The sequence below is a fragment of the Dysidea avara genome, chromosome 2 (genome assembly GCF_963678975.1).
Source record: "Dysidea avara chromosome 2, odDysAvar1.4, whole genome shotgun sequence".
Classification (NCBI taxonomy): domain Eukaryota; kingdom Metazoa; phylum Porifera; class Demospongiae; order Dictyoceratida; family Dysideidae; genus Dysidea; species Dysidea avara.
This window is the reverse complement of record NC_089273.1, coordinates 33,528,002-33,663,429: the sequence shown is the minus strand read 5'-3', so window position 1 is coordinate 33,663,429 and position 135,428 is coordinate 33,528,002. Positions and strand designations below refer to the sequence as shown.

Below are 135,428 nucleotides of genomic sequence, written 5' to 3'. Positions count from 1 at the left end.
AGGCATGTGTACTGAAGATGTTGCGAAATGTCTTATACCTTTTCATGTCTTGACTGGCTGTGATTCCAACAGCTGTTTTTTTGGGCACGGCAAGATATCACTCTATGAGAAATTGCTGAAAAGTACTGAGGCCTGTAGCCTCATCTCAAAGTGTGGTGAAGGCCTTCCACTGAGTGATGATGTCTTAAATGACCTCAAGTCATTTGTTATCCGCTACATTTATGGAGACACGCAAAGTTCCTCTCTGAATCTAGCCCGTGCAACCAAGTGGAAAAGACTAAAGAAGAAATCTTTGATGCGTTTGCTTCCTGATGATGACAGTCTTGAGCAGCATATCAAACGTGCCAACTTTTTGGCCTACATTCAGCGTCACCCTGACCTGAGGAGACACCCCTCTCCTATAGGTCATGGTTGGGAATCGGTGAATGGCTATTGCAGACCAGTGCGCCACACAAAGCCTGCCCTTCCAATTTCACTTCCAGTTTCATCAATGCAACAGGATGGCTATAACTCTGAGGCTAATTCAGAGTCTGAAGCTGCATCTGAATCTGATTTTGATGCTGAATCTGAATCATCAAATGAGCTGGAGTCATCAGATGAATCTTGAATTAGACTAAACACACTATTTTACGTATGTGCATTATATCACTTATTAAGAATATTTTATATTAACAGAACATCTAGTCACCAAAATAACATCAAAAATGGATTCCTTGACCCCAAATTAGCCTAAAAAGAACCTTCATTTGAATTTTTGTTGATACTTTATTTTTGCGGATGTCGGTCAGTGGCCATTTTGGATTTTTGGCTCTACCAAACTTTCCCCGGGGTTTTGAAAGCGGCGTGGGAGCTCATTTTGTTTAAAATACCCTAAAGTACAATATTAAACCATCAAACTTTGTTAGCCAAAGGTTGGTCACGAAACCAGTGTTTATGACCCTACTATATAGGTAACATGTTCCAATGTAATTATACACTTTCAAATATTGACTGTAATTACCCCATCCCTTCCTAGTTCTCTAATTCCGATATTATAACTTGACTTCCAGGTTCAAGCTTTAAATATTCACATAGTTTTGCAGCAGCATCAATCATTGTCTAAACAATTTCCATTTAGCAAGTGTATCCAATGAAAAGATAATTTTTATTGTTGATTATCTTCACAAGTCATTTATATCTACATCTGATGGTTTCAATATAAAGCACCATACCCAAAGACCACCAGTTGTCTCATTGTTTGAGGTATATGATATTGATATATAATGGATGTTTAATATAGGTTATTGTTTGATCCCCAGCCAATCAGCAGGTTCAAAAAGTTTGAGCTAATCTCATGGATTTCTCCTGCCAAGAACATCTGGTCTACAGCAGATCTAGAGCAGACATTGTAAAATTTGAATGCCAAATCTAGTTTACAGAAGTTGCAAAAGTAATATCCCGGCCACAACAAGGCCTGAATAAAATTTTCCACTGGCTAAAATCTGGTAGATGAAACTCAGCATAGTAAGGATAGCAAAATAACATCTAAGTAAACAATTTGTAACCATTACACGTTCTTTCAGTGTTGGAAACTGCCAACTAGTTTACAAAATTATCACAAATAAGTAAATCAGTAAGTAGATAACTAACTAAGATCTATGATCAGTGATTTATGATTGATTATTATTATAAGTCACTATCCCTCTTAGGTACCTGCAAAGAAGGCCACTACAACCTTGTGTAGCAGGGATTCAGAAACATGTTACTTAAACTGTTGAATGCAGAATGTCTGTTTAATCATGCACCTCTGCTTAAGTCCATCTTCTGGATCCAGGCTTGGCACACAGTACAATTTTCTGGTATATTTATAGCAGTAATGGTTGTCATATATTCTCTTTTTGTGGTTTAGCAAATGCTTTGCTTTTTTTAGCTTGCAATTAGACCTGTCAAATATGCTCAAATTTTGCTTAAAATACTTTCAGTAATTTCCCAAAATTTTTACCAACTATGTTCCTAGATTAGCAACATTTCTTATAATTATCTTGGAGCATTTTAATCAGTAAATGCTCTATTAGAGTATTTCACTACAAAGTGACTGAACAGTTCTATTAGAGAGTATCAATCTAAGGAGTTATGTACAATCAGTGGCGGATCTAGGAATTTATAAAGGGGGTTTCCAGTTTAGAAGATGGAGATATACACTGACATGAGATACGCAAAAGTTTGCACTACATCGTCTGGTTTGGTAAGGTGAGAAAAAAAAGGTTACAACCTACTGATAGTACATAAAATACCTTAAATAACTTGCTACACACTACTAGCTACTGTGACTGCTCTATTAGAGTATCTCGATCGAGGCGCACGCCGCGATAATTAAAACATTTAATTGTTACGAAATCATTTTTCAAAGGGGTTTCCGTGGAAACCTTGAAATCCCCCTAAATCCGCCACTGACAATGCATTTGAGTGCTCTATTACAATTTGTGCAGTTTCCGCTGACTTAGTTAGGAATAATAATTATATCAAGACACACGGTAGTGTGTCGTGCGGCCCAAGAAGCCGGCGCGCAACACCCGTAAGTATATTTACAGGAAGAAAGAAAACGCAATTTTCGCACCTCCGTAGCTCTGTGCTGCCTTGATGAAACAAGACGATTTTTGCTGTGGACACTCCCTCCAACTTCAGCACTCCACATTCCCAATTTGAGCGCAATCGCTTTACGCGTTCCCGAGATATTCGACCTCAAAAATTGGCTCAGTTTCTTCGTTTTTTTTCTTCTTATTTTTCTTCCTCTTTTTGCACACTTACAAAAACTGCTATAAAACGCGAACGCCATATCCGCTTGCCTTGAAATTTGGTACACAGAAGGGGGGTATAAAGGCGCATCTCGGTACCAACATTGGCTGGAATACGATAAACAGGCAAAGAGTTATGAGCAATTATTCACGAAAAATAACACCAATATGTTGTCACGCCTACAGCGTAAACCGCGTATGAGAAGAAGCTGAAAATCGGTGGGTGAATAGGTTAACTATTGAACCTCAAACCTTGTGTGGTTTGAAAGAAATCGAGCTTAAAACCAGGAAGATACATCAAAAAAACCAACAGTGTGTAACAATTATGCAATCGAGATTAGCTATTAAAAAACGACTGCTTGCCACGCCTACCAGATAACCGCTTGGGGTAATGCTTTGAAAATCACTGTACAGATGGAGTAATCATCTTAGAAAGGCTCTTCAATGGTGTAGCAGAATCACACTTAAAGCCACGGAGTTATAACACAAAATCTAACTTGGTGCTGCAAGTGCGAGATCGAGATACTCTAATAGAGCAGTCATCCTAATGGAGCAGTCACCCTGAAGAGAATTCAAGAGATCAGCTAGAAACAAGTAACCTGTATACAGATTAGCTACAAACAAGTCACCCTGTAGAGAAATCAGCTACAAACAATTCACCCTGTAGGGAGATCAGCTAGAAGAAGTTACCTTGTGGGGAGTTCATGCAACTATGGAAAGAGATAGTTCAGCTAGAAGAAATCACCTTGTAGAGTTCAGCTACAAAGAAACCACCATGTAGAGAGTTCAGCTACAAACAAATCGCCCTGTAGAGAAATCAATAGAAGAAGTTACCTTGCAGAGAGTTCAGCTACAAAGGAACCATCATGTAGAGAGTTCAGCTACAAACAAATCGCCCTGTAGAGAGTTCAGATGCAAACAAATCACCCGTAGATAGTTCAGCTACAAACAAATCTCTCTGTAGAGAGATCAGCTAGAAGAAGTTTCCTTGTAGAGAGTTCAGCTACAAACAAATCAATCGGTAGAAAGATCAGCTAGAATAATTTCACTTTGTAGAGAGTTCAGTTGCAAAAAAAACCACCATGTAGAGAATTCAGCTACAAACTGGTGACCTGGTAGAGACATCAGCTAGAAGAAGTTACCTTGTAGAGAGTTCAGCTACAAAGAAACCATTCTGTAAAAAGCTCAGCTGCAAACAAATCACCTATACAGAATTCAGCTACAAACAAATCACCCTGTAGAGAGATCAGCTAGAAGAAGTTACCTTGTAGAGAGTTCAGCTACAAAGAAACCATGATTTAGAGAGTACAACTTCAAACAAATCACCTGTAGAGAGTCCAGCTACAAACAAATTTCCCTGTAGAGAGATCGGCTAGAAAAAGTTACCTTGTAGAGAGTTCAGCTACAAACAAATCACCCTGTAGAAAGATCAGCTAGAAGAAATTACCTTGTAGATAGTTCAGCTACAAACAAATCACCCTGTAGAAAGATCAGTTAGAAGAAGTTACCTTGTAGAGAGTTCAGCTACAAAGAAACAATTTTGTAAAGAGCTCAGCTGCAAACAAATCACCTGTACAGAATTCAGCTACAAACAAATCACCCTGTAGAGAGATCAGCTAGAAGAAGTTACCTTGTAGATAGTTCAGCTACAAACAAATCTCCCTGTCGAGAGATCAGCTATAGAAGAAATTACCTTGTATAGAGTTCAGCTACAAAGAAACCGAGTTCAGCTGCAAAGAAATCACCCTGTAGAAAATTCAGTCACAAACAAATTGCCCTGTAGAAAGATCAGTTAGAAGAAGTTACCTTGTAGAGAGTTCAGCTACAAAGAAACCATTCTGTAAAGAGCTCAGCTGCAAACAAATCACCTGTACAGAATTCAGCTACAAATAAATCACCCTGTAGAGAGATCAGCTAGAAGAAGTTACCTTGTAGAGAGTTCAGCTACAAAGAAACCACCATGTAGAGAGTTCAGCTGCAAAGAAATCACCCTCTAGGAAATTCAGCCACAAACAAATTGCCCTGTAGAAAGATCAGTTAGAAGAAGTTACCTTGTAGAGATTTCAGCTACAAAGAAACCATTCTGTAAAGAATTTAGCTGCAAACAAATCATCTGTACAGAATTCAGCTACAAACAATTCACCCTGTAGAGAGAGCATCTAGAAGAAGTCACCTTGTAGAGTATTCAGTTACAAAGAAACCACCATGGAGATTTCTGTAATCAATATATGTATTATATATATATATATATATATATATAATTTGTACATTTACTGATAAAATATTTAAAGTACATCTGCTTCATCTTTTCTTCTTCCTGTGGAAAAGAAAAAAGATAGGTTAAAAAAGTCCCAAAGCCGGCCATAGGCCGGCTTTGGGGTATACAAATACAAAAAGAAATGAAATCTAATCCAAAACAGCCAAGCTGTAAAAAAAGCGTGCGGCCCTCAAAAAGGCTATGGTGAAAAAAGATGTGAAATCCAAGGTGGCGGCCAAGAAATGGCTGTGATGGTAGGTTAATGGTAAAAATTTTAATAACCACAATTTAGGTGAATTTTGTGCCGCTTACAAAATTCACCTAAATTGCCGTTATTAAAACTTTTACCATCTACCATCACAGCCATTTCTTGGCCGCCACCTCAAGGTTGGATTTCACATCTTTTTTCACCATAACCTTTTTGAGGGCCGCACGTTTTTTTTACAGCTTGGCTGTTTTGGATTAGATATTATATCAATGGAATTATAAGTTTGAAATATCCGCCTAACATGCTAGCGTTATGGTGGCATACCACTCCAGCCTATTTCACTTTTATTATGCTGGAACATTATTTGATGCAAGTACACTTGTAGTTGCCTGCAAATAGGTATTTGAAATCTTTAATCAGCACACACACACACATATATATGGGATGATCCAATAATATAAATTATTGCTTTTATAATGCATATCAAGACACACGATAGTGTGTCGTGTGGCCCAAGAAGCCGGCGCGCTACACCGTGAGTATATTAACAGGAAAAAGAAAACGCAATTTTCACACCTATGTAGCTCTGTGATCCCTTAACCGATTGGAACCAAATTTTCTACAGTCGTGCCGACCAGTTATGGGAGTCTACATAGCAAATTTAAAGAAAATCGGTCCAGCCATTACCGAGATACGAGCGAACAAAATTTCGTTTTAATTTCTTCATTTTTTTCTTCATCTTCTTCATTTCGCACACTTCGCAAATTCTGCCATAAAACACGAATGCGTACTCGGATAGGGCTGAAATTTGGCACACTTGAAGGGCCCATTAAGGCGGATCTCAGTACCAACTTTGGTAGGAATCCGATTAACATTCACGGAGTTATGACCGATTATGTGCGTAAAATAAGGTCGAAGGTCTGTCACGTATACAGGGTAACCCCATTGGAGGAATGAGTTGAAAATTGATATGTAGATGGAGTAACCATGCATCGTAGGAGTGCCTTTTTGTGGTTTGAAAGGAATTGAGATAAAGACCATGGAGATATGACACAAAATCCAACCTGTGTCAAAATTACGCAATCGATTTTTATGAATAAAAAAGCTATTAGTTTTCACATCTACCAGGCAAACCGCTTAGAGCAATGAGCTGAAAATCAGTATGTAGCTGGAATAATCATCATAGAAAGTCCTTGCAGTAGTACAGAAGAATCGGATTACAAACCACTGAGTTATGATTCGAAAGGCAACTACGTGTAGCAAATGCAGGATAGAGATACTCTAATAGAACAGTCACCCTAATAGAGCATTCAGCTACGTTTATAACTTACTCCATTATAGAATTATATTACATTGCAAGATATTCTGTACAGAATTCAGCTGCAAACAGTTAATCTGATAGACAATTCAGCTACATGCAAGTCACCCTGTAGAGAGTTCATCTAGAAACAAATCACCCTGTATCAGCTAGAAGAAGTCACCTTGTAGAGAGTTCAGTTACAAAGAAACCATCATGTAGAGAGTTCAGCTGCAAACAAATCACCCTGTAGAGAGTTCAGCTACAAACAGATCACCCTGTAGAGAGTTCAGCTACAAACAAATCACCCTGTAGAGAGTTCAGTTACAAAGAAACAACCATGTAGAGAGTTCAGCTACAAACAAATCACCCTGTAGAGAAGATCAGCTAGAAGAAATCACCTTGTAGAGAGCTCAGCTACAAAGAAACCATCATGTAGAGAGTTCACTGCAAAAAAAATCAATCACTTTGTAGAGAGTTCAGCTAGAAGAAGTCACCTTGTAGAGAGTTCAGCTGCAAATAAATCACCCTGTAGAGAATTCAGCTACAAACAAATCACCCTGTAGAAAGATCAGCTAGAAGAAGTTACCTTGTAGAGATTTCAGCTACAAAGAAACCACCATGTAGAGAGTTCAGCTGCAAACAAATCACCTGTAGAGAGTTCAGCTAGAAACAAGTCACCCTGTACAGAGATCAGCTAGAAACAAGTCACCCTGTAGAGAGTTCAGCTAGAAGAAGTCACATTGTAGAGAGTTCAGCTACAAAAAAACTACCATGTAGAGAGTTCAGCTGCAAACAAATCACCCTGTAAAGAACTCAGCTACAAACAAATATGCCCTGTAAAAAGATCAGCTAGAAGAAGTTACCTTGTAGAGAGTTCAGCTGCAAACAAATCACCCAGTAGAAAGTTCAGCTATGAACAGATCACCCTGTAGAGAGTTCAGTTAGAAACAAGTCATCCTGTAGAGAGATCAGCTAGAAGTATCACCTTGTAGAGAGTTCAGCTACAAACAAATCACCCTGTATTGAGATCAGCTAGAAGAAGTCACCTTGTAGAGAGTTCAGCTATAAAGAAACCACCATGTAGAGAGTTCAGCTGCAAACAAATCACCCTGTAGAGAATTCAGCTACAAACAAATCGCCCTGTAGAAAGATCAGCTAGAAGAAGTTATCTTGTAGGGAGTTCAGCTACGAACAGATCACCCTGTAGAGAGTTCAGCTACAAACAAATCACTCTGTAGAGAGTTCAGTTACAAAGAACCACCATGTAGAGAGTTCAGCTGCAAAAATATCAATCACTCTGTAGAGAGTTCAGCTAGAAGAAGTCACCTTGTAGAGAGTTCAGCTGCAAATAAATCACCCTGTAGAGAATTCGGCTACAAAAAATCACCCTGTAGAAAGATCAACTAGAAGAAGTTACCTTGTAGAGAGTTAAGCTACAAAGAAACCACCATGTAGAGAGTTCAGCTGCAAACAAATCACCTGTAGAGAGTTCAGCTAGGAACAAGTCACCCTGTAGAGAGTTCAGCTAGAAGAAGTCACACTGTAGAAAGTTCAGCTACAAAGAAACTACCATGTAGAGAGTTCAGCTGCAAACAAAACACCCTGTAGAGAACTCAGCTACAAACAAATCGCCCTGTAGAAAGATCAGCTAGAAGAAGCTACCTTGTAGGGAGTTCAGCTACAAACAAATCACCCTGTAGAGAGTTCAGCTACAAAGAAATCATCATGTAGAGAGTTCAGCTGCAAACAAATCATCCTGTAGAGAGTTCAGCTATGAAAAGATCACCCTGTAGAGAGTTCAGCTAGAAGAAGTCACCTTTTAGAGAGTTCAGCTACAAAGCAACCACCATGTAGAGAGTTCAGCTACAAACAAATCACCCTGTAGAGAATTCAGCTACAAACAAATCGCCCTGTAGAGAGACCAGCTAGAAACAAGTCACCCTGTAGACAGATCAGCTAGAAGAAGTTACCTTGTAGAGAGTTCAGTTGCAAACAAATCACCCTGTAGAGAATTCAACTACAAACAGATAACCCTGCAGAGAGTTCAGCTAGAGTCAAGTCACCCTGTAGAGAGAATCCTGTAAAGAGTTCATCTACGTACAAGCAAATCACCCTGTAGAGAGTTCAGCTACATTTCAAGTCACCCAGTAGAGAGAACAGCTGCAAATTATCCTGTGGGGATTAATTGACATGTAATAAATATGTGACCAGATTTGCGAAAAGGGGTCTTCCACACACATCCAATTCTATGAACTTGGAAGATCATAACTTTGTGTTCAAATAACATATAAGCCTGCAATTTGCTCCATCCATTAAGCTATGTTGGTATTCACTGCTGACCAAATACCCGGTCATTAGCTTTTTCCACTCTGAAGTTATGGATTGTCAAAGTTGGTAAATTGGATGTGTGTGGAAGACCCCTATTCGCAAATCCGATCACATATATGCATTATATATATAATTTGTACATTTACTGATAAAATCAGAATGAGTTAAAGTATTTATAAAATCTGCTTCATTTTTTTTCCTATGGTAAAGAAAAAAATATAGGTTAAAAAGCCCCAAAGTGTATACAAATACAAAAAGAAGTGAAATCTAATCAAAAACAGCCAAGCTGTAAAAAAAGGAGTGCGGCCCTTGAAAAGGTTATAGTGAAAAAAGATGTGAAATCCAAGGTGGCGGCCAAGAAATGGCTGTGATGGTGGGTTAATGGTAAAAATTTTAATAACGACAATACAGGGTGATTTGTTTGTAGCTGAACTCTCTACAAGGTAACTTCTTCTAGCTGATCTTTCTACAGGGTGATTTGTTTGTAGCTGAATTCTCTACAGGACAATTTGTTTGCAGCTGAACTGCTGAACTCTCTACAATGTAACTTCTTCTAGCTGAACTCTCTACAGGTGGCTTGTTTCTAGCTGATCTCTCTACAGGGTGACTTGTTTCTAGCTGAACTCTCCACAGGGTGATTTGTTTGTAGCTGAACTCTCTACAAGGTAACTTCTTCTAGCTGATCTTTCTATAGGGTGATTTGTTTGTAGCTGAATTCTCTACAGGGAAATTTGTTTGCAGCTGAACTCTCTACATGGTAGTTTCTTTGTAACTGAACACTCTACAATGTAACTTCTACTAGCTGAACTCTCTACAGGGTGATTTGTTTGTAGCTGAACTCTCTACAACATAACTTCTTCTAGCTGATCTTTCTACAGGGCGATTTGTTTGCAGCTGAACTCTCTACATGGTAGTTTCTTTGTAGCTGAACTCTCTACAATGTAACTTCTTCTAGCTGAACTCTCTACGGGTGGCTTGTTTCTAGCTGATCTCGCTACAAGGTGACTTGTTTCTAGCTGAACTCTCTACAGGGTGATTTGTTTGTAGCTGAACTCTCTACAAGATAACTTCTTCTAGCTGATCTTTCTACAGGGTAATTTGTTTGCAGCTGAATTCTCTACATGCAGGGGCGGATTTAGGGGGGGGCTTTGGGGGCTGAAGCCTCCCCCCTTCATATTTAGGCTTTACTTGATCAATATGCTGAGTATTATAATGAAATTTTGTTTTAGCATAATTATATGATCACTAATTATACAAATACTCATAAAACCACCTTATAAACATCTTTTCAAGGTATCATCAGTAGATTTATGCTAAAGTTTATGCATCAAGGACCCGGATCAACATTGGAGGTGTACAAGTTCGAGATACTCTAATAGAGCAGTCAGCTAACTATTCTAATAGAACATTCACTGGAAACATGTAGTTGGTTCTGTTATGGAATTTTTCCAAATCTGCCTGCACTTATACATACAATGAAGTGCATTGGTCTGTTTAAAGGGCTTCATTCATGCATCTACTTGTGTAGTTAATATGTATGGCAATACTTAATTCAGGTACACAATTTCCATTGAAAATGCTCTCAGATTCAATCTTGTATTGTTCAAATTTCAAAATTTTCCACTTTTAACATTCTTATTCTAACATGAACCTATTCAGTGTTTTGCTATTGTGAAAGGGGTGCATCATGTACTTGGTTGTCTGTACCTACCCAAACTTTTCCATTAGCAAAATGCTTCAGAGAGCCATACCTATAATCTAAAGGCAGTATATAAAATATCTACAGCTATGAATTTTATGTGGAAATGTCTCAAAATTGCAGTATTTTAGCATCTATTTTTCAAAATTTTCCTGGGGGGGGCATGCCCCCAGACCCCCCTAGTTCCAGCATGCTTTGCATGCTGGGAAGTATGCTTTGCACACCTCTACCTAAGAGATTAGTACCTTGAGTTAGCCCCCCCCTTTTATAAATCCTAGATCCGCCCCTGACATGGTAGTTTCTTTGTAGCTGAACTCTCTACAATGTAACTTCTTCTAGCTGAACTCTCTGCAGGATGACTTGTTTCTAGCTGATCTCTGTACAGGGTGACTTGTTCCTAGCTGAACTCTCTACAGGTGATTTGTTTGCAGCTAAACTCTCTTACATGGTGGTTTCTTTGTAGCTGAACTCTCTACAAAGTGACTTCTTCTAGCTGATCTATCTACAGGATGACTTGTTTCTAACTGAACTCTCTACAGTGTGATCTGTTCATAGCGGAACTTTCTACTGGGTGATTTGTTTGCAGCTAAACTCTTTGCATGATTGTTTCTTTGTAACTGAACTCTCTACAAGGTAACTTCTTCTAGGTGATCTCTCTACAGGGCAATTTGTTTGTAGCTGAATTCTCTACAGGGTGATTTATTTGAGCTGAACTCTCTACATGACGGCTTCTTTGTAGCTGAACTCTCTATTAGGTACCTTCTTCTAGCTGATCTGACTACAGGGTGACTTGTTTGTAGTTGAATTCCCTACAGAATAACTTGCAATGTAATATAACTGAGTAAATTATAAATGCAGCTGAATACTTTATCAAGACACACGGTAGTGTGTCGTGCAGCCCCAATAGCCGGCGCGCCACATCGTGAGTATATTAACAGGAAGAAAGAAAACGCAATTTTTAAACCTATGTAACTCTGTGATCCCTTATCCGATTAGAATCAAATTTGCTACAGACGTGCCGGCCAGTTATGGGAGTCTACATAGCAAATTTGAAGAAAATCGGTCCAGCCATTTCCGAGATACGAGCGAACAAAATTTCGTTTTAATTTCTTCGTTTTTTCTTCTACTTCTTCATTTCGCACACTTCGCAAAATCCGCCATAAAACACGAATGGGTGTTCCAATCGGGCTGAAATTTGGCACACTTTAAGGGCTCATTATGGCGGATCTCAGTACCAACTTTGGTAGGAATCCGATAAACATTCACGGAGTTATTACCGATTATGTGCGTAAAATAAGGTCGAAGGTCTGTCACGCATACAGGGTAAACCACTTGGAGGAATGAGTTGAAAATTGATATGTAGATGGAGTAACCATCGTAGGAGTGCCTTTTTGTGGTTTGTAGAGAATCGAGATAAAGACCATGGAGATATGACACAAAACTCAACCTGTGTCACAATTACGCAATCGATTTTTATGAATAAAAAAACTATTAGTTTTCACGCCTACCAGGCAAACCGCTTAGAGCAATGAGCTGAAAATCAGTATGTAGCTGGAATAATCATCATAGAAAGTCCTTGCAGTAGTACAGAAGAATCGGATTACAAACCACTGAGTCATGATTCGAAAGTCAACTACGTGTTGCAAATGCGAGATCGAGATACTCTAATAGAACAGTCACCCTAATAGAGCATTCAGCTACGTTTATAACTTACTCCATCAAAGAATTATATTACATTGCAAGTTATTCTGTAGGGAATTCAGCTACAATCAGTTAATCTGATATACAATTCAGCTACAGGCAAGTCACCCTGTAGAGAGTTCACCTAGAAACAAATCACCCTGTAGAGAGATCAGCTAGAAGAAGTCACCTTGTAGAGAGTTCAGCTACAAAGAAACCATCATGTAGAGAGTTCAGCTAAAAAAAATCACCCTGGAGAGAGTTCAGCTACGAAAAGATCACCCTGTAGAGAGTTCAGCTAGAAGAATTCATCCTATAGAGAGTTCAGCTGCAAATAAATCACCTTGTAGAGAATTCAGCTACAAACAAACCGCCCTGTAGAAAGATCATCTAGAAGAAGTTACCTTGTAGAGAGTTCAGTTACAAATAAACCATCATGTAGAGAGTTCAGCTGCAAAGAAATCACCCTGTAGAGCGTTTAAATCACCCTACAGAGAGTTCGGCTGCAAACAGTTCACTCTGTAGAGAGATCAGCTAGAAGAGGTTACCTTGTAGAGCGTTCGGCTACAAAGAAATCATCATGTAGAGAGGTCAGCTGCAAACAAATCACTCTGTAGAGAGATCATCTACAAAAAGATCACCCTGTAGAGAGTTCAGCTAGAAGAAGTCACCTTGTAGAGAGTTCAGCTACAAAGAAACCACCATGTAGAGAGTTCAGCTGCAAACAAATCATCCTGTAGAGAAATCAGCTACAAACAAATTGCTCTGTAGAAAGATCAGCTAGAAGAAGTTACCTTATAGAGAGTTCAACTACAAAAAAACTACCATGTAGAGAGATCAGCTACAAACGATTCACCCTGTGGAGAGTTCAGCAAGAAGAAGTCACCTTGTAGAGAGTTCAGCTACAAAGAATCCATCATGTAGAGAGTTTCAGCTACGAAAAGATCACTCTGTAGAGAGTTCAGCTAGAAGAAGTTACCTTTTAGAGAATTCAGTTACAAAGAAACCATCATGTAGAGAGTTCAGCTACAAACAAGTCACTCTGTATAGAGATCAGCTAGAAGAAGTTACCTTGTAGAGAGTTCAGCTACAAACAATTCATCCTGTACAGAGATCAGTTTGAAGAAGTTCTTTGTAGAAAGTTCAGCTACAAACAAATCACCCTGTAGAAAGATCAGCTAGAAGAAGTCACCATGTAGAAAGTTCAGCTACAAACAAACACTGCTTGAAACTTCTTTGCTTACTAGAGTGGTATATCCCCAGTATATGGAACAGTTAATTGTTTGGTATTTTATTAGTTTTTCAGTAAACCTGCATTCACTGATGTTTTACTGAGAGTTTAAAACTTAGTAAAATAATTATGTTCCATATACTTAAAGTTACTGACACTTTACTATGGGTACAACTACAGTAAAGCAGCTTAGCAAATCAGTAAACTAAGAACCTTCAAGCAGTGAAATCACCTGTAGAGAGTTCAGCTACAAACAAATCACTCTGTAGAGAGATCAGCTAGAAGAGGTCACTTGTAGAGAGCACAGCTACAAACAAATCACTCTGTAGAGAGATCAGCTAGAAGAGGTCACTTGTAGAGAGCACAGCTACAAACAAATCACTCTGTAGAGAGATCAGCTAGAAGAGGTCACTTGTAGAGAGCACAGCTACAAACAAATCACTCTGTAGAGAGATCAGCTAGAAGAGGTCACTTGTAGAGAGCTCAGCTACAAACAATTCACCCAGTACAGAGATCAGCTAAAGAAGTTACCTTGTAGATAGTTCAGCTATAAAGAAACCATCATGTAGAGAGTTCGACTACAAACAAGTGACCCTGTAGAGACATCAGCTAGAAGAAGTTACAGTGTAGAGAGTTCAGCTGCAAAGAAACCATCATGTAGAGAGTTCAGCTACAGTACAAACAAATCCTGTAGAAATATCAGCTAGAAGAAGCCACCTTGTAGAGAGTTCAGTTGCAAAGGAACCACCATGTAGAGAGTTCAGCTGCGAAGAAACCATCATGTAGAGAGTTCAGCTACAAACAAATCAGCCTGTAGAAATATCAGCTAGAAGAAGTCACTTTGTAGAGTGTTCAGTTATAAAGAAACCACCGTGTAGAGTGTTCTGTAATAAATATATGTATTATATATATATATATATATATATAATTTGTACATTTACTGATAAAATCAGAAATATTTAAAGTATTTAACATCTGCTTCATCTTTTCTTCTTCCTGTGGTAAAGAAAAGAAAATCCCCAAAGCCGGCCTATGGCCAGCTTTGGGGTATACAAACACAAAAAGAAGTGAAATCTAATCAAAAACAGCTAAGCTGTAAAAAAGGTGCGGCCCCAAAAAGGCCATGGTGAAAAAAGATGTGAAATCCAAGGTGGCGGCCAAGAAATGGCTGTGATGGTAGGTTAATGGTAAAAATTTTAATAACGACGATTCAGGTGAATTTAGTCTTGGCACAAAATTCACCTGAATTGTTGTTATTAAAATTTTTACCATTAACCTACCATCACAGCCATTTCTTGGCTGCCACCTTGGATTTCACATCTTTTTTCACCATGGCCTTTTTGGGGCCGCACCTTTTTACAGCTTAGCTGTTTTTGATTAGATTAGGGTGACTGTTCTATTAGAGTATCTTGATCTCGCATTTGTTGCACGTAGTTGCCTTTCGAATCATAACTCAGTGATTTGTAATCCGATTCTTCTGTACTACTGCAAGGACTTTCTATGATGATTATTCCAGCTACATACTCGTTGCTCTAAGCGGTTTGCCTGGTAGACACGAAAACTAATAGTTTTTTATTCATAAAAATCGATCGCGTAATTTTGACACAGGTTGGGTTTTGTGTCTTATCTCCATGGTCTTTATCCCGATTCCTTTCAAACCACAAAAAGGCACTCCTACGATGGTTGCTCCATCTACATATCAATTTTCAACTGATTCCTCCAAGGGGTTTACCCTGTAGGCGTGACAGACCTTCGACCTTATTGTACGCAAATAATCGGTCATAACTCCGTGAATGTTCATCAGATTCCAACCAACGTTGGTACGGAGATCCGCCTTAATGAGCCCTTTAAGTGTGCCAAATTTCAGCCCAATCCGAACACGAATTCGTGTTTTATGGCGAATTTTGCGAAGTGTGCGAAATGAAGAAGATGAAGAAGAAAAAAACGAAGAAATTAAAACGAACTTTTGTTCGCTCGTATCTCGGAAATGGCCTGAGCGATTTTCTTCAAATTTGGTATGTAGACTCCTCTAATTGGGCGGCATGTCTCTAGCAAATTTGGTTCCAATCGGATAAGGGATCACAGAGCTACATAGGTGTGAAAATTGCGTTTTCTTTCTTCCTGTTAATATACTCACGGTGTGGCGCGCCGACTTCTTGGGCCGCACGACACACTACTGTGTGCCTTGATACTAGCTGTATACCATGCATGGAGAGTTACTTGATCCTTTCTCCATTGTGCACATGCCAGAGGAGGTTGGTCATGCATCATCATTCATCTCATGATCTCAAAGAATGGGTTGAACTAATTCAACCTTCACACCTCTTAATATTATAAAAGATATCCATACCAGAGCATCCCAGCACCCTTACAAACCCTCTCAGTACAATGCGCTGCTTTCCTAGCTGCTAAACAAACCTTAACACCTAGAACAATGTGTTTGGTTGTGTAATTTCACATCATAGTCCTATCACGTGTGACCACCCTCCTCTGTGCACATGCATGCTTCTCACCCGTACATTTTTAGGTTGCTCTCATAGTCAAAACCATTGCTGTGATATGCTGTATTCTGTTACATGATATTACCTTCAGCTCAAGAACAAAGTGTTTCTTTAGCAATTCAATCAAGGTAATGCATTTCATGATTTTCATGACCATTCTTTATGCTTAGTGTATATCCACACCATTTCGTAACTGGCTTCCCCAAATATGGTTATCAATTCTTGTTTTTGATCTTCCTTTTCTAACCTAGTCAAATAAACAGCTGCAAGATGTTCTTGAATAACTTTGTAATGATAAAGGTAACTATTTGATTTTCCTATCACTGATTACTGTTCTTAAAAAAGCTCATGTCATCAAACTCTTTTTCATCTAAAGAACCAGATATGTACACTAAAATCTCTTCAAAAGTGAAGGGCCTTTGAGTATCATATGCATGTTTTTCTACCACGTAATATCATTGTCATAGTAGGTGGCATGTATATGTCATCCACACTTGTGATAGCTTTTCTGTCTTTGTAATTTCTGTTCTTGTGATGTTGTAAAATGACCAACACAATGTTAGTGTACACACTAGTTAATGTAGTTGGTAATGTTTTACTATACACAAAAGTTTCGGTATGATTGCAAGGTTCAATGAAACTTCAGGCTAATTGTGCTAGTTCATGGACACTATCAAATTGGTCATCAAACTTTGACATAGTTGAGTCAAGGTCAGTATGATCATGATAGTAGTTTAAAAAGTAATCACGTGCACACATTTTGATTTGAGATTTGTCAAAACCCAATAAATTAAATTTTCATACAAATTTATAGCCAGAAGAGTATCTTCTTAGTAGGATGTGCTCAGTGGCGGAGGAAGTAGTTGATATGAGAGGGGGATGACAGGAGTATAGAGTCTCTTGCAGCAGAGGGTCTGGGGGGCTGTGCCCTCCAGAAGCTGTAGTCATTTTAGCTTTTACAATGTCTCAAAGTTCACCACAATTAATTTATAGCAATTTTATAGGTCCAATTAAAAGCAATTTAACTAAAACACCAACTTTTAGTCAAAACTACCTATTTGCCAGTTAAAAACTTTTTTTTGTAAGCTGTTGACTACAGGGTTAATGAACATATAGCATTTATAATCAGTACAAAACAGCCTATAGCCACCTGGAAACACTTGATACAGTGGTAACCAACGTTGAAACCGGGTCACTACTGCTGACCCGGATAGCAATCCGGGTCAGACCCGGATGTGACCCGGATTAATTAAAGCCGAGACGTGTTTCGGCTAGTCTCGAGCGAGCGAACGAGTCTACATTTTGAGCATTCGATTCGTGTTGAGTAAATATTGCAACTTCAGCCGAGCTGTAGGTTGAAGACCAAAAAAAAAAAAAAAAAAGGTCTTCACCTACTGACAATAGCTACCCCTCACCATAGATACCCTCAGTTTCGTGCTACATACTACACTTACTAACAAATGGGCGTGGCTGAGCGTATGTTGGTAATGCGATAAGTGGGCGTGGCTCACGAAAGAGCTACGCGATAGCGTTTATAAGTTTCCACGTCGTCAAACGAACAATTTCGTTTCTCACGTGATCCAATCCGGGTCAGACCCGGATAAATTGTAAACCGGGTCAGACCCGGATGACCCGGAGAAAATGTGACCCGGATGACCCGGATGACCCGGATGACCCGGATGACCCGACCCGGTTTCAACGCTGGTGGTAACACACCACTACTCTTAAGTAAGAGGTACCTGGTTTGATTCCCACTGTAGGCAACTTTTTTTGTTTGTAAGCTACTTTTAGGATCACGTATTTATGAAGGCCGTTCTATTAGAGTATATCGATCTTTATCATTGTTTTCAGCCCCACTCCAAGAAGGATAATTTTGGCATGATATCATTCTGAGGGTGGGCTAGGCTCCTCCTCAGCAGAGCGAGGGGGGCTTCAGCCCCCTAACCCCCCCCCCTCCCCACCTTTCTGCCTATGGGTGTGCTGACAGCTCAGTGTGAATATCACTTGCTGTTTTACCAACATTCGCAAATAAATATTTTGGTTCATTAATAGCACCAGGATTTTGATCACGTGAAAAAATCAGTACAACAAAAGAATAGTCACCAAACAAGCCACCAGAATTCCATTTCTAGTAAACATTTAAGGCAAATGTGGTCTTGCCAGTTCCTGCATTTCCTTCTATCAAAATCAAATTAATCAATAGTATTGTTGTAAAATTTAAATATTTCATCATACGATTTACACTTATGAACACTGTATTCCACTTCATGGTTCAAAATTGCGTCTGTGGCCTCTCCTCCCTTCTGAATTGAGGTAATGTAAGTGAATTTCTTTGTATTTATATTGCTGTCATGCCATGCACCGTAGTAATGAAACTTCAGGAAGTGAGAGATACCTATTCTTTAGGTATTGGTATAGTACTGATCAAGAAAACAGTGTTGGTCTGAAACAGAATCAGACAGAAAATCTGACAGAATATTTAGAAGGAGATTTAATGAATGTGACAAGCCAGGAGTATTACTGGATGTTAAACGGTATGCAACAGTGGAGATCACACTTCTTTTCAAATACTCTCACCTCAAGTTCATGCAGAGCACTATCCTTACTTAAACAATTCATAAACAACTGAAACCAAAGATATTCATCGACAGGCTTTGCTTTCATTACATCAATAAAAGCTTCCTTCTTGTTAGAAATGGTAAACACCTTGTGGTGTTCAATTTTACCACATTCTCCAGCTGAGAAAAGTTTATGCTAACAACATTAATCAAAGAAGATTTCAAGCTTAAAGTTCACATGCATTGAAATACAGCCAAGAGTGCAATAATGCTGTATACTAAGTCTGTGTACCAAGGTTTTGAGTAAAATAAGGAACAAAATAAAGCAAAGTTATGAAGAGTCAAAATCTCTTTACAATCTTTTCAATAGCCAACCTGTGGAGAAAAACTTCACTAAAATAGTTGTAATTTGTATATGCGTATTATATAATGGCAGAGGGAAAACTTTTGCAGTTAACAATCATAAAATTAATTTCATGATTGCTATAATTATTATTATTGCTATTATGAAATTATTATAATTTAATTATTATTATTATTGCTAAACTGTTATTATTATTGCTACTACTCTGAAAATATAAAAATTGATTAAGCAATGAAATTTGTGTAAAGGTAGTAGAATTTGGGTTCTTGCCCAAACATATCACCCAAAAACCCACCTCACCTTTTCTTCATGATAGCTTGGCACTGCAGGGGTGAAAGTAAAGTGAAAGTGGTAAGGCTCAGTCCTAATATAATGCAATTACTCTAGGAGTGTCTAGGAGAATGCTTCCCTACATAGGAAAATTTTGAGAATTCCATATTTGAGATACTTTTTGGATGCAATTTTGGTCTGTAATCAAGGTATTAGTTACCTACTGTATCTGACAAGTTTCAATGTTATGAATAAAACATGACACTGAACAAAAGGCACCTATAAAATACAGCTTAACTGTAAAACTGGAATGTTTCCAAAGTAGTTAGAAAGAGAAATCAAGCCAAAACCAGGGCCATACCAAATTAAATATACATTTCATGGACCATTTGTCCACTAACAGTGACCCGGCAGGTTGAAAAACAAAATAAAATATTGTTTCAGAGTTGCAGAGTATTTATCATAGTATCTTGATCTTGACAGGTGCAGGGGCTAAGTCAGATCATTTAATGCTGCATTAAATAGCATTAGAAACAAAATGAATTTCCCTCCCTGAAGCTACTACACCTTTACTGCTTATGCAATATTTTAAGGGTCGCAGTATAATTAGTACTCTCTTTAAGAGATCATGTGATTTACATTGTTTGCCAAAACACTAACCAGCCTCAAAACAAAAGATTAATTTGTCAGATTAATTTTTCATAACCTAAAATACAATAGTAATTATTTTAGAGGTACTTAATATGGAGGGAGTGGAAATGAATTTGTTATGAGTGAAAGATCTTGGGAAAAGCTGCCAACAAAACCAGACCACTCAAGTCTAGCTGATTTTGATTGTGGAATTAGTTTATCCTTGTAGCTTTGTGTCCTGGGTGAAAAATCAAATCTGCTGACAATGGCACATATATGGTATGGATATAGGGTGGGGTACAGTCTCTGTGTACACGCAGTTGACCATTTCTGTAATGCAATGACTGCATAAAATCCATTCCTCCAAACCTTAAACTTCTGTATTTTGTGATGTGCCTGTATCAAGTGTAGTCATAAACAGTAAACAGGGAGCATTGACTTTGACTTTTTGTCCATGCTCTTTGTTTATCATCTCGAAGATCATAATTAATTTTTAGCTTTTGATTTTCAAGATGATGATATATTAGTTTTGACAGCATACACATGTACACTGAATTTAGTACAGTAGGACCTCAACTACCTGATTAGCGGTGACTGTTCTATTATTTTGTCAACAGGTGTATGTTCTATTAGAGTATTTGATACAGCTCCGTATATAATGAATGGGCTTCATTGGCTCACTTATCTGAACACTTTTGTGATTGAACTAGTACACATGTGTTTGGATAAATGGAGATCCCACTGTACAAAATATAGAGTTTTTATTATATGCTAAGTATTAGTGCACCAATAACAAATTAGTATAATATAGCTTTTAGAAAATAAATACACAACAGTTGAGGTGTTAAAATTTCACACATAAATGTATGTAGGCAGACACACATGTCAATTTTTAAAACTTAAAAATATTAATTAGCGATCTTCAACTTTCATCTCAAGTCCCTGCTGTCTTCTCCTCAGGTTGATATCTTGTAAAATAGTCCTAACTTGTGCATTCTTTGAGTATTCTTTGTCAACAAGCAGGTACTCTAAGAGCGTTTTGTCTTTGATTATGAATAGAAAGTTGATGACATCATCTAACGAAAAGCTGTTTTTCCGTATATCAAGGTGCAAAATTTTTCTGTTGACCTTGAGCAAATAAGCAATAGATCTTAGCCCAATACTTCCAATGCCACAATTTTCTAGCACTATCCTAATTATATTACAGTCAATCTTTAAACATTCACAAAGTTTTGCTGTGCAATTATCACCTAAATGACTTCCATTTAGTAAATGTATCCACTGTAGAGACGGCTGTGATTTGATGGCTTTAATGTAAGCATCTATGTCAGATGTCTTCACTACAAAACACCATACCCACAAGCCACTTGTGTCATCACTTAAAACAGATCGTTTCGGATCATTCATAAATTTACACAACAATTCAACACCAGATGGTATGGCAGAAACACATCGTAGTGACCACTTCTTACCGGAATGTGCTATGAAGTATGAAACAGCCAAGAGTAAATATGGTGTAGCACGGTTTGGTGGAATCTCAATTCGGCAGATGTTATTGGGGTAATAGTAATCTACAATGACTTTACAAGCTTCAGGATTTTTAGCCTCATAACAACACAACATCTGAGTCAATAAAAAATCTATACTAAATTCAGTATTCCTAGTCATATCCATAAAGTGACTATGACACTGCATCCATGTTCTGAGTACATCTCTACGTGTACATACGGGTAGTTTTACATTAGAATGTGATGGTAAAACCAACTTTGGAAGTACAAATTTAATGTGTATTCTAGTCATTCCTGTAATTCCAGCATAAAATATCCAAACCATTTCATAATTGGCTTCCCCAAATATGGATATCAACTCTTGTTTTTGATCCTCCAATTCTAGTCTAGTCAAGTAAACTGCTGCAAGATATTCTTGAATAACTCTGTAACGATAAAGGTAGCTATTTGATTCACCTGTCATTGATTTCTGCTCTATTATTTGAAAGAACCCCATACCATCAAACTCTTTCTCGTCTAAAGGACCAGATATGTACACTGAAATATCTTCAAAAGTGAATGGTTTTTGTGATAAGAAAGTATCATAAGCATGTTTTTCTAAACCACGCAAAATCATTGTCATTGTAGATGGCATGTGTACATCATCCAAACTTGTGATAGCTTTTCTGTCTTTGTAATTTCTGTTCTTGTGATGTTGTAAAATGACTAAAACAATGTTAGTGTACACGCTAGTTAATGTAGTTGGTAATGTTTTATTGTGAACAAATAGTTTCAGTATTATGGCAAGGTTCAATGGAACTTCAGCTAATTGTGCCAAAGCATGAACGCTCTCTAACTGGTCCATAAATTTTGAGAAAGTTAAGTCAAGGCCAGTATGATCATGATAGTAGTTAAAAAAATAATCATGAGCACACTTTTCGATTTGAGATTTGTCAAAACCCACCAAATTAAATTTCCGTACAAATTTAAGGCTATGTAAACTGGCAGTAGCAAGTGGTCTGGTCGACACTACAACCACTGCTTGTGGAAACACTTCCCCAGTGAGAAGCTGTGTGAATACAGATTGCACCTTGTAACCATCATGTAGTTCGTCCCATCCTTCTAGCCAGAAGAGTACCCTCTTAGTAGGGTGTGATGATAGCTCTGTGTGAATGTCACTTGCTGTTTTACCGACGTTAATAAACAGATCTTTCGGTTCATTAATAGCACCAGGCTTTTGATCACGTAAACAAATCAGTACAACAAAAGAATAGTCATCAAGCATATCACCAGTACTCCACTTCTTACAAACATTCTGAGCAAATGTGGTCTTACCAGTTCCTGCATTTCCTTGTATCAAAATTAATAGTTTGCCATCCTCGTTGTTGTCAAATTTAAAAATTTCATCATATGATTTACATTTATGAATGCTGTATTCTACTTCACGGTTCAAAAGTGCAACTGTACTGGTGCTCTGTGGGTCTTTCTCTCCCTTCTGTATTGACTTGATAATGGTAATATCAGTAAATTTCTTTGTGTTTATATTGCTGTCATGCCAACCATGTAATGAAACTTCAGGAAGTGAGAGATACCTATTCTTTAAGTATCGGTAGTACTGATCAAGAACACATTTTTGGTCTGGAACAAAATCAGATAGCAAATCTGTCATAAAAGATTTGGAAGGAGATTTACATAGTCGAACAAGATTTCCACTGAAATATGATGAGCCACGATTACTACTGAATGCCATGCAATATGCAACAATGATCTTTTGGAGATTTCGTTTCTTTTCAATTATTTTAATTTCAAGTTCATTCAGCGCTCTATCTCTATTTAAACAGTCCATAAATGTTTGGAAGTCATAGTATCCATTAACAGGCTTTGCTTTTAGCACATCAATGAAAGCTTCCTTTTTGCTAATGATATTAAACATCATGTGGCATTCAATTTTTTCGCACTCCTCATCAGAGAAAAAAATTTGTTTATAAAGTAAGCCAAGGAGGATGTCAAGTCTAAAGTTTTCATTTACAATTACATCAGTGCATTGAAATATAGCCAACCGTTCAATAATGCTGTCCACAAAGTCTGTGTAACAAGGTTTTGAGTAAAATAAGGAACAAACTAGAGCAAAGTTATGAGGAGTCAAAATCTTGACAATCTCTTCTATCACCAACCTGTGAAGAAAACCAAGAGCAATCATGTAAATACTCTAATAATGCAGTCAAGTGTGTTTGATAACAGCAAAGATTATACTGAACTTGACAACTATTAAAGATACTAATGTAAATTGCTCTATGTACAACAATCATCATTATCAATACCATTACTGGATTAATAAAAAAAGTACACAAACTAGATGAATAAAAAAATTTAAAATTTAAATGGGGAATAGGGATTGCTGAAAAAAGCCATGAAACAAGAAGGGATTGATGGGGTGGTAATGTAAACTGCAAATTCCTATTTTGACTTGTCTCAATATGATGGAGCAAGTAACAAAAATCTATCAAGAGACAGAATAGGGATTTGTGGATTACATTACCACCCCAGCACTCCTTCTTGTTTCATGGCTTTTTTTCAGCAATCCCATTTAAAATTTTCAGTTTTTTATTCATTTAAGTATTAAGTATGCAGTGAGGGACTGCTACATTACAGTAAGTAACCCTACCATGGAAGCCACATCATCCATACTTCTCAGCTGTCACACCTCTGGCATGATTCTCAAAATATGAATTGTAACCCACCCAAGGTATTGAATCCAAGAGCAGACCACAGTGAGATGTGGGATAAAAGAAGCAGAGAATTTTGACTGTCTGTCACCTACAACTGTTATTGGAATTAAGTACCAGCATGGCTGTCTAGGTCTACAGAATGCAACGTACAGTAATACTGTGAAGTCCACAAAATGAAATTTTCAAATACAGTACTGCTCAAATACAACTTCACACAATGTAGTGCAACAACGCATCGTACTGAGCACCACCACACATGCACTTCAAACATCCATACTTGTAAAATACTAACACACTGCTACTACATGCATGCGAAGACCACAACTTTACGTGCCTCTATTAGTTAATGCTTGAAGATCCTAATGCTATGTGCACTGGAAATGAAAAATTTTGAAACCAATCAACACAGATACATGACACCGCTGTCCAAGGTTAGTTGTACATGTTCTCCATCCATGGTAAAATTTATTTAGCTGTGGCTAGGGCTAGTGTCCACTGGCAACAATGGTCATATCTACGGTGATTGAACACAGCATAAGTAGCTGGTTGCCCATGGCACAACGTTTCATGCTGGCGTTTATGCATACACATGCAGCTACATTTTAATTTAATTTTAAATCATGCTTGTAAAGTTACATTAACTACACGTGTGCTATACAGACTACATACATCACCCATTAGGCAGAGCTTTCACATGCATCTTGCATGTACACAAGGTCAAGCTGCGTGTATGTGTTGCAGATGATATCCCAACACACATGTTAGAAAATCTACACACGTGTACTAAGTGCATTCACGTGTGAAGTGTAATGAACAATTTTCTTTAGTATGCATACATTTGATTATTACATGCATTTTTTGTATTCAATAGCACAGGTTGTTTCAACACTCATGTGTGAAGTTGTGTTTGAGTAGTACTGTAGTAGCATTGTATTTAAGTCTAGACATTTCCAAAAGGTTTAAATTTGTGTCATGCTAAAGTACAACTTAACACCTTCACAGCTAGTCCAGTGATAGCCGGGTGCAAAGTCACACAGTTTGTGTACCCATTTCAGGTATTTCTAAGCAGACTCTTGACAACATGCTGAAGCTAATTAAAAGTAATTCTAAAGTGGCGCAGTGTAGCAGTCACAAATCTTGGCTTCATGCAGATAACATTCACAGCTTCTAGCATGTTGACCAATCACTGTGAGGGTAGCAACAAGATAGCAATTAACTCAAGTGGTGTTTATGATGCAATTGCCAAACTAATTGCTTCAAGAACAAAATGAGTGCCGGCAGACAAGTGGAGCTTCCAATCCCATGTTATGAATTAGTACTAGTATTTTTAAAAATTATTAATTTAAAACTGAAGTCGGAATCTATGTAACAAAAAGTAGTGAAACAAGAGATGAATGATGGTATTACAGCATAGCTCCGTGTGAAAGTCCCTACTTTGGCAATAAACAAAACAATTGTTATAGCTAACTTACAGCATAGCTCAGTAGGGACTTTCCTACCGAGCTATGCTGTAATACCATCATTCATCTATTGTTTCACTGCATTTTATTGCATAAATCCCTACTTCATTTTTAAATTAGTATAAATACTAGTTTGTTTAGTTGTTTGTTGTAGCACAGCTAACTTTGGTAGAACACAGTAGGGATATAACACTTCTTATTGTTTTACTGTGAGTTAATATCATGAACTACTCCAGCTTGTTTCAGTGCTTTTTATCGATGTGCTATGGTCCCTACTCTAGTTGAAAATTCCAAATTTTTGTAACTTTTTTGACAATAATATTATTATGACTGGTGAACCCATGCATACCGCATCAAAAGATAGAAATTGCGCTGCGTGCCCCAGCTACCAATTATCGTCTGAAAAGTGAAGTATCCATTATGCTTCGTTGTTAGCTATGTTCAACTCGTTACACAGTATTACAAATCAAGAACTGTTCGAAAAGCACCTCTGTAATCAAAGTAGTTACTATGAAAAATACAGACAATTTCCATAATGAAGGGAGCGAAGAGGTGTGCAGCTAGCTAGACCAATAAGAAGTGGGATAGGACACGATGTCATAATGCGTATGCCTTTTGCATAATGTAATTGAATTCCAATCACAATTATGTGATGAAAACTAACGTACTAGCTACTTGCATCATAGTACATGTCGAAGTCAATTTCATTTACTATTGACTAAGAATACAGCAAACAATAACACAGGTACCTGAAAATAAGATCAGGATTTATTCTAAATAATGCTCTATTGCAAAATTCATTCTAAAATTGCTGGAGCTTAATGATTCTCAACACATGAAACGATTTCTACACTAGTGAATTACCATTTCTGACAATAAATTCAGCGCTAAACTTCACAGTTTAGCGCTGAATTTATTTCAGAACTATACCCTATGCTAAAATGTACAGTATGCATACATCACGCAATTACTGTGACATCATGTCCTACCTCCTCTGGAGTGAGGTCAACTTGTTTACTATTAAGTAAATGGTAAATGGCTAGATTGTTAAGAGGTATGGTCTTGCTATTATTCAACACCTAGATCTTTATTTATGGGTGTGGTCGCAAACCTAGGGATCTCAATCACGAAGTTGCAGATATCTAGCTAGCATACCTCTTATAGTAGAGCCAGGACTGAAGCACTTCTGAAATCCAGCTCTGAAATAATTGTGTGGCATCTAAAATGCTGCTGAAAGAAAGTGTTGATACGGAAAATTAATGCCTCGGTATGGTTTTGTTGGATGAAGAAGACAAGAAGCCTGATTGAAGAGAAAAACAAGGAGCAGAAGGCCTACACTCATCAGAACCCCAAAAGGCATATCCCACTGGTGAGTTTGTTGTTGTGGCATAAAATGGTGGCTGTATGCTGCATTGTTTGGCCTCTTGCCTTGTGACTGTGGTCAGGCAGGAAGTGAGGTAGTGAGACTAAAATTCCAGTTTTTGTGATCTTTTTAAAATTCTATATCTGGCTACCTGTAAGTATTTTGTCATATTTAACGCTGTATTATACATTATATGGACTAGTACTAACTCGTAAAGGTGATTTTCATCATGTAAGATGTCTCTAGGATGATCTTCAAAACCAGAATTTTAGATGGCGTACAAATTTTTTGGGGGCAATTCCTACTTAAACGGTACTACCATACCGCTTGATAGTATCTACCACAACCTAGCTATTTCCAAGGTAATAAATAAATGGTTTTAGATTATAATTATTATGTCAATATATGTGACCGAATTTGACAAAACCACCAGGCTCCACACACATCCAGTTTTATGACTTTGAGAGATCATAACTCAACATAGGAATATGCTATCATCTTCACGTTTTGACCAGTGATGTTGCAATGGTATGAAAGCATTCTGTGACAATTTCAGGTCAATAGCATGCTGGCAGGTCATGACTATAGTCAAGGAATCGGATGTGTGTGGAAGCCTGGTTTTGTCAAATTTGCTCACATAGTTTGAAATAAAATTCTTGCAGCAAAGATGTCAAAACAAACATTGAGAAACAAACAATGTATTGTAGCATTTACACCAACCTATTCTTAAGTTTCTTATTTGGATTACACTTGAGTTTTGTTATCACATGTTTCGCCAAAAGATTATGCTGTTCAAGATCTTCTAAGACACAAGAGCAATCTTGTTCATCTTCAAACAAATTTATGTGCCTGTAAAATGCTATGCCTTCTAGCATAGTGATATCCAGTGAGTCTGTTAGTGTAGAACCTGAAATATAATACAATATTACTACAGGATTATATGAAAGGCAAAAGCTTGTATTTCCTGAAGTAAGGTTTATCAATACTTCTAACTAGATATACAGTTCAGTGTAAAAATAAGTTATCTTTGTTGTGCTTGTCAAGGGTTGCTTTATAATATACCAACTATGTAATTTTTAACAAAGTGGAAAATAAATATCAGAGATTTCCCCAGCAAAATAAAGTGGAGTGGTAAAACTGTCAATTTGCTACCAACATCAAAGTCAATTTGTTAATTATACACATTCTTTTTTACCACATCAAAAGAATTTTGAATAAAGTAGTTTACAAACCCAATAACAGCCAAATTCTCAGCGACCATAAGCCAAATTGCTGAACCATGTCATGCTAACCACAAAACTACTTGGCTAAATGCTTGCTATAAACTAATGAGCTCAACTATGTTATTTCATAGGAGGCAGAAAGGTTTTAGAGTTGAGGAGACCAAAATTTATGTTGATAGTAGTACAAAGCACTTCCAGCATGTAAAGCATTCTACATGTAATTCTAGGGACACCCCTATTGCCATGTCCATTTTATAACTAGTGCATTTTGATATGAAACGACCCCCCCACCCCGAGATTAATGATTATTCATTTACATATAATACAGTTTATAGCAATACAAAATATTATTCTGTGGGTGAGTTATGATGCAATGCCACCATATGGCAGTAGTGGCTGTAAATGGATTAACAAAACTAGCAAAAGAAACCAACCATAAAGATAATTACGATTACTTAGTAAGGGAGCTAGTCAAATACATTGACAGTTTACTGTACTTGTTGGGACTGATTTTAGTATATTTGTACTTTCTAGTTCATTTACAAACCCTAACTATTAGGGCCCTACAGGATAAAATGCGACTGGGTTTGCAAAAAGGGATCTTCTACACACACCCAATTTACCAACTTTGACAACTCATAACTTCAGATTGGAAATGGCTATTGACTTGACATTTGGTCAGTGGTGTGCGCCAACATAGTTTAGTGAACGCCGAGTTAATGTTTGTTGAACATTAAGTTATGGCCTTTGAAGTTCATAGAATTGGATATGTGTGGAAAACCCTTTTTCGCAAGCTGTTCACAACTAAACACTGCTAGACTTTTCGTCCATGAGCCGTGTAGTTGATGTCACTGACAATTCATACGCTTTTCATAGGTACAAGTGCATGAAACATTACGTTTCATACACAAAGCATTGTTTCATACAAGTTTCATTGTACATTCATGGAAATAATCTGTCCATTAAATATGCATCAAATGTATGAATTTTTAATATTTCATAGAAACACATTGAAATTTCATGCACGAAAATTCTGCTAGTGAATAGCCCCATCAATGAGGTGGTCTGATGTATTATAGGAGAGAGGAGAGAGTATAAAGGAGAGAGTATTCAACAAACCGATATTGTATAATTATGTACAAATTTTTGGGGTATGTCATTTTTGCGAATCGACAGTTTTAAGAATTTTCATGGTCTTATCTTCAAGGATCACTCATTTTTCACTGAGGTTACGTATTAGAACGCATAGAGGTAATTACTCCTGATAATCGTTAATGTTAGAGGATGAAAATTTTGTGGACAGCCAAGCAATTACGAAATCTGCCTTCCTAACTCTATTAACCTAAAACCATACATACATGAACAGAAAGTTTAGAGAAATAACTGCACAAGTCTCTGTATAGTATTGATAACCATGATGGTTACACTCAGACCAGGCCTCCACATGGAACAAAATGAACCACTGAAACACAAACACAAAACGGAATGAATTATCAATACCAGTTTATTATCATCGACACTGTGTGACATGCAGCTTGTTTAGTCCTTGTTTCTTTACAATATCACTTGGAGGTATGGCAACACTAGATCGGATTGCATTGCCACTGGAAACTTTTAAGGCACAAGGATGAATGTACATTGGTGTTACCGTCTGCTCCACTTTGGCTTTAAAGGAGATAGATAGCTAGTTACAGGCACTCTAATATGCACTCGTGCCAGTGGCATAACAGTATATTTATGTAATTTATGCATTTAAAATCAGCACATACCAGAGCTGTCAGATTCAGAAATCTCCCTTTTCTTGTTTGCAGATGGTTTCACTATATGAAATTATAAGACACTTACTCACACACAATCTTAGTGATGTACATGGTATGAGCATTATCAAATGCATGTGTTATGCAGTAAAATATGGTATATACATCCGTTGCGTAAGTCTGGATACAACTGTGCAATGCTTTAAATATTAATATCATGGACATGTGTATGGGTGTAAGTGTTGCATGGCCGAATGGCTAGTACCTGGGCATGGCAAAAAGTCTGGCTACGCCACTAACAACACAGAAAGGAGGGCTATGATTTGTGCATTGTACACACTACATTATGCTATAAGGCACACGATGGGCTTAAGCAATGTCTAAACTGTGCAAAAATCAAGTCCGCATACTTGGCTATTAATGACTTATGTTTGTACAAAGTGGAATATGTGACCAGATCTGCGAAAACCCAACACAATCTCGCAAGCCTAATTTCGCAGACTGGACTCACTCACTGAGTTGGAAACAGCTTTTAAACAATAATCCAGACATTCTTGCAACACTGGAGACACCACTATCAAGCTACAACTGCTGATACTGCTCTTCCTTACAAGTCAACAAACTAACGCACGCACTAATTAATTAGAATACACTTACGATACATGTGATAAAGGCTATTGTTGTAGCTTAGATGTTTTCCTTTGTTGCTCCAGTATTTAGCATTAGTGTTAGGGCTATAGTGATGAGCCAGTTTAATATGCATAGCCCCATCACCTCGCTGGGCGGTGCCACCTATAGCTACCCTGCTAAGAATTATTACTGACTCATCTCTACAACCCTAACACTAGTGCCAAAGCAATAAAGGAAAACATCTACGCTACAACAATAGCCTCTATCATGCTTTATCACTGCTAGTACTTGTGTATCGTAAGTGTATTCTAATTAATTAGTGCATGCACTAGTTTGTTGACTTGTAAGGAAGAGTAGTATCAGCAGTTATAGCTCGATAGTGGTGTCTCCAGTATTGCTAGAGATGGATAATGTCTGGACTATTGTTTAAAAGCTGTTTCCAGCTCAGTCTGTGAGTCCAGTCCACGAAATACATTAGGCCGATAACCATTACTAGCCATTATTAATAGCGCTGTGAAGGCCGTCACTATTCAGTGGACTGGACTACTGAATTGACATATTAGGGTTTTTGCACATATTTTGGTTAGATTTAGAGTCTTGCTAGTTAGGGAACCTATATCTCACCGCTAAATTCTGAATACAAGCAGTGGAGTTTTAATACTTCACCAACTACAGTTTGTTTGCTATACAGCACTCATGGCTTATTCCTTACCCTGGTGTCGAGGTGTGTAGTAAGTGCTACAGTGAATGCAACAGCAATAGTTAACCAGCAACCAGTTAACAATGTCCTTAGAGATAGCCTTGCTTTGAGAAGCAAGTTTAATAGTTTCGCATGGCCAGACCTCTATTTCAGTACAGGCTGAGGGTCTGATTATTCAGCACAGGTGCTTATAATCTCTAATTGATACTGTATAGCCTAAATATTTCGAGGAGAAATATTTTCAAGATTGAGAAATGTAAAAATAAAATTTCCGCAGCATTGAAAGTGATCTTATATGCAATATATGGAAGTCTAAATTTTTCAAGGATAAAATTTTGGTTGTTGGCCACCAAAAAAATCAAAAAAGCAAAAATTTCCTCCCTAGGCTATATGATAAGCCCCTGTACTAAATAGAGGTCTGGCCACAAGAGCTCCTCACTAAGTATATTTCTAAGGACATCGTCAACTGGCAAGTTGATTGCTAGTTGAGCATTCCCTGCAGTGTCAAAATCTGTATTTGTGACCTAATTTTAGAAAACCGTCGATATCCGCACAATTTTCAAAATGCATTTTATTTGTTCTTTGTTTTCTACAGGGACAGAGGAATGGACTAGCCAAGTTTCAGCTTCCTAAGTTAAGCAGCGTTGGAAATACAGCACTAAACAGCTGGACGAGCAAATAATTTGACATGTACAGAAGCTATCGAGAAAAGAATCTACAGGTGCTTACATAAACCATCATAACTTACTGATACAACGACGTACGGAATTGAATCATGGCTCATTGTGTTTGCCATGAATTTGTGCATCCACCAAGGTATAGTTTTTTTCCCCAGGCATGCTTTTTTGTTCGAGAAGGAAGGAAAATTCATTGAAAAACGATCGTCGGTAAATTCTTTCGTCACCGCAACGTAAACAAACGTCTGTAACTTTGGAATTATTTCGTGTATGGAGATGAAACAAAGATTTTGTACTCCTTATGGATAGGCGAACATGATGATGCCCAGGATTTATCCATTGGCAGCTTAATTCGCCCACCAGCAAGGCGATACAAACTTGCATAATTTTTTTTATGGAGCTTGCATTTTTTACCCATAGTTTTTAAATGCGTTTTATTACAAAAGTACTGTTGTGCGTATATCAACAGTTTTCCAAATTTCGGTCACATATAGTGTAACAAGCAGTAGCAAAATTATGAAGACAGTTTTCACGTATGTATTCAACATGTAGGCTGCAGGTTCTCTTTAAAATAGCAAGAAATAGTAAATCCAACCACAGAACGTGCAAAAACCAAAAATATGTCAGAATCCAGTCCAGTAGTCCAGTCCACTAAATAGTAATAGCCTGTCGTATAATGAGAAGTTGTTTCTGGTCAATGTTTGTTTATAGGCCCTACTATCAAACATAACCAGTACATTAACTACAATAGCAATAATGTTGACAAGTAAATAATTGGGTACTCACTTGCTACATCTAAAGATTCTTCAGCCTTGCTTGCAGCTGCACTTAAAACTTGATTAATTTCTGTAACTAATGTCTTCAGTGATGAATTATACTCCTCCATTGCTGATAACAATTGTAGAAAAGAATTGTTATTTCCATTAATTAAATCTTTTTCAATTTTATTATCTAAAAAATAGTCAGCTGCCTGTGGCGCGGTTGACTTCGCTTTCAGTTCAGCTTTAAGATCACCAGAGAAAAGACCGTTTTGGTTTAATGTTGCGAGAAACACAACATCTTTCATAGGTAATGAAGTAACCAGCTTCACATTAAAGTCTTTCAGAACTTTTAAGTAGTCCATTTTTGACAGAATTCTGTTGTAATATAGCACAAGATAACACATTGTAAAAACACAATTTAAAGTGCAGAATGTTTACATAGTGGATTATAGTGCTTGGTATATGTATATACATGCATGTAAAGCCTGAGATTGACATGTCACATGATATGAGCATTCGTGAAATAAATGGTGTGAAATAAAATGGCAGAGAAGAGTACAGCACAAGGTAATGCTTGGGGACTCTGGTCACTTGGACTACGGCAACGTAAGATATAACACATGTATAAATAAAAGTTTATTGTTTGATAAAAGTTTTGATAACAAGTCTACAAATGAAAATGAAATCACGTTTGTAAATGTAGGAAGAAATACCCTTGTTACAGGTAGCTAGAGTGTCTTGTAGTAGTGACTGCGCCACTGTCAGAAAGCTTTATAAAAATAGTGTATGTTCTATAACTTAATGAGAGTGAACTTATTGAAATACATCAAGATGCAATTAAGTTGCTTCTATATAAGGGTAAATTACAAAAACAGCACACTTGTATATATAGAGTGTGGCCCCGACTAGACATTGGGTGACCTGCAGTTCGAATCCTGGGGTTGGAGGGATTTTTTTCCTTACTTTGGCCCCTTTTCTGTTACACCTTTTCAGTCAGTCAGTCAGTAAGTCAAGTCATTAGATCTAAGTCCCTGAAATTAGGTTAGATAATCCTAAGGCTGCAGCACATGTTGCTGTCAGACCTTCAGTGCTGGTCACTGTAAAGTGCTAATAATAATAATAATAATAAATAATAATACCCATTGTCCAGGATTAAAGTACATGAATATCACTGTTTATTTTTATTAGTCAGCAGCCAGCAGCTTAAGATCATGGCCTGGATATAGCAACAGCTAAAACTACACAATCATACAGTATGGTAGTACTGTATATTAGGATCATGGAGGTTTGGGCTTTTCTGGCCAATAAAAGTCACCCTAAACCAGCCCCATTCTGGTATCTTGGCAGTATTGGTTAGCTGTAACCAAACCTAAAAGTGCTTTCAGTACGACCCTAAATGATTCCAATAGATTGTTACAAAATTTTTATTCAGTGGAAAATTCTACTGACTAACTGCCTGCCTGCCTGATTCCTTCCAACAAGGGTAACTTGATAACGGCTAAGGCTACGGGCTTGAATTTTTCACTGTTCAACGTCGCTTCAATGTTACTTCATTTCAAGACGTGCCTTTTGGCATACCGCAGTACATACAATGCATGCATCATGGACTTACCAATGTCCTCCTTTGTTTTATGCTGACAACTCAAGGTGTCATTACATGGTAGCGCAATGCACGGCTTCTGTACATTTATAAATGGGAATCATCCATATTATCTGTGGTGACTGGATTAATTGCATAGGCTCTCACTGTTCTTCATTTGTAATGCTGTGTGACGGGCTGAAAGCAAAGCGTAATGGCCATCACTTTCGAGTCAGTAATTGATGGTTGGAGTGCACAAATCATCTGTATTCTTCACAGTGACTGGATTGATTGCTGAAAGCAAAGCTGAACATAGCTGAAAGCAAAGTGTAACAGCCATTTCACCTTCAAGTCAGTAATTGATAGCTGGGGAGCACATACAAATGAAAACATTAACCCTGGCACCATCCTTTCTTTTGATATGGTATGCGCGAGTTCACTAGTCAATAAAGTAGGGAAACAAGGAAAGTCACCTATACCTGCAGATATATTAGTGAACATTTAATTCCTAATTCAGTCATGGGTATAGACTGAATTAGGGATTAAATGTTCACTAGTATATCTGCAGGTGTAGGTGACCTCCCTTGTTTCCTACTTTTTTTTCCTATGGTCCCTAATCGAACTTAAAATTCCTAATTTTACAGTGATCTTTTCTACAGGGCTTTGTTGAAAGTTTAACAACGGAGCAGTGCCATAATAACAGTGAAAACGTTTTCACACCAAGTAGATATCACATCTGATCGGATCAGCAACAGCACCCAGAACCACACAACCTGGAACTAGAATTTTACGTCCTCGGTTATTTCTATAGTTTAGTCCTAATCCAATTAAGAAAAAAATCAACTAAAACCAACTCACTTAGAGCAGTATCCCAATATTATTACAGTATGAAAAGCTTCTAGCATCCTAGTGTGCCTATAAAAAACTAATTATATAGTATTTCATCCACAATAAAATTTGGCATAAAACCCAGTTGTCAATTTTGGACAGATAAACAACCTCTGGTATGCTTTTGATATACATGAAATCACTAAGAAATGACAAAATAATTTCACCTTTGCAAAGTTAGTCACATAACGAAGTGGGAATCATTATCATCTATATCAATGACTGCAAACCAGTGCAAATTATACATGGATATTAGACTTCACTTCTCTCTTGTACCACTGGCACATCTTCCTTCAAGTAACAAATAGCATCCACAGAATTTATAGGACAGAACATAAATGTGACTGGATCTACAAAAACCGTTCTTATTGCCCAAGACAGAAAGTTTGATTTTTTCACACAAACACAAAGCTTAATGAATGCACTATCAAGTTTCACTGCCACATTCGACCAGAGTGAAGCGGTCTGCTTTTGCTGGCTGCTTTTTTAAAGCACAGTGGTGAGCCGTACAAGTGATCTGGGGTCTTGATGGAGCCCTGGCCAACCAGAAGATAGCTGTGTGTCACTGTACAGCTCTGTGGTGCTGGACAATGACCTGTGCTGTAAATTTCCTTTCATTTTAGCCAGTTCTGAGCCCTGAATGGCCATAACTTGGCCTAATTCATCCCAACACGTTTCTTTTCAATTTTTGAACACCATCTTTCCCACTTTCCAGGGCCCCCGCCTCCCACCCTTCTGGAGCTCGCCTAATACAGACAACCTCGGTTTAAAAACTATCTGAAACTTAGCTGTTGACTACTTCTTCAGTGGATGATCAGGAAGCAGGGCGGCCCACAGGGGGGGGGGGGCAACTGGGGCATTTTGCCCCGGGCCCCAGCCTGGAAGGGGCCCCAGGAGACCCCATGAAGGGCCCCCTGAATACCTGTTTAAAAGATCGATATACTCTAATAGAGCAGTCAGATCTAAATACTGTATTAGAGCAGTCACAGTATTCTTCAGAGGAGCAGTGTAGCAAGCTTATAGATAAGGAGATATGGTTGGTGATGGGTAGTTATTGTCATTGCCAGCAGGTTGTGACCTTTGTTTTTTTTTTTTTTTTTTTTTTGGTCTTCACCTTACAACTTGGGTGAAGGGCCCCACTTTAACTCTTTGCCCTGGGCCCCTTAATTTCTCTGGGCGGCCCTGTCAGGAAGATAAGAAATTGTTGTGAAACGTGTGAAAATTTGGTATGCGTAGCTACCACCATTGGCCAGCTACAATACTCTGAATATTTAAAGCCGACATTTCTCGATACTTTTAAATGGGCGATAAGACCGGTTTTCCCAGAGACAGTCACAAATCTTGTCACAGCCAGTTTTTTCTACATTTTCCCTTAGATATATATTTGAAGCGAACATATACACTGTAACACAACCTACAGTGTTCTCCTATCCCACCTGATGATGACGTCATCAAGCTATCAATTACCATTTACAAACTATATGTGTGCAGATTATTTGTGACTGGATCTGCAAAAACCTGACACAATCATGCAAGCCTACAGTACATTTACAGTATAAAACACTGAATACAATGGGTGAAACACTTACATAATATTTTTAAAATTCCATAAATTTTTTGAATGCTTTTTCTTAATGAAGAAAGGGACTAACAATAGAAACTAGAAATGTATCAATTCCACATTTCTGATCTATTCCGATTTCAATCCAATCTAACAAATTTATTACCAATCCACCGATACTGTACCAATCTGACATCAACTATATCATCATGCTGTTGATGTATAGTCTATTATATTGTTTTTGCTTGACCTGCTACAACAAGCTCATAGGATTTTATTCAGTGCCAGAATATTAACCACACTAGCCCAGTAACATGGTTAGGAACGGTACGGCACAGCTTGGTAAATGTGCAAGGTGAACAGCATCTGTACCGTGCCCAATCGAACCAAGCCAGCCCACCCAATTATTACAGGCCAGCATGGTATGGTACAATAATTTATTATTATTATTATTAATGTTTTACAGCACATAGGTACTGAAAGCCAATGGCAGGTTCTGCTTTAAATTTATTCATTAGGCACATTAAATTATACTCATAGAAGGAAACTAGAAGCACTATTAGACAAGAAAGCCATGCAACAGTTACAGAACCGCTTGTTGTCATGTTGGTTGCTGTTACTTCGATTTGCCAGACACATGGCGAATATACAGTTCTATGCCACCGCTTATCCATTGCCGTTTCTTACTGAATTGTTAAGATGAAAGATTCCAACGTAAGGACAAAAGCTACTTCCATTTTAGTATGGACAATGATTAATATTGTAATTGTCACTTACACAAATCGGGGAATGTAGCGAATGAGAATGCATAGTGTGAACAGCAGCTACAATGGGCCGTACCAAGCCGAGTCGAACCAAACCATGCCATTGTGTTAACATGAACGCAGTGTAAGTATTGTTACAAGAGCCAGTGCCAGTTGTGGTGTGGCCATATATCTTTATAGTTATAACACGCTTACGAGGGATATGACTAAAATATATGCACGACTCACGATAGTGTGCAGCGCTTGAATCAGAGTACATATATTTAGTCATATCCCGAGTAATCGTGTTATAACTGTTATATTCTACACCCCAGTAGATGAAACGATTATAGGTAGCAATTTATAGTGAAACAGCACCTGTTGAAGATCAAAATCAGTAGAAATCCTCGATGGATCAGACGTTTTAAACTCCTTGGGTCTGTTGCAACGAAAAAGATATTAAAACTCCACTTAAGTAGGCAAATAACAAGGTTTTTATTAGAGATTTATCAATCTAGTATCAGATCGGCTGCCGATCTGAATGATTTGAGCAAAATTGGAAGTACCAATTTCCGTGTATACACCAATTCGATTCCGATCTTTCTGACAACAAAGTCTAACTTCATGTCTTCAAGCATACTGAGCTTACACTATCATTTCTCTTCTTCATGTCAGGAGAGTAGACTAAAAAAACTTGGCTATGATATGAGCAGTCATACAATTACATGTTGATTTATTGTACCATTCATGTAGTGAAACTTGAACCTACCAACCTATGAATAGTGCTAATTTAAATGAAGAATGGAAGTAAGGCAATTGGATACTGTGCTACATAGAGTATTCCGAGCTTAAGTCTTGGTAGCAAATTATTATTATTTTGTGGGTGCTTTATTGTCTGTGTTGTGTAATTGTTTTCTCTCTAATGTCTTTATTTCCTATGCAATAGATACAATACAATTCCAATGATAATAATACACTGTATTAACATATCTATACCAAATTAATGCAATATTCAGGCTCGTCCCATAATGCTGACAGCATCGGTCTAGTTGGTAGGGAGTGTGGATATGATTCATCCCAACTGTTATACTGCTTCAGACAAGTAAGTGCAGAACTGAAGCTGTGGATATTCATTCCAGAGCGATCCATCAGCTTAATGTATTGGCCAAATTCATAGCCTAGTATTGTGACTTCCTGTGGTGGTGGTACTGCTGCTTATGGTTTCTGTTAATCTTTGAACTGATCAATAGCTAAAATGAGGTACTTTAGGGTAGTGTACATATGTAATAATGCATTTGTAGAGTGAGTATAACTATATCACCCTGAACATAGCCGTTGGGTGTACATAATTACTGGTGAAGTGCTCAATGTCACTGTCATAGTTTAGTGTCGTCTGTATAAAGGAATTTTCAATTGTACATGTTGGTGCTGTGTAGTGGCATCATCAGGATACAAAAGCATGAAAGGAACTTGCTCTTTGTATTCGGCAGTACTGAACCAGGGTCCATATTATTTGCACAGAAAATAGATTAGGTATGTGAGTATCGTTGTGACATTGTGTACAGCAATTTGCATCATTTAAATAGACAGTTGGAATCATTCCAGGTATGTTGAACACCTCAGTTGCTGCAGTCTAAATCAATATGAAAATCTGATTTTGGCAGTAACAGTTGGATCACCAATATGGTTTCTGTAGGTCTAGAAATTGTGGCGATGTTTGATCAACAGTGGCTTCTGCTTGGCCACTATGATTATGGAGACAATAAGTTAATGAAACAGCCATAATGTTACATAAATGACTTGTCTTGTTTGTAGGAAAACTTCTTGCCTTTGGTGTTCTGCAAGCTGAGTGTGTCTTCTTCTGGCATTTTCCTTTTGCCTTCTTCTTCATTCATCACCTTGTTGTGGCATTTTATTGGCCCTGCTTATATGATATACAGCTCTCTTCTCTTTCTTAGTGTTTGTTCTCTGTCCATTTCACTACGAAGTTATCAGTACACAGCAAATGTGGCATGACAAATGGTTTTGCCGGTAAACCACGTCGGTTATTGGTCATGTGATAGTGGGGGCAAAACTTGTAAGATTTCTTTTGTATTTGTTCATACTTTACTGTCAACGACAAATCTTATGTGGGCAACTCGCTAGTGTAATAAGGCTCAATAATATTATACCTATGTAACACTGACATATACTAACTCAGGATATTTATAACTGACGTGAACTGTTGCCAATCATATCACTTTATTGTACGCATGCGTGTATTTTTGTTAATTACCCCTTAGACACAAAATAAAGTTGGTTGTGCCATTATTGCTCTGTTGACAAGTGCCATTAATAGCAGCCCACGCTGTGACGCTATAGGGGGCTCACCCCAATGAATAAACTAGCTATAAATGCCTTTGATCTGCACACACCCCATACCACAAATAAGTTAGAGTAACTGGTCATTCAACAGACGCCATCACATGGACATTGTTATATCAGCCGGACCAGGCTACTAGCTGCAATTTAAACTGCATTACTTTGAAGTATTTGCATTACTTGTACTAGCTTAAAAATTACAGGAACATAGTGCAGCTACTGTGAATTAGAGAGCTGCACTTTTTGAGGCCTTCCGGACCACCAATTAACAGAGCAGTGATACATATGCTGGACAACAAAAGAATTACTTCTACATTGCAAAGAAATGTTATCCTTTTAGCTAACTACGTGTCAGTCCACGCACATCATTCTATGTAGTCACCCCTGTGGTTGGCAACGAGTAGTCAGCCCCTCCCTCCTTCTTTAATGCAGTCATAAAGGTGCCAAGTAGCTAACCTTCAATGCACGGACTATAGCCAGCTACAAAATGCTCAAATTCCAGTGCACAGCTTTGGTAAATGGTTTGTTACGGCACTGGAAGTCATTTTCAAGATTTCCTAATGCATACGTATTAGTAACTACTACAAAATCAAATCACAAATCATAACTGCATTAGCTAGCTAATCACATGCAGGGTTGACTATGATTCTGCAAGTTTTCTGTAGGCTCCCGCCCCTAAATGTCACAGCTATTGTTTTCTTTGCTTCAAATGGCTAAATCAATATTCTTAGGTCTACCAGCTCACTCCAATCTGTACGACAACCATTGCCTTAGCTTATTTAATAAACAATTTTTATAGTGAGTTAAAGCCCTAATGAGTTACACTTGTCAACACTATAGTGCTGCATCATGCATGTTTATTAGTTAGACAATTAGGCATCACCTCCCACCCACACTGCAAATAGATATCCAATGTAACTACAGCGGATGGGTAGTAGTGTCCAGAATTAGATGCAGTCCGTTATTATGTGGTGTCCCAAATTTGAAAACATACTCTATAACACACCCATTTGATTTTTGTAAACAACTCCACCCTTGGGTCACACCCATTTGGTTTATACAATCTGTAGACACTCCACCCTCAGGCCACACCTATTTGTTTTTATGATCTGTAACCACCCTCGGGTGTTGTGTTACAAGTCAGATAAAACCTCATAGGTGTGTTTAAATAACTTATGTACCCTACTCCAGGTCAGGCAGTGGGTGGGGATTTGTAGGGTATTCAGGGTAGGGGCATTTGTAGAACACAACAACCATATTGTTAGTGATTCCCAGGGTAAATTAAATGAATTAGTAGGGGGTTGTAACTTTAAAATTGTCCCCAGAAGTGGGGAATTTGTCATCTAACTTTTGCAAATCCCCACATCTGGGGTAGGTGGGGCGATAACTGGGTGGGGAGTAGCATTGCTTGTTTTTATCTGCTTTACCAGCATTACAGATAGAAAGCACAATTTACAAAAAGCAATCACAACAATAATTTACGCACTATACGCATCACTTACTGCATCAACTAGCACAGACACAGTAGCGCAACGTGGATACTGGTAGCTAGCTATAGTACAAGGGGTAGTCACTTCAATACTGTCTGTTGAAACACTTATGACCGGGATCAAGATTCAATCAAGCGATCAAGGGGCTTTTGCACAGTGAATCAAGCGATAAATATACATCGGCAAATGTGACGATCAAGCACATTTGAAAGCTAACCTTTAGCGACACGACGATTTACTAGGCTTTTACGGTAGACGATCAGCTATATAAGTGAAATCAAGCGATCAATGCAAAATTTCGACGATCAAAACCGGTCGCAACTGGCGGTATGGAAGTGACTACCCCTAGCAGTAGAGTAGTGGTGGTAGTTATGAGACACTTAACTTCAAAGCATTGAAGTTACCTAAAACTGTAACCCTGGTATTTCACACTAATACTATGGGAAAGTGTACCCATAAACTACATTAACCTAAAAATTCAAAAAATTTCCTGCTTTGTGGTGGTCTGTATGATAATTTTTCTGGAACACTGTAGATGTGTGTATTATGAGACATATGGGGGTATTATGAGACGCTGTGCTTGAAAGTTGAATAGTTCATATTTAATTACGGTAGATTTCATATGTAAAGGGTAGCAGGGACACTGTAGACAGTTGAAAAAGATTAGTTGACTTCATATGTCTACTTTACATCTTTGTACTCTTAACTACATAGTGAGTGGCACAAAGAGAATCATCAACAGTATGCCAATATGATGTAGTAAATTTAAGGAGCTATATCATCCCATAATTAGCTTTGTGGTTGACTTCTAATCACTATCTGTGATGATCTGAATAGGTACTATCTCTTTACTCCTAAATCTGCAGAATTTAACCTGCTCAACTGGTTTTAAGCTATGTGACCCATATTACCCCCTGTCCCACAATACCAGCCTCTACTCTACACATGATGTGAATTAGGGGGAAAAAATCACCTTTTATACGCCTTGGCAACTTCGTCGCCGACCAACTGGCTATCACTGTTGTCATTCAACACACAACTTCCTTTTCATATAAGCGTATGACTGCAACGCTCGCACCGCTATCTTGCATCTTGCCTCCTTTTCTCCGTGACGTCGCCACCTACGTACTTATTAGCGCTATCAAAAATATTTATTGTAATTAGAAGAAGAGCACCATCGAAAGGCAGCAGAAATGGTAAGTGACACTTGTGATATTGGCAATTGTTGTGTTCACAATCGTGTTCATAATTGTACTGCGCCATAGATTCGCTTCATACTGATACAAAATCGCGCGGGAAAAACGCGTCTGGCGAAATGGTACATGGAATTCGAAGACGAAGAGAAACAAAAGCTGATAGAAGAAGTTCACTCCATAGTAACCGTGCGTGATGCCAAGCACACCAACTTTGTGGCGGTAAGTGAACTTTAAGTTGGTGTGCAATAATTAGACTTATTTTGTTTATAGTCATTAATGCACCTGTATACTGTCAATTGTTGCTCCGCATAGCCCAATTCATCTATATGGCAAACTTATCACCCTGTGTAACGTTCCAAGTTTGTAATACTGATCATAGCTCATTGCGTTTTTTGCTAAATTACAAATAGCAGCAGTGGTGTGTTAGGTATGTGACCAAATTTCAAGCTGATGCTGTTTTCGCAAGTTGTGGGTGGTTAGATACATGTAATTGAAAAGGCAGTTACATATACACTCTAGACACATTGAATTATAATCTAAAAGGTGGCCTGTGGCATATATGACCAAGGTCAACCATGCAGCAGTAAGGCACATTGTATAAAGAGATGTTTTTTGTTCGGAAGTGGTCATTGTAATAAGGTGAAAGTATTTAATTCATTATTCCATTCCACCATTGCAGTTCCACTGAATCCAAACGCACTTGCCTGTGTGTTGTTGCAAATAACTGGTTCTGTCTGTTCTATTGGGAGTGTCTATAGTATGTGGCCCTGGAGATACTAGTGTTTATTAATGCCATTCATGTGTAGATGTACCAGGTATTTAGTACAGCATTGAGGGTTTCGTGTTATATTCTTTGTATTCGAGGCTGTATTATACAGTGCTGTAGTTCACTTGCTGGGTGCTGGATGGTTGATCTTTAGAACAATGGTGCAGGTGAGTGTGCATGTATATGCTGATGAGATAGGGGCTAATAAGTGTTTTTAACCTGCCTGTCTATTTAACAGTTATTATCATACATATGTCAGTATACCATCTTCAATCTGTACTAATCATGGCAGGCTGTTTATTTCCTGTAATGAGCCTGGCCGGCCCACGATTATATAAACACTCTCAGTACCACTTTGTCCACAATCACTCTTCGCCTCGTGTACTCCTGGGCCTGCTGGCCTTGTTCAAAATGCCAGGTTCAAAATCACTTTTAGGGAGTAGAGACCCGAGCTTTTATACGGAGCTTCACTTTTCATTGTTACAATAATTAATGCCATTGCTTTGTAGACCAAATTTATCATGAGCAGCTGTTGGATCGCCAAAACTTAGTTTTCACAAAGACGGTCACAAATATTGCCATACTCTATCTGACAGTATATTTTGTCTGTAAATTAAAATTGGGCATACAACTTTCAAAATTCCTTTAGAATAGAGTTTTACATGCAAAACGTATTATGGTACACATTATTTGAACACTTGATAAGTTATTGCAAATGCTGCTGAATTTTCAAGTCAATCCATGTTGCATACTGATTATAACCCTATAATTGTCATTTTCCTGGCGAAGCATACCATACCTTGTATTAGCCAACCTGTATGGATATTCACTTAGTAACTATATATCAAAATGCTCCCTATGGTCTAAGGAACTCGGTTGAGGTGTTCTTGTTTACACAGCGCTAACCACAAGATTATTATCAATCACTAAAAGGTTAAATATCAGCTGTAAACATGATTTTGTCTCTATCAAACTAGCTGAGAGTGTATAATACTGCTTCTAATACTGTTCTAAAGCATTAACTCATGGAGTGATCCACTAGTTTCTATGAGTTTTCCACTATCACGCCCATTGAACGTGAGTAAAGGAACACATGGCCACCATGCCATGTCTTTAAAAGGCAGCATGTATCTGTCCCCATTGACACAGTTAGTCTTCTTTCATTCCTTCTTAATGATAGACGAGACATTTTCCATGGTTATGTAACTCCCACAAAATATTTTGCGAGGGATACGTTTATCCAGTAACCAGGACCCTGTGAGCGAGAGGATTTCATTCTCTTTGTTGACCATGCCTGTGTGAACAACAAGCACCTCATAGTTTACACATGTGTTTATAAATTTATTATTTGAGTTTAGCTTACATGCAGTTCTGCTGTTTAGTTAATCTGCATGTTCACATCATTAACATACAGTATGATCATGGAAGTTTGGATCATTCTGGCCAAAAGTATCACTCAAAAACCAGCCTCACAATACCATCCTGGTACGTTGGCAGGTATAAAGTGCCTTCAGTACAACCCTAAAGGCTTCCAGTAGATTGTCACATTATTATTTTTTTTTTATTCAATGGAATTTTCTACTGACTGACTACCTGCCTGCGTGATGGCCTATATAGCTGTAATTTATCATGCTAGCACAACAAAAATGTGAATTATTGGCACACCCCTAGTTGACTCAAGATACTGTAATACAACAGTCACCATAATAGAACAGTCACATGTGTATAACTGTATGCTATAACAAAAAAACCGAACAAACTAGTAAATTATAATGAAGTAGGGATTCAAGCGATAAAAAGTAGTGAAACAAGAGATGAATGATGATATTATGGCATAGCTCGGTGGGAAAATCCCTACTTTGTAATTGAACAAAATGATTGTTATAATATGCAATGTAGGGATTTTCCCACCAAGCTATGCCGTAATACCATCACTCATCTCTTGTTTCACTAGTTTCATCACTTGAATCCTTACTTTATTTTTATATTAATAACTTTTAATATACTAGTTTAGCTAACAAGGCTGGGAAACAGTAGTCATCTTCCTTGTCTAAAAGCACCATGCGTAAACCACACGTGGTTACTGTTTTACTGTCACAAAGCTTGCCAATCAAACAATAAAAATAAATACTCATTAGTGGTGAGCCTGGAGAACAGCAATAAGAGCACAGCATAAATCAACCAGCTGTCTCTACAAGCCTAATCGTTTGGTTTCCAGCAGAGCATACCATAAACCAAAATAGGGCCGTATCAATCAACCTGTACCGATATTCACTTAGTAACTATATCATATGGTACAATAGTACTGTGTAGTAGGGACATCAAAGGTGTGGGAGCAATCCGTGATATAATATAATCCAAAAACCTGCCACGATTTTTCCAAACAACAACATGGCAGGTAAAACCAAGCCCAAAAGTGTCTTCAGATCAACCCAAAATGTTTCCGTCAAGTTGCTACAGATTTTTTTTTAATTGGTCAATGGAATTTTCTACTGCCTGCCTGATGCCTTCAGTCAAGCATAGCGAAAAACTGGCTACAGCTACAGCCCTAACTCTTTTGCAGAAACGTTTCTAGCTCGCTTAAGAAAAAACCTTTGGTATATTGATAAACATACAATACTTGTGCTATTGTCTTACCTTTTATCCTTCTTTACCATGGCCATCAGTCAAGGTTCTACTGCTGAGTGTTAATAGACTACAGTACGGCTTCCATCTATCAGTCTATATTGCATCAAACTATTGAATACACGTGGTCACCAGTTGCACCAAACTATTTGAACACACGCGTACATGACTCGCTGTTGATATCGATCAGTGAGAGCAACTCGTGGTGAACTATATAGCAATGTGTAAGTAAGTCAATAAATATACTGTATTTGACCAGTTAATAGCCTAACTTTCAGTAAGCAAAACCCTGCGGCTACTATGTGAAGGTGGCTACTGTCCGAGGGCAGCTACTATGAGCTTATGTGGCAGCAGCCGGTGGATTTACAAGTGTCTGACCTTGTTTAGCCATCTGTCAATACTGTTATTCATTTTAACTTCTCTCAAAAACGATATTTCTTGGCTTAAAACAACTCCTTTGCCTGGTTTCTGCTTCAAACATGTCTATTCAACACTTGCAATAGTATTTCAGATACAAGCCATGGCTCTTATGACAATAATTCTAGGCTGTAGAGCAGCTACTCTCTGGGGGTGGATATTATGCAAGCCGCGGCTATTAACCGGTCAAATACGGTAATTTATTTAGTAACAATATTAAACCGAGTCAGGTCACCCAGGTCCCGCTTTACAGATTATTCTGGTGTGACCCCACCTGCTAAATTAAATGTGGATGTGTCACTACACATCATAGCGTAGCCCTGAGTCACGCCCACTTACATAAATTACTGTCTGTAGACATGTGCTAAGTTAAATGTGGACATGTTACTACATGTCATAGCGTAGCCCTGCTTCTTTCGTGAGCCATGCCCACTTATGTAAATAACTGTCTAGACATATGGTAGCCACACCCATTCATCAGTCTGTAGGTATGCACGAATCCATTTCCATTATTGTCTGCAGGCTTATGTAGAGCCACGCCCACTGATCAGTTGTTATTGTAGGAGTCATAATCTAGTATAATAGTGCTGTGATTAACTCTTTTAAAATATTGTGAATGGTTTGTGAAAAGCAGGCTATTTAGTGGTCATGAGCTTGCAAAAAACTTCACAAGCAAGTATAAGAAAAAATGGGGATTTTAAATTAGAGTAGGGACAGTGTATAGTGCTGCATAAAAAATACTGAAACAAGCTGGATCAGAGTAGTACATAGTCGTAATGTCCAAATACTGTAAAACAATAGAAGTGGACATCCCTACTGTGCTACAAGAATAATACTTGTATCAAAATGCTAGTGTTGCACTGATAATCAGATCAGTTATTGGAAAACCCATATATCAGCTGTGTGTTTTTTTTTGTTTTTTTATCGGTATCGGATTGGCACCACGATGAAATAAGCAGCAGATACAGATATGTGTGTGTGTTTTGAAATACCTGAAGCAAAACGTAATGGCCACTTCCTAGGCCACTTCAGTAATTGATAGTTGAGGCGCTCAGGTACACTAATCGTCCGTATGTTCCGTGGTGATTGCAGAGGTGCTTCTCCTACTGCTCTTTGTTTGTACACTGTGTAACAGGCTAAACATAGCCAAAACAAAGCATAAAGGCCATTTCACACTTTGAGTCAGTGATTGATAGCTGATGCATGCATTTATTCTGGCACTATCCTTTCTTTTGATGTGATAAGCCTTGGTTCACCAGTCATAATAGTGTTACAAAAAAGTTTAGTCATAGAAAAAAAGTAAGGAAACAATGGAGGTCTACACCTGCAGTGATACTAGTGGACATTTAATCCCACGACATAGACTGAAGTAGTGATAAATATCCATTAGTCAGTGTGTAAGCATCCCTAATCAAACTTAAAGCTCCTATTTTTCCTTATACAATAAGGCTTGCATGATGGAATAAGGTTTATGTAAAGAAATTTAAAACAACACCACCATGAATGCTACACATTAAGACATGATTTTTAATGCCTCATTCCCAAAGTATTGATTGTTATTGTGGTTAATATGGAATGTTAATGGTCCTGCACATAGGGCAGGTACCGATGCTAGTAACAAATATTGCAGCAAAGAGATATAAACAAGTGTTGTAGCAGTCTATATGCCATTTGCTGTCTGATCAGTAGTCTCTGGTTGATTGTACATGCATTTAGTATCCTTGTACATACATGTACTCCTACCAAAAAGACAGCCGGTTGTCTTCTCCGGCCATGATTAGCATTTCAATGTATTTGAAACAGCTCATTCAACCCACTTATTCAGTTAAAACCAGTTTATGTAATAATGGTCTACAAAGTTATCCCAGAAATGGGACGTCTGTGGATACCGTATTTGACTGGTTAATAGCCACAGGTGCTATAACTTTCAGCAAGGAAAGCCCTACAGCTACTATCCGAGGACGGTTACTAATGGATTGTGCTGCAGCAGCCTGCAGTGTTTATATGGATTCAGGAGTGACTGACCTTGTTTAATCATTCTTCAATACTATCATTTTAACTTCTCTCAAAAACCCTTCAATACTATCATTTTAACTTCTCTCAAAAACCGGCTTCTTTTGCCCGGTTTCCAATGTGTCATAACAACACTTGTATCAATACATTCAGATACAAGCCACGGCTCTTATCTGAGAGCATGAAGCAGCTATTATACGAGCCGCAGCTATTAACCAGTCAAATACAGTATGTGCATTTCAAGGCAGGTGCATTGTGCTAAGAACGTTCTACACTTTGTAATCTCACGTAGCCAGATCTCTATTTTAGCTCGGGCTTAACGATAAGTGCCCATGCTGAAAAATGTCTAGTCATTAAACCGCTGACCTCATGAAACTGCATGCTGTAGCTCCCTCACTGAGCTTGCTCAAAGGATATCTTCATGAACTGGCAAGATATCTGGTAACATCACTGTCACATTCTTGCAGCATTACAGGATGAGAAGTAAGTGCTGCATCGAGGCTGTACAGCCAAAATTGTTTAAAAGACAGTTCTTGGATATTTTATTGCCTGTATTCAGTGTTTAGAAGTGGGTTGCAGGTTCTCAAATGACCATTTACTGGCGAGACTCAATAAATCCAACCACTAACATCCAAAAATATGTCAGTCCAGTAGTCCAGACCACTGAATAGTAACCCCCTTTTTGACACAGTTACATGTATATCCTATACAAGCAGCTAACCTAGCAAATATCTTTCAGTCTATACTGAGCCTTTAAGAATAGTAGTAATCTTTACCTTCAACTCCAACGGATGTCAAGTAGTGTTATAACATTTAGTATGGAAAACCTCGATTATGTGTTATTATTCCTCAAGGCCTCTTGTGTATTGGGTTGATTACTCTGTATGTGTATCAGAACTGTGTGTATTTTGTTGTGTGTAGTTTCGTAACTTCAAAATAGTCTACCGACGATATGCCGGTCTGTACTTCTGTATCTGTGTGGATGTGGAGGATAACAACCTTGCTTATCTGGAGGCCATCCATAACTTTGTAGAGGTGCATTTGGTATAGTGTGGTGTGAGTGCGTGCGTGTGTGCGTGCGTGTATGTGTATTGTAGTGTGCTTTGGTATTGTATATACATGTAAATATTTAATTTCATTACACTACTTACATGTATCCTCTACCAACAGGTGTTGAATGAGTTCTTCCATAATGTTTGTGAACTAGACTTGGTATTCAACTTCTACAAGGTCTATTCTGTTGTGGACGAGATGTTCTTGGCAGGAGAAATTCGTGAGACTAGCCAATCAAAAGTGCTCCAACAACTCCAATATCTCAACACACTTGATTAACCTCTAGCATACAATAAATGTTATTTAATATGTATATTTTCATGATTGTTGTTTGTTTGTTTGTTTTCTGGCTAACTTTTAGCGTAAAGCAGACCACCTATAGTCAAGATTGTGTTCCATGCTTACTATAGAAGTTAGCTATTGTTTCAACTGGAAAAGACCTGTAGTGAATGACTGTGTTCATGATATAATTATGCGACCATGTTGGCATGTACGATAAATAAGTATTTGGAATTCCCACAATTTCCCCCTTACTGAAAGTAAACATAAGCGGTATACTACGAGTAAGCTCCCGTATACTACCCATTCAGTCAGCCAAAGTTGTATTCGCCTTGTAGCGTTCCCGAATTTGTTCTGTTCCCAATTTTACCCTTATGGTCTTGGGATGGCTAGTGGGAATCTTTCGCAGGAAGCGCAAACGTTTCAAAGACACGCGACTGCGTTTGAAGAGGAGGAAGACTGTGATTGTATCCTAGGTAAAATCAGTGATAACAAATTGATTGAAGATGGCACTCTCAAGATCATCAAACGAAGTGTGGACAAGAAAAGTAAAAACAGGTATGAATTCAATGTCCAGACGTTGTGAATTCAATTGCTCGTACCACACCCAGGATCCTAACTGTAATGTGAAGTTTTCTTTAATCGATATCCCTTGCAGGAAGGGTCTGAGTACTGACAGCACGTAATGACGAACAGGCACCGAATTTTTTGTATTTGTGTAATTTTCCTTGCCACGCCCACTTGAAATTGTTGTTGCCTGAGTAAACCTTGCCTTTTTTATTATCAGTATTTCTCTTTCAAGGCAGCCAATTATGTAACCTCAGCTCACGATTGTATTCTGGAATCCCAAATTTAAGGTAAGTTCGATTAGGGATCATAGAAAAAAAAAGTTGGGAAACAAGGGAGGTCACCTACACCTGCAGATATACTGGTGAACATTTAATCTCTATGACCAAGACTGAAGTAGGGATTAAATGTTCACTAGTTATATCTGCAGGGGTAGTCGACCTCCCTTGTTTCCCTGCTTTTTTCTATGCATGATCACAAATCAAACAACTCCTAATTTTTCGCGTAAACTTGTTTGTTTGCTTTTTTGTAACATTATTATGACTGGTGAACTCACGCATACCGCATCAAAAGAAAGGATGGCGCCAGCTATGTCCAGCCCGTTACACAGTGCTACAGATGAAAAACAGTAGAAGAAGTGCCTCTGCAACAATCCAGTCACCGCAAAAATACAACGATTCGTGTGCCCCCAACTATCAATTACTGCCTCGAAAGTGCAGCAGCCATTACGCTTCGCTTTCAGCCTGTTACACAAAGAAGGACATTAGAATTTCCTCTGCTATCAATCCAGTCACCACAGAAAATATGGACGACTGTTTACAAATGAACTGTAGGATAACCATGCATCGTGCTACTGTGAATCGACACCTTGGGCTGTCAGGAAAAAGAAATGGGACACAAAGGAGGACAAAGGTAAGTCCATGATGCGTGTATTGTACATACTGCGGTATGCCAAAAGGCACGTCTCGGGATGAAGCAACATCGAACAGTTAAAAAATCTAGCCAATAGCCTTAGTTAGTCATTATCGAGTTACACTTGCCTGAAGACATCAGGCAGGCAGTTAGACAGTAGAAAATTATGTATTCAGATAGAAAATGAACCATCTGAGGTTGAAACCAGTACTAAGTGAAAAATCTGAATGGTTTATTTGAGTACATGACTGCTCTATTAAAAGCACCTTGATCTAAAAAGTCAGAATAGCTAAACCAGCAGTAAGGGTCAGATTATCGGGGTCTGACACTGACTGAATCACATGTGAAACAAGTTAATTAGTTGGAAGTGTATTTACATGTCATAGTCTAAAGCCTTCATGAGCCACACCCACTTATTAGGATTACCACAGCCATTCCCATTTATCAGTGGTCAGTGTTGGGCAAGTTACTTTTTAAAAGTAACTAGTTACATATTACATATTACTTGCAACTGAACTATTTAGTTACAGTTACATAGTACCCATAAAATAAAGTAACTATAATAATATTACATATTATATTACTTTGTGTCAACAGCCTTAAGCTGTCACGTGTGAAACTACCACCTTATCACGTGACATGATTGCGTTGTTGGACAATGTGCAAATCTTGGGTATAAGTAAGAAGCTGGTGAATAAGCTTCATTCAGTAGGCTTCGTTACTTCGCTGTGACTAGGCGTTACTCAGAGGATAACTAACGAGATTAGTAACTTTGTTACTTGTAGTAATAATATTACGTAATATTAGACTTGTTACAGTAACTATATTACTTAGGTAACGCGTTACATTTGTAAGTAAAGTAACTTGAATTATATTACCTGTTTTTATGGTGTATTTCGTTATATTACTTAGGTACCACAAAAGTAATAATATTACGTAACGCGTTACATAAGTAACGCATTACTCCCAACACTGTCAGTGGTATTGCATTCTGTAGGTATGCATGAATCCATGTTTAGGAGCCACGTGTTTTAATCAGTTGTTGTTGTACGAGACATGGCCTAGTCTTGCTGTGGGCCAATTCTTGCATGAGCACCACTCCTGCTGTAATTAGAAATGTGTGGTACTATTATAAGCAGATATGTTACAGCATGGTGTGTTGAAATTAGTAGTTGTGCACAAAGCGACATTCTCATACAGGAAACATATCTTGTTGTCTGTAAACTTATGTGTAACCACACCCACTGACCAATAGTTATTATTTACAATTCATATAGCTACCCTTGTACTTACGTACTGGACACTGTAAAGTTGTAACGTAATATATCATAGCATGCTAGGTTTAAACGATGATTAGCTTTTTCTAAAGCGATGGGGCTCTAGTCTCCCCCCACCCTGTTGCGTGATTTGTAGCTTGATGTTTGTTTTTGTTTGTTTGTTTTTGTTTGTTTGTTTGTTGTTTTTTCATTCATTTTTACCCTTAATACAAGCACCTACATGCACTTTTATCAGAGTTCACGAGAGAATAATTCCCCACAATGGATAAAATGGCACTGTTGACCATCATTGTAAGACTTCGTTCCTGGTGTTGCAATAACAGATATACAAATATGGTTTTATGCTTCCTTAGTAAGCCAAGTATGCTGATTTGGCAATTGAAACATTGAAACTTAAAAAGTGGAAGTGAGGGTGTAATGCTATTTATCTGTGTATGTGCAGGAGCTTGTGTACATACTAGACTGTACTAGTGTTCTGGGTAGCTGAACATACCATCTGAATGTAAGTTATGGTTAACAAACTTATTAGGTCATTTTTCTATTTAAAAGGTTAGCGGGCCACAAACTTGTATCATAAATCACTTTAAATGTAAAATTTTCTTTCAACACGAAAGGAAACAAACATTTTAAAAATGCTGACTTCATTATCAGATTAGTTGTGGTAAGACCACCTGTCTACACTGGCCATTGTAAAATCTCCAAATGTGCCATGAAGGCCGGAATACATATATTTCACTGTAACAACCTAATTATTTACTCTCAAGATGACCCATTAGGTGCTGTGATTGGGCTTTCCCCACCAGGACATATGTAATCAACCAAATGTCAATGTGCTCTTTATGGTTATAAGCTTAAAATGCTTACAATACAATGAAAAGAGTTGTACTAAAGTTGAAATGCTTTTCAATTAGTCAGTGAAGAGTTTAAAAAGGCTGCTTGTGTGGAAACTTTGCTCGAAATTTTACCACCACACATTTTACCGATAGACTGGTGATATGTGACCAGATTTTACAAAACCGATCCAAACGGCACATCAGGCAAAATCAAACTAACACCACCAGTGAACAGCTACACTATCGTACTAATAGTTTTGACCCTCAGTACTACACAAACTACTTGAGTTTTAACAGATGTCTTTTCTAACTAGATGATGTGGAGGGCTCGAATGGCAGTTTTTGGCCTTGTGAAGGACCTGGCTTTGCAAGAATCAGTAGTTTACTGGTAGATAGCCTTATAATGTTGACCAAATTTTTTTCTATTGATTTTGCTGTATATCAGAAGCCAGTACAGCCCTGTAATCTTGTGTCTGGACTTCAATCGTGGTCTGCCTCCATTTTGAAGTCTATCTCTTGTCCACCTGCCACCCTCCTCCCCTTTGTGAGCACTCATGATACTACTTCACTTGTCCAACTGTTCAGATTTTCTGTCTTATTTGGCGGAAAACTCTACAAGCAGCTACAGGTACTAGAAGTGGCCTGAAAGGTAATAGATTGATGCATCTTTAGTGTAAATTGCATCCACATGCTTGCTATCCTTGGCAAGTTATGCTGGCTTGAATTCTTTAAATCGTTTATCTTGAAATTTCTAATCGCGCTGTTTGGATCATTTTCAGCCACATATACATATGTTGTGTGTGATTAGTTTAGGGACTTTAACAAGTACTGCATCAGTTTAACCAGGAGAAATGGTATTGAAATTGAATGGAATGAATTGTGAAAGTGTGCAATCAAATGAGTATCTTCAAGTCGAAAGAACCATGAGCAAGACCCTATGATCAAGGGTAGAGGAGACACTTTTATTTAAAGGGGGCTGGGATCTAGATTGGTGATATCATGGCCTAACTAAGTGGAAGGCCCCAAAGAAAAAAGGTCACTACCTGCTGGTAATAGTTTCCCTCCACCAACTAGACTATATTATAACTAGATACGTAGTTTACTACACTGCTCCTCTAAGAATACTGTGACTGCTCTATTACTTGATCTTGACTGTTCTATCAGAGTATCTCAAATTATTGGTGCCATTGAGCTAGGCTCTCCATCACAGCTACAGATAATTTTAGGGGGATAAGCCCCTCCCCCATATTTTTTTCACAGGCCCCCCTTCCCCCCCATTCTCCGCCACCCCTGCCAATGATTCGATTGCCTGTGAGTGAAAAAAAAACAGTCTAGCAATCACTCTATAGGATATAATATCTGACTAATACTGCAGTACATTTTCTAGGAAAGTAAGTCACCAATACCTGCTTTCACAGCAGAATGAGTTTTGATTGATGCCAACTCTCAAATGAACATTCAAATGCAGTCATAGATTTGTGTGATGTGATACATGATGAAGCGTGAAGCGGTCAATGCACCTCCCAAAAGTTTGCTTTAAAGTAAGAGACCAAGCCAGGATTCCACACATTTTGATTTCGGTGGTGCTAAGGTTATTATAATTATGCTGACGATAATAATACTGTAGAAGGAAGGTGTGTGAGATGCACACATGCAAGGCATGTCAATCTGGGGTACTCCCCAGGAAAATTTTGAAAGTTCAGCAGCTGGCTAACAGTAAAAAGACAAGGGGTTGGCCATTTTACCAAAACTGAATACAAGATGCTGTATATATAATATAGCTAGGCCTTGACATCACAAAAGGTCTGAATTGGAAAGCAGTTATAAAGAATCCTGGAGCCTCCCATGGGTGATATTCCTACCCACTCAATGGTAATTTTCTGATTTTCCTTACACTTGTAGACACGTATCTGCGCCTTTTTATTGTATGTGTTCATGTCTCATTATATTAACTCTAATTAAACATTGTCGTTTTTAGTATAGCTATTGTATTGTTCGTTATGTTTATTATTTATTTGTTTATAGGAGATTAATTGAAGAAATCAGCAGAGTTGTTTCTCCTCATAATTTTGTAATATTTTGTTCCATTTTGTGCTCCCAACCTTGTTACGAACTTTTTGTGGACAGTCTTACACGACACTTAGCTATATTTCTAAATATTCACTTGATTTTTGCCAAAAGCTTTAAACTGGATGTTTTCTTTGATCTACTTAAGCAAGAAATGTTGTTATCTACTGAAGAGATGGACAAAATTAAATCTTTTACAATGACTAAAAGCAAGCAAAATTTTATTAAGGTTATGCAAGCAAGAAATGTGAGTGATAATTTTATGTGTGAGAAATTTGTGGAGTGCTTGAGGAAAAGCAATCTGTCTCGTGAATTTGATAATAATGTACATGAAAAATATTGTGAACTTCATCAAGCTATAGCATACATTGTGCAACGCAAATCACCAACTAAGGCTAAAGGTCATTTTGGTTCAACCTCTGGTTCTATAACCGTTTCTCCTCAACAATCTCTATCTGCAGCATTTACTGGTGTTCATACAGAAGATAGTTTTGGTCCAATCCTTAATCGCTATCTTGAGTACCTACGATCCACATATAGTAAACTTCCAGCAGTTTCATTACAAGGATGGCTTGACAGTGAAACACACACAAAGAATTATACGAATATCACAATAGTGAAGTCTTCGCAAAAGGCTGGTCAGGGATACTTATATAATATTAGTAGCAGTGCAGAAGCTGCTAATAAGCATGAGATAGAGTACAGTGCTCACAGGTGTAAATCAGATGATGAAATATTTACATTTGATGACAGCAAAGGCAAACTGTTAATATTGATAGAAGGGAATGCCGGTACTGGTAAAACAACTTATTCATACAACATCTGTAAAAGGTGGTTGAGCAATAATGTGCTTGCCGAGTATTGTTTTGTAATTTTAGTTCGTCTACGAGACCAGAGACTCGGAGATATTACCAATCCAAAGGACTTGTTCGCTACCATGGGAGATATTGCAGGTAGTCTGTATACTGAGCTACAAGCAATACATTACACTAGGAATGTTCTATTTTGGCTAGAAGGATGGGATGAACTCCACGATAGTTACAAGGTCCGCTCCATTTTCACACAGCTTCTCACAGGAGAACTATTTCCTAATGCAGCTGTTGTAGTATCGACCAGGTCATCTGCTACTGCTAGTTTAAGCCATCACAATTTTGTTAGAAGGTTTAAACTGGTTGGTTTTAACAAGCAACAAGTTGAATTGTGTGCTCGTGGTTACTTTACTAACTATTATCCTCATCAAAATGACTTTGAATTAGCTTATGCAAAATTTATGGCACAGCTACGTAGCATCCATGGTTTATCACAACTTGCTGAAGTTCCACTTAATCTTTCCTTTTTATTGGAATTGTTTGTGGATGACAATAATTTGCCAAACAATTTGACTGAGATTTATGAAAAAATTGTGTTGATGATTTTACAGCATCATAAGAACAAACATTACAACAGGTATGCATTGACAAGTCTAACAGATGATGATCAAATGCCTGCTGATATGAACACAATATTGCATGGCTTAGGAGAGCATGCTTATGCCAATGTCTCAACACAAAGGCCTTTTAGTAATGAAGAATTATTGGTGTACATATCTGATCGTAGTCTGTTGAGTCAGCAAGAATTTGATGGAATGGGATTGCTTCAAACAATAAGAAAACGCATATTCACTGCAGAGAAAAATTACTATATTTATCATTATGGAATTATTCAAGAATTTCTTTCTGCTGTCTATTTGACTGGACTTGAAGCTGATGAACAAAAACAAGCACTAATAACCATATTTGGAGAAGCCAGTTATGAAATGGTGTGGATATTTCATGCTGGCTTTACCAGAATGACTAGAGTACATATACAATCAATACTACCTGTATTAAACATAGCTCCACTGCCTGATGTAAAGCTGCCACTTCAAAACTGCACAGAACTAGTTGAAAATTGGGGGAGATGTTACAAGCATTATATAGAGATGGCTAAAAATCCAACTTTTAATGATGGGTTTCTATTGACGCTAATGCAGTGTTGTTATGAAGCTAAGAATCCCTCAGCATGTAAAACCATTGCTAACCATTATTACCCAAACAACTTGTGCCGCATTGAAATTCCAGCAAATCGTATCACACCATATATGCTGTTAGCTGTTTCATATTTTATTGCACATTCTGGTAAGATGTGGTCAGTAAGGTGTGTTGCTGCTATTTCAACTGGTGTTGAACTACTAAACACGTATATCAATAATCCTGCACTATATGCCTCAAGCAATGAGACTATTGGAGGTCTTTGGGTATGGTGTTTTGTAGTGAAACCATCAGATATAAATACCTTTATAAACACCATTGAAGTACAACCATCACTCCAGTGGATACACTTGCTGAATGGAAGTCGTTTGGGCAATGATGGCACCTCAAAGCTTTGTGAATGTTTAAAATTTGACGGTAAAGTTGTGATATTGGAATTAAAAAACTGCAGCATAGGAAGGGATGGGTTGCAAACAATTGCTGATATGCTTAAGATTAATCATAAAATATTGTTTATTGACCTAAGACAAAATCCTTTCCAGTCAGAAGATGTTAAAAACTTTTTACTAAGCATTAAAGACAAAACAATTTTAGAATATTTGCTGGTCGATAAGCAGCATGTGAAAAATGCCGATGTCATTGAAATTTTGGACGAAATTAATGTAAGCAGAAAATCAAATGAAACAACATTTCTAAGAATTGATGATCGTGCAAGTTTTGATTGGACCGTAACTTAAATATATACATCTACTACATGTTTCATCTTCTGTCCTAATAGCACTCCCTTCTACCCCACAACTCTATAATAGAAAACTATTCCTTCTTTTGTATTATCTATTTGTATATATTATACGCAGTGTATATGAACACTTATCCTTATAAACACACGTAGCTTTAAATGTTGATAGCTTGATGATACATGACCGTTTCTAATCTAGTTGTTGAGCATATAATTTTGTGATTTATACATAATTATTTCTTGTATACATGATTTTTGTATATAAATTATTAATTGCAATGCAAGTTATCACAAGTGCATTCCTTATTAATAATAATTATTATATATTTAAATTTACAATTGATTTGTAAAATAATAAATGGGGAATGTATGTGTACACTGTACAGTACATGTATGAGTTTGTACAACTTTATAGCTTGTATTACATGCATATTTCCAGTCTGTTTATCTGATATGGTTGCTGTTATTCTTCAGATTTACATATGCACAGTGCAGGAATGTGAGTCTTTATCATTAATTATTAAAAGACAAAGTCATATAATCATGCTAGTGGTTGTAATTGCCTAGCTAGCAAGCCATATGCTTGTATATCTATATACAACAAAATGCTCTAACAGAACAGTTATTGCATGTGATACTATTAATCTTGCAGATATCCAATAAACCAAAACCGAAGTGCTGTAACTTGACAGTAAAGTGTGGAGAAGGCATACAAGGGTACGTATGTATGTACGTTTCAGTAACAACATCTGTGAAAAATTCAAGATACGTATGGAAAACCAAACACGTACATAAAGTTTCAATACTCCTACTACAGCCAGTACATGCTTATACAGTGTATGAATATGAATAAACATAACCATAAGTTGCATAATATTACTTTGGTAAGTGTTTGGTTCATACCTACATCTCTGCAGTTAAAAAGCAGTTTTTATGTTACCGATACATAGGTGGAAATAGCTCCGTATACTTTTACATAAATGAAAAAAACTCCGCTATTTTTGTTTGAGCAAATGTTTTCATAGTTTGCTATAAATTATATCCATGCAGTTGTAAAATAAAAACAACTTCAAATTCCTAGTGAAATTATAGTAATAGCTTATCATACTGCTGCAAGTATAAATTATTATATGCATTGATCTGCTGTTGTTGTCAATCATGTAGTGGTGTACATGTCAAATGCATGGGAGGATCCAAAGGACTTCAGCCCCACCTTCATTGATAAACCCATCATGGCCACCAATACACATACCAGCTGTATAAAATATTATTTCAAGTGCGTTTACATAGCCAAGAGGGAATAAATTCAAATACATGTTAGTCCACCCACTTATCCACAAAATACAACCTAATTAAGTGATTAATGTCTACATGCTGCATTTCTTTTTTTTTTTGTTTTTCCTGGCATACCACCCAGTGCATCCAGCCCAAATGCAATGCACCATTAATAATTCTATAGCATCTGACTAAAAATCACTAATCAACAAAACATCACCCAGTAAGACAGTGAGACTTTTGGTATCTGTAAAGTAGAAATTGCTTCAGTCTGAGAGTCAGTAGATTCCAGAGTGGAGACTGAGATCTGAACTCACGTCTGCAGTTTCAAAACAATTATGCTCTCATGATCGGTACAAGCTAACCACTGAGTTTCTTGACCATTCATGACTAGCTACCATCACATTGAAGTTATGTAAGTTTTCATGCATAATGCTGGACAGGCAGTCTACTAGAATTCATGAATGTTTCCAAAAAGCAAGTAATACCATACAACTATAGCCATACATGACTACATTGCATAGTACTCTTTGATAGATAAAGGCTCTCTAACTGAACATTCATAACAATATTGCAAACGTATAGCTGATGCATAATCACGAGCTTGAGCCTTTTCTGACTTTACAATCTATGATTTTACTAATGTAGTAGGAGTATTGAAACTTCGTTCTATCTAATATAGAATCCATTATGAAGCAGAACATGTGCATTTTAATACTATAATTCACAATTTCATTATCAATCACCTTCATTATCTAATCATTTCTAAAAACATTACCAGTTTAATTAGCAACTTAAAAATGATCACAAAGAGTGAAGGAGATAAACATTATAATGCATGCAACTGCTTGACATGTTCTAAGTATTCAAACAAACACCACTGTCATGATAGTTTCACCATTGCTAGAGTTATCCTACTCCACTATTAAACCTGTTTCACCTAATGTGTGAACTATATAGCTTGAGGGAAACTTTGGCGATTTGCCAATTACTTGTAGTGCCATCTTATAGCTAAAGATTGAGCTTGAATCCACCAAAATTTCCTTCTATAATTATGGTAGTACATAAGTAATTATCAAACTACTATAGTTGTGGGAATATACCTATAAAGCACAGTACCAAATTATAACTGCATTCTAGCTCACAAGCTTAGGCTTCCACACACATCCTGCAGCTTTGTGACTTTATAGGACCATAACTCAATTTAGGAGTATGTTATCACTTTCACATTTTGACTTGTTATTGCACAATGCAATGAAAGAATTGTGTGAAAATTGTAGATCAATAGCACACTGAGTGGTAAAGTTACAACTGGTTAAAGTCAAGGAATTGGATGTGTGTGGAAGCCTGGTTTTGTCAAATCTGGTCACATATTATTTCTAGGCATCCCATTACACTACTGCATTATGTGATTGGATCTGCAGGTGAGCATCTGGGCGCATAAAAATTAGCCTACATTTTCACACTTTCACAACATTGTGCTCTGGCCACACAAGTTTAGCACAAATTATACATTTTAATTGGCTCAATAATAAAAGTTACAGAATATAAATATTCTATATTTACACTGAGATATTGATCTGTCGTGATGAGGTGTAGTTTATGCCAAGATTCTCTGTTTTAGTCAAGTACTACATTATTTACCACAATGAAACTCCCATCGGTCAGCATGGTTTGCAATTGGTGCAAGTGACTATTGGCTATATAGTTATCAGATGTTCAGGTATGCCATTCCATTTTTAAAGAAATAATATAATTTCTACATTCATACAAATTTCAATACTATAACTACATTCGTAGTTGTACACTTTTGGCTTAAACAATAGTGCAAAAAAACAATCTTCACTGTAACAGGGTACAAGGGCATTAGCTATCATCATAAAAGGATGTTTATCATGAAGAATAGTAGCAGCATCCGAGTCTGACATTTCTTGACAATAATACCTTGTTCCCAACATCTCTAGGTACACAACGGTTAAGGTGTACTCACCACAGTAACAATATGGTATACTATAGTTTTATCTTCAAAATCATTTACAACCCAGGCTTCAATATTCTCTATCACTTTTAATAATGTCTCCATCTCATCAGGATTAAACCAATAATGAATCATTACATGATATTCTCTGATCATGTAGGAGTTCTCTGTATCAGATTTGAAGTGAGGAATCAATGATAGAAGTAAACAATTACCAACCAAAGGTTGGTTTTCAGGTATTGAAACCATAATCTGTAGCTACAGGTATCTATCTATCTTGTGCTTAACAACTCTATAATCATTTAGTATGGCAACACTAAATAGATTATATGTGAAGTTTACATTTTCCTATCAAAAATAATGACCAGAAATCAACCTCATAATACCATCAAAAAGCTTGGCAATATTGGTTGGGGATTACATAACTGTATCGCATCTTCAAGAAACCTGAAACACTTTTAATACATGCTCTACTGAAGCATTTCACTAAAGTTTTATTACACCAGCGCACTTGCTACAGACATGAGTAAGCTTTACTGTGAGGAATTTCTTCATGGTGGATTTCTGAAGTCATCATGAGGAGCTGATTTCCTACAAGCTTTACAAATATATTATGGTATACTACAAACACAACTCATACTCAACAGAATTGTAATTTGACCCTGCAGCATGCTGTGTATTTGAACATATCCAAGAATTATAAGCAAATCAAACTGATAGGGTTTACCTCATAACAATAAGCAAGTATAATAACAATGATGCTCATTATAATTATTATGTAGGCTGGGGGACCAGGAAAGAAGGGATGGTGTCCCACTCTTGTTGGTCCCTTCCTCCGACCTACATAATAGTCTTGACAAATGATCAAGAAGTAACGTTATTTCTCATATCTTGACAGGTTGTTATGATTTCTCTAAATATTTGATGTCAATAGACCACTAGTAAGCTACACACATGCATAATTATATATCCAAACTTTTGGACTACTCATCTCTATACTATTATACTGCTGTTAATGTGTAGGCCCCATAAAAGCAAAGCAAAGCTAAATAAAGGGCTACAGCCTTCCCACTGTTATACTACAGGTGCACACATTTTAGGGATACTAACTGTTATGTATTATGTAATACGAATATTATTATGAACCAACTTGATATACATGTATAGATATATCCATAATTATACAAAAATTTGGAATACAGTTGCAGTACATGAAGGTAAAAATTCATACACAATTGTAGTCATAATAATTATTGAATCCTCATGCAACAGTCAAATACATATTCTATATGCAAGCACATTTACTTTCTATTGACGGCTCTCTTGTCTTTACAAAATTGTTGGCAAGCAGACCCCACCTTTCGAAGTGCATTTTTGATGTCTGTAAACTGGACAGCAAGTAACAGGATTACCCATGGTAGAAGCCCCAGTAAAAGATTCGTTACACTGTTAAGCTCGATTTGTAAATGAGACTCTATTTTATCTCTCATTGCAGTACATGAATTACCATTGTTAAGACCAGGTAGTTGACAAAGAATGTACTTCAGTAGTGTTTCTGTGATGATTTCTGAATCTCTGACATTGATACCCAAAGTAATTAGAGCTATTATTCCAAAACCAACAATATAAGATAGTATCAGGAAGACCTTCACTTCTGGTATGCCAACCTGTATGTTGCAGAAATATTTTGATGATTCTTTCTTGAATAGTTGTTTCCTCTGAACATGATAAAATGTATTTACATAAATACATGCATTTATGTCAACAATTAATAATTATAGTGTACCACTGTAGTAGTACCAGCCCCAGAATAAGTAATAATAATAACGTATCTATTTGTGTGCAGTCCTGGCATCATTCTCAAAACTCCAGCTATATATGCACACATAATCTATTACAAATATATGCTAGCTACATGCCCTTTACCTCTTGATCTATTGATGAAATACAATAATAATATTACATATATATTAATCATTCACCATCGCCATATTACACTGTGAATGCAATCCCTATAGGTTCTTGTAAGAAGGCTTACAGATTATAGTTCTAAAACTAGTCAATTCACAAGAAAATCTTATATTAAAATGCAAAGGAAATTACACAAAGGAATATAAATAGTATATTATACTAACCTTGACTAATGTCCAAAGAACAATAATGAGTAGAACCGATCCACCTCCACATATCATGCAAAGTGGCAAACACAGTGTGTAAAATAAGAATATTCTTGAGGGAGCACAGAATATTGGAGGAAAACGAGACACTATGTATTCTGATTGCACTGAATATGTCACTGGTGCAATAATACTAATAAAGATTGCTCCAGAAAGCTCTAACACATGAAGTACAACTGACTTTTCCTTGTCGTCATGTTTCTTTGACCATATTGGAAACATAATTTTCATAAATAGATGACATGAATGTTGAAACCAGAGTATGCCAATAAGCATCAACAACCAGTGGTAAGAAAAACCTGAGTGTGAAGAATTCAGCATGGCCAGATTAATAACACAATAGCAACAACAAATTTGCTGAAAAAATTGATGTACTTTTCACCCAAAACTTACAGTAAGCCACACAGTCAAGAAAGTAAAAGGTGCACTGTAAAAAATTAGTAGTGAATTGCTCTGCCACAATACTCACTACTTTTTGCAGTGAACGTCACTACTTGGTGGTCGATGTAGTGACGTTCACTACAAACTTAGTAGTGAACGTCACTACACAAAAATAGTGAGTATTGTGGCAGCCATTAGTAGTGACGTTCACTAGTTTGTTTTTACTGTGTGGATGCCTCAAATAAACACACATGAACAGCATTAGTTTAATTTTTTTTATCCTTATGGAAACTTCAGATGATTTTTTTTACAACTCTGTTCTTGGCTGTGTCTAGGATTTGGTATCACAGACAAATAATTTTCATATATTCATTCTAAATCACTCACCTAAAACAAGGCAAGTCAGTGCATGAACGATTTTTTCCTATCACACTTGCACCAACAGTTTACAAACTTTTGGAATTGCAGTTTGTCAACAATTTTGATAATAAGGTTTTTCCTTAACCATTCCTATCTCTACTACTACTAGTACAATGAATTTTGTTATTACAATTAAATGTACTTTATATACGCAGGGAAGATTATCATCCGACATACAAATTTACTCCTCTCTGTAATCTGTATAGTCATTCCATGTCTTAAATCAACAAAGAATCTCTCTTAGACTTGGTGTGTTTGTAGTCAGTGCACATCACCCATACCATTTAAGCCCCATATATCACACATACCACAATCAGTGAAATTAACATTAACACAGTACAAATTACAATTAATTTACTAACTTGAGATGGACCAATTTTTCATGAAATATTCAAAATGTTTCAAAAATTTGTATGGGTGATGAACACCACAGGTAGTTACTACAAATACCCCAAGTTTCAGCAAAGATGACCTAGTGATTTCATATGAAATGATCCATATGTAATTGCACACATAGTATAAACCAATATGACTAAATTAGGTTGGTCTCTGATATTATTTGCTGTGCATGCAGGAAAGTAAATATTGCAAATCTTGACCAGCTCACACAGAGCCACATGGTAACGCTTTCACTCATTATTGAGATTATTTAGGAATTTGCAACACTTGACAATTTTAAGAGACAATCAACAACTTAATGTTTAATGGCAGCAACAACAGTTTGTGTGTTTATATGCTGCGCTGATATGGCTTTGATGATATTGGTGACAGTAAGCATCTCATGACAGAGACAAGATTCTTAGTACCTGTAGTTATTAGTTATAATATTGCAACTGACTCCTCACTAGTCCAGACAGACTAGCATACGTAAGACCTTCACTAGCTCCTCCATTCTTGATTGATTGATTGATTGAGTGATTTTTATTTTAGCTCAAATATTCAGCATAGCCATTCTTACATACAAGAGTGTACAAAGAACAAACATACAACTTCAATAAGCACTCAAGTGCAGAAGCAATAAGTACAACACAAGCACACAGATACAGGAACTATTTGTACACAACACAAATACACTACACAAAAAGATTACACAATCATTACACAACATAAAATTATACACTGAAGAAAAAGTGGAGGACAGAGCAACTAAATCAGGCAGAGATCATTCCACCAGAGTGCGGCAGAATTTCTAAACAGTTTCTTAGTAAAGGACAATCTACAGAAGGCTGGCTGAATAAATCTTTGTGAGGATCTAGTATGGTGCTTATAATTAGTTCCAAATGCTACTGAAGGATCCAGCAAGGTGCCATCACCAACATAAATTTTTTGTAAAGGACACAAGCAGTGGTACTTAATTAAAGATGAAACTGTCAGTCAATAAAGTTGGCACGATGTTCTGACACATGGTCAAATTTCCACAATAAAGCAGTGATACACACACCCAAATTATGTAAACGTTGTAAGTGATGAATGTTTTACTGAAATAGCAAAGGACTCCAAACCAGTAAACCATAAATCAGGCAAGATAACACATCTTGATGACTTCAGTTGGTAAAGTTTTCCTGTGGTAGTTAATCCAAATTAAATAAAAAGACGTCTTCTTACAAATAGTAGCTACGTACATGAGTTGACCAATCCAGTTTATTATCAAATGTTATTCCCAGTTACTTCTGAGAGATGGCTGTAAATTGGCACCTCTGTCCATGTGGAAATGGAGTTTTGGTAGATCACTGAGTCTGAAGGTGCAATGCATCTTGAGTGCTATAGAAAGCAGATGTGAGAAATACAGTTTAGCACTTAGGACCAGATCTGGAAACCACCTTTGAAAAATCCTGGAAACTGTACTCTTGATTACCCCACCATGGAAAAACTGCATCACCAGCTGGAAACTGTACATGTGCTACTCCAAATAATGGCCTGCCAGGCAAGGCTGTATACCTTTTGTGTATGTTACTGGACTTATGTAGAGGACCACATAAAAGAAGTTTTTCCCCCCTGGCAACCAAAATTTGAATTCCTTATCTCAGAACATGAACAGAGATCGACCAATTCAAGCACAACCTGGCTGGGCTATAACCTAATTATTAATTAGTAATCAATGTACAGTCTTGTGTGTGCAATAAGTAAGATCTTTTGTCTATTTTGTAATTGTACGTGCATGCATCTTTGTGCATCATGCTCTTTTTCTTGGTTGAAGTTAGTTTGTATTCACTTAACACATGTTTGATAGTCTTGTGTCCATGGTCTCGCTGAGACCACTTTTCCCTATTGCTTGTGTAGGGGGAACACTATATCATTTTCCAAGATCCGAAGTGTTAGCGGAGTCATAATTTATAATGTTGTGTCTTGTACTACTGTAGAAAGAGTGGAATGATGCATTAACTACTCAATAGGGGAAATGGTTACATACTCTACGAGATGATTCACTGTCATTGCCACCTTTCATATAATGGATCAATGCACAGGACCATTTTTAATTTTGTGTCAACCCAACACATACTAATAAAATTGTAGTGAGTAACTGGAATCTGCCTCCTGGTGGAGTTGAGTGTGACAGTGGCCTCCTTTCCCTTTCCTTGTATAAACACATTTTCACTTCATGACATCTCTTAACCGCATTTATCAATGCTCCTATACCATTAAAGGCCTAAATTAACCAAATGAAAGAGTATTAATTAACTTCAAAAGTTCACAGGGCAGCACAGTTTTTCCTAGTCCAACCTTTTATAATAGATGTCGTAAATAATAAGCACTATAGACAATCTAATCCAAAACAGCCAAGCTGTAAAAAAAGTGTGCGGCCCTCAAAAAGGCTATAGTGAAAAAAGATGTGAAATCCAAGGTGGCGGTCAAGAAATGGCTGTGATGGTAGGTTAATGGTAAAAATTTTAATAACAACAATTCAGGTGAATTTTGGTGCCGCTTGGTCAATTGGCACAAAATTCACCTGAATTGTCATTATTAAAATTTTTACCATTAACCTACCATCACAGCCATTTCTTGGCCGCCACCTTGGATTTCACATCTTTTTTCACCATAGCCTTTTTGAGGGCCGCACACTTTTTTTACAGCTTGGCTGTTTTGGATTAGATTTCACTTCTTTTTGTATTTGTATACCCCAAAGCCGGCCTATGGCCTGCTTTGGGACTTTTTTAACCTATCTTTTTTTCTTTACCACAGGAAAAAGAAAAGATGAAGCAGATGTACCTTAAATATTTCTGAATTAATCAGTAAATGTACAAATTATATATATAATACATATATTTATTACAGAACTGTCCATGGTGGTTTCTGTGTAACTGAACACTCTTCAAGGCAACTTCTTCTAGCTGATCTTTCTACAGGGTGATTTGTTTGTAGCTGAATTCTGTACAGGTGATTTGTTTGCAGCTGAGCTCTTTACAGAATGGTTTCTTTGTAGCGGAACTCTCTACAAGGTAACTTCTTCTAACTGAACTCTACAGGGAGATTTGTTTGCAGCTGAACTCTCTTCATGATGGTTTCTTTGTAGCTGAACTCTCTACAAGGTAACTTCTTCTAGCTGAACTCCCTACATGGTGGTTTCTTTGTAGCTGAACTCTCTACAAGGTTACCTCTTCTAGCTGATCTTTCCACAGGGTGATTTGTTTGTAGCTGATTTTTCTACAAGGTGATTTGTTTGCATCTGAACTCTCTATATGGTGGTTTCTTTGTAGCTGAACTCTCTACAAGGTGACTTCTTCTAGCTGATCTCTCTACAGGGTGATTTGTTTGTAGCTGAACTCTCTTCATGATGGTTTCTTTGTAGCTGAACTCTCTACAAGGTAACTTCTTCTAGCTGAACTCCCTACATGGTGGTTTCTTTGTAGCTGAACTCTCTACAGGTGATTTGTTTGCAGCTGAACTCTCCACATGATGGTTTCTTTAAATTTGTATCTGAACTCTCTACAAGGTAACTTCTTCTATATAGCTGATCTCTCTACAGGGTGATTTGTTTGTAGCTGAATTCTGTACCGGTGATTTGTTTGCAGCTGAGCTCTTTACAGAATGGTTTCTTTGTAGCTGAACTCTCTACAAGGTAACTTCTTCTAACTAAACTCTCTGCAGGGAGATTTGTTTGCAGCTGAACTCTCCACATGATGGTTTCTTTGTAGCTGAACTCTCTACAAGGTAACTTCTTCTAGCTGAACTCCCTACATGGTGGTTTCTTTGTAGCTGAACTCTCTACAAGGTTACTTCTTCTAGCTGATCATTCTACAGGGTGATTTGTTTGTAGCTGAATTCTGTAAAGGTGATTTTTTTGCAGCTGAGCTCTTTATAGAATGGTTTCTTTGTAGCTGAACTCTTTACAAGGTAACTTCTTCTAGCTGATCTCTCTACAGGGTGATTTGTTTGTAGCTGAACTATCAACAAGGTAACTTCTTCTAGCTGATCATTCTACAGGGTGATTTGTTTGTAGCTGAATTCTGTACAGGTGATTTGTTTGTAGCTGAGCTCTTCACAGAATGGTTTCTATGTAGCTGAACTCTTTACAAGGTAACTTCTTCTAGCTGATGTCTCTACAGGGTCACTAGTTTGTAAACGAATTCTCTACATGGTGGTTTCTTTGTAACTGAACTCTCTACAAGGAAACTTCTCCTAGCTGATTTCTCTACAGGGAGATTTGTTTGTAGCTGAACTCTCTACAGGTGATTTGTTTGCAGCTGAACTCTCTACATGATGGTTTCTTTGTAGCTGAACTCTCTACAGGGTAACTTCTTCTAGCTGATCTCTCTACAGGGCGATTTGTTTGTAGCTGAACTCTCTACATTGTGGTTTCTTTGTAGCTGAACTCTACAAGGTGATTTCTTCTAGCTGAATTATCTCTTTCTATAGTTGCATGAATTCCCTACAAGGTAATTTCTTCTAGCTGATCTCTCTACAGGGTGAATTGTTTGTGGCTGATCTCTCTACAGGGTGATTTGTTTGTAGCTGATCTCTATACAGGTTACTTGTTTCTAACTGATCTCTTGAATTCTCTTCGGGTGACTGCTCTATTAGGATGACTGCTCTATTAATAGGATGAATGCTCTATTAGAGAATCTCGATCTCGCACTTGCTACACCAAGTTGGATTTCGTGTTATAACTCCGTGGCTTTAAGTCTGATTCTTCTACACCATTGAAGAGCCTTTATAAGATGATAACTCCATCTGTACAGCGATTTTCAAAGCATTACCCCAAGCGGTTTACCTGGTAGGTGTGGCAAGCAGTCGTTTTTTATTAGCTAATCTCGATTGCGTAATTGTTACACACTGTTGGTTTTTTCGTTGTATCTTCCTGGTTTTTAGCTCGATTTCTTTCAAACCACAAAAGGTTTGAGGTTCAGTAGTTAACCTATTCATCCACCGATTTTCAGCTTCTTCCCATACGCGGTTTACCCTGTAGGCGTGACAACATATTGGTGTTATTTTTCGTGATTAATCGCTCATAACTCTTTGCCTGTTTATCGTATTCCAGCCAAAGTTGGTACAGAGATGCGCCTTTATACCTCCCTTCTGTGTGCAAAATTTCAAGGCGATCGGATATGGCGTTCGCGTTTTATAGCAGTTTTTGTAAGTGTGCGAAAAGAGGAAGAAAAAGAAGAAAAAAACGAAGAAACTAAGCCAATTTTTGAAGTCGCATATCTCGGGAACGCTTGAAGCGATTTCATCAAGGCAGCACAGAGCTATGGAAGTGCGAAAATTGCGTTTTCTTTCTTCCTGTCAATATACCGTATAGCGGAAAATTTTGGCGGGAGAAAATTTTGGCGAATTTGGCGATCGTGCATTGATTCGCCAAAATTTTACTCGCCATTTTCTAAACACTGAAAGTGTAGTAGACGCCGAGGTAGACGCTGTTCATTAGTGGGTGAATATTGTTACAGCGGTGAGTGGTTAGTCTTCCTATCCCATTGAATACAGTATATGGTTTTAGACTACTAATAGCTCAGGCAGATGGGCAATTCAGCTCAAGCGATTCAGCTCAGTCATAGATAATATAGATAATATAGTCCTTAATATATTATCTATATTATCTATGGCTCAGTGCCCTCGCCTCGCTTGCCACGCGCGCCCCAGTGACTTAGCGAGCTAGTGCATGCTGTTTTAATTACAGCTAGCTCTCGAGCTAGCTATTTGCATAAGAGCGCGTCGATTCGAATGAGAGGCATTGAACTGTAGTAAGCTTCGTCGCCTACGCAATCAGATTAAAATTGCGTAGGCAAAGTAATGTCATACATTCGCCAAAATATTATTCGCCAATTTCTGCCAATGATCAATTCGCCAAAAATTTCTCCCGCCAATATTTTCCGCTATACGGTACTCACGGGTGTTACGCGCCGGCTTCTTGGGCCGCACGACACACTACCGTGTGTCTTGATCCTGTGCTTTATAATTTAAAAACAGTTTTCTGGTAATGCCAATGATAATGGAGAGCTAGATTTATGTTACTACTTGCACTGTTAATTTATTACAATACAGAGTTTAGTGTAGTAATTCATTAATAGTGATATGAAATAGAGTAAAACATTGTATGGCCTTTAATCTAAATTCAGGGATGAAAAAGCTACTGGGTGTGTGTGACAGAATCAGCACTGGCTCACGTCACATTAGATGGGTTGTCTATTTTAGATACGAAAATTGCACATTTATAATAACAGGTTACTACCTGCCCATGAGTTGCAAAAGGAGTTAAAAATGGTAAAGAAAACATGAATTGCGGTGGAGATTGCAAAAACATTACAAGACATGTAAATAACTCACAGTAGTGGTTTCGATTGTTTATTAGGCATGCACATTTTAGTTTTTTGACCATGCAACTCACAACAATTAATCTTGATCAATATTCAAATTACCTGAGATTTGGCAAAACACTGATGGATACTTAACTGCCACATCTAAATATTCATCTGTGCAAAAGAATATCTCCTGTCCACCAAGAAATGGAATAAGAACCACACAAGCTAAAAACAAACAAAATACATCTATCATACTATGTTGTGCATAATATTTTTGGTAGGGTATATCGGATGGAGACAGAGTACATAGAGGTTCAGCAATGTGTAATGTGACGTAAACTCTAGTTCATTATAAAAGTATGTATTACATTCAGTTTGTAACATATGTATATGCATACGTAGCTTACCAACTATAAAACCACAGAGTGCTATATAAACTATTTGAATTTGCGGAAAGCTCAACCTGAAAGAAAAGTATTCAATACAATGACATAATCTGTTAACATGGATAAATGTGAAAAAGAAGGAACTGTGAAACTATATAGAGTCAATTATCAACTAACGGGCACTATGGTGTTCGAACAGCTGCCAACTCACTTCATAGAAATCCAACAGCCTAGGTTATTATACCACAACGTAGCCTACACTAAGCAGCAATTATCCTCCAATAATCAGGTAAGTAAGATTAATAGCGTGAGAGCTGCAGCTAATATTATGCAAGGTCCGATAAATTCCAGGTTCGAACAAAACCATCCATTTAGGAACATTGCGTTTTACTACCAGAAAACAATGCCCAATTTTTTCAAATTTATGTATAATATACCTGTGTTCATTAGTTACCAATGACCAAAAAATGGTTTCGATACCTGTAGCATAGAGGGAGTAAGAGCCTTACGATATTTGGCGGTATTTTCGAACGCCATTAATCTTTTATTTAGTCATGCTCAATGGTAGATTTTATGCTTCTGCATGAATTGCACCAGTGCTAAAGTACAGAAACCTGTAATTAAACACCTTGCATGTATGTAACTGTACTGTGAAGTTGATATCAAGGATATTTTCGTTGTTGCACTGCATTTTCAGCTCCTACATGAAGGAGATGCAAAAAAGTGAAAAAATGAAGTAAGGAGAAGTAACCTCCTGACCATCCCTATATGTTAATCTAGGTGGCCCACTACAAATATCATCATAAAAAATGAGGGACTTTCCTTTTTATACCCTATATGGGTGCAAAAGGATGCACGCTTTGTCGAAATTTTGCTACTTTATGCACCCATATAGGTAGATAAAGCAACGCCCTTTAAATTTTATGATTCTATTTGTGGTGGGCCACCTAGACTAACATATAGGGATGGTCAGGAGGCTGCTTCTCCTTACTTCATTTTTTCACTTTTTTGCATCTCCTTCATGTAGGAGCTGAAAATGCAGTGCAATAACGAAAATATTCTTGATATCAACTTCACAGTACAGTTACATACATGCAAGTTGTTTATTTACCGATTTCTGTACTTCAACACTGGAGTATTTCTTGCAGAAGCATAAAATCTACTGGTGGGCATGGCTAAATAAAAAAATTAATGGCGTTCAAATATAGACTACTAAAGATATCGAAACCATTTTTTGGTCATTGGTAGCTAATGAACACAAGTATATTATACATAAATGTGGGCATTATTTTCTGGTAGTAAAACGCAATGTTCGTAAATGGATGGTTTTGTATGAATCTGGAATTTATCGGACCTTGCATACTATTAGCTGCAGCTCTCACGCTATTAATCTTACTTACCTGATTATTGGAGGATAATTGCTGCTTAGTGTAGGCTAATTTGTAGTATAATAACCTAAGCTGTTGGATTTCCATGAAGTGAGTGGCAGCTGTTCGAAAACCATAGTGCCCGATAATTGATAGTTGACTCTACATACAGTACATGAAAATTTGTTTTTTCTTTGTACCTGACACATAGTGTAGTGTGCTGGGAATGGCACACTCTTTGCTATATATGCATTACCCTGCTATTAGGTACTCTTGTTAGTACATGTACTTGGATGTATCAAGACACACGATAGTGTGTCGTGCGGCCCAAGAAGCCGGTGCGCACACCGTGGGTATATTGACAGGAAGTGTACGTGATTGGAGAGCGGTGGTAGTGGCGAAAGTTCTTGTGCTCTTGTAAAAGGTGCCAGCAAAAATGTTCTGGCACCTTTTAATGCCACTGACCAGCTGAAACACAAGGCTAGAGACATGAACACGCACGCAACCTTGGACAGTTTCCCAGATGTTTTCCATGTAAAATACTTTTATTTTCAGTGGCACAGGTGGTCTTGAGAGCCCAATATTAAGGCTGGTAACATTATATGAACTATACTCGGCCATTTTCTGTTCATATACCAATTGCCCACCCTCACTATCACCCATGATGACGTATTTGTGTTACAGATACCGTCATGAAAAAAGTACTCAAACATCATGGTTATATCAATAGCTAGTGGATTAAAGTGAGATAAACACTTTGGTTGGCTGCATTCACAGTGAATTTGAAACTCGTAGCTTTTGACCTTCCAAAACTATACTGGATTGAAATGTTTAAAACCGCATCTCTTACCATCTATTAATGTATGTAGATATATGGTTTTCCCAAATTTGGTCACATACATACTTTATCCCTGGAATTCTACTATGTTTTCTTAAAATGTTAATTGCACTAGTTAAAATTTTTTATAGTTATGTGACTGTGAGTATCTTGGTCTCGCTGCTCATCTCGAGTGAGCAACAGGAGCCTGTTCATTGCTACATCTTGTTTACTGGAGCAAACATTGCACCTTATTGCATCTGATTGTTTAAGAATGTGGCAACATGTTATGATTGCTTAAGGGTGTGATTGCAATGCGGTTGTTTCATCCTAGCAAAAAATAAGTAACTAGTGTATGTAGCTACAGGTATAGTCTGATTTCTCTAAAATGAGAATAATTCACTACAACTACTAACACAACAAAATGAGTACAAGCCACAGGTATACTTCCTCTCAAGTGATTCAAATAGTTTGTGGCATCTAAGTATGCTACTCTAAGTATTGATACTAAAAATTAACACCTCTGTATGGTTTATTGCATGAAGAAGATGACCAGATAAAAGGATGGGAAAGTGCAGGAGGCAGACGTTTGTTGGAACCAGAAAAGGCACATGCTTTGCCACCTGTCGTGAGCAACATGTACGGCTTTGTTTGGGCTCTAGCCTTTTGACTGTGGTCAGGCAAGCAGGCAGGCAGACCAAAAATCAGGCTTTGGAGAAAATTTAATACGCATACACACTTATTGATGTTGTGGAAATATTTATGATCTTAGAGACTCCATTGCATATATTATAGTTTCTACGCTATTTGTAGCCTTGGTAATGTGAATGGCATTCAATCTGATCATGAGGGGCTCTAAAAGACACAGAAAACTTTGTCTGCACATTATGAGAAAATTATTTAAGCAAAGCAGATAACAAAAGAGCATGAGAAAAAGGAAGGTAATGTCGGGATTACCTTTTGAGTTTACGGTATCAGCCCCACACCATGACATCAGTATATCATCACCAATGACACCTTGTCTTGTCCAGAAAGTATAACAGTCAGGCTACTTCATTCTTTACATTGTTGATTTGTTTTGTGAATTATATAGTGAACAATCATGAGCTAGACCACAGGTTACTAATTAGTTAGTAATCTCCCACTGCAAGCTTCTATCCTGGGTAGTAAATGGCACTAAAATATTGTGTAAATTTTTGAACCTTTTCACTAAAATGGCCAAATGTAGTAACACATCATTAAAGAAGCCTGCATGGTGACCGGTTTAATTTGGGGAGCTTGAAAGATCATAAACATAACATAATAATTATGTGGCTTGGCATATTATGAAAATTATAGTACATTTCAGTTAGTTGAAGCCAGATGGCTTTGTAGGATAGACATGTATGCAGAGCACTGTATGCATTCAAGACTACTTACATTGACTTCCTTCTTATGATAGATACAATAAATAATAGAATTCCACCAGAAAGTGCCAACACAGCAGCAATTATCGTTGTAATTTTTTCTTGCAAGTTATTATTAGCACTATGTGATGAAAACCCTCCACACAGTGGTCGGCACAAGCCACAGTAGTTTTTAAACTGATGGTGACATTGTAATGATTGCATTGTTAATTGTGTAGCGTTATCGTCAATGGTCAGAGTATTCTTGTCAACATGACTGAAATGTTCACAGACTGGTAAAAGTAATGATGATGCTGACACCATAACCAGCCTCCACTCAAAAGTACACACCACATCACGGATATTACTACACTGTTCCTGGCTTATAAAGTTGACACTACCATTACCATCACATGGGGGGTGTATATATTGGCACAGAAATGGTAACACAACTTCAGCACATTGTTCACTGACAACACTTGTACCAGAGTATCGATTTAAAAGCTCAATAAAATTAGCAACGTCGTTGTCAGATATTCCTTTCAATGTACATGTAGACAATGAGATAACATTTTCATCCAAAATTTTCAAACATAGTCCATTGTAACTTGAACAGGTATCATCATACAAGGGTAAGGTGGTAGAAGTGTTGACATCCTGTGCAAGATATGCAAAAATAACTTAAAGAATTATACATCTAAACAAGTTGCTATAGTCCCTTGAAATTCAACTTACATTGTACTGCTAGTGCAGATCTATAGAGATATGGAGATAATCTTAATATGTTTGTTTTGCATAATCTGTAGACTGAATTATGTTGTGTAGGTAAGCAGTGTTCATTAGTGCTGAGCGATAGTAAAAATTTTACTATCATGATGGTTACTCATTAAATATCGCGATAGTGAATACTATCCCGATAGTTTATGAAACACTTTGTTCTTAACAAAGTCTTAGTTGTATAGCTATGATTTGCAGTCATATAGAAAGTTATTTTGCATGCACAGGACATTTGTTAATTTACTGCGTGGGCGGCCGGTGAATATGGACTTTGGTATAGTTTTTATATGCCACTCCTTTGTAAGAAAGCTGGTAATACCAACTGTAAAACAGTATAGAAGGGTTGTTAATACCATTTTAATGCAGATCTGAGCTTATCATAACTATCACGATAGTGATATCCCTACTATCGCGATAACGATAGTGATTTACTATCGCGATATATCGCACTATCGATACTATTGCTCAGCCCTAGTGTTCATACTAATTTCAGTGATGAGGGATCAAAGCCATTAGTCCACTCCATATTGATTTCCTGTCCTGTTTGTCATCCTGATCACACAAATTTTGGCATGCACATAGGCAGGAAATTCCATTTTCTATTATGATGCAAAACAATAGGCGACGCGTATCTACGTAGATATTTCAGTTGTTTTTCCCTTATTTAAAGAAGCTACCACAGCTTTGTTAAATTTCTTTTAATATACTATATTTGAGACTGAATGTATTAAAAATGCAGGTAGCATTGTCATGCCCACCCCTGAGTAGGGTTGGGGAATATGGTGGGGAATACAGGGGATTTGACAAAGTCTATAGTGTCAAATTCCCCAGGGAGATTGGAAACAGTGGAAATTGAAACTGAAAAACTAAAATTGTTCAAAACTTTATATTAACAGGTACCTCTTAACAAAGACCACATCTATAATAAGACCACCTGTATAATAAGACTGCCTCTAAAAATAAGACCACCTCATTATAGTAGTTATGTCAAGTAGGTCCGGCTAAGGTGTATTCATAATGTAATAAAGTATCAATCAATCAAACAGTACTTAAAAGTTAAAATGACAGCTGCATACAGGGTTGTACAAAAGGATATACTATCTTACTGTGCATGCCAAGACCTAAAGTCAATCACAAATGAAAATGGAGCAATTGTATGCATAATTTACTCCGCTGATACTGGATGTGATAATGGATTTCTCATGAATTGTACATGATTTAGGAGTTGCATAGTTACAAAATCAACATTAATGATCTTGGACTTTGTGTCTTGATAATTGTTAGGCACTCGTAATAAGCATCTTCGAAGATTTAAAAACCTGAGGTGACATCAGTAATTGTGACCGGATTTGCGAAAAGGTACCTTTTCCACACATTTGACATACCAGCAAACAAAATGATGTAACACTTGACTCCTTATACTGTTTAACTTGCTCTCAGCATCAAAATGTAGCTAGATACTGCAGCTACATTCATTGAAACTTTCAAGCAATTACATGTCATGATTAAAAAGTTATGAAGCTTTAAAGTTCAAAAAATGGGTCAAATTTTGTGTGTGAAAAAGGTACCTTTTCGCAAATCCGGTCACAATTACTGAGGCGCAAGTAATAATATTATTGACATCACCTCAGGTTTTTAAATCCTCGAAGACATCTATCACAAGTGTCTAACTATTACCAAGACACAAAGTCCAAGATCATTAATTTAACTATGCAACTCTTAAATCATGCACAATTCATGAGAAATCCATTATCAAATCCAGTATCAGCAGAGTAAATTATGCACGCAACTACCCCTTTTTCATTGTGACATGACCATGGACTTTAGGTCTTGGTAAGGTAAGATGGTGTATCCTTTTGTACAACCCTGCAGCTGTCATTTTAACTTTTAAGTACTGTCTGATTGATTGATACTTTATTACATTATGAGTACACCTTATAGCCTTTTTGTTGAACCACATAACTACTATAATGAGATGGTCTCATTAGAGGCGGCCTTATTATACAGTGGTCTTATTACAGAGGTGGTCTTTGTTAAGAGGTACCTGTTAATATGAAGTTTTGACCAATTTTATTCAGTTTTTCAGTTTCAGTTTTCAATTTCCACTGTTTCCAATGTCCCAATTCCCCAGTACTGGGTATAAGAAGCTTGTTAAATCCCCACCTCAAAAGAGGGGTTTCTATAGGGAATTTAATTTACATAGCATAATAATTTTTGGTTCAGCAAACTGCTGCTGTCAAAAGCCCCAGGGTGGGGCAAGACGTAGATGTCAAATTCTCAGTAGGTGTATGGAGACCCTATATAGGGGGAGGGGATTGACATTGATAGGTGCCGGCATTCTGTTTGCCATAGCTACAGTTAGAAGCAAGCAAAATTCAATAAACCCAACCATAATGTGTAAAACCCTAAAATACATCTGTCCAGCTAGTAGTCCAATGTTCCCTGCTATACACATACCTGCATCATGGTGTCTGTTGAGCAATTACTAAAATTGTAATCATCGATTACAGCTCGCAGTTTTCCTGAGCTGTGATCATCACCAGTAAGGTAAAGGATGACAGGTATACAAAATGCGACAGCAGCAACTACGCACAGTGAAGCTAAGGCGAAGTTTTTGAACCAAACAGACAGCCTTTTATTGGCGCATGTATTTTTCAAGTCGACCTTCAAATTCGATCCAGGACCATCACATTGCACAGTGCTGGAACCGTCCAGCTCACTTGCTTGCTGCGAGTCTGTGTTTTCAGATCTTTTTGCAAATAAGGATGTTGAAAATGTGTCTGCAGTAGTATCATCACCGTTACGGTAACTAGCAATCCATCGAGCAGTCGACCACACTCGTGTCGCCATGCTGTAAACGTAGGCTCTTCACTTTCAGTTTCCCACTTGACCAAAGGCAACAATAGGGGGTGGTTTGAAGTTTAAGGAAAGTTTTGATTGATCAAAATCTTGTGCATGTGATTTCCGTAATTTTCGGGCGTGTACAGTATACAGTAAAACCCGGAATTTATTACAACATCAAATTCTTTGCAGTTGATGTTGCCACGATTTATAATGAAATCATAATTATCTGCTTAGAAGATTGCTCTAAGTTGCAAGATGATTTACTTATCAGCATAGGCGGTGGAGACGGGGGGCCATGCAGGGGGGCCATGATGGCCCCCCACTTTTATGGGACACTGTTTTGCAAGAAAAGATCGAGATACTCTAATTACATTCAGGATCTGTATACTCTAATAGAGCAGTCCCGGCACAGTATTCAGAGAAGCAGTGTAGTAAGTTACTTATATTAGCTACGTAGTCTATGTGTAGTTAAAAATAAGAACATATAATTGGCGGAGAGCAGCTATTGTCAGCAGGCTGTGACCTTTTTTTTTTTTTTGGTCTTCAACTTACAGCTGGCCTGGCCCCCTCACTTTTTGGCCTGCTCCACCGCCCCTGCTTAGTTATGAACATAGAATATTTCTATGGATTGTGAAGTGGCCAATTAAGTTTGCAAAATGTGATGCATTTAAATAGCTATAACGATGGAAAACGTCAATATCTACACCTATATCTGGATTTCACCTGTTCGATACTTGGGAATTTTATATAGATTGGTTTGATCGCTGTCGCATGCATGCATAACTGCTGCCAATTTGAAAGCTAGCTAGCTAACTACCAAGTGTCTAAAATTTATGCATCATTCACTCTGCGGTTGTTTCCGGCTCTGTTGCAAAGTCTCAGTGCCCCAATGTGTATGGACAGTACTTGAGTATGCAGCTCAAGTGTGGATCGTACAATCCCATAATAGCTACTGCTAAGAACATTAAATGCACTTGAATTAGTCAAACTTCTGGCCAGTGTTTATTCTAGGATTTCTCCTTTGGGAGGAAATCAGGAATTTGGGGGGTGACCAGGTGAAAAGTCTGCATATATAGTTGTCCAAGTTCACAACTATGGAAATAGTTGCCAAACTGGATAGTAAGACCAAGAGTTGATAATATATAATACAATATATTATCAACTCTTGGTAAGACTGTGTCATGAATGTTGATTTAGATTTTTGTGATTGGGTGAAGCCAGATTGTATGGTGGGTAGAGCTTGATGCATGAATGTATGCAGCTGCATCGTCTGCATGTATAGCTACATATTCTATTAGTAATGCACTGCATATCAAGTGTTGAATCTTTACAATTTGTGTGAGATCAGTACCATCGTTGTATGTATGATACCACAAAGCACTAGCAAATTACAACATCTGTATGGGTGGATGTCTTTAACAACATAATTTAAAACTTAGGATGTTTGAAATTAAATAGGGCATTTTCATAGTTATAGCAAAACAAGTTTTTTCTTTAATCTTAATATTAAACCTGGGGGTATTTGTGCTGGCTATGCATGCTATTTTGAAAGAAGAAATTTTTACAAAATTGCACTTTCTGAGATAAAACTTAAAGCACAATTTTGAGAGTTAATTAAGCATGCTATTTTTTTCTATACTAGGTAAACTTGGGCTCTCAGATATTGAACTTCCATCACTAATATTATATGCATGAATGTTTCTTAGTTCTACACTAGGAGATTTTTAAAAATTGATCTAATACTGAATTTGAGAGCACTATAATGTTGTGCTTGCGATTTTTGACCTGGGAAAATTTCACACTCTGAGATTGAATCTGAGAGCATTTTGAAGTTTCATGTGTCATTTTAAAACAAGCTTATAACCTATAAGTATAGTGTAGTTATCTCTCACAATTTTAGGGGGTTAGTATGAGATTTTAGGGGGGAAGTTCCCCCCCTAACATCCCTAGAATAAACACTGCTTCTGGCCTGCTGGGTTGCAGACAGCCAATAGCTATAGGATCCTGTCTTCCAGGGATCATGTGATCTAAACCATCGATGGAACTGAGACTACACCTTGGCAATTTGTCAAAAACACCTCTCTGTGTTTCCTTCCTATATTCTGCACCTGCACAGCCAATACTCCACTTTATTTGATTCTATTAATTTTACAGCCTAAATTCCAACCTGTGCTATACTCTCTCTATAGTCCCTCTACACTTTAAAATCTATATACTTTGTGAACACACACACCCTTCTTTGGAATACCATTCTGTATTGTATACTGAGCCTTAGCTACTGCTTTTTGTAAAGCTCTGTGATTTCACTTTTTTCATTGACTTTTCAAACTTGTTTTGTATTGCAGCTGTTTTGTCTCACATTTATTAATCATGAACCTCTGATCATGAACCATAAGACCAGAGTTGGATAAAACGTATGTTACTTTTAGAGTAACTATAACTAGTTACATTGCTTGTATCTAGTTACAACTGTTACTAAGCTACAACACTAGTTACAATTACTCAGTTATGCTCATGCTTCAAAAAAGAACTGCAAGTTTTGTTCACTAACTATAACTATACATGCTACTGTAAAATAAATACTCTGTGTACTGTACTCTATATAATTCAGGCTATGTAACAGACAGAACAATATTTGAAACTTATCTAAAATGGCCACTTTGCTGTACATGTAGCTATTGTAAGTAACAGCTAATATTTAGAGAAATGCACATAAGTTCTTCCCATACTGTATACGTATCTGAGTGGAGTGATCATGCAAACTTGTTACAATAACTATAGTACATTACAAACAGACACAGCAAGTTTTTGTGGACTGGCAAAATCCTATTAGAATGCACACCTAACAGCTACCTTGTAAAGCATCCTTCAACTCAAAACAACTTTCAACTCAAAACATCCTTCAACTGTTATAAGTATTCCTTTTTCCCAAGAACCATCCCCAAATGGAACCAATTGTCATTTAATGTTGCACAATAGAGAGTTTTGCTGTGAAACGTTTTACCGTAATCGTACTTGTACATTAACTTTATGCCCCAGGTGGATTCTGCTAATCAAATAGTGTATCTTAAATATGATGTTTTTGCTATTTAATATCATTTCATTTCACTGAGACGTATACACTCGGATGGCAAAGTGTACAAGCTAGGAGAATCCGAGGCTTGCTGGAGAAGTCAATGCATAACATATGTATTTTTTAATCTTTTTGATTTGTCATGAAACAGAAACAATCCATACAAGGCCCTTCTTTGCACTATTCAATGCCATTACATGCAGGAAGCCATATAAAATTACATTCAGCATTGGGTTTGCTCATGTACATTGTTTGTTTCTAACCTGTTTTGTGAAACTCAAATATAAGCCTGGAAGATTAACCTGAATGTGTTGAAAGATTTGTTCCAGATGGTTTTTAATGGTTACTATATATACATGCATGTATGTGAGTGGGTGAGTGGGTTGTGTAAACACACCCATCCATCAAGCCGTAGTTACACACTGAATATTCTGCATTGTGAGGTTGGCCACAAAGAATGGTAAAATGGTTGACTCTGTTTCAATTATGAAGTCTTACTTTTGTGGTTTGTACTTGTGAATACCTCGCTGTCTAATTTAATTGCTTAACCATAAGCTACATACATTACAAAAACAATTTCAATACACTTGCAAAAAATTATATATAGCTAACTACACAAAGTAGTACTAGAACAAAGGAACTATACAGTAGCCGCTTTAAAAGAGGAATGGTGGAAAATAGACAAAATGTTACAGTCCATAGCTAATGCAGCTCTTCAAAACTTTCTTTTGAGAATTTTGACCATTTGAAAGTGCTAGAGCTAGCACCACAACTCTTTAGCTTTCCATGCAGTGTAGAAATATTTAAGTATTTTTATTGGTATACATGGGAATTCCATAAAACATTTTGGCAATTCCATAAAACATTTTGGGAATTCCATAAAACATTTGCACATATGGTCCAGTGCAGGAAGAATAATGCTTGTGTCTACTGAGAATGAGTACAAGCTTAGTAGTTTTAGCAGTCTGGGGCTACAATTGATAGCTAGCAACTGCTGACCACATATAGATTTCTTCAGGGTGATACATATTTTTGACTATTAGCAGTATATGAACCCCTGCATACTTAGCTTGTATATACAAATCTCAAATCATGTGTACTTGTTAACATACTGTAATATTGCTGCTGGCTCCCAGCACCTATGGCAGAACTGCATTCCTCTTATAATATATGTAATACAATCTTGAGTCTTGGCTAAGATGGTTAATAATATAATATAATACAATCTTGAGACTTGGCTAAGATGGTTGACTTTGAATCCAAGAGGTAACACCACAAAATGTACAGGGAAACAGTTGCTTTGGCAAATAGTTGTAGTTATAATAGCTGTGCAATACCAGAGCTTATGATAACGTCCGGACACCGGACAAAATCCGGTCAAATTGCATAGGTGTCTGACCATAATGCAATTTGTCCGGACACAGTGTCCCATCAAAGCATAAAGAAGGAGCCTAAGGGCTGAGCTGGCATGCTATCAACAATAACATTCACTTGGTTGCCAGGAGATAGTATACATTCTTACAACCCAAGGGAGTGACCATAAATGTACCATTGCCAACCCACTGGTGTACTTTAACCACATAACAGCTGCAGTAAGGCATGTGATGTCTTACCACTATAATGTTTATTTGCTATGCTACAGAAGACATGTTGGGCATTCATCTCATGTCCAGTCAATTTTGGCAATTGTCCGGCCGATTTTGGTTTGTCAGGACATTGTGGCAGGACAACAGAGAATTCTTATCATAAGCTCTGCAATACCACCTTAACTAAGTTTGTGTATCATGATATCATAGCTGGGATATCACAACTATATTTTAGGCATTGATACCACACATGGCATGGCCGACAAGAAATAACCAAACTAATGTGCACATAAAGTTCATAATTAATTTTAGTGTACGTGAAGTTGCAAACTTTGTATCTTATTGCCAACATCATCAACCATCTACGTACATGCATGTAGTTATATTGCGACACCAAATCTTGGAGTAGAGCATTGCCACTTGCATCATGACACTAGCTGGTTAATATCAATAGCATTGCACAACTCTACTTTGTGACTGCATGCATAGACCTGTGAAAGTAGCCAAGCATGTGGGCACGAACTACACCCAATGGGTATATTTCAATTGGTACTAGTAATAGCATGGGTAGCAGTGAAATTTGGGATAAATATCACGAGTGTTGTATTGGAAATGGGGATAAATTTCACGAGGCGAAGCCGAGTGAAATTTACCATTTCCAATACAACAAGAGTGGTATTTATCCCAAATTTCACTGCTACCCATGCTATTCCCAGTTAATACCATACTCGCTGCATATGCTGCATTAGCTTTGCTATGTACGCAATTTGTCACTATGTACTAAACACGCATCGACACTAATTGGCACTACATTGTTAACATAAATTCTAGCCAATGAAATTGCAATTACAACTTTTTCACTGCTGTCAGTGAAATACGGGATAAATTTCACTGCTACTATTGAGACTTTTGTACGGGAAGTGAAACAGGTATGGTATTATAACTTGTATTATATACATGTTTAAAAAGCGGCTGTAAATTGCATGTGGCTATAGCCTGATGGCATAAGATGTTATAAGTCATAAAAGTTCTAACAATATTATAGTCCTATTTTTGTAGGCCCGGTTGCATATAATTTTATTTGCTACACAGGTACTAATAGCAAGACATTACATATATGGTATGTGATTTTTGCAATAAAAGTAAATCACAATTGTGAAACTTTCGAATTCAGGAAACTTTATAAATCAGCAACAAAGGAACTTGTTGCATCAAGACACATGTTAGTGTGTCATATAGCCAAGAAAACCAGCACACCACATGTATAAGTATATTAAAAAAAGATTTTTACACAGCTCCATGGTGCCTTCTCCAAACCACACCATAATAATGTAACAAAGCTAGGCAGACCACACTTCTCAAATTTGATCAAATTTGCTTCAATCAATCCCAAAACTAGCTATGAGTGGTGAGTGCAGTTTCCAGTGCAGGCTAGTGTGGTCTGCCAGTTAGGGAAGACTGCACTCCTCAAATTTGATCAAATTTGCAGCTTCAATTTTTCTTGTGAAAATAGTTAGAATCAGAATTTAGTCCTTTCTGTACACTTTACCAAACTTGCTATATTAAACATAAAACCTTTACTCAGATCAGTTGTCTCAAGGTGAAGTCACACACCAAGTTTGACACTATGTGTCAAGATTCATTATACTAGTAGATTTCATTAAACAAAAACACTGCATAACTGTTTTACTAGCAATTATTTGTTTGATGGACATTACCTATTCCTTGTTTTCCTTGTCAATAATAGTCTGGTCTGTTACATCACACTTTTGAAAAAATCATGATATAGTGGTCCATAGCACCAAACTTGGTACAGTGGCTCCTTTAGGATGCACTAAGTGATTTCAAGGGGCATCACCTAGAAGTGACCTGGTACCCTTTGGTCTATTAAATGTTTACCACAAAAATAAAAGCTGTTATAATATTCGTAAAAAAAAATGTTTAATCTTCCCGAGGTGCTACTGCATGTAGTGCTTCCATTGCATGGACAAAGAGTGCAAGGGACAGGAGTTTACTTGTTTACTGTTTAGCAAAACTGAATTATTATGCACTTCCTAGTGAATAGAGGCTAAGCTTTACACAGAAAATGTACATAGCTTGACACCAGAAAGCAAGATACATGTGTGATTACAGCACTGTCTTTAAAAGGTAGATCTTTCTCTAGGAAATACACAATAATGTAAAAAAGCTAGCTCCCCTTACACAGCTCTTTACTCATTCAGTGGAAAGTGTGCATATTTCAAAAACAAATAAAAGTTAATCTTATTGATAAATTAACAGTTCGATTGCAAATTCTGTTAAAATCTAAACTGTGGTTTTATTCTTCATACCTTTACCATACAATGATAACTGTGCAATCTGCTGCTCAATCCATTATGAAATAATAATTAGTAGTAGCACTATAGTATCTTTGGGAGGATTGAACATTATAATAATATATATATAACAGTTTTATTTTTGTGGCAAGCTTTTAGTTAATGTGCAATACTGAGGCGACTTTTAGGTGTCATCCCTTCTTAGGGAGTCACTGTACAATGTTGAGGACAAGAAGAAAGAGATCCTGGATAAAGACCACTTCACTCACTGATGTTCATTTTTAAACTCAAATTAGTAACAGAGTACAAGTGCTACAGCCGGGCATGATTGCACATCATCATGTCATGCAACCCCTTACTCCTCACTGTAATAAATCATACCGCACTACACCTATAAGTATAACTTTCTACCATCGATCAATGCATATGAAGAACATAAGGTTGTAGTCCATAATTCAGCCAGTATATACATATGCAGTACATCTGTTTGTAGTCCATATAATGGTAGTGTATAAATGTGATGGAATAATACAACCATTAAACCATAAACTATTATAGTTGTGAGAATACATCTTCAGCATGTTACAAAGTACTGTACCCATCCTTGCAAGTAAATATCTCTGTACCTCCCATTGTGTTACTATATGTGATTGGGCCTGTGAAAAAATAGCTATAATTATATAGCATATAAAATTAGCCTACTTTGTCACATTTGGTGACATAACCTTTTACATATGGCCACACAAATTTTAGCAGTTACACTTTAATTGACTTTATAATAATAATAAAGGTACAGAATATACAGATATTATTCTGTATTTGCACCGAGATATTGATCTGTCGTGTGATGGGGTGTAGCTTGTGCCCATGTATTTCCTGTTTTCATCATGTATGTACGTACGTACTTTACCACAAGAGAACTCCGTCTGTTTATAGTTTGACAAGCATGGTTTGCAATTGGTGCATGTGACCATTGAATATAGTTTTCAGATGTTCAGGTTTACTGTTCCATTTGTAAAGAAATAATTTCTATACACACTATACATTCCTATTATTTCAATACTATTATAACTAAACATGCGTAGTTGTACACTTTTGGCTTAAACAATAGTGCACCAACAATCTTCACTGTAACAGGGTACAAGAACATTAGCTATCATCATAAAAGGCTGTTTATCATGAAGAATAGTGGCAGCATCCAAGTCTGACATTTCTTGACGATAATACCTTGTTCCCAACATCTCTAGGTACACAACGGTGAAGGTGTACTCACCACAGTAACAATATGGTATACTATAGTTTTTATCTTCAACTTCCTTTACAACCCAGGCTTCAATATTCTCTATCACTTGTAATAATGTCTCCATCTTATCAGGATTAAACCAGTAATGAATCATGATGAATTTTGATATCTAGTCACATAGGAGTTCTCAGTATCAGACTTGAAGTGAGGAGTCAACAATAGAAGCAAACAATTACCAGCCAAAGGTTGGTTTTCAGGTAGCTATTGAAACCATGATCTGTACAGATATCTATCTTGTACTAAACAACTTATCATTTAGTATGGCAACACTAAATAGTGGAGATTACGAAGGTTACATTTTCTTATCAAAAATAATGACCAGAAACCAACTTCACATTTCCATCAAAAAGCTTTGCAGTATCGGATGGGATTACATAACTGTATCACATCTTCAAGAAACCCGAAACACTTTTAATACATGTTCTACTGAATCATTTCACTAAAGTTTTATTACACCAGTGTACTTGCTACAGACATGAGTAAGCTTTACTGTGAGGCATTTCTTCATGGACCTGGATTTCCGAAGTCATCATGAGGAGCTGGTTTCCTACAAGCTTTGCAAACATATTATGATATACTACAAACACAACTCATACTCAACAGAATTGTAATTTGATGTTACATCTGACCCTGCTGTCTATTTGAACATATCCAAGTGATTAATGATTGCTAGCTCCTCCATGCTTGCGTTATAATGATTAGCAAGTAAAATAACAATCATAATTATTATGTAGACTGGGGGACCAGGAAAGAAGAAATGGTGTCCCACTATTGTTGGTCCCTTCCTCCAACCTACATAATAGTCTTGACAAATGATGAAGAAGTAACGTTATTTCTCATATCCTGTATGACTTCTCTAAACATTTGATGTCAATAGACCACTACTAAGCTACACACATAATTATGCATCCGAACTTTCTTGGACTACTCATCTCTATACTATTATACTGCTGTTAATGTGTAGACCCCATAAAGCAAAAGAAAGGGCTATAGCCTTTCCACTGTTATTCTACAGGTGCACACATTTTAGAGATACTAACTGTTATGTATATATAATATGAATATTATTATCAACCAACTTGATATACATGTATAGATATATGTATATACAAAAAATTGGAATACAGTTTCAGTACATGAAGGTAAAAATTCATACGCAACTGTATTCATAATTATTGAATCCTCGTGCAACAGTCAAATATATAATATTATTCTAAGTGTGAGTATGCATTGCAAGCTTGTTTACTTTCTATTGATGGCTCTCTTGTCTTTACAAAATTGTTGGCAAGCAGACCCCACCTTTCGAAGTGCGTTTTTGATGTCTGTAAACTGGATAGCAAGTAACAGGATTACCCATGGCAGAAGTCCCATTAAAAGATACGTTACATTGTTAAGCTCGATTTGTAAATGAGACTCTATTTTATCTCTCAATGCAGTACATGAATTACCGTTGTTAAGCCCGCTTAGTTGACAGAAAATGTACTCCAGTAATGTTTTTGTAATGGTTTCTGAATCTCTGACATTGATACCCAAAGTGACTAGAGCCATTATTTCAAAAACAACAAAATAAGATAGTATCAGGAAGACTTTCACTTCTGGTATACCAACCTGTATGTTGCAGAAACATTTGGATGATTCTTTCTTGAATAGTTGTTTCCTCTAAACATGATAAAATGTATTTTACATAAATACATTCATTTGTGTCAACAATTAATAATTATATTGTACCAATGAAGTAGTACCAGCTCCAGAATAAGTAATAATAATAACATATTTATTTGTGTGCAGTCCTGGCATCATTCTCAAAACTCCAGCTATATATGCACACATAATCTTTCACAAATATATGCTAGCCACATGCCCTTTACCTCTTGATCTATTGATGAAATACAATAATAATATTACATATATATTAATCATTCACCATCGCCATAATTACACTGTGAATGCAATCCCTATAGGTTCTTGTAAGAAGGCTTACAGATTTAGTTCTAAAACTGGTCAATTCACAAGAAAATCTTATATTAAAATGCAAAGGAAATTACACAAAGGAATATAAATAGTATATACTAACCTTGACTAATGTCCAAAGAACAATAATGAGTAGAACTGATCCTCCTCCACATATCATGCAAAGTGGCAAACACAGTGTATAAAATAAGAATATTCTTGAGGGAGCACAGAATATTGGAGGAAAACGAGATAGTCTGTATTCTGATTGCACTGAATATGTCACTGGTGCAATAATACTAATAAAGATTGCTCCAGAAAGCTCTAACACATGAAGTACAACTGACTTTTCCTTGTCGTCATGTCTCTTTGACCACATTGGAAACATAATTTTCATAAATAGATGACATGTATGTTGAAACCAGAGTATGCCAGCAAGCATAAACAACCAGTGGTTAGAAAAACCTGAGTATGAAGAATTCAGCATGGCCAGGTTAATTACACAATAGCAACAACAAATTTTCTGAAAAAATTGATGTATTTTTCACCCAAAACTTACAGTAAGCCACACAGTCAAGAAAGTAAAAGGTGGATGCCACACATGAACAGCATTGGTTTAATTATTTTTTTATCCTTATGGCAACTTCAGATGATTTTTTTACAACTCTGTTCTTGGCTGTGTCTAGGATTTGGTATCACAGACAAATAATTTCATATATTCATGCTAAATCACTCACCTAAAATGAGGCAGATCAGTGCATGAATGATTTTTTCCTATCACACTTGCACCAACAGTTTACAAACTTTTGGAATTGCAGTTTTGTCAACAATTTTGATAAGGTTTTTGCTTAACCATTCCTATCTCTACTACTACTAGTACAATGAATTTTGTTATTACAATTAAATGTACTTTATATATGCAGGGAAGATTATCATCCGACATACAAATTTACTCCTCTCTGTAATCTGTATAGTCATTCCATGTCTCAAATCAACAAAAAATCTCTCTTAGACTTGGTGTGTTTGTAGTCAGTGCATATCACCCATACCATTTTAGCCCCATATATCACAAATACCACAATCATTGAAATTAACATTAACACAGTACAAAATTACAGTTAATTTACTAACATGAGATGGACCAATTTTTCATGAAATATTCAAAATGTTTGTGGTCATAATGCAGTGACCAAAAAAATTGTATGGGTGATGAACACCTCAAGTAGCTACTACAAATACCCCAAGTTTCAGCAAAGATGACCTAGTGATTACGTGAAATGACCCATATGTAATTACGCACATAGCATAAACCAATATGGCCAAATTATAATACTATTTGCTGTGCATGCAGGTAAGCAAATATTCCAAATCTTAACCAGCTCACACAGAGCCACATGGTAATGCTTTCACTCATTGTTGAGATTATTTTGGCATGCAATGCTTGACAGTTTTAAGAGACAATCAACAAATTAATGTTTAATGGCAGCAACAACAGTTTGTGTGTTTATATGCTGCGCTGCTATGGCCTTGATGATATTGGTGACAGTAAGCATCTCATGACAGAGACAAGATTCTTAGCACCTGTAGTTATAATATTGCAACTGACTCCTCACTAGTCCTGACAGACTGACATACATAAGAGGTTCACTAGCTCCTCCATGCTTGATTAATTGTTTGATTTTTATTTTAGCTCAAATATTCAGCATAGCTGTTCTTCCGTACAAGAGCGTACAAAGAACTAATGTACATCTCTAACAAACACACAAGTGCAGAAGCAATACAAGTACAACACCAGCACACAGATACAGGAACTATTTGTACACAACACAAATACACTACACAAAAAAATTACACAATCACTACACAACATAAAATTATACACTGAAGGAAAAGTGGAGGACAGAGCAACTTCATCAGGCAGACCATTCCACCAGAGTGCGGCAGAAATGTCTAAACAGTTTCTTAGTAAAGGACAATCTACAGAAGGCTGGCTGAATAAATCTTTGTGAGGATCTAGTATGATGCTTATGATTAGTTCCAAATACTACTGAAGGATCCAGCAAAGTATCATCACCAATATAGATTTTTTGTAAAGTACACAAGCAGTGGTACTTAATTAAAGATGAAACTGTCAGTCAATAAAGTTGGTACGATGTTCTGACACATGGTCAAATTTCTGCAATGAAGCAGTGATACACGCACCCCAATTATGTAAACGTTGTAAGTGATGAATGTATTACTGAGACAACAAAGGACTCCAAACCGGTAAACCATAAATCAGGCAAGATAACACATCTTGATGACTTCAGTTGGTAAAGTTTTCCTGTAGGAGTTAATCCAAAATAAATAAAAAAGACGTCTTCTTACAAGTAGTAGCTACGTACATGAGTTGACCAATCCAGTTTATTATCAAATGTTATTCCCAGTTACTTCTGAGAGATGGCTGTAAATTGGCACCTCTGTCCACGTGGAAATGGAGCTTTGGTAGATCACTGAGTCTGAAGGTGCAACGCATCTTGAGTGCTATAGAAAGCAGATGTGAGAAATACAGTTTAGCACTTAGGACCAGATCTGGAAACCACCTTGGAAAAATCCTGGAAACTGTACTCTTGATTGCCCCACCATGGAAAAACTGCATCACCAGCTGGAAATTGTACATGTGCCTACTCCACATAATGGCCTGCCAGGCAAGGCTGTATACCTTTTGTGTATGTTTCTGGATTTATGTAGAGGACCACATAAAAGAAGTTTTTTCCCAAAATTTGAATTCCTTATCTCAGAACATGAACAGAGATTGACCAATTCAAGCACAACCTAGCTGGGCTATAACCTAATTATTAATTAGTAATCAATGTACAGCCTTGTGTGTGCAATAAGTAAGATCTTTTGTCTATTTTGTAATTGTACGTGCATCTTTGTGCATCATGCTCTTTTTCTTGGTTGAAGTTAATTTGCATTCACTTAACACATGATTGATAATCTTGTGTCCATGGTCTCGCTGAGACCACTTTTTCCTATAGCTTGCGTAGGGGGAACACTATAAAGATCCAAAGTGTTAGCGGAGTCATAATTTATAATGTTGTGTCTTGTACTAGAAAGAGTGGAAGGATGCATTAACTACTCGATAGGGGAAATGGATACATACTCTACCAGATGATTCACTGTCATTGCCACCTTTAAAATAATACTGTATACTGTATCAATGCACAGGACCATTTTTAATTTTGTGTCAACCCAGCACATACTAATAAAATTGTAGTGAGTAACTGGAATTTGCCTCCTGGTGGAGTTGAGTGTGACAGTGGCCTCCTTTCCCTTTCCTTGTATAAACACATTTTCACTTCATGACATCTCTTAACCGCATTTATCAATGCTCCTATACCATTAAAGGCCTAAATTAACCAAATGAAAGAGTATTAATTAACTTCAAAAGTTCACAGGTAAGCACAGTTTTTTTCCTAGTCCAACCTTTTAAAATAGATGTCGTAATAATAAGCACTATAGACAATTCTGTGCTTTATAATTTAAAAACAGTTTTCTGGTAATGCCAATGATAATGGAGAGTTAAATTTATGTTACTACTTGCACTGTTATTTTTTTACAATACAGAGTTTAGTGTAGTAATTCATTAATAGTGATGTGAAATAGAGTGAAACATTGTATGGCCTTTAATCTAAATTCAGGGATGAAAAAAGCCATTGGGTGTGTGTGACAGAATCAGCACTGGCTCACGTCACATTAGATGGGTTGCCTATTTTAGATACGAAAATTGCACATTTATAATAACAGGTTACTACCTTCCCATGAGCTGCAAAAGGAGTTAAAAATGGTAAAGAAAACATGAATTGCGGTGGAGATTGCAAAAACATTACAAGACATGTAAATAACTCACAGCAGTGGTTTCGATTATTTATTAGGCATGCACATTTTAGTTTTTTGGCCATGCAACTCACAACAATTAATCTTGATCAATATTCAAATTACCTGAGATTTGGCAAAACACTGATGGATGCTTAACTGCCACATCTAAATATTCATCTGTGCAAAAGAATATCTCCTGTCCACCAAGAAATGTAATAAGAATCAAACAAGCTAAAAACAAACAAAATACATCTATCATACTATGTTGTGCATAATATTTTTGGTAGGGTATATCGGATGGAGACGGAGTACATAGAGGTTCAGCATTATTTAATGTGACGTAAATTCTGCAGTTCACTATAACAGTGTGCAATACATTCAGTTTGTAACATATGAATATGCATACGTAGCTTACCAATTATAAAAGCACAGAGTGCTAGATAAACTATTTGAATTTGTGGAAAGCTCAACCTGAAAAAAAAGAAAAATATTTAATACAATGACACAATCTGTTAACATGGATAAATGTGAAAAAGAAGGAACCGTGAAACTATATACATGCATGAAAATTGTGTTTTCTTTGTACCTGACACATAGTGAAGTCACTGCTTGAAGGTTCTTAGTTTACTAATTTGTTAAGATGCCTTACTGTAGATATCCTGATAGTAAAGTGTCAGTAGACTTAAGTATATGGAACATAATTATTTTACTAAGTTTTAAACTCTCAGTAAAACATCAGTAAATGCGGGTTTACTGAAAAACTACTAAAATAACAAACAATTAACTGTTCCATGTACTGGGGATATACTACTGTAGTAAACTAAGATACTTCAAGCAGTGAGTGTGCTGGGAATGACACACTCCTCGCTATGCATTGTCCTGCTATTAGGTATTCCTGTTGGTACATGTACTTGGATGTATGTGACGTAGTCCTAGTAATAGTGATATCAATGATAATAATAACAATACACTGGCAGTGCTAATCTGGTAAAGTGTAACTATTTTTGAGTAAAGTCAATTTTTACTGTTCAACTGTGATATTCATGGTAACGTGCCAATTTATCACATCTAGTCATTTTAGTGAAGCTTCATCTGAAACTGAGGCCTGCACTCCAATTAATATTAGAGGTGCACCGATATGACTTTTAGCCGATATTCCGATAACTGATATAAAATAATATTATCAAGCCAATAAACAAAGCCGATCTGGTATGGTAGCATGGACATTTTCTCTAACAAGTTGCTCTCTAAATGTAGTAAATAAGTGACAGAGTGGGACTGTAATCGATAGCCAACACTACATAATCCTGCGTTGCTAGGGTATTACTAGAGTATGAGTGCCCATAAATAGATGTTTATGTGTATCTGTATCTGCTGCCTTTTTATGCATGTTACCGATCTGATACCAATATGAAAAAACAAGGCCAATAACCAATAGCCAATCCGATTATTGGTGCACCTCTAATTAATATAAGGCTTTTGCATACCACTGCTAATCCAGACTATGCCCCCAAAAACCAAATTCAAACACATGATCAACATTAACTGCAATGATGTAAACAATAATCAGCTGTCAATTACTGACAGTAGTAAAACAGATTAAATACTAGCAATTTCTATTTTCACCACATACCACATCTACGTATGTATGGTGTTCACTGCCAAAAATAGTCAGCGTAAACTATATTACTACATGTGGGAACACTTCATCTACGGATTTGATGACACTAATGTTAATGTCCATTCTTTTCATTATCATTCCCATTGCTGCCACATGTCACAACATCAATGACATCCTTACACAGGGAATTTACTTAATTATTCTGTGGTTCTCCTATTCTTTTGTTGAGTCACTGGTAGAACTTTGTCAGTTGCTCTCAGCATTAAAAATAATTTAAAATGAAGTAAGGTTTCAATGATTAGAAGTAGAGAAACAAGGTATACGCCCGTATGAATGATGTAGCATTTGACTGAACAGCTATGTGAGAAAATCCCTACATTGTCATGTTGCTGCCATCTGTTAAAGTACATTATCTAGTGTATGCTACATGGAAAATGTTTCGAGATAAACTGTTTTAAAGAATTCAAGTCAGCATAATCTGCCAAGGTGATAACAAGCACGCATATGAAATTTAGTCCAGAGATGCATCAATCTATTACCTTTCAGACCACTTCCAGTACTTGTAGCTGCTTGTAGAGTTTCCCAGGGTGGGAAAGAGATAGACTCCAAAATGTAGCCAGACCACGATTGAAGTCCAGACATGAGATTACAGAGTTGTACTGGCTTCTTAGTTGCAGATACGCAGCAAAATCAACAGAAAAATTTGGCCAACATTAAGTTATCAGGCCATTCATCAGTAAACCACTGATTCTTGCCAAGCCAGGTTCTTCACAAGACCAGAAACTGCCATTCGAGCTATCTGCACCACCCAGAAAAGATATCTGTTAAAACCAGCATTGAGTAGTTTTGAGTAGTACTGAGGGTCAAAACTATTTAGTACGATACACTGTTAGTACAATAACGTCACTGGTGGTGTTAGTTTGATTTTGCCTGATGTGCAATTTGGATCGGTTTTGTATAATCCGGTCACATAATATCATCATTCATATCACTTGTTTGACTATGTGACAAAATCTTTGATAATTGTCTATATATGCACACACCAGTGAATTTCACTTTTCACCATGAATGGATATAGCCACACCTAAACAATACACTATTGCACCTCAGCTATGCATGCAACTTATTTGCTCAGGCTGCTTTCCATAAGTAGATTTCTAGAGACATGTGCCAGCAAAAATGCTGTGGCACCTTTTAATGCTACTGACCAGCTGAAACACAAGGCTAGAGACATGAACACGCACGCAACCTCGGACAGTTGCCCAGATGTTTTCTATGTAAAATACTTTTATTTTCAGTGACACAGGTGGTCTTAAGAGCCCAATATTAAGGCTGGTAACATTATATGAACTATACTCGGCCATTTTCTGTTCATATACCAATTGCCCACCCCCACTATCACCCATGATGACGTATTTGTGTTACAGATACCGTCATGAAAAAGTACTCAAAAATCATGGTTATACCAACAGCTAGTGGATTCAAGTGAGATAAACAATATGGTTGGCTGCATTCACAGTGAATTTGAAACTCGTAGCTTTTGACCTTCCAAACTATACTGGATTGAAATGTTTAAAACCGCATCTCTTACCATCTATTAATGTATGTAGATATATGGTTTTCCCAAATTTGGTCACATATATACTTTATCCCTGGAATTCTACTATGTTTTCTTAAAATTTTAATTGCACTAGTTAAATTTTTTTTATAGTTATGTGACTGTGAGTATCTTGGTCTCGCTGTTCATCTCGAGTGAGCAACGGGAGCCTGTTCATTGCTACGTCTTGTTTACTGGAGCAAACATTGCACCTTATTGCATCTGATTGTTTAAGAATGTGGCAACATGTTATGATTGCTTAAGGGTGTGGTTGCAATGCGGTTGTTTCATCCTAGCAAAAAATAAGTAACTAGTGTATGTAGCTACAGGTATAGCCTGATTTCTCTAAAATGAAAATAATTCACTACAACTACTAACACAACAAAATAAGTACAAGCCACAGGTATACTTCCACTGAAGTGATTCAAATAGTTTGTGGCATCTAAATATGCTCCTCTAAGTATCAATACCAAAAATTAACATCTCTGTATGGTTTTATTGCATGAAGAACATGACCAGATAAAAGGAAGGGAAAGTGCAGAAGGCAGACACTTGTTGGAACCAGAAAAATCACATGCTTTGCCACCTGTCATGAACAACATGCACAATTTTGTTTGGGCTCTAGCCTTTTGACTGTGGTCAGGCAAGCAGGCAGGCAGACCAAAAATCAGGCTTTGGAGAAAATTTAATACACATACACACTTATTGATGTTGTGGAAATATTTATGATCTTAGAGACTCCATTGCATATATTATAGTTTCTATGCTATTTGTAGCCTTAGTAATGTGAATGGCATTCAATCTGATCATGAGGGGCTCTAAAAGACACAGAAAACTTTGTTTGCACATTATGAGAAAATTATTTAAGCAAAGCAGATAATGAAAGAGCATTAAAAAAAGGAAAGGTAATGTCGGGATTATACCCTTTGAGTTTACGGTATTAGCCCCACACCATGACATCAGTATAAATTCACCAATGACACCTTGTCTTGTCCAGAAAGTATAAGACTACTTACATTGACTTCCTTCTTATGATAGATACAATAAATAATAGAATTCCACCAGAAAGTGCCAACATAGCAGCAATTATCATTGTAATTTTTTCTTGTAATTTCTTATTAGCACTATGTGATGAAAACTCTCCACACAGAGGTCGGCACAAGCCACAGTAGTTTTTAAACTGATAGTGACATTGTAACGGTTGCATTGTTATTTGTGTAGCGTTATCGTCAATGGTCAGAGTATTATTGTCAACATGACTGAAATGTTCACAGACTGGTAAAAGTAATGATGATGCTGACACCATAACCAGCCTCCACTCATCAGCACACACCACATCACGGATATTACTACACTGTTCCTGGCTTATAAAGTTGACACTACCATTACCATCACATGGGGGATGTATGTATTGGCACAGAAATGGTAACACAACTTCAGCACATTGTTCACTGACAACACTTTTACCAGAGTATTGATCTAAAAGCTCAATAAAATTAGCAACGTCGTTGTCAGATATTCCTTTCAATGTACGTGTAGACAATGAGATAGCATTTTCATCCAAAAATTTCAAGCATAGTCCATTGTAACTTGAACAGTTATCATCATACAAGGGTAAGGTGGTAGAAGTGTTGACATCCTGTGCAAAATATGCAAAAATAACTTGAAGAATTATGCATCAAAACAAGTTGTACAATGCTATATAGTCCCTTGAAATTCAACTTACATTGTACTGCTAGTGCAGATCTATAGAGATATGGGGATAATCTTAATATGTTTGTTTTGTGTAATGCATAGACTGAATTATGTTGTGTAGGTAAGCAGTGTTCATACTAATTTCAGTGATGAGGGATCAAAGCCATTAGTCCACTCCATATTGATTTCCTGTCCTGTTTGTCATCCCGATCACACAAATTTTGGCATGCACATAGGCAGGAAATTCCATTTTCTGTTATGATGCAAAACAATAGGCGACGCTTATCTACGTAGATATTTCAGTTGTTTTTCCCTTATTTAAAGAAGCTACCACAGCCTTCGTTAAATTTCTTTTAATACACTATATTTGAGACTGAATGTATTAGAAATGCATGTAGCATTGTCATGCCCACCCCTGAGTAGGGTTGGGGAATGTGGTGGCGAATACAGGGGATTTGACAAAGTCTATAGTGTCAAATTCCCCAGGGAGATTGGAAATAGTGAAAATTGAAACTGAAAAACTAAAATTGGTCAAAACTTTATATTCACAGGTACCTCTTAACAAAGACCACATCTATAATAAGACCACCTGTATAATAAGACTGCCTCTAAAAATAAGACCACCTCATTATAGTAGTTATGTCAAGTAGGTCCGGCTAAGGTGTATTCATAATGTAATAAAGTATCAATCAATCAAACAGTACTTAAAAGTTAAAATGACAGCTGCATGCAGGGTTGTACAAAAGGATATACTATGATCTTACTGTGCATGCCAAGACCTAAAGTCAATCACAAATGAAAATGGAGCAATTGTATGCATAATTTATTCCACTGATACTGGATTTGATAATGGATTTCTCATGAATTGTGCATGATTTAGGAGTTGCATAGTTACAAAATCAACATTAATGATCTTGGACTTTGTGTCTTAATAATTGTTAGGCACTCGTAATAAGCATGTTCGAAGATTTAAAAACCTGAGGTGACATCAGTAATTACTGAGGCGCAAGTAATAATATTATTGACATCACCTCAGGTTTTTAAATCCTCAAAGACATCTATCACAAGTGTCTAACTATTACCAAGACACAAAGTCCAAGATCATTAATTTAACTATGCAACTCTTAAATCATGCACAATTCATGAGAAATCCATTATCAAATCCAGTATCAGCAGAGTAAATTATGCATGCAACTACCCCTTTTTCATTGTGACATGACCATGGACTTTAGGTCTTGGTAAGGTAAGATGGTGTATCCTTTTGTACAACCCTGCACCTGTCATTTTAACTTTTAAGTACTGTCTTATTGATTGATACTTTATTACATTATGAGTACACCTTACAGCCTTTTTGTTGAACCACATAACTACTATAATGAGGTGGTTTCATTAGAGGCAGCCTTATTATACGGTGGTCTTACTACAGAGGTGGCCTTTGTTAAGAGGTACCTGTTAATATGAAGTTTTGACCAAGTTTAGTTTTTCGGTTTCAGTTTCAGTTTTCAATTTGCACTGTTTTCAATGTCCCAATTCCCCAGTACTGGATCTAAGAAGCTTGTTAAATCCCCACCTCAAAAGAGGGGTTCTATAGGGAATTTATTTACATAGCATAATAATTTTTGGTTCAGCAAACTGCTGCTGTCAAAAGCCCCAGGGTGGGGCAAGGCGTAGATGTCAAATTCTCAGTAGGTGTATGGAGACCCTATATATGGGGAGGGGATTGACATTGATAGGTGCATTCTGTCTGCCATAGCTACAGTTAGAAGCAAGCAAAATTCAATAAACCCAACCATAATGTGTAAAACCCTAAAATACATCTGTCCAGCTAGTAGTCCATGCAATGTTCCCTGCTATACACATACCTGCATCATGGTGTCTGTTGAGCAGTTACTAAAATTGTAATCGTTGATTGCAGCTCGTAGTTTTCCTGAGCTGTGATCATCACCAGTAAGGTAAACGATGACAGGTATACAAAATGCGACAGCAACAACTACGCATAGTGAAGCTAAGGCGAAGTTTTTGAACCAAACAGACAGCCTTTTATTGGCGCATGTATTTTTCAAGTCGACCTTCAAGTTGGATCCAGGCAAGGATCCAGGACCATCACATTGCACAGTGCTGGAACCGTCTAGCTCACTTGCTTGCTGCAGATTGTTTATTATAACGAGTGACTCTGTGCTTTCAGATCTTTTTGCAAATAAGGATGTTGAAAATGTGTCTGCAGTAGTATATCCACCGTTACGGTAACTAGCAATCCATCGAGCAGTCGACCACACCCGTTTCGCCATGCTGTAAACGCAGACTCTTCACTTTTAGTTTCCCGCTTGACTAAAGGCATTTAAAAAAACAATAGAGGGCGGTTTTGAAGTTTAAGAAACGTTTTGATTGGTCAAAATCTTGTGCATGTGATTTCCGAAATTTTCGGGCGTGTACAGTATACAGTAAAACCCGGAATTTTATTATTATTATTATTATATTGTTTAATTAGCAGAGCCCGCCTGGGGCATAAGTGCTAATGTACATTAAATTAAAAGTGATTGTATAATAATTGTTTGAAGCTGTCAATAGTTTGTTGGTTGATGATGTCTTGTGGTAGTCCATTCCATTCTGGTATTGTTCTTGGAAAAAATGAGTACTTATAATTGTCTATTGATGTATGATAGTGTAGGAATTTTTGTTCATGATTAGATCTTGTAATAGTGACAGGTGTTATTACAACATCAAATTCTTCGCAGTTGATGTTGCCACGATTTATAATGAAATTATAATTATCTGCTTAGAAGATTGCTCTAAGTTGCAAGATGATTTACGTATGAACATAGATTTTTTCTATGGACTGTGAAGTGGCCAATTAAGTTTGCAAAATGTGATGCATTAGCTATTACGATAGAAAACGTAAATCAATTCAATATTTTTTTCTACACCTATATCTGGATTTCACCTGTTCGATACTTGGGAATTTTATATAGATTGGTCTGATCAGGGGCGTAGCCAAGGGTGGGCATGGGCGGGAATTTTCCCAACCATGCCGGAGTTTCTTGCCTAACTATCACAAACTTTTGCCCAACCATCACAAGTAGCTTAAGATTCACGCGAGGATTCAGCACAGCAGCACATAAAACAATCCTACTTTAATACTGTAAAGCGTAAACGTGTACCTCGTTTATGACTTCGAAAGAAGGATCGAGATAGATGGTGTATCACGTGATCCATAACGCGGAAAATCCCTTGGGAGGTCCCTATACTAATTATGCACCAATCAATATATTGCCCCACTCTCCCCCAGGGCATATATAGGGCTGTAGTGGGGATTTGACACTGGCGAATGTCAAATGCCCCATAGTAGCTAGGGCAAACCTATCGTGTCAAATCCCCACCGTTGGCCCCAGTTGCAACGCGGGATTTGACATAGCTAGGGTCCGCAATCCGAAAAATCAACTTCTACAAATCAATCCCCCTACCATTGTGGGATGTTCATTGTAGTATCCCATTGCTTGATCCATCATGAAACCGGAGGGACGATTGTTGTCTTCACAGAAATATCGTTTTCAGTATCTCGCAAGATGCAAAATTTATTTTTAAAATTTCGTTCTCCACACAAAGGACCGGATGAAACTTGCTACTTAGCCAAATCGTATCCAGAGTTGTTGTAGTTGAAAAGTACGCACAGAAATAAGTAAATGATCTGCTGGGTGCCCGGCACAGGGTTGTTTTCTTTGAAAAAACAGACAAAGAGATACGAAGTTTCGAATTCAAACTGCCCTACCACCCAGGGTAAGAGAAGCTAACTCTTCCTCATAGTGTTTCGATACGGTTGGGTGCATAGTCTGTCTATGCTGTTAGTTTGGAAAAGATCTGAGACTTCTCACCATCTGGGTGACGAGCGTCAAATTTTTCTGCAGCATCAAAGAATTGTGTCGCGCTTTCTAGCCATTTCCAGCGCTTCTGCAGCCACAACAATCATCAGTTATAAACTAAAACTATGGCAAAAGATGTCCCTGAACGTTTGGTAGTAGCGGTTGTCAATTATTATTTCATCCACGGCTTCCACGCCTCGCTCTAAGCTATGCATCCAGGGAGGCAGCAAAATCGTCCAAATTTGACTTCACCCATCACGCTCCACGGCAGCTTCAAGTTTTCACTAGATCACCCTACATCACCATTATGCTGCAAAACATCCAAAAACAAACCGAAAAAAGCATAAAATCTTTCATTTTTGATTCGAGCTGGGTGGAGCTCCTAGTGAGCTGCTGGTATATTGCACCATATGAAATCACAGAAACCCCAACTACTACTACTACCAAACGTTTTGATCCATCCTTTATCATCATTCTAAACAAAATTAAGTGACCAGTGTGTCATCAGAAGTACTGGAAAGCACTTTGGTACCATTGAGAGAATCCCTTGAAATGACGCACGAAATTTTTGACGTTCTTCACCCAGATGGTGAGAAGTCTCAGATCCTTTCCAGACTAACAGCATAGACAGACTATGCATCCAACCTTATCACATCACTATGAGGAAGAGTTGGCTTTTCTTGTCTTGGCTGGTAGGGCAGTTTGAATTCGAAAATTTGTGTTCGTTTTCTGCTTTTTGAGAGATAGCAACCCTGTACCGGGAACCCAGTAGTCTCGTGCCCAGACCCCACCCACTGCGTTGAATAGGGTCTGGTGACTTACGCTATGTTTTTGGGCCCGCCGCCATATTGTTTACACATTTGTATCCATAGCTGTAGTCGGCCATTTTCCTAGTTCCAGCCTATAAAATCGCGTTGTACCTGAATCAAGGCGTCCGATTGGTCAGAAAAGAAAAATGGCGTAGGGCCCAAAACTCCTGCGAATGTCACCAGACCCTATTCAACGCAGTGGGTGGGGTCTGGGCACGAGACTAGGAACCCAGTGAACCATTTAAAGTGTCACGTGCACAATTTGTACTGATTAACTGAGCTGTGGTTTACACCAGATTCATGGAAAGTGTACATTGGCTGCTATAGCTAAGTCTGGGACGAAGCTTTCTTGGCATGCTGATATTTGTGATAGGACTCACTATAGTTCATAAATTAGCGCCCCCGGCCATCATTTGGTGCCATGTGGCGTTTACTTGAAAAAACATTACATATCGCTGTGATGATTGGTCTGTAAACTATACTGCAAGTTGATTGTAGTAAATATGTGATGAACTGGTTAATTGTTGGTTCTTGTAGGTTCAGCAGTTTGATGTCACGTGATGATCGGCTACGACGATCGTCGGTGGATGCCTGTCCTACAAGTTTAATAGAATAGCATAATAGCTAGTAAATGTTTGCATACATGCAAACAGTATTTGTTTTCGCTATAGCATAGGTAGCTGTAGGCCTTGTGTGCATACACTTTTCATTTCTTTTTCTTTCTTTGATGTCTCGCACGAAAGTGAGCGTGTTGCTTGTGTGTAGTTAAGTTGATGTTATGCCCAACCATCAAGTATTGGCTGGCTACGCCCCTGGGTCTGATCGCTGTCACATGCATGCATTACTGCTTCCAAAGTTAGCTGGCTACCAACACTACAATAAAAAGTGTATCTGTACATATGTGATGAACTCTAAATGGTGTGCATAAAATGTACTCAGTGGGGTATGTGATGTGTAGGAGATGATAGTTCACATTTGCTAACTAATGAGGCAAATGTCAACTATCATCAGATCTACACATCACACACATTACAGGAGGGCATACTATGTACGACACATTTACAGCATATCACATATGCACAAATACACACTTTACTGTAGTGCAAGTGTCTAAAATTTATGCACCATTCACTCTGCGGTTGTTTCTCTGTTGCAAATTAAGTTTGCCCCAATGTGTATGGACAGTACTTGAGTATGCAGCTCAAGTGTGGATCGTACAATCCCATAATAGCTACTGCTAAAAACATTAAATGCACTTGAATCAGTCAAACTTCTGGCCTGCTGGGTTGCAGACAGCCAATAGGATCCTGTCTCCCAGGGATCATGTGATCTAAATCATCGATGGAACTGAGACTACCTTGGCAATTTCTCAAAAACACCTCTCTGTGTTCCTTCCTATGTTCTGCACCTGCACAGCCAATACTCCACTTTATAATTTGATTCTATTTATTTTACAGCCTAAATTCCAAGCTGTGCTATAGTCCCTCTATACACTTTAAAATCTATATACTTTGTGAACACACCAGTGTTTATTCTAGAATTTCTCATTTGGGGGGTGACCAGATGTAAGTCTACATATAGTTGTCTTTGTTCACAACAGTTGAAATAGTTGTGAAACTGGTTAGTCATTTAAGGCTGCGACGAGTGTTGATGATTTTGATTTTTGTGATTAAGAATTAAGTAGGGCTGCACCGATTCCACTTTTTACCGATACTTCAAATACCAAGTACTCAGCTGGGAAGTATCTGCAAGTACAAGTACCGATACCAAGTACCTTAAAGTAGCTACTTCATAGTGTACACATTTATTATATAGTGCATTTCATGGTATTCTTGTACACGTTTTCAGTATGGTTCATGTTTATACTGAAGTAGCCAATCAAGATTCACAAAGAAGTCACTGAAATGCAAACCATGCAGTGGATATTCCAGACCAGTATTCTTCTGGAGAAGTGTAGATAATATCATAATGGTGTTTATTCTAATACTGAAACAGTCACTTCTACCTGATTGCTCTATTAGAATTATTGACTGTTCTATTAGAGTATATCGATCTTTTTTTCATTATCACACGTAGGTTTCAGCATAGATCAAATTTTGCTGGTAGTTAGCTGTTAGTGTTACACTTGATGCTTTTAGGCGTCCACTGTGCTAGTAAAATAAGCAAGTAAACGAACGTTATTTTATTCTCCGTGCACGTGATAAGAATCGGTATCTGCAACAATATAATGGCCGATTCCGATACTTCATGAAAACAGCAGTATCGGCCAGATACCGATACCAAAATCGGTGCAGCCCTAGAATTAAGATCATATGGTTGGTAGTAGCATAGATTATATATTCCCTACCCGGGATTGGAAACCGGAGGAATTCTATACAAAACCACGAACCGTCAGCGTTGAAATAATCAACACCTTTCCTTTGATTACTATGGTTTCATCTTACCGATGAAGAAGAGGAGAGGAAAAGCAGTTTGGCATCTTGGCCGTTGTATTTGAAGGATTTCCAATCATGGTAAGTTGAACACAGTTGTGTAACTGACGATCGTCAAAAATCCGAGAGCGTTACGTACTACTAAGGTAAGTGCGCCTAACTCGGGACAATTTTTGCTTTCAGGTGCTCCATCTCCGCCATCAAGCCCATCTCCGCCATGCAAGCGAATTACTCAATCCTTAAAATATGGTGATAAAGCCTATCCTATGGTGCATCAGTCCTGCAAGTTTCATCAAAATATCTCTATCCGTCGAGCTTCGCTCCAAAATTCAACTATGTAAATATCGCGCATGCTCCTAACTCCGGACACTTTTTATCACGTCTGATACAGCAGTTCCGAAGTTGATTTCGAATTTTAAACACCGCCACGTTAAACGTGCATCTATTGCCCACCTTATACTCTATTTCGAGAGTTATAGTACCTTTCGTTGCCGAGTTATGGGTATTTCAAATCTAGGTGTATTTACGCAAATATTATGTAGCTTCAATAAGACTAGCTCTTACAAAATCGTCCATAGCAAGTGTTTGGCTGATTGCTTGCAAACGAAACTTTGTACAGTGGTACGTCATAGTTGTCCCTCTGCACTGTATGAAAATCAGCCAGATAGCTCTTTGAGTTTGGGAATACGCAGCGATTATCTAAAATTTTTTGATAATTTTGCCACACACAGCAATAAATAATCACCTCGATTATCATTGTCTTAGTATCTTTAAAAAAATTATAACCCCTTTTTATTTATTTATTAATGCTTTACAGCAATTAAATAAAATTATGAATCACCTTGTTTAAAAAAAACTAGCAGGACTTTTAGGATCACAGCATCATTGTATATGAAGCATTATTCACCTAAAATTTCAAGCAAATGCTGTTGATAGTTTTGGAGATATGACGCCAAACATTGAAAGCGTCCGGAGTTAGGAACTGTCCGGAATTAGGCGCACTTACCTTATCCGTTTAGTTTACTGAATCGCCATTTTAGTCTCGCGTAGCCAGACCCACTCTTCGCGCGGCGCTTATCGATTGGTAATTATAAGCGCCTAGCTGCGAGAGGGTCTGGTATAGTTCGAATAGTGATGTTGTTCTGACACCCTGAGTTTTTTCAGGGTGATAATGAAACACCTGGTTAAAGTCTTTCATCACGTCACGTCATATTGTGGACTAGTGGCTTACTGTCAATAAAGAAAGGAATTTGCTAACAACCCGCAATATGACGTGGCGTGATGAAAGTTAACCAGGTGTTTCATTATCATGCACCCTGAAAAAACTCAGGGTGTCAGAACAACTTTGCCACCAGACCTTCTCGCAGCTAGGCGCTTATAATTATCAATCGATAAGCGCCGCGCGAAGAGTGGGCCTGGCTACGTGAGACTATCGCCATTTATCGTGCCCTGAAAGTTTGGAGGTTTTAGAGCTCTGAGGAAGCGTCCAAATCCGCTGTAAATTATCCCAAGTAACAGCTAAATTAATTTCGCGTCTTTCTGACTAGGTTGAGTCCCTACAAAATTAGTTTTCAGGCGAAAGTACAGCGAAAGACCCTTTCAATTTTCGATCTCGAAAGTTTGCTAGGCGCCAACTTCTCCAGCAACTGTCTGTGACTTTGTGGAGGTACAATGCAAAAATGATACTCCGCCAGTATTCGCTTACTGCTGAGGACGAATTTCCTGACTTGACATTGGTTAAGTTAAGTACGTATAGGTAGTAATAAGTATATAGTTAGGTAATAAGTAGTAATATGTTGTAGTTTTCAGTATGTACGTGTGTTATGATCAATTATTTATTCATTTTCGATCTGCAATGGCGAACTTTGGAGGTTTTAATACGTTGTCTGAGTAGTTATTGCCAGTGTTGGGCAAGTTACTTTGTAAAAGTAACTAGTTACATATTACATATTACTTGCAACTGAACTATTTAGTTACAGTTACATATTACCCATAAAATAAAGTAACTGTAATAATATTACATATTATATTACTTTGTGTCCACAGCCTTAAGCTGTCACGTGTGAAACTACCACCTTATCACGTGACATGATTGCGTTGTTGGACAATATGCAAATCTTGGTTATAAGTAAGAAGCTGGTGAATAAGCTTCATTCAGTAGGCCTCGTTACTTCGTTGTGGCTAGGCGTTACTCAGAGGATAACTAACGAGATTAGTAACTTCGTTACTTGTAGTAACGAATATGTCCATACTAGAAATCTCAGTGGTCACCAATACTCACCATCTAGACAGTGTCCATGCCGGCATTGTCTCATCAATGCACCGATTAAAATAATCTTCATAAATATCTCATGGGACCATAGCAGTCTTATATGTGCAGTGGCGGATCTAGGAATTTATAAAGGGGTTTCCAGTTTAGAAGGTGGAGATATACACTGACATAAGATACGCAAAAGTTTGCACTACATCGTCTGGTTTGGTAAAGTGAGACCAAAAAAAAAAAAAAAAAAGGTCACAGTACATAAAATATCTTAAATAACTTGCTACACACTACTTTAATAGCTACTGCGACTGCTCTATTAGAGTATCTCAATCGAGGCGCACGCCGCGCTAATTAAATCATTTAATTGTTACGCAATCATTTTTCAAAGGGGGTTTCCGTGGAAATTTTGAAACCCCCTAAATCCGCCACTGATGTGAATTAGTTGTACACTTTCTTTGTAAGCATATATATTTGAGAAAAGGATGATTGTTGCTGGAACCACCACCCTATAGACTATGACTGCGGCTATTTTGTGTAAATAAATTAAAATAATATAAGGTCACTGAATTGTGGTATGGGTTTGCTGCTGGCAGCTTGTAACTATTGGTTTCTATTGGAGTGACTATACTGTGTAGATGGCAGATAGTTACTGGGCACTGTTATACAGGTATAAGGAATACAATTGTTTGATGTAAAGATGTCGTAATTTATGATTGAGATCTGATTCACTTCTAGCAATGATTTGATGCTAGCTACTTCTTGTCATATATAATTATGCATATAGCTATAAATCCTTTGCCACATGATCTCTTCAGCCATTGTGTATTGTTTGCTATGGCTATCCGAACACTTGCAAACCAAAATAATTTTCAACTGTTGCATATGCCAGAGACATACTGCATATTGTATCTTTAAAATGGGTCTGGTGTCCATTGTCTAGTGTATCTGTCCCTAACCTTTTTTCTCCTGTTTGTACATATATACAGGTAGCTATAGTGGCACTGCTTTTCTATAGACACTTGGCAGCCCTCTAACATTCAACTGATAGCAGCCATGCAGGCTCTGACTGTCACTGTGCATTTGTGAAGCAGCATGTCGATCAATTGATGCTTCAAAACTACCAAATCACCATGAGTCATGGCTGCATTTTAGAAAATGCCAACAAATGCTGAGGGTCAAGTTATCTAGTCTAGGAAAACCTACATAATTCATGCTTATTGTGTTCAATTCATTGTCTGTGCAGTATTTTATACACATATTAGCAGCATAACACAGCATACTGAAGTGCTATCATATTATCTCAGTGATCATTCCAAGCTGCAAAAGAATGTCAGTATCTCAATAAGATGTTGTTAGTAATTACAAAAAAAAGATGCGAAGTTAATTGCAGTGATGTGTCATGCTGTACAGCGTGATCCACTACAAATTGCTCTTTCACCTACAAGGAAGGAAAGTGATGAAACATGTACAATTAATAAGGTAGATTATTTACAGATCAGCAATAATAAAAGTCCTGAAAGTGTAACTATACATAGATGCAGTATACAGAATACATAGCTATGTAGCTAATGAGTGCACTCACTGAATAGCTAGCTGTTCAGTGGAAGGCCTAGCTGGTGAAGTAATGCAAGTTAAGCACCAGGTGGGTAAGGACTACAGATCCATTGTTGCATGACCTGTGGGTGCTATATACGTAGCTCGAATTCATCATCCATTCCTCTGCACAATCTTCCTGATTTACTGACGAAGCGGATCTTCGTTACACTACGCCGTTACACGTTCAACGCTGAGTGGAACTGTTGATTGGTGTTAATTGCCTTGGTTTCCAATCTCGGGTAGGGAATATATAATCTATGGTAGTAGTGACAACATAATGATGTAATATCTAGGACAGCCATGTGCACCTCATGTCAGTATACGCTATTATTCTATTACTACTATTCATAGGCGGCGGAAAGGGTAGGGGCTAGGGGGCTGAAGCCCCCCCCTCAGAATGATATCACACCGAAATTATCTTTCTTGGAGTGGGGCTGAAAACCGTGATAAAGATCGAGATACTCTAATAGAGCAGTCACTCTAATAAAGTAGTCACTGTGTAGCGAGCTATGTAAGGATTTTTATGTAGTTTATCAGCTAGAAATGGTAGCTGGTGAGGTTGTTAGTTGGTTGTGACCTTTTTTTTTTTTTTTTTTTTTTCTTTGTTTTTTTTTTTTTGGTCTCACCTTACCAAACTAGAGATAAGCCTGGGTCAGTCCAGCCCCCCCCTCATATCAACTATACTTCCTCCGCCCCTGCTACTATTTAATAGTATACAGTGCACTGCATATGTTGAATCTGTCGCCAGAATAAACTATTTGTGTGAGATATAGCTATAGCATAATATATAGCTGTATTGACCATCACTGCATGATCTATACCACAAATCACTAGCAAACTGCATGGGTGCCAAGAAACTTCAGTTATTTGAAATTGAATATATTAATCAGAATAATAGGGTATTTTCATGACTGAAGTTTTTTTTATCATTAGGCTTTCTGAGATTAAATCTGGTTTCACTGGCTGTGCACAGCATGTGATTTTGAAAGTAAACTGCAGCTGGCTTAGAAATTTCTGAGATTGAATTTAAAACATTATTTTTTGAGTGTTAACTGAGCATGCTATTTAGAAAAGCTGGGTAAAATTGGGCTCTCAGATATTGCATGAAGCCCAGCATCACTATAATTATGTAGGAATTTTTGTTAGTGGTATATATGTGTACTTAATACAGGAGATGTTTAATAATTAAACTAAATCTGAGAGCATTTTAAGGTTGCATTTGTAATGTTTAACCAGGAAATTTTTACATATTAAACACTTTGAGATTGAATCTGAGAGCATTTTTGACAAGTTTGTGTGCCATTCAATACCAAGTTTAATTATTATGACCTAAACATATAGTCTAATAGTCACTCACAATTTTAGGGAGTGAGTCTGAGATTTTATAGGGGGGAAAGTTCTCCCCCTAACAGCCCTAGAATAAACACTGCATGGAACACACACACCCTTCTTTGGAATATCATTCTGTATTGTATACTGAGCCTTGCTGCTTTTTGTAAAGTTCTGTGATTTCACCTTTTTCATTGACTTTTCAAAATCAACTTGTTTTGTATTGCAGCTGTTTTGTCTCACATTTATTAATCATGTACCACAAGACCGGCCAGAGTTGGATAAAATATATGTTACTTTTAGAGTAACTACACTGTTAAAAATAAAGAGTAACCACCACTCTGAAGAGTTCCCAGTGTAGGGAGGATTTAACACCCCATGGAGAGTAACCAACACTCTGAAGAGAATAACCATTACTCTGAAGAGTAAGTGACACCACCTTCAGAGCATGTGTTACTCCCCAGTTACTCCTTTAGAGTAATGGTTACTTTCCAGGGGTGTTAAATCCTCCCTACACTGGGAACTCCTTGAGAGTTGTGGTTACTCTTCATTTTAACAGTGTATAACTAGTTACATTGCTTGTATCTAGTTACAACTGTTACTAAGCTACAACACTAGTTACAATTACTCAGTTATGCTCATGCTTCAAAAAAGAACTGCAAGTTTTGTTCACTAACTATAACTATACATGCTACTGTAAAATAAATTATACTCTGTGTACTGTACTCTATATAATTCAGGCTATGTAACAGACAGAACAATATTTGAAACTTATCTAAAATGGCCACTTTGCTGTACATGTAGCTATTGTAAGTAACAGCTAATATTTAGAGAAATGCACATAACCATACTGTATACGTATCTGAGTGGAGTGATCATACAAACTTGTTACAGTAACTATAGTACATTACAAACAGACACAGCAAGTTTTAGCGGACTATTAGAATGCACACACACCAAACAGCCACCTTGTAAAGCATCCTTCAACTCAAAACATCCTTCAACTGTTATAAGTATTCCTTTTGTCAAGAACTATCCCCAAATGGAACCTATTGCCATTATTTTAATTTTGCACAATAGAGAATTTTGCTGCAAAACATTTTACTGTAATTATTGTACTTGTACATTAACTTTATGCCCCAGGTGGAATAGTGTATCTTAAATATGCTGTTTTTGCTATTTAATATCATTTCATTTCACTGATACGTATACACTTGCATGCATGGCAAAGTGTACAAGCTAGGAGAATCCAAGGCTTGCTGGAGAAGTTAATGCATAGCATATGTATTTTTTATCTTTTTGATTTGTCATGAAACAGAAACAATCCAAACAAGGCCCTTCTTTGCACTATTCAATGCCATTACATTCAGGAAGCCATAAGAGGAATGCAATTACATTCAGCATTGGGTTTGCTCACATACAGTGTTTATTTCTAACCTGTTTTGTGAAACTCAAATATAAGCCTGGAAGATTACTGAATGTGTTGAAAGATTTGTTTCAGATGGTTTTTTAATGGTTACCATATATACATGCATGTATGTGAGTGGGTGAGTGGGTTGTGTAAACACACCCATCCATCAAGCCGTAGTTACACACTGAATATTCTGCATTGTGAGGTTGGTCACAAAGAATGGTAAAATGGTTGACTCTGTTTCAATGATGAAGTCTCACTTTTGTGGTTTGTACTTGTGAATACTTCACTGTCTAATTTATTTGTTTAACCATAAGCTACATACATTACAAAAACAATTTCGATACAATAAATTATAGCTAACTACACAAAGTAGTACTAGAACAAAGGAACTATACAGTAGCCGCTTTAAAAGAGGAATGGTGGAAAATAGACAAAATGTTACAGTCCATAGCTAATGCAGCTCTTCAAAACTTTCTTTTGAGAACTTTGACCATTTGAAAGTGCTAGAGCTAGCACCACAACTCTTTAGCTTTCCATGTAGTGTAGAAATATTTTAGTATTTTTATTGGATTCCATAAAACATTTTACACATATGGTCCAGTGCAGGAAGAATAATGCTTGTGTCTACTGAGAATGAGTACAATCACAGCAAAAGCTTAGTAGTTTTAGCAGTCTGGGGCTATACACTTGATAGCTAGCAACTGCTCATGCAAGGGCGGATTTAGGGGGGTGCTTGGGGCGCTGAAGCACCCCCCCTCCAAAATTTTACAATGAGCAAGCTAGGAAGCTTCTCAGTAGAAGTTGTAGCACAGGTACAGCTGGCGCGGCATTTTATACACATGTATGGGTAATGAAAAGATGGAAAGAGCAAGGGGAATAGCTAATCTATCCAAGAATTACTAAGAGGGGTTCAAATTTATACTGACTTTTGGAGTAAGTTGCTATATCCGAAATACTCCAATAGAACAGTCAACTACTCTAATAGAACATCCATCATTAAAACTATAATTTTTAAGAAGTTACCAGAATGTAAGCTGAAATTAAACCTATTCTTCTAGACCTGTGCACTGCTACCCTCACCATTGTACCAAACAACCAATCACTTCGGGTAAAAGATTTATACCTTTAATGTACTATGAATTGTATAAAACATCATTAATTAAAAATCTATTCTGAAAAATAAGCTTTTCTGTCAAATAGTTTAAGTTCTTTTAGGCTCTGCTACAAACTTGATTCTTGGGTTGAAATGCTTCTCTTGCAGATAAAACAGTAGTCTTATATAATAGTGAATTTCTTAGCTTTTATAAAGTTCACAAGGCTGCAACATCTGAGAGCTGTTCGTTTTTGTTTCCCTTACTTGATCAAATCCCATGCTACATTTGTATAAATCTAGCAGCTTTGGAGTTTGCACTATCAAATCCCTTGAAGCTCAACTTCAAGCTTAAATGATACTGCAGCATTTATGTTGTCATGATCATTGTGTGCTAAAAAAGGGTTATAGTTGTGGCCAAGAACTAGTTGTATTTGTAGACTATACAATTATAATGATGGATGTATCCATCATTTTAAAAGTTAGATTGAAATAGCAACCTGCACTTCAGAACAGTGGCTACATATGAAGGTAGATCCAATCCTGTGTTTTAAATATTCTCCTTGACCTTACGTTCAATTAAAACTATACACTCTTTATTCTCTTTGACAAGCCACTATTATACATTTTCTTAAATTCCAATAACAAGAAACAGTGTATATATAGTTCTGTTTTTTAAATTAAAATTACTTCCACCTGAACTCATTTATCTTGTACCCACATTTGGTTAAAAATAGCTTCTAGTTCAATCTTGTGATAGCCATTTTCCAAAAATTTCCGGGGGGTCCAGGAGTATATATGCCACCAGATCTAGAGCCCCCTAGCTAGAGAATTATATACAGCTGAGTGCACATGCACTCCACACACTGGTGAGTCAGTCTACTTGCCCTCTCCACTCACACTTACCCTCTCCACTGTTTGGACAGCTAGTGTAGTTTGAGCCATGAGACTGTAAATTATGCTATACTTCAAAACACTAAATTTTATCATGTGCAGATGATACCCATGTGTTTCCACTACTAGTTCTTTAAGATGTTAGTCTAAGATGAATTTTAGCTACTGGCTGTGCCCTTTAGTTGACAAGCTGTAGGGGAATAATGGTATCACATAAACAGAGTGACATCATTTTTCACTCAAAAATACTACCAAAAAGGCCAAATTTGCAAAATTTACCTGTGAGGGCATGCCCACCCCCCTAGATAGAGCATGCTCTGCATGCTGAGTGTGCTTCTCACACTAGTTGTATCAACTTTCTTGGCACATATATAAATGTCCATGTTAGCACCCCCCCCCCCTTCTGAAATCCTAGATCCGCCCCTGCTGTTGACCATAGATTTCTTCAGGGTGATACATATTTTTGACTATTTGCAGTATATGAACCCATACTTATAATAATATACAAATCCCAAATCACATACTTGTTAACATTGCTGCTGGCTCCCAGCACCTATGGCAGAACTGCATTCCTCTTCTATCTATCTATCTATTATCTATTATATTCTATTATATATTATATATATATATATATATATATATAATATAATATATAATAATATATAATATATAATAATATAATATATAATAATATATAATATAATAATATATATATATATAAAGCTGAAAATGTCTGTCTGTCTGTCTGTCTGTCTGACGGTCACGCTGCTTACTCACCAGACTTGGCGCGAATCGACATAGTCTGTGCTGATAATGAAGCGCTCATCATCCGCCTACTCTAAGATTGTTATCACGAGTTCACGCGTGCTTCCGTTCGGTCTCTACAGCGCGTAGAAGGCCAAGGTGTAGAGAAAACTTGAGCAACATTCCTTTGAAAACCACAGCACATACTGTTCAGGTGGTAGAACGCCTGACTAGCGTGCAAGAGGTCGTGGGTTCAAATCCACGTGTTGACAGATTTTTTTCTTTCTACTTAGTACCTTTTTGTGAACACCTTTTTAAAACACGGCTTTTAGCTCATCATATCTTGGCATGCAAAGCACGTATCGAGGCGGGACTTCAGCGAAATTAAACGCCCATCATCTGGCAACTCGAGTGTTGTTGTAGCAAATCAATACGTGCTTTACATACGTTTCAAATAGTGTTGTACAGTACAATGCCAAAGCTCAAGCGATCAACTTCTTCACTCCGCGCGTCTCAGGCAAAGAGACGCAAACGAATTCAACGACAAGACAGGAATAAACGATGGCAAGCACAACTACGAGACACAGCTGCCCGAAGAGAAGCCCGTCTAGACCCGGTAACAAGAAATGAAGAACAACTACGAGACACAGCTGCTCGAAGAGAAGCCCGTCTAGACCCGGTAACAAGAAATGAAGAACAACTACGAGACACAGCTGCTCGAAGAGAAGCCCGTCTAGATCCGGTAACGAGAAGTGAAGAACAGCAACGAGACACAGCTGCTCGAAGTGAAGCCCGTCTAGACCCGGTAACGAGAAGCGAAGAACAGCAAAAAGATGCAGCTGCTCGAAGAGATACCCGCCTAGAGCCAACTACAAGGAGGGAGGAGCGACAGCACGACCAACCACAGCACCAGCTGGCAAGAGCTGATCCACTATACCGTGCACAAGAGCAGCAGATGGAGAACACAGAAAGACATCAGGTACATGCAAGCACACACCCTAGCTTTAGAGGCCTTAATTACCAGCCACACAATTTCTTTAGCACAACTGATGTAGGCACACTTAACATAGAATGTTCACATTGTGATGCATTAAAGTTTCCTGGGGAAACCGAGTCCCTTTGTTGTTCAAAAGGTAATGTCCAACTAGAGCCATTCCCTCAACCACAGCCGTTCTTACTGCACCTGTATGAGGGTACAGATAGTGATGGTAAACATTTTCTAAACAACATACGTAAATATAATTGTGCATTCCAAATGACCAGCTTTGGTTGTAATGAGATAGCTTTCCCTGGCTTCAACCCCTCCTTTAAAATACAGGGTCAGGTATACCATCGTATTGGTAGCATGGTTCCCTCAACAGGTGAGTCCCCAAAATTTTGTCAAATTTATTTCATTGACAATCAGGAATCTCAAGTGGCCACTAGGTGTCAAATAGTTAAGAAATATTTGACCAGCAGGATGAGCCAATAAATATTAAAATTGTTATCAATGAAACAAAGAGACCTACAGGTGAGCACTCCAGGAGGTACAATAGTCCCATGTGTGATGAGGTAGGTGTGTTGATGCCTAATGAAAATGCAAACAATAGAGACATAGTGTTGCACTACAGGGATGGTGGCTTGCATAGTATTTCAGAACTGCACAGGGGCTATGATCCACTGCAGTACCCACTGATTTTCTCTCACGGTACTGATGGATGGCACATTAACCTAAAACTAGCTAATAACAAAAAATTAACGGCTTTAGTGTATTACCGCTACCACATCATGGTAAGGCAAAATGTATCTGTGTTGCTTAGGGCTAAGCGACTATTCCAACAGTTCTTGGTAGATGCCTACTGTAAAATTGAAACTGAACGGTTACAATTTCTGAGACGTGAGCAGAAGGCACTCCGTGCTGACTGTTATCAGGATCTACGAGATGCAATCATAGATGGGGATGGGGACCCTAGCAATGTAGGTCGTAGGATTATCCTTCCATCAACATTCACAGGTGGGCCACGCTACATGCATGAGCGCCAACAAGATGCCATGACTTACGTTAGGAAATATGGTCACCCTGATTTGTTTATAACCATGACATGTAATCCCAATTGGCCTGAAATTAAAAATAGTTTGCTTCCAGGTCAGGAGCCCAAGGATCGTCCAGACTTAGTGGCTCGAGTGTTTAGACTAAAGATTAAGAAAATGTTAGAAATGTTAAAAACCGATATGATTTTTGGAAAACCACGGGCTTGGCTGTACTCAGTAGAATGGCAAAAGCGTGGTCTACCACATGCTCATTTCTTGGTGTGGTTAATTCCAGAACACAAGATAACACCTGATAAGATTGATGACATCGTATGTGCTGAAATCCCTGACCTGGCTATTGACCTTGACTTGCACCAGATTGTAATGTCCAACATGGTGCATGGACCCTGTGGTAGCATCAATCCTACGTCTCCTTGCATGGAACATGGCCACTGTAGTAAGAAATACCCAAAACCATTCATATCTGAGACCCAACAAGGTACTGATAGCTACCCAATGTACAGGAGGAGAAATCCTGAAGATGGTGGACAGGTAAGTACCATCACCATGAATGTACGAGGCAGTCGCTGTACTCAGGACATTGACAACAGGTGGGTAGTGCCGTACAACAAGTTTTTGTTGCGAGCTTTAAACTGCCACTGCAATGTTGAATTGTGCATGTCCATCAATTCCATCAAGTACGTACTCAAGTATGTACACAAAGGTTGTGACCAGGCAACATTTGCTCTGCGCTCAAATCAGGTGGATGAGATCTCCGAGTATCAGAATGCTTGCTACATCAGCAGCCACGAAGCTGCCTGGAGGATACTGGAGTTCCCCATCCATGAGAGGTTCCCTACTGTACAGCAACTTGCTGTTCATTTAGAAAATGGCCAGCGAGTTTACTTCACTGAAGACACCGCGAGGGGCCAAGCTTCGGGAGACCCTCCAAAGACCACTTTGACTGAATTTTTCACATTATGTCAAGTTGACAACTTTGCCAAGACATTGTTGTATGTTGATGTTCCAGAGTACTACACATGGAACAACAAGTCTTGGCACAGGAGAAAACAGGGAACACATGTGGCTGGATATCCTGGTGTTAAGCAAGCTCAAGCCTTAGGTAGGGTCTACACCATCAGCCCACGTCAAGGAGAATGCTTTTATCTACGTTTGTTGTTGCATAATGTTAAGGGTCCACAGTCATTTGCTGATCTGAGGACTGTTGATGGTGATCTCTGTAGTTCCTTCCGTGAGGCATGCCTCAAGTTGGATCTTCTTGAAGATGACAATCAGTATCACTTGGCTATGGAGGAGGCGGCAGTCAGCAACTCACCAGCAAGTCTTCGCACCCTCTTTGCAGTGATACTGGCCTGGTGTGAACCATCCAACCCACTGGAGATATATGACAACCACAAGGAAGCAATGGCAGAAGATTTCTTATATCACCAACGTACCCTACACAGAGATGAACACCTGGAGTTTAATGATGACATTTTCAACTTGGCACTCAATGACTTGCAGGAGAAAGTCATTTCCATGGGAAGTAGGCAGCTGTCTGAGTATGGCCTACCTCAGCCACAAAGAGTGGACAATGATAGGTTTGCAAGAGTGTACCGCAGGGAAATAGACTATGACCAAGGGGAACAGCAAGCATACGTAGATCATAATACAGCTTTGCTTACAGCAGACCAGCGTGAAGTGTATGAGTGTTTTTGTTCCATGGTGGATAGGAATGAGGGAGGTATGCTTTTCTTGGATGCTCCAGGTGGAACAGGTAAGACTTTCTTAATCAACCTTATTCTTGCCAAACTTAGATCTGAAGGTAAAATAGCATTAGCCACTGCATCTAGCGGAATAGCTGCCACACTGTTAACTGGAGGTCGCACCTTATATAGTACCTTCAAAATTCCACTTGACTTGAATGCAATGGATATCCCGATGTGTAGCATTAAGAGAGGAACTGCACTCTGCAAAGTCATCCAGGAAGCCAAAGCCATTGTTGTAGATGAGGCTCCAATGACTAACAGACGTGCATTTGAGGCTATGGACCGCACTCTTAGGGATCTGACAGGTAACAGCCAACCAATGGGAGGAATCTGTATGTTGTTGTGTGGTGACTTCAGACAAATCCTCCCAGTTATTCAACGTGGCACCAGAGGTAACATAGTGGATGCCTGTCTGAAGAAGTCACAACTGTGGGACAGTGTGGTTGTTAAACATCTACACACTAACATGAGAGTGTACCTTTGTGGGGACCAAGCAGCTGGACAATTTGCTGACCAGTTGTTAGCCATTGGAGATGGCAAGTTCCCTACTGAGGATGACACTCTTGATGTTGTCCAGCTACCTGAGACCATGGGTACCTTTGTACACGACATTGATGAGTTGGTGTCCAGAGTTTATCCTGGCTTGCTCTCCAACTTCACAAACATCGCTTGGTTATCGGAGCATTGCATTTTGGCTCCTCTTAATAAAACTACCCGCACCATCAACACAACTCTGGTGGAGAAATTGCCTGGTGAGTGCATCCAGTACAAGTCCTTGGACTCTGTGCCAGATGAATCCCATGCAGTTGAGTTTCCAACAGAGTTTTTAAATTCTTTAGAAGTCTCAGGATTACCTCCACACTTACTTTCATTGAAAGTTGGTGCACCAATTATAATTTTACGTTCCTTGGACCCCCCACAAGTCACCAATGGTACTAGGTGCGTGATCACTAAACTTTCTGCCAACAGTATAGAAGCCAAAATTTCCCACGGTAAGCATGCAGGCCATGAAATCATCATCCCTCGCATTCCACTTATTCCTAGCAACTCTACATTGCCTTTTGAATTTAGACGTGTGCAGTTTCCTATTTCTCTTTGCTTTGCAATGACGGTCAACAAAAGCCAGGGCCAAACTTTTAAAGCTGTAGGAGTAGATATGACTGACGAGAGCTTCACACATGGAATGCTTTATGTAGCACTGTCTAGAGTAGGCTCCCCAGATTGTTTGACACTATTAGTTAGGGAGGATCGCAAAACACGTAATGTAGTTTATACTGAAGTTTTTGTTTAAGTAGTTACACCCATCTGCTGGTGCTGGTGCTGGTAGTATTGTGGGTCAGCTCATGTGGATGTGGTAAGGAATGTATCATGGTAAGGAATGTATCATGGTAAGGAATGTATCATGGTAAGGAATGTATCGGCTGTGATGTAATTGTGTTTTCTGTCAGTTGTGACTCGCATGGCAGTGGGTTTATTATATTCTACAGGTGTTCAGACAAGTGGAGTATCCGCCCACCCTCCCAGTGTAATGTTTTAATTAGCGTGATTTCCTAACTATCTCTGTAGGTGGATTCATCAGTAGTTAATGTTGTGCCAACTGGAGTTTTTTGGACAACTTAGTTTTGTGCATACACACACGAGTGGAGTATTTTTGGGTTTTTCCTGGTAGGCAAAAAAAAACAATAATAGGCCTACCAGGTTTTTTCCTGGGGCTGTCTAGGGCTGGACAGTTCCAAATTTATTATTTTTCTTTATTATTAGTTGCTGCTAAGCCCCCACTCCAGTTTGTAGTTACCTAGGTAGTAGTTGGTGTATGTAGTTGTAAGTGTTGTTAAAGTTCAATGACAGTAGCCCACACTTTGTGGTGCACAATCCAGTGTTAATGTTGCATGTGGGTGATAAGGGTAATAGTATGATTTATTGCTGCTTGACATGGATAATGGAGTTGGTAGTATTATTAAAGGATGTGATGATAATCAGCTATTTACCACCTTTGATGGGAGATTGAAGACAACTTTGACTGAGGTTACACTGTGTTTGAACCCATGCAAGCGCATTTGAGGTCATACTTGCTGCTGGAGGACAATTACTAGCACGTGATTAGATCATTTGAATGTCACGTGAATATGATACCCACCTCAAAAATTTTTCTGGCATTATAACCCTGTCTGTAATAAGCTACAGTACAGCCAAGGCCAAGGTACAGCCAAGGCCAAGGTATCAATAACACTACTCTTGGTGGGTCTTCTAACACAAAAACTATGTGCCATGTGACCTTAGTTGTTTGTACCCTACAAAATGCCCATAATTGCACATTTCTGAGCTGTCAGCAAATACATTGTGTTTATTCACACCTCAGAAATATGCTGTAAATTGCATTTATATTGCTGCTCAAGCCCTATCATTCCCAGCCATTAAACAGCCATTTTTCTTTGTTTTGTCTGCACAATGGGATAGAAATAACTGAGCTGGTTTTAAATATTACAGTCAAATCATACATAACCCATACCTGCACGTAGGGCAGGTAACAATGCTAGTATAGTATAATACAATCTTGAGTCTTGACTAAGATGGCTAATAATATAATATAATACAATCTTGAGTCTTGGCTAAGATGGTTGACTTTGAATCCAAGAGATAACACCACAAAATGTACAGGGAAACGGCTGCTTTAATAATTGGCAAATAGTTGTAGTTATAATAGCTGTGCAATACCATCTTAACTAAGTTTGCGTATCATGATATCATAGTTGGGATATCACAATTATATTTTAGGCATTGATACCACACATGGTATGGCTGTCATGAAATAACCAAGCTAATGTGCATATAAAGTTTGGCTTTATCATAATTAATTTTGTACATGAAGATGCAAACTTTGCATCATCAACTATCTATATGCATGTAGTTATATTGCGACACCAAATCTTGGAGTAGAGCATTGCCACTTGCATCAAGACACTAGCTGGTTAATATCAATAGCATTACACAACTCTACTTTGTGACTGCATGAACCTGTGAAAGTAGCCGAGCATGTGGGCACAAACTACATCCAATGGGTATATTGCAATTGTAACTTGTATTATATACATGTTTAAATGGGGGCTGTAAATTGCATGTGGCTATAGTCTGATGGCATAAGATGTTATGAGTCATAGAAGTTCTAACAATATTAAGTGTATATTATAGCACTATTTTTGCAGGCCCGGTTGCATATAATTTTATTTGCTGCACAGGTACTAATAGCAAGACATTACATATATGGTATATGATTTTTGCAATAAAAGTAGATCACAATTGTAAAACTTTTGAATTCAGGAAACTTTATAAATCAGCAACAAAGGAACTTGTTGCATCAAGACACATGTTAGTGTGTCATACAGCCAAGAAAACCAGCACACCACATGTATAAGTATATTAAAAAAAAGATTTTTACACAGCTCCATGGTGCCTTCCCCAAAGCACACCATAATAATGTAATAAAGCTAGGCAGACCACACTTAATTCTCACATTTGATCAAATTTGTTTCAATCAATTCCAAAACTATATAGCTAGCTATGAGTTGTGAGTGCAGTTTTCAGTGCAGTTTCAATGTGCAGGCTAGTGTGGTCTGCCAGTTAGAGCAGACCACATTCCTCAAAATTTGATCAAATTTGCAGCTTCAATTTTTCTTGTGAAAATAGTTTAGAATCAGAATTTAGTCCTTTATGCACACTTTACCAAACTTGCTATATTAAACATAAACCTTTACTCAGATCAATTGCCTCAAGGTGAAGTCACACACCAAATTTGACACTATGTGTCAAGATTATTCATTATACTGGTGGATTTCACTAAGCACAAGCACTCAGTGCATAGCTGTTGTACTAGCAATTATTTGTTTCATGGACATTACCTATTCCTTGTTTACCTTGTCAATAATAGTCTGGTCTGTTACATCACACTTTTGAAAAAATCATGATAGTGGTCCATAGCACCAAACTTGGTACAGTGGCTCCTTTAGGATGCACTAAGTGATTTTAGAAGGGGCATCACCTAGAAGTGACCTGGTACCTTTGGTCTATTAAAAGTTTACCACAAAAATAAAAGCTGTTATAATATTCGTAAAAAAAGGTTTAATCTTCCCGAGGTGCTACTGCATGTAGTGCTTCCATTGCATGGGCAAAGAGTGCAAGGGACAGGAGTTTACTTGTTTACTGCTTAGCAAACTGAATTATTATGCCCTTCCTAGTGAATAGAGGCTCAGCTTTACACAGAAAATGTACGTAGCTTGACACCAGAAAGCAAGATACATGTGTGATTACAGCACTGTCTTTAAAAGGTAGATCTTCTCTAGGAAATGCATAATAATGTAAACAAGCTAGCTCCCCTTACACAGCTCTTTACCCATTCAGCGGAAAGTGTGCATATTTCAAAAACAAATAAAAGTTGATCTTATTGATAAATTCACAGTTCGATTGCAAATTCTGTTAAAGTCTAAACTGTGGTTTTATTCTTCATACCTTTACCATACAATGATAACTGTGCAAACCGCTGCTCAATCCATTACAAAATAATACTTGTATCTTTGGGAAGATTGAACATTATAATAATATATATGACAGTTTTATTTTTGTGGTAAGCTTTTAGTTAATGTGCAAATCCTCACTGTATTAAATCATGCCGCACTACACCTATAAGTATAACTTTCTACCATCGATCAATGCATATAATGGTAGTCCATAATTCAGCCAGTATATACATATGCAGTACATCTGTTTGTAGTTCATATAATGGTAGTGTATAAATGTGATGGAATAATACAACCATTAAACCATAAACTACTGTAGTTGTGAGAATACATCTTCAGCATGTTACAAAGTACTGTACCCATCCTTGCAAGTAAATATCTCTGTACCTCCCATTGTGCTACTATATGTGATTGGGCCTGTGAATATATAGCACATAAAATTAGCTTACTTTGTCACATTTGGTGACATACCCTTTTACATATGGCCACATAAATTTTAGCATTCGTTACACTTTAATTGACTTTATAATAATAATAATAAAAGGTACAGAATAGAGATATTCTATATTTGCACCGAGATATTGATCTGTCATGTGATGGGGTGTGGCTAGTACATACGTGATGAATATATTTCCAGTGATGTTCACTATTTGCCACAGTACTCACTACTTAATTGTTACTGTGCATGTTACCTGTTTTCATCACGTATGTACATACGTACTTTACCACAAGAGAGCTCCCGTCAATAGTCTGTTTATGGTTTGGCAAGCATGGTTTGCAATTGGTGCATGTGACCATTGGATATAGTTATCAGATGTTCAGGTTTACTGTTCCATTTTTAAAGAAATAATTTCTATACATTCCTATTATTACAATACTGTAACTACACATGCGTAGTTGTACAGTTTTGGCTTAAACAATAGTGCACCAACAATCTTCACTGTAACAGGATACAAGAGCATTAGCTATCATCATAAAAGGCTGTTTGTCATGAAGAATAGTGGCAGCATCCAAGTCTGACATTTCTTGACGATAATACCTTGTTCCCAACATCTCTAGGTACACAACGGTGAAGGTGTACTCACCACAGTAACAATATGGTATACTATAGTTTTTATCTTCAAAATCCTTTACAACCCAGGCTTCAATATTCTCTATCACTTTTAATAATGTCTCCATCTTATCAGGATTAAACCAGTAATGAAACATTACTTGATATTCTCTGGTCACATAGGAGGTCTCTATATCAGACTTGAAGTGAGGAATCAATGATAAAAATAAATCATTACCAACCAGAGGTCGTGTTGAATTCATCTGTAATCAAAACAGGTATCTATCATGTATTGAATAAGTTTATTATTTAGTATGACAATATTAAAAATTAAGTATCATGATGGTTACATTTCCTATCACCATGCAGAAGCCAGCCTCACATTACCATCAATACACTTGGCAATATTGTCTGGGAGTACTTTTCAAACAACCAGACATGCTACATGTATCTGCACTTAGGCTAGACTAAACCATTTCAAGCTATAATACACAAATGCAGTATACATATGCATGCACTTGCTGCAGCACAAGCTTTGTAGGGTGAGGAATATCTTCACAGTAGATTTACATAATTTTTTATCTATGTAAATGTTTGACATTGATCAACATCTTGTATAGCCAGACCACTATACTTTTCTTTTGTGCGTTCACAGGACCACAGGAACTTCTTCCACATGCACATACTACAAAAGAAAATGGTCTTGTTGATAAGATTAACACAATTACTGATGCCATTCAACTTCAGACCCAGCCAGCTAGGTTTTAGCTTGTCTTGTGCCAGTCTTGTACCCAGTTTCCTTTGTGTGTGTCTGTGTGTGTCTGTGTGTCTGTGTGTGTGTCTGTGTGTGTGTCTGTGTGTGTGTCTGTGTGTGTGTCTGTGTGTGTGTCTGTGTGTGTGTGTGTCTGTGTGTGTCTGTGTGTGTGTGTGTCTGTGTGTGTGTGTGTCTGTGTGTGTCTGTGTGTGTGTGTGTCTGTGTGTCTGTGTGTGTGTGTGTGTGTCTGTGTCTGTGTGTGTGTGTGTGTGTCTGTGTGTGTGTGTGTGAGTGTGTGCGTCTGTGTGTATCTGTGTGTGTGTAATGGGGGTGAGGGAATTCCATTCCTATGCAAAAGTAAAATAAAATAGCTATATAGGCAATTCAATCGTTGCACTCAAGCATCATCAATGCAACATGCATTATGCGAAACATTAAACTATAATCTCGTGCTCAGCTGCAAACTGTTTTATTTTTCTTTTGCCAGTTCAGGGCGGTGAAGTTATTTTATCCATAAGAATCAGCTAAACAGGCTTGTAGACATGCACTGCTGAGTGAGGTTCCGAAGTCAAACCCCCTCTTGAAAAAAAGGTTCTCAATTCAGCATAAAATTAACTCCAAAATTTTAGTAACAAAATTTGTGTCATTTATGCAGTTTTTAGTGACTAAGATGTCACGGTCACCAAATGAAGTTCTACCAGCCAGTATAATACGTATCTTATATAATAGTCTACGTATTTTTGCTGGGGATGGGGCAAGCCGCCGCTCCCAACCCTCCCCCATAGCTTGTGCTCAATCACAATCCCTGATATAATCCTACATCATAACACACAAAAACTACTTTTTCCGAGACCTTTTTAGGGTTATGAAACCTTTTCATCTAAAGAAGTAGTCCGAGAAGTAAATTAGTCTGGCTAGATTTATAAACTCCACTAGGGGCGAGAGTAGGGGTTACACAATATAGCTAGCTAGACAACATTGAAGAAAGAGGTTACCTTTTGGCCACACAACTTAGCAGATCAGTATTCCTTTCGTCAAGTAAAGCAGCAGTGGCAGTCGGAATATTATCTTGTACTCTAACCTTCGTTCTCTAAATACTTGTCAATTAGTACAGGGGCGTGCGCTTTTATTATACATGTACAGACAACTATACGTAGCTCTGGAGCTACTATAGCTATGCTGCTATGACATATACATTTGCCTGTGTGTGCATGTACAAACATTGTGTTAATAGCCGTATTATATTAGAAATGTGGTTACTGTAACAATGTTGCATTGTAACTTGCATTCATGTTGTTTAGTATACTTTTCTGGAGTCACTTAAAAAAATAGCTACATAATAATTATGACTCTTAACATTAACTGAATGTTTCTTGAAACTTGCTGTCAGGTGTTTTATATAAGTGGAATTTAGTTCAAATGGTAGAGAGTGGAGCTAGAAACTGCATGTGAGATTATCTCAAATCCCAATGACAGTGTTTTACGGCTAGAGCCTCTTCCCTTAATCACTGGCACCAAAATTAAAGTATTTTTGTTCATTTGTTTCATCATAAAAATATATGGGTTTCTCTCTCTCTCATGAGACTATAGCTAGCCTGCAGGCAGGATGATTGGCACAATGGAACAGTTCAGAGGACTGACAAGAAGAGATAATTATATAGATTGATCTTTATTTTTATGCTTAATGGTGGAGTAGCTACGTATATACCAGTGCAGGCATGATTGTACGTAAATCATACACCACATCATATAGCCCCCGGTCTAGGGACCCGCCGATTATGCTTATAATTTTACCTATTATGCTATGCTGCACTGCTCAAAAATTTACCTATTATGCTTAAATATATGCTCATTACTTACCTATTATGCTCAAATTATGCCCAATTATTTATGCTTCAGTTCCCATGCTCTAGTAATAATTTCCAGTTTATGGATAAATAATAAGTGGCTGAAGCACATAACTTACTTGTCAAAATGTATATCACAGAAAAGATCGATATACTCTAATAGAACAGTCAGTTATATGATTGTTCTATTAGAGTATATCGATCTTTTAGTGATAGCTATTTTGATAAGCAAGAATTCATACTATTACACAAATATTCTACCTATTATGCTAGCATTGCTTTCAGACACCTATTATGCTCATAATTATGCCAGCATAATCGGCGGGTCCCTACCCCGGTCCCTTCCTACAAAGCTACTCCTTACAGTAGAATCATATAGCTACATACATTAATTTACATGTATCAGTACTGCTGGCCTGGGCATATAACATTTCTGTATAGTCAGCAGTAAGGGCTGTGTTGATAAGGTCATCCATCTGATAGTATAATGCCATGTGGGATAACCTCGCCTCATGTCTTTATGAACTGTGTACCAAATTAACTTTAAACCTTAAATGCATGATCACAATTTTAAGCTGTGCTGTGGGACATTTAAGGGCTATAGTATAGGGCTCAAGTGAATAGTGGTTTTTACTATTCGAATATTCTTTATTCAGAATTACCGAATATTTGAATATTCTTTTTCAGCATTGGTATGGACAAGATATCAGTAATCTGATATCAATAAACCTGTTTTCAAAGATGTATCTTTAATAGAATCAACATAATTTGATCACTTATGTCATCGATATGTTTATGTAGGATCAAGAATTTCCATGTACTCTACACACTGATGTTATTTATTTCCTTTGAAACAAATATTCAAATACTAGAAATGGTATTCAAATATTCGAATATTCAAATTAAGGCCAGGCAAAGTTGATTGTTAGTTTCCCCATTTCCGCCCGCATGGCTTAATAGAAATGCTACAAAATTTTCATTATATGGCTATTCTCACCGCATGGATTTTCAAATATTCACAATGATTTCATTATTGTAATGGTGGTTTTATTTTATTGTTTTCTTCAAGGTTTTAGCCATAATGAATAATGAATAATGGCCTCCCGCCCGCGTGATATTTTGAAAATCTTGAAATGGGAATCTAACAATCAACTTTGCCTGGCCTAATAGAATAATCATTAGTTTGAGCCCTATATAGTATGTACAAGTTGAGCTGGATCCTGAAAAACAGCTAAAAGTTTAAAGTAGATTTTTTCTCAAAAGAGTAAACATTTCAGCCAACCAGATGATTAATAAAGGTGTCAACAACAGACATGCACAGTTTGGCTCCATTACAAGATCAGGAAAGGAATGTAATGATGTTTATGGCTTCCCCATAGGAAATGCATGGTGAAAATTTTGATTGGCAGTAAATATTACGTCAGACATTTGAACGAAAAATTTTGTAAGATTTTTAGTGGGTTGAGCGGTGTGTGCCAAATTTCAAGCATCCAGGAGTTATTAACTGTTTTTGAGGATCCAGCTCAATACGTACGTACTATAGTTGTGTCCAAATTACGTAGAACTTATAGAAGACATTTTGGCTTCTGTTATGTGTAATGTTGAAAAGAACAAAATGGTGATTAAATATTATACCCTTCTTATTTCACAAACTTTTCGTCCATTCCTTAAACATGACTATATCATGTACAATACACATGATGTGTATACAGGTCTATAGTTGGAAGCCATATAAAGATAAGTGTATGCATGATCGCTGCATTGTTTAAGCATGGATGGCAGTATAGCACACAGTAAGTCAACGTGCTGGAATTTATTTGTAAGTCATAACCACTCCTTTGACCATAATTTAATGAAATGTGAGCCATATGGGTGGTCCCCTAGCTATCTGCCAATCAGCTTTAGAGCCAGTTAAATTATTAAGCTTTTTAAATACATTTACTTAAGCACATTTTAGTCCACCTTAGGCCTTGTGTCGTTCCAATGGTGGTTTAGTTACGTGACAGTGACCACAACAGTTCAGTCTTTATCAAATGAAAATAACCAGGTAGCTACTGGTTCATTTATTTGATGTTGGTATTGGTTGGCAACAATCCTTAAAAGGTTGATCATGAGATTAATATTTGACTGGACTAATCCTGTCTCTCAAGGGGATCTAGCTACATGCAGTTGTACTAGAACTCAGACAGCTGCATAATTGGATTAATGAGACAACTAGCTATAGTTGTACATGCGGTGATTACAAATGGCATGTCTGTCTCCTTGTACAGATATGTACGATAAGCATAATATTTATTTCCATGCATTTCACCCATGTACATGTAGCAGTGTTCCATGCAAATTAAGTAGTGCAGCAATACACTGAATTACAATTGTATGACTAAGTATAGTACTGGCTGTCATGCAGACAGATGAGTCGAGATGACAAAGGATAGACCACAAGACTAGCTGCATGGACTAATCTTTTAGTGGCCATGGTTATGACTGGGCACATGCACAGTGACATTGACTGGCCAAGTTTGATCATAGGGATCACAGGTTAATGCCAACAATGCATCAGTATTAACTTCAAGATAATTATTGCTGCATTAAAATGTTATGGACATGGTGAATGCTCTATTATTAACCTTTAATGCTCTCTAACTGCTCTGTTACAATAGTCAAAAAATTATGTTCATAACTATTATTGCATAATTATTGCTATTGGCTTTTTGTCCACCAAAATTTTTATCAAAAAATAATATCAATTCTTGCATGCAGGTGGTTACATGACTCAAAAATGTGCATGTTCGATATTATAGCTATAAACTTAAAAAAAGAAGTAATTAATGGTGTACCGTATGCAAGGAAATTTTGATGTCAAAAAAATTTGATGAATCGGTTTAATTCGTCAAATGTTTATAAACGCCCTTAAAAGTACAGGTTTTGCCTACAATTTCTTGATTTTCGTCAACATTTTATTCGTCAAATCTGCTGAAGTCTGAATTTATCAAATTTTTTTATGTCTAAATTTCCTTGCATACGGTACGTATCATGTATGCTGTTTGGTGATGATTACAAGATGAGTTGACTTAGTATCATGCATTTTACATTTCCTCTATACGTCCACATGCAACTTATATATTCCCCAGTAGCTACATGACAAGGTGACACCTATGTACATGCATTGATATAGAACAAGGTGAACACCCCAATCCATATTAAACCAGAGGCTGTGTATACATGTATGACTTCATTAATGCGTGCACATGTGATAAAAGCCATGTACATGTCAAAAAGGTTCGTAAAAGCTTGATCACACAGTGATCTGTGAAGATAGAATAGCTAGCATCTGGAGTTAGGACAATAGTAGAGTTAGATAACTGCAATTCAGTATGTGAGACTGTGGAACGTTATTAGAAAAATTCATAATGGAAAATATTCTAGTTAGTAAACATAAATAATATGAAAATAATAATTATACAATAATATACAATAATTATAATGAATACTCTAATGATCTATATAATATAACCTATTACATTATGTTATTGCTGAATCAAGGTTACCAGAAACATTCATTTCATCAGCTAGACTCTTCTGCTGTTGGTTCCACATACGAGCATAGAGGCTATTAGCAGTTAATAGTTCCTCGTGTCCACCTTGCTCAGCTATCCTACCATCCTGTATTACTAAGATCTTGTTGGCATGTATGATGGTTGATAGACGATGGGCAACTATTATAGTCGTACGTCCTTCACACACTTTCATCAGTGAAGTTTGTATGTGCCGTTCTGTTTCAGTGTCCAAAGCTGAAGTAGCTTCATCTAACAGTACCACAGCAGGAGACTTTAAGATGGTCCTGGCTATAGCCACCCTCTGTTTCTCACCTCCACTCAGTTTTAAGCCGCGCTCTCCAACTCGGGTACCATACTTCTGTGGGAAGGTCAGGATTCTCTCGTGCATGTCAGCATATTCAGATGCTTGATAGACCTCCTCATCAGTAGCACCAACCTTTCCATAGCGGATGTTGTACATGATATTGTCATTAAATAGAACTGTATCCTGTGGGACCACACCAATGGATTGACGAAGGCTGGACTGTTTGACATTTCTTATATCCTGACCATCTATCAGTATACAGCCACCTTGGACATCATAAAAGCGAAAGAGGAGTCTTATGATTGTACTCTTTCCTGCTCCAGAGGGCCCAACCAAGGCCAGAGTCTCTCCTGGCTTTACGGTAAAAGTGATGTTTTGTAAAATTGGTTTTTGTGGGGTATAGTGAAAGAAAACATCCTTGAATTCAATTTGGCCTGCAGATATCGTGATTGGCCCAGCATCTGGTGGGTCTTTTATCTCCTGCTCAGCATCAAATAACTCAAACATGTTCTCCATATCAATAAAAGACTGCTGAATCATCCTGTAATATGTACCAAACCAGTTTAGTGGCTGGTAGAGCTGTAAAATGTATGTCGCAAACAACACATAATCTCCAACTCCCAAGATACCTTGTTTAACACGGTAAGCACACAGTAATGAACCTGAAAGGAATCCTATGGTAATGATCACATTCTGGGCAGAATTTAGTATATTTAAACTTGCCAGAGACTTCCATTCACTATCCTGGTAGGCTAAGACAGCTTTGTTTAGTCTGTCTACTTCGTAATCTCCAGCACCATAATATTTCACTGTTTCAAAGTTGAGCAATGAATCAACAGCTTTAGCCTTCATATCATTTTGACGCTCGTTCATGTCACGTCGATATTTTGTCCTCCACTCTGTCACACCAATAGTTGCCAGAAGGTATAGTGCCATTGTCACAAAAACTATGAGCCCAAACCATGCATCAAAGGCAATAATAAAATATACCACAGCAACTCCGATATCAGCAAACGTTGGTATAATATTGAAAATAATATAGTTTAGTAAATTAGTAATACTGCTTGTTCCACGATCCATAACGCTCAGCACTTCACCAGTCTTTCTACCAAGATGCCATCTCAGTGAAAGTGCATGTAAGTGAGCAAATAAATCTACCTGCATTGTACGGCTGGTATATTGTTGTACCTTAATCCACAAGAACACCCGAAGGTTATTCAGTAATCCTATTGAACCCACAGCACCACCTTGTAAAAACCTAAGAAACACGTATATTATAATTAGTTCTACTGGAAATGTTACTTGCTGGTTCTCATTGATCGTCAGAGTAAAGTCTAACCCAACAAATGATTTATTACCAGTAGTTGTACCATAAGATGCACTGGACGACGGAGTTAGTTCATCTACAATTTTCTTGTAGTAGATTGGAACAAGCAAACTCACTCCACGTCCCGCGACAAGAATTAAAAAACAAAGCAACACTAAAACTTGAAGAAATAGCTTACCTCTTGGCCACACAAATGGTAATAACAAACGAATCTTCTTCCAAATATCGCCAAACGTAGATCCTTCACTTTTCATTATAACACCTTGACTCTGTTGGCTGTTTGTGGAAGTAGCAGTGATGTCTGACTCAATTGACTGATTCTGAAAAGAATTCAACAAAACTGAAGTCTCTTTTACGTAACGCTCATGTGTCATGCATGGATGTACAACAGCTCCAGCCAGTAGTATTAACTGAATGGTAATCCTCAGCACAAACAATATCAAATCAGACACGTCTGTGCGGTTAATATGTCTCCACCACCAAAATGGGTTGCTCCATGATATTATCATTAGACACAGTGTTAGACCATTAAGTAGCCAGAACAACATTATTATAATCCTGTGTGGTTTTCCAAATAACGCCCGCCATCTGTCAAAGTAAATCCACCCCGTTGTGAAGCACCAAGTAGTTATTCCTAGTGCGTCAACTACAATTGTTATTCCATACACGTGGTCTCCTTTTAGAAATGACTTCATGAAAATATCAGCGACAAAAGTGCTCGCGTAAAGTAAACATAGCACAATTTCTACAACCAGCCATTTCGCGACTTGCAATCTCAAACCTTTGGGCAGTTTTGGTGGAGAGCTGAGTGTGATGACAGCTAATCCTAACAGTAGGATGATCCCGCCAAGTGATATAGAGGAGACTGTCTCTAGGAAACATCTTGAGAAACCACCAGACTGCCAGGGTACACTGTACGAGTCGCCTGGATAGCAGAAGTGCATTCTTTATTAACTGGTGATAACGACTGTTAAAACGTTGACATCACAGCTCGCCGCCACACCTCAGTCCTTGCTTTCTCAGTCCTAGCTATCTGGAAATTTAACAAACTTTCGCGAGTAAAAATACCTTCGTGAAAATGTAGTGTAATAGCTACACGTATATAGACATTTCGCGAAAGTTTCGTCCCACGAAAATTTCTGCCTAGTTATAAAGTATCTGCTGTGATTAATCTGGCGGCGCCCGACCTAATGCGCCACACTACTGCATGGGGGCAGATCTAGGAGAGGGGCTTTGGGGGCTGAAGCCCCCTTTCGCTTTTAGACTTTACTTGATCACTCAGGCAAACCCTCTGTTGCTGTACTTGAACTAACCTGCCCTCTAGACTCAGAACACAACATTCAATCTGCTAGGTCTAGAAAACAAAACAAGGTTGAGTATCATCAACTACTTGCGGAATTTGATCACATAACTGCAGATCCCAAACTATTATGAAAATTATTGAAATTAGTGTGCTAGGTCACTACCTACCTTTTTCCATTCAGAACATCAAGAATTTTGTTGACTTCGTACAACTTTGTGTAACCACCAAATCTTCCATCCGAAAGATCCTCGAAAATGCTGCTTGCATGTAACTGCTTTTTACATGTTCACTAAAGATTTTCTTGGCCAGGAATTACAGTGATTGATCAACCGAGCACTTAACTTAATTTTAGTCTTGTAAGTATTGTTGTTGTTGTTGTTGTTAGTCTTTTTTTAATTTTATTTTTTACATGTACATACTTCTTGCCGTGCCCACAAGATCTCATTTTGCTTGATCTGACTGTGGTCACACGAGACTGAGGACTAATAATGTATTGTATGCATCATCATGTTACTAATGATGGTTCTCTCTCTTTATGCTGAAGATTATAATTTTGTCTTGGCATAGTTTGAGATCTGGCCCGGAAAAATCCATCTTCAATATAACCATCTATTCAAGGTATTACCACTAGATTTGTGCTAAAGGTTATACTACAATTAAGGGCCCGGGATCAGTATTGCTGAGGTGCACAAGATTAAGATACTGTAGTAAAGTAATCACCTAACTACTCTAATAGAACATTCAGCAGATAATAGTTGGTTCAGCTTCTGCTATGGAATTTTTCCATATCTGCATGTCTGCACTGATAAGACTGTTGTGTTTATATATACAATGAAGTGCATTGGTCTATTTAAAAGGCCTTCATTAATAACTGATTCATCTATACTTATGGCAATGCTGAATTTTGGTATACACATGCCACTGGCAATGCAATTAAATCTCGTATTATTGAATTTCGTTTCAATCACATTCTAACATGTACCTGTTGCTGTGCAATTGTGAGAGGGTGTTGGTTGTCTGAACTTATTAACAAATAGTGCAGAGCTTATAATTTAAGGGAAGTATATAAAATATTTAAATAGGCAAATTCAGTATAAGCATTTGTATATGTAAATGTCTCCCAGTTACAGTATTTTAGCATCTATATTTTTCTGGGGGGATGGACATGCCCCCAGACCCCTCTATAGTTCCAGTATGTTTCACATGAGAGATTAGTACGTTGAGTTAACCTCCTCCCCCCCCCCCCCCCCCCCCCCTGTTTTGTAAATCCTAAATCTGCCCCTGTTGACTGTGAATCAACAATTAAAAATTTTGGCAAATTAATAAATACATAGGCATATGCTGAATAGATTATACTAGAACAGGTATAAACAATATACTAGCTGTCTATGGTCTATCCAAGCTCTCCGGCTTACAATTGGGTCCAGTGTATTGCTACAAGTCAGGGCGAATGCAATGGCACTGAGAGGATCAAGCCATGTGTCTGATCACTTCAAAGCTGTCAGTGTTGTGGTCACCTTAACGTAAATCAATGACTAGCTAATTGACACTTTTTTCACATTATATGAATAAAGTTTACAGCATAGCTAGCTACTACTATCAAGTCGTAGTAGCTATACCCTTCCAGTGTGATGAGCTACATATCTGTAAAATGAACTATCTCAGACACTCTTCATGTGCACGGTCACAACAAATTAACTGCATTACCTGGCCATGGTAGCTATATACTAATGAGATTATGAACTCCTGAACATTATTGATGCATTGCTGATACACCTGCATGAGGCAAGCTTGTGCTACACGGTGGCTAGCTATTGGCACCCTTCACACATGCAGCCAAATGTAGTCCGGCTTACTAAAACACTGCTAGCTATTCAGTAGTGTGCAGCGGAGTGATCATAAATGCACAAAGTTCGGTTGCCTGCATGGATATCAACACAGCCAGCTTCAACTCTTTTGAATAGCTATACAGCCCGGTTACCAAAATGATGTACGCAACTCTACCTTGCTGCCTATCTGGCTCCGTAGGTCTTTCATTCATGGGTTGTGATCATCTACATAAACAGCTTTATTGAGTAACTGGTAGTCAATCAAACACTGTGGTTTCTCTGTCAAAGCTTGCATGGACTGAATAGACATTCCATAAGTTACTTGGAGCCAGTCTAGTCGGCTAGTGCGGTTAGCAAGCTGCCACTAAACAAAAAAAATTATCTTGGCTAGACAATTACTCGCTATGGTCAATAATATTCAAAGCATACATCTGCTTTAATTAAATTCCGCAAAGTGTTCATTGGCGTATTATGTGGTTGGCGCTAAATTAAATACCGGGCGTGCCACGTGACCGCAGTTTTAATTGTGCGCGTAATTTGTCTACTCAGCCAAGACAGAAAAATGTTGGCGGTATGGGCTAATAAAAGGAGATTGTAGTGATTCTTGTTATAACGTTATTGATATCCTATTGAAGTTGTTACATGCTTCTGTGAACATTTGGAATACAAGAAAAGAGTGTATATTTTTGTGTGCAATATCTTGTCACCATGGCACAGTCTCCCGCTCGCAGTAAAAGTTTCGGCAGTACAGTTAAGAGCCGGGTGAACCGCGTTAAGGGAAGCAGAAATAGAAACGGCGACTCGCCTGTCATTTCACGGGTTAAGAGCGAGTTACGTTCAGCATCTGTGCCCTTGGAAAGAGAAGACAGCACTGATTCGCTGGTAATAGGTGGCCACGACGCCAAGAGTTGTAGCGAAATGGACATCAACGCACATACGGTAGAAGAAGAGAACAGAATTTATACCCTCAGTCAACTAATAGAGCGAGTCATCTTGAAATTTGGTGAGTAGAAGTTGTGTACGTGTCAAGGTGGATAACAGCTAGTCTGTAAATTTCTGTAGTGTGGTTTGTAACTTCATAGATAATAGAGTAAAGGGATAGGAAACGCAAGCGATTTCCGGTTTTATTTCCGTTACGCGTGACTTGAAAGGACAAGACAGTTTTGTGAGAATTAGTGTTCTAAGTAGCGTAAATAGTAATCCAACAGACTACAGTAAGTATTTAGGCCTATGT

General features: G+C 37.6%; 8 protein-coding genes across 8 annotated transcripts in view; 4 read left to right on the top strand and 4 right to left on the bottom strand.

Annotated features, from left to right (window-relative positions):
* Nucleotides 1–20,592: 20,592 nt before the first annotated feature.
* LOC136247116 (NACHT, LRR and PYD domains-containing protein 3-like) lies at nucleotides 20,593–42,333 on the bottom strand. Its single transcript, XM_066038742.1, has 5 exons — nucleotides 42,183–42,333; nucleotides 32,613–32,962; nucleotides 29,832–29,882; nucleotides 27,560–27,746; nucleotides 20,593–23,461 (listed from the first exon to the last, which is right to left on the bottom strand). Exons 2-5 carry the CDS (start codon nucleotides 32,947–32,949, stop codon nucleotides 20,713–20,715), a joined length of 3,324 nt encoding a protein of 1,107 aa, XP_065894814.1. The 5' UTR covers nucleotides 32,950–32,962; nucleotides 42,183–42,333; the 3' UTR covers nucleotides 20,593–20,712.
* On the top strand, nucleotides 42,249–49,623 carry LOC136247117 (AP-2 complex subunit sigma). The gene is made up of 4 exons (XM_066038743.1): nucleotides 42,249–42,405; nucleotides 42,475–42,624; nucleotides 49,148–49,261; nucleotides 49,397–49,623. The coding sequence occupies exons 1-4, from the start codon at nucleotides 42,403–42,405 to the stop codon at nucleotides 49,556–49,558; spliced, it is 429 nt and encodes a 142-aa protein (XP_065894815.1). The 5' UTR covers nucleotides 42,249–42,402; the 3' UTR covers nucleotides 49,559–49,623.
* Nucleotides 49,624–49,855: 232 nt separating this feature from the next.
* Nucleotides 49,856–58,473, top strand: LOC136247114 (NLR family CARD domain-containing protein 3-like). Its single transcript, XM_066038741.1, has 3 exons — nucleotides 49,856–50,116; nucleotides 55,173–56,167; nucleotides 56,228–58,473. The coding sequence occupies exons 1-3, from the start codon at nucleotides 49,944–49,946 to the stop codon at nucleotides 57,958–57,960; spliced, it is 2,901 nt and encodes a 966-aa protein (XP_065894813.1). The 5' UTR covers nucleotides 49,856–49,943; the 3' UTR covers nucleotides 57,961–58,473.
* A 3,893-nt stretch (nucleotides 58,474–62,366) lies between these two features.
* Nucleotides 62,367–78,595, bottom strand: LOC136244450 (uncharacterized). Its single transcript, XM_066036042.1, has 6 exons — nucleotides 78,117–78,595; nucleotides 74,917–75,539; nucleotides 71,335–71,390; nucleotides 71,045–71,152; nucleotides 63,351–63,691; nucleotides 62,367–62,933 (listed from the first exon to the last, which is right to left on the bottom strand). Exons 1-6 carry the CDS (start codon nucleotides 78,507–78,509, stop codon nucleotides 62,517–62,519), a joined length of 1,938 nt encoding a protein of 645 aa, XP_065892114.1. The 5' UTR covers nucleotides 78,510–78,595; the 3' UTR covers nucleotides 62,367–62,516.
* A 9,266-nt stretch (nucleotides 78,596–87,861) lies between these two features.
* On the bottom strand, nucleotides 87,862–97,300 carry LOC136244445 (uncharacterized). Its single transcript, XM_066036031.1, has 5 exons — nucleotides 96,826–97,300; nucleotides 93,007–93,062; nucleotides 92,715–92,822; nucleotides 88,855–89,195; nucleotides 87,862–88,439 (listed from the first exon to the last, which is right to left on the bottom strand). Exons 1-5 carry the CDS (start codon nucleotides 97,113–97,115, stop codon nucleotides 88,023–88,025), a joined length of 1,212 nt encoding a protein of 403 aa, XP_065892103.1. The 5' UTR covers nucleotides 97,116–97,300; the 3' UTR covers nucleotides 87,862–88,022.
* Nucleotides 97,301–115,471: 18,171 nt separating this feature from the next.
* On the top strand, nucleotides 115,472–119,002 carry LOC136248025 (uncharacterized). Its single transcript, XM_066039842.1, has one exon. It carries the CDS (start codon nucleotides 115,472–115,474, stop codon nucleotides 119,000–119,002), a length of 3,531 nt encoding a protein of 1,176 aa, XP_065895914.1.
* A 10,259-nt stretch (nucleotides 119,003–129,261) lies between these two features.
* LOC136247102 (ATP-binding cassette sub-family B member 6-like) lies at nucleotides 129,262–132,138 on the bottom strand. Its single transcript, XM_066038720.1, has one exon. It carries the CDS (start codon nucleotides 132,004–132,006, stop codon nucleotides 129,397–129,399), a length of 2,610 nt encoding a protein of 869 aa, XP_065894792.1. The 5' UTR covers nucleotides 132,007–132,138; the 3' UTR covers nucleotides 129,262–129,396.
* A 2,595-nt stretch (nucleotides 132,139–134,733) lies between these two features.
* Nucleotides 134,734–135,428, top strand: part of LOC136247108 (RAS guanyl-releasing protein 2-B-like) — a 26,669-nt gene continuing 25,974 nt past the window's right edge. The window contains exon 1 of the mRNA XM_066038735.1: nucleotides 134,734–135,197. Within this exon, the coding sequence (XP_065894807.1) occupies nucleotides 134,903–135,197 (295 nt within the window). The 5' untranslated portion in view covers nucleotides 134,734–134,902. The remainder of the gene's footprint in view (nucleotides 135,198–135,428) is intronic.

What these genes read in the sequence shown, in the direction of transcription:
- LOC136247116 (XM_066038742.1), bottom strand. Translation starts at nt 32,949, where the DNA reads ATGGACTACTTAAAAGTTCTGAAAGACTTTAATGTGAAGCTGGTTACT. An exon ending in TTCTGAATCTGACAGCTCTG is followed by an intron (nt 27,747 to 29,831) that starts GTATGTGCTGAT and finishes ATTATATTTCAG; the next exon opens with GTTCTACACTAACAGACTCA. An exon ending in AATAAGAAACTTAAGAATAG is followed by an intron (nt 23,462 to 27,559) that starts GTTGGTGTAAAT and finishes TTTTCTTCACAG; the next exon opens with GTTGGTGATAGAAGAGATTG.
- LOC136247117 (XM_066038743.1), top strand. An exon ending in AGCACACCAACTTTGTGGCG is followed by an intron (nt 42,625 to 49,147) that starts GTAAGTGAACTT and finishes TGTTGTGTGTAG; the next exon opens with TTTCGTAACTTCAAAATAGT. An exon ending in CCATCCATAACTTTGTAGAG is followed by an intron (nt 49,262 to 49,396) that starts GTGCATTTGGTA and finishes CTCTACCAACAG; the next exon opens with GTGTTGAATGAGTTCTTCCA.
- LOC136247114 (XM_066038741.1), top strand. Translation starts at nt 49,944, where the DNA reads ATGGCTAGTGGGAATCTTTCGCAGGAAGCGCAAACGTTTCAAAGACAC. An exon ending in GACAAGAAAAGTAAAAACAG is followed by an intron (nt 50,117 to 55,172) that starts GTATGAATTCAA and finishes ATTTGTTTATAG; the next exon opens with GAGATTAATTGAAGAAATCA. An exon ending in TACCATGGGAGATATTGCAG is followed by an intron (nt 56,168 to 56,227) that starts GTAGTCTGTATA and finishes TATTTTGGCTAG; the next exon opens with AAGGATGGGATGAACTCCAC.
- LOC136244450 (XM_066036042.1), bottom strand. Translation starts at nt 78,509, where the DNA reads ATGGCGACACGAGTGTGGTCGACTGCTCGATGGATTGCTAGTTACCGT. An exon ending in ATCATAAGAAGGAAGTCAAT is followed by an intron (nt 71,391 to 74,916) that starts GTAAGTAGTCTT and finishes CTTTTCTTTCAG; the next exon opens with GTTGAGCTTTCCGCAAATTC. An exon ending in ACTCTGTGGTTTTATAGTTG is followed by an intron (nt 71,153 to 71,334) that starts GTAAGCTACGTA and finishes GTTTGTTTTTAG; the next exon opens with CTTGTGTGGTTCTTATTCCA.
- LOC136244445 (XM_066036031.1), bottom strand. Translation starts at nt 97,115, where the DNA reads ATGGTGTCAGCATCATCATTACTTTTACCAGTCTGTGAACATTTCAGT. An exon ending in ATCATAAGAAGGAAGTCAAT is followed by an intron (nt 93,063 to 96,825) that starts GTAAGTAGTCTT and finishes CTTTTTTTTCAG; the next exon opens with GTTGAGCTTTCCACAAATTC. An exon ending in AGTGTTTTGCCAAATCTCAG is followed by an intron (nt 89,196 to 92,714) that starts GTAATTTGAATA and finishes CTTCATACTCAG; the next exon opens with GTTTTTCTAACCACTGGTTG.
- LOC136248025 (XM_066039842.1), top strand. Translation starts at nt 115,472, where the DNA reads ATGTGTGATGAGGTAGGTGTGTTGATGCCTAATGAAAATGCAAACAAT.
- LOC136247102 (XM_066038720.1), bottom strand. Translation starts at nt 132,006, where the DNA reads ATGCACTTCTGCTATCCAGGCGACTCGTACAGTGTACCCTGGCAGTCT.